Below are 142,338 nucleotides of genomic sequence, written 5' to 3'. Positions count from 1 at the left end.
AACTGTAGCAGCGTCCTTGTTGTTGCTACGACAGCAAACAAGGGAGCACCAGTTCCAGGCTCTGTCATAGCGATATTTGACAACAGCCCACAGCGTCGCTGCCCTTTTCTAAGTAACTGTGTATACATTTCTCCAGACCTCCATCATTTGAGCCAGCAGTGTGAGTACATGAGAGGGGGATGTATGCTAATGCTAATGCTAAAGCTAGATTGTATACTAAGGATGTACGCACAATACGTCCCCTAACTTTGTGCACACAGCAACTGTGCTAGGTCTGATACACTTGTCCTTTAAGGCGACTTTTATCATCGAATCATGCCAGGACGCATTAAGCGACAGGAAAAAATTGGATTTTGCTCACACTGGTATCAGATATTCAAAATCAGATATGACAGAGGTAAGGTTTGCATTGTGATTTGAATTCTGCTTAGTCTGGACATCCAGCCACAATGTGCATATACAAGCAATGTAAACAAATTTTGAGGGAGAGTGGGAAAAAGTAATGCAGACACAGATTTGTAACAGCTATGTATAGTGATACAGTGATACATACAGAGACATGATCTTTAAAAAGATTAATTTTTCAAATCATTTCTCAAACATCATTGATTGGCAATCATGTGCTACAGAGGGCAGATAGCTGCAGGTTTTCATTCCAGCCAAAGACTACAGCAGGTGATTTCACTGATTAACACACCGTCAACCAGAGAGGAGGAACTCATCAGTGAAATCAGCTGATGTTGTCTTTGGAGGGAATGAAAACCTGCAGACTCTTTGGCCCTCCGTGGCACATGATTGCCCATCCCTGCCCTAGTGACACCGCTGCCTCTCAGGGGAAATAAGGATTTAGGGTGATCACCGTGTCTGAGCGGGGTGAGAGCCCCCGTCTCTCCATCTCCACTCACCTCATACACGTTTAACTGGCTCTGACCCCGACAAAGCTCTTTGAAGCTGGTGGTGAATTCACCGATGAAATCATGGCTGGAAGAAAAAGACAGCACCAAGTCAAACAGTGTTCAGTTAGATAAACCTCTAAGGGTTTGTAGATGGAGGAATTGAAGATCTCTGTCACTGCTACATAGATGGAATATATTAATCTATATCTATGGTTAAATGATTGTGGTTTTGATGATAGGTTTTCTATTGAGTGTGAAAAAAATTAATGAGGATCTGATGCCAAGAGATTGTCATGATGATTTAGAGAATTTGCATAAATTAAGATGATTGTGAATGAGAGACTCTCAGACAGCATAAGACATGAAGAAAAATTCTAAATTACATTGCCATGAAGTAGTAATCAAAACTGTCTGTGTGTGTGTATGTGTGTGTGTGTGTGTGTGTGTGTGTGTGTGTGCGTGTGTGTGTGTGTGTGTGTGTGTGTGTGTGTGTGTGTGTGTCATTACCTTCCATCTCTGTCCCAGTCATACACTTCCACCTTGATTGTCCTGTAAAACACATCACAGGGGGGGGAAGAGTGTTTGTGTGTGTGAGCACACTGATGTAAGATGTGGGCCACTACCTAAATGTCCTTCAAGGGAAACTTCCCAGAGAGCATTTCTGAAATGACTCCGGTCTAATTAAAAGATGAGGAGGAGCTGCCGGACTCACACTGTGTGTGTTTGGTCTGGCAGGGAAAACAAGCTATTAAAGCTCATTAATCGTTAAGTGCAGGCTGAATTAGATCAATCATAGAAAGCCTGCGCTCTTCAAACAACTGCTTTGCATCCAAAACATCTTTCAGGGGATCTTATGAAACTGAAAAAAGAAAAAAAATCAATTACTTCCTCCAAATTACAATGTGCTGTACACAAAGATTGGGCAGTTTTGAAAACACATTAGTTATTGACAATACTTTGAAAACTGTAATCAAACAGTCATCTAAGGCTGAGACCATTAAGATTCCACAAAGAGGTTTCAGTCTCACAGCCAAATTAGTCAAAAAAACAAAAAGGCGTAACTTCTCAGAGTAGGATGGTAAACTGGCAACAAGGACACCCAATTTACCGAATTATTTATCAGTGAATTAAAATTTCAAACCAAAGTTTGCGTGTGAAGCCGGAGCCTTACACTATCTCAGAGAAGAGAGCAGGTTGATAGATGCCAAAAGTTTGGGCGAAGCATTTTTCCTGCACCTGCCAAAGATAGAAAACTAACCTCTTGGGAGGCAGCATATTTTGCAAGTTCCCAAAATAAGTTGGAAGGTGAGAAAACCAACTAAGTATGCCTGAGAGGAATCACCGAGAATGAGGGAGATGGGTCGTTTTCTACCAGTTTTGATGGAAAGATCATTGGCGCACCACCCCCAGCTCCTGTCAATCATGTGTCAGTGGGTCCAAGAGGAAGTGTAATGGAGGGATGCCCTGCTATCCAGACCTGAACTCATTCTGTCTGCACTAAACGTATTTCCATCATAACAAACGTGTGCACTCCATGTGGTACAGAGGGAGATACGGCAAGAAGTATACTCTGTGTCTATGCTGTGAAAACCAATTAATTTCTCCTTCTAAATACTTAATAGCACTGAAAAAAATATAAAGCAGCTATTCAGATTAAAGAGAGTCAGAGAGAGTGAGCGATAGAATCTTCCTTGTACCGTCGACTGATTGACAGACATGATAAAAAAAAACACCTAATGTGTTTTGACACTGGGGTCCAGCGTGGCAGATGATTCCCTAGTGGTGTGTCAGTCAACGTCAATTTTCTCCAATGTCATTTGATGCCAGTAATGAACCAGGGCCATAAACAGTACCACCAAACTATCAGATCTACGCGGCTAAGAAAGAGAAAATGAGGCCTCAGATCAATTTCATTTCTGTTTCTGTGCCCGCTGCATGTTTGAGTGGAAAGGGGAAGCATTTCATTTTCTGATAGCTATTAAAGCCAAACTGTTACAGGAGATTTGACAGCTCCACATGAGACTGAAGGACACGGCTGTGGAGAGGCAATACCCAGGATCATTTCATGCCTAAGAATCACACAAGATGAGAAAAAAAATACAGCACAGAACAAAAGGAATGGCAAGAAAACCAGGAATGAATACTAACTGGGATAACCTCTAGCAGTCATTCTGTGAACTCTGCATGACATGAAAGTAGAAAACGATGTGCTTTTGACAAACGCCTGGGCCATGGACGCTGAATGGATGAGAGACTACAAGCCTCAAAATCAACGCAGCATTTTAAGCCCGCCTCCTTCAGAGATAATTTAGCAAATATCACTTCACATAGGTCGAGCCCATCGTTATTACTGAACCATTACATTTTAAACGCGGTTTGAAATTTGATTTGCTGAGCACTAGTGAACCCAACGACTGAAAATTGGCAAGCCTCTAGTCTGCCGTATAGATCTTGGAAGCACGTCAAAATACACCACCTGTAGATACTGTAGATACTTCATACTTGTACCGAAAACTAGGCGAGACACTAAATTGCCATAGAATCCCCTCTCCATCAAAATCCTCAAAAGGAATCAGCGGTCTTTCATGCTTCCACTCCATCTGTCTGACCCAATTAGCTTCTCCGGACAGGTGAGCGGAGACAGCAGCGGTGAAAAGAACCTCTGTTGACACCCAGACCCCGGATCCTCGGGGTGTCAGGATGGTAGAGAGGGCCGGGCTTGACATGTGTTCTTTGACTGCTTCTACAGACTCTCATGGCTGTCTGGTTCTGCACACTTTCATGCTTTTGCACACACACACACACACACACATACACACGTGCACACACACACACACACACACACACACACACACACAGCAGTGCTCCTCTGATGTTCCAACCACCTGTCTCATAGACCAGCATCTACAGAATATGCAGCCGCTCTTCCTCTTCCTCTCCTCCTCCCACTCTCCTTCTCCGTCTCTTTCTCACTCCTCTATCACACACGTTTTGTTTTTTTTATGTTTCCTGCCAAGAGTCTTCCTGCTTGTCAGCACTCCTGCTAGGCCCTTTGCTCTGTAGAGATTCAGATAAGATAGAAGATGCCACTGGAGAAGCCAATCAGAGACTTATCTGAAATGCTCTTGCCAGTTGTGGACAAATCAATGAACGGCCAGGCAAGTCTAGCATGTAGTCAGAGATAGGGCTATAATAATTCTCTATTTGAGCGGCAGATAAAATAACAGTAGAAAATCGATGGTGTCTAAATTTGCTGAGCACAACCCATTTTGAAATGATTACACGACATATTGAAATTCTGCGTGGCTTTGATTTCCCCTGAAAAATCGCATGGATTCCTCCCACTCCCTCTGAGTGTGTGTAAAGTATGTGTGTGTGTGTATGTGTGTGTACACTTTTTATTAACATCAGCCTGCATCCTACCTGTCATAGTCTCCGTTGCAGAGCGCTCTAACAGGGATGGAGAAGGCTTGCCATACAGGGTTCAGCGTGTTCTTCACCACCTCGGTCTTATGGCAGATGGTGAACCTGGAGACACGGGGCAGAACAGGGCACAGGATCCTAAAACACACACCTCTACTAAGCAAAACCCAATAATAAATCTTCCCACTATAGGTTTGCTTTGGGAGCATGCCTGTGTCTCCACATCAATTTATATGTATGCAGCTGAGTTCAAGTAATCCCAATCCAATTCTCTTGACCTCCACTGCGTTCCCCTTTGATCTCCACACTAAGCCCTCCTATACCTCACTTTGATAAGTCAAAATGAAAAGCTGCTGAGAACAGAGCCAAAGGATGGACAAACTCACGTGCCGTCCTCGTTGCTCCTGTAGAAGACCATGAACGGGTCCGACTTTCCGAAGAAGTCTTTCTTATCCAGTTTGTTGGCGCAGAACTGCATGGTGGCGCAATCCTAGAGAGAGAGAAAACAAGAAAGACTGTCAGTCAGAGAAATATAAAGACACAAAGAATGGGAGGACATTGTAAATCCATGCTTCTTCCCCTGTTTGCTTCCTGTTGTTTGTTTATATATGCTGTGTGCCAAGATATAAAAGCACTGAAGCACCAAAATAAGAGCAAAGTGCTGACTGAATTCTAATAAGTCTAGAATGAAACCAGCCAGTGTGCTCTAGTTTCCAAAACCAGCATAGAGCAAATGCATTCATTATCATTTCTTTATTATGCAAGTCCTGCATAACAACTGTGGATGAGATAGGGGATATCAAATTGAAAACACCTTGTTGTACAGAGTCTAATTATAACAGTATGAGAGTCCATACAGAGGCACAGAAATGGATTCTAAAATCCCACATATGGAGAGGGATTGTGTACAAAAAGGATGTGGAGGGTGTGAGTGCAGCTAATGATACATTAGAAAGGCTGGTATTACCATAATTATACTCATTTAGGCAGCATTTCACTGTGCTCTGCCATTACAAGGACAATGAATGCACCCCATAAATGCTTTTGGTGCCAAAGAGTGTCCCTGTGGTCAAGGTATTAGGCTGTATTGTATAATAAGGAGGCTGCATAATGGGCATATACTGGACAACGGGGGGAAAAAAAAGCATTGTTAATTCTTTGCACACCTTTACAGATAAACATTCACATCTCATCAGAGGAAAGCCTACAGAGAATTATCCATCGCTTACACCCTCTATCTCAAGCTTATGATCTTCTACGCTCCTTTTTTAGAAACATTGAAGCCCCTGTAAGTCTGAGGCTGTGCTTTATATGCAAGTGGGACTACTCCAGGGTTGGACCTTGAGTGTTTCACCTTTATATTTTAGAGCTTGAGATGCCATGTCAGTCAGAATGCGATACCTTCAATCAGCGGATACAAATAGAAAGGGCTGTTCTTACCCAGGTGGGCCTTTAGGCTGTGAAATGCAGCTATTAAATCTGAATCAGTGTGGTGCTGGGCTGGAGTGGTAATGCGGGGCCTCCATCGATTACTTTGACCCACATCAGTGTGGCTGGCTGTGCCTCTGACCTGCCTCTCACTAACCCACAGCACATTACTCTAGGCCTTGGACACAGTATCACACAGACCAAAGCAGAGGCTCTTTTCTTTACGGCCACAGCTGAAAGAAAGACTGGGTGCCAGTAGAAGTAATACATACTGAAATAACTCTCTCAAAGTGTTCTCCTGAAAATGGAGCTGCTTTGATTAGCACTGTTGTTTCCAATCAACACCATGGAATTGTTGAAAACAAGACTTGTTATTGGGAAGAAAAACAAAGTGAAGAGCTGATTAAAACAGTCAGTGGTGGCTAAATGGACCAGAGCTGTTGTATATATATATTTTCATTTCCCACCGTCATTTTAGTTATTTTCTGAGGTTCAGTCTATAAACCAACACAGTTCTTTCTTCCCATTCTACAATAATGGTAGAGAGTATGCTAAAGGAAAATTGACTTTTCCCATTTGCATAGTTGGATACGGATCAGCTAAACTAGAAGACCATCTACTGTGCAGTATGGCACCAACGGGTGTCAAGTTCCCCCTTGATGGTGTTTTGCAAGAACATTTAGTTTGTGCAGCCAGGTTCCTCTTGCGGCTTGCTTTACGGTTTCAAAAAACACCACATCACATTAGAGGAGACTGTGCAAAAGTCAGCTATCCAAGCACTTAGCAAAAATAGCAGCATCTTGGTAAAACGAAGCATAACACTGACTGTCCTGCTCAGCCTCTACAATTACGGTATCATAGCGACATGGTGCTATAAGCCTTCATTAGGCAAAGATAACACACACCGACTCTGGTGCCTTGCAGTGTTTTCTCATTAAGTGGGGAAAAAGGCAGAACATTCATTTCACCAGTCAGTGGGGGTGTGGAGCACCAGGGGGATTTTCAATGTAGTCTACATCCCTCTTCCCTCTGCGGTGGTCTACCAAGATTTCACTGCATGGGGCGAGTGGCATGGCGTTGCATACTGTCGCTTTCAAAGACTGGGACTAGCCCCTTAAAGGACTGGGAGTTTGGAAATATGAAACAATGCAGTCAATACTTGAGAATTCACATGATATTAACTCACATCATTTGGATTTAAGCCATATCAGAGTCACATGTATCATCGAATGAATCATGATGGGCCAGAGGATAATATGAAGCAGAAATTAACACAATTCCTCAGTGTAGTTGATTCCTTTCATTTCCGTGTTGGTGCCTAATGTGTTATGAATGTATGCCTCAGGTGAAGGATCTTTGTTAATGTGAGGAACATTTTTACATACACAAACTATATGAAAATCAAACAAAACAAAGCACAACTCCCTTTTCCCACTAAGTTGGTAAACGGAAGTGTACTTTGCCAAGGTTAATTATTTTCATATTACCAGTGGGTATACTGCTGAGGGAAATACACTATAACCTTACCATCCAAAAAGTCGATGGTAATTAGGCTGATTGGCAAGTGCAGGAATACGCTGCTGTGATGCTACGATCCATATTAAGTGAATGGTAAACGGATAAGTGAGTGTATTCATATACTCAAGAGAAAGAGATGGTCATACTCTGTTTACCTTCTTATACACTATACTGTTGTACCTTTCCCAGTACTGTGCCAGCACCACACTGAATGCATAATCAGGCAGGAATAAAACTCCCTGTGGTTTAGTGCTGTCATATGAAAAGGACTGTGTGGTTTAGATTTGAATCAGCCAGAGCCGCGGCTGGACTGTGAGGAGGAACTGAGAGAGAGCCAGCCGCTGAAGCCTAGCTGCTCAGCACGTCAAATGTGCCAGAGATAACGACAGCCAAGAGGGAGCCTTTGATCCATGCTGGGGCTGTTGCTCTGTCTAATGATACCTGGCAAATCCAGCGCCAAGGTGAGAGCCAACCTGCCTCTCAGTTAACGGTCCCTGCAGAAGTTCCCTAGCCGACTCCCTATCTAACCCGAGCTGCTGTATCGCTTCCCCCAAACAAGAGTAGCGATGTTTACCTCAGGGGAAGCAGCAACCATTTGTAGCTCACAGGTGGATTACAGAGTAAACACCATCCTGATGGATGATAGCAATTCCAAATTGTTATAATTCACAGGTGTGGGACTTCTACTGACAGCGCAGGCTATTCACCCACAATGTGCCTTTTCTTATAGTTTCCTTTCTTTACTTTAACCAGATTTCAGTTCTGTGTAAACATGGCAGGTTCGGAGTGACATTTCAAGTCTATGTCTCTCTAATCGACTCTGGGAGAGAGGAAATGGTCACTTGTACCAGTAATGATCATTTGCATTTATATTACAAATCACTTCTTGGAGTGGTGCTTGGCAGTGATGACGCTAACTCCTATCATCGCAGATCCACTGCACCTGGTGAATCACAGCAGCCCTTCATTGTGCTCGCTGGCTATAAGCAATGGCACTTCAGTCAAGCAGGACAAAATCACTAATGGTTACTGTGGCTGTTTTATTATCAGTGTGATATCTCTGTGTCACACTAATAGGTTGTTTATTTGTCAGAGTATGGATTATGCTGTTAGTATCAAAACAAAAAACATTCTAAAAGTCAGGCACAGCTACTGTGTGACCAAGGGAATAAAGTGCATTTCGCTCAGCATTTATGGAAGATGTTGACTAATATAGAGAGTTAATATGTTACAAAGCTTGGATGCATTAGGGATGCTTTAGGATATCATAAAACATTTATACAGTAGCTGCAGCTCGATGGCTTGCTTTACAGCCTCTGAAGGAGGCCAATTGTTCTGACCAATAAGTCTTGCTACTTTCTCCAGCTCCACTGGCAGCACTATAATGTGATTATTTACTATCTTCATTTAGCAGTGCAGAGAGAAAGCCAATGGGCATTAGTGGACACAGGCTATTAACACTGATTCATGGATTAACACACCACACATAGGAGGTAATGCCCGTTCCAGTGATTGGAATGAACATGGGCTCATTAAATAGCTATTCAAACTCATAGCATGTTCACTATGTACACAATTTTCATATGTCAGATGCAACTGCATAGTGACATGCTGTAATCTGCTGGTTTAATATGTACAGTTAAGATGCAATATATCTTCCTGAAGTCAAAGCTTTTAAACAGCCCATTTCACCTCAGCAAGTCAGATAAAATCGCATAGCGACATGCTATAATCTACCAGTGACAGTAAATATGTTCAATTAAGATACAATATATCTTACTGAAGTCAACGTCTTTAAGGTTTGCATATCAGTTCAGCCTATGTGAACACTGCCAAATATTTTTTATGAAACTTGCACTGTAAACAGAAGAAAAAATGTACTGGTCCAAAACTTGGACAACAAAAATGCTAATACTTAGGACTTACTCTGCAGTTTCCCAACTCCTCAGCAGACAGGACAATGGTCCCACATTTCTTTCCAGGTATGCCACTGCAAAAAAAACAAACAACAGATAGCATTCATTTTTTTTTACCACAAACATTCTTTACAGAGCAACCTTAAAACTGCACAAGGTAGTTTTGCATGTCAACAGCCCAAATGGCAATGAGAGGTAACTGTTTGAATTTCAGGACTGCAAAAAAAAACAACCCAAAATCATGCAAAGTAACGTCAGTAAACTGCACACTCCTTGGACCTAAATGTCTTCTTCTTAGTGGCTGATGGAGATGAAAATGGTAATCTACCTAACTGCTTAATCAATGAAGGTTTCTCGCATTTCATCCCAACCCACAGGGGGACTGATGCTCTCAGGACCGATAAATATAAATATAAATATAAATATAAATATAAATATAAATATAAATATAAATATAAATATAAATATAAATATAAATAAAACATGAGCTACCCAGTGTGTGCTCCAGTGCCGCTGCCTTTGCCTTTGCCTTTGGGTAAGCTGCCCAGAGACTTTCTTCTGCTACCCAACTACTGTTTAGTTTTAGCTTTCACTCTTAAGTTTCATTTCATCACTTTCTGTACGCCAAGAAGTATTCCCACCAGTGACCTTTCCTCACTTTCCTCAATAAATAAAATTTCAGCAAATAGGGCAAATATACGGCATCTCAATTAGTGAGAATGGGATGCTCATTTTTGCTGCAGCCCCACTCTATGATTTAAGATGATAAGATGGGTGTATTTTTACATAAAAGCTTTGTTGCAATGCAGTATGGCTATGGGATGTTAGAGTAACACTGTCACAGTGTTTATGAGCACACGTAGTGTTTTACTGCTGTAAAAACAAGTTCTGAAGCATCTTAAAATAATGATACAGGCTCTTGGGTTTTTTGCAGTGCAATACGGAAGCAAACTGCTGAGACACAGAAGCCCTCTGATCCCTGTTTGCCAGCACCAGACTGAGCGCTGAAAGCTCCCCAGGTCTGTGGTTGTTTACCACTGATTCCTGCTCCAACAGATTATCAAGACATATGATAGCACAAGGGAGCTTCTCTGACTCGATCAGGCAGTAAACAGAAACATGCAGGCAGATCCAACTCTGTATTGTGTGGGGTGTGTGTGTGTGTGTGCGTGCGTGTGTGTATGCGTGTATTTCCAGATGTCTTCTCCTATACATCATCTCTCCAGTAGCTTGCCAATCCAGCGACGCTAACAAGGAGAGACAGCATTGCTCTAGAGTCGATCCTAAATGTTATTTGGCTGGATCTTTTGAAGCGGGACAAAATGAGATTTTTTGATATCCAATCTCTCTTGCCTCTCAGCACCCTTTGCAGCTGTGAGCAGGCAGAGCCCATGCCACCCGCACTCCAACACACGGAGCAAGACAGGATATCTACTTTCCAATCATATAGTAGCACTCCAGCTGCTGACGCTCGTGTCATCTTTCCGGATAAAGAAGGAAATTACACGGGAGTCCTGCCACGGCCCTAGCTGGAGACCAATCATTAGAAGGTCAGCCTTGCTTCAGATCCTCATCAAGCTGTGACAGTTGATCTGACTGACAGTACCTATCAATGGAAATGCACCGCTATTAAAGGAGAGGCAGTCTTTCACTAAAGCAGCAGAAGCTTACATTATTTGCACGGATACTCTAAAGCATGAACCTGAAACGGCAGAACAACAGTCGTGCCAAGGGACATATTAGTAGATAGAGCATGATTTCCTCCTTCTTATCTGCCTGTGCGGGACCCAAGTGATTTAAGTGTTATTAAGAGACACAGTAAGGGGCCTTTCCATTAACCTTCATTGGTCTCTGTGAGGTTTCCCAGACCCATAGCACATATAATGCTCAATGAAGTAACTGTGCCTCCTGATGAATCAGGTTTGATCAATATCTCAATCGAAATCCACTGACCAAAGCATCAACTACAACTATTGTATTATCTATCAGTATGTGCCAAAGAATTATAAGTATCTCAGCACATAAAGAGTGCAAAATGAAGCCATCACACCCTCAGAGGGCAGGCACACTTCATTCTGTCAGGCTCCTATCATCCTGCTCCTTAGAGACCAATCTCAAGGTGAATTAATTGTCCTTGAATTATTGATGTTTCAATAGTCGCCACCACGCAGCTTGATGATGCCTCAAATAGGCAGTAAACCTCTTTACCTGTGAGGGCAGTAAACCCTACTCACTCGACAGGTCAAGCCATCTCCCTCGGGTCACGACAAGGACCGATATTACTATCAAACTGGGAAATGAGATCCAATGAGGGCTAAATTTCAGCTACAGACAGGTCAATCTTTGTCACGGCCAACACCCCCACCACTAATTCCTGCAGCAGAGGAGACAAAAGGTACCAAAAAGGGCGGTGGTCTTTTCAATCAGGCATGCATTATTGAGTGCAGCAGTTTTCTGTGGCAAAGGTCAGCTAACATGAAGAGCAAGCAAGTACTGAACGGATTAATGCAGTTTCTGTCTTTTTATATCCGACACACGGGTTCCACTTTATCGCAGAGAATAACAAATATTTCATTTTAACTCTGCTGGTTCTCTTAGCTTCAGTATAGAGGTGTGGCTGCTAGTGATAAGAAGTGTCCTGCATCAAGAGGCCTTCCTCGCTCACCACTCATTCACTGACTGTTCCTCAATGGGGAATGCTTTGATGATGAAATTATGTGAAATGTGTTGCCACTGTCCCATTTCCTGGGCTATCTGCTATGAACAACACCTCAAGTCTGATGCACAGTGTGAGCTTGACTGCTCCAAGGCAATGTTGGGCTCAATCAGCTGCTCATGTACACCTGTGTCATATTTCACGCTCCCCATTGATTCTGCTGCTGCTCGAACATTTGAATATTTAAACAACTATGTTCAAACAACAAGAAAACATTGTGTGCTGTTTAACGTCGGGGCCCTTCCAGCTAACAAATGATGTCACCACAGATTACCCAAGTTTCATCGGGGCGACGTTACAACTTACATCATCACAACCGGAAATGTGAAATGATACGTTGCTATGATGTAAGTTGGTAACATTGTCAGTTGGTAGTTTGCATGTTGTGGCAACGTAATATGGATTGGTTTGTGTGAAGATATAATCAAATATTGCATTCGTCATTGGTTTATTCACATTTCATCATGAACTGATAATCAATGACACTACTTGGTCAATATTAATAAATTACAATCAACTGGGTAGAGTACTTGCTATTTAAATTTCTATTTCTAATATTGTGACAGTAATGTAACAACTCTAGTCAGGAAAGACAGGAAAGTAGCTCGGTGTCAGTGAAGACACTGTCATGGACGTACTGATGCAGCGACTCTTCTGGGCAAGGCATTAGCACAGACAGCCAAAACACTGTCACAGTTTTACTTGACATCAAAACAACATAAATCAACTGTTGTAGAATTATGCATTTATTCGCTATATATTTGTAGCTGTTGACGTTGACTCTGAAAGCAAGAGGTTTTCTCCTGCATGTCATTTATCACATTTCCATATCAATTAGCGAACAGCTGCTTCATAGCGCCTCCAGCAACACAGTCATTTACTACAGACTCCTTCTCAAATGTATTCTTAATTTTCATTTTGGTACCTTGTGTTTATCAATGAGGGTTTATTTTGAATTCAATTTCTTTGACTCTGGCTGGCTTGACACTGGTACAAATTAGTTCAAATCTAGCCTGCCTGAGTGGTTTGCTACAATGCAGATGATATTCACAATAATAATAATACATTAAAGAGTGTTAACTACGCAAAAGCTGCTTCACTGCATTCGAATTTTGGCACCCAACCAGCCAAAAGAAAAATATAATTTCAAACATTGCACTCTGATTTATTGGCTGGTTTATTGGCTAAATCATCAATTATCTCCTGACCCCCAGGTTGAGGAGCACTGACCTAGACCTGGTCCCAGTTCAGACTGAAGAGAGCGACTGAATGAGTGAAGGGATTAACATCTATATTTGAAGGATGGAACATTTAAGCATTTCCGCAATTCCATTTGGCAATTTGGTTTGATGCAATACACAATCAACTGAGAGGAACAAAAGCGGCGTTTACAGGAGCGGTAATGACATCTCAATTCAGCGAGTTAAGCGCAGGCAATAGCATGGCATTTTCATGAGGTGGTCTTGTTCAGATGACTGATGACTGCCTATTATCATCCATGGCTTCTGTGCTTCTGGTGAATCGTTAATGTGATATAATAAAGGCATTAGGGCTTCAAGCATCTCAGCAATACAGGTGCATAGTGACAGGACTAACCACATGCTAAGTAGTTATGACACTTAACACTATTCAAAGCGTTCTATAATTCATACAGTCAGTTGCAGGTTTCCCTTGGCACCCAACAGACACTCTGCCATATGGTCCTGACCAGCCTACTGCCAGTTGAAGTCCATGATGTTCCCTGAAAACCTCAGGTGGGTTTCATATTCACAGTCAAATTAGCATTAGCTAGCTCCCCTACTGTTCCTCCCTCTCTACAGAAACCCAGAGGATCAAACAAAACACCATAAAGAAAACAAATAAGGAGAGACAGAAATGAAATCCGAGCATTGTAGCATGATGGCTGCCTGTACCGGGGAGGGACTGGAGAGCAGGGAAGTCATACCAATAAAGAGCTGCTCTGTTCTTGTGTGTTTGGCTCTCACTGTAACAGAGAGTTATAGCCACAGGTCTTGACAGTTTCTCTATTTGATCAAGTGAAAGGAAAGAGATCAAGGAGCGTATTTCAGCATCACTACAATTACTTGGCTGAAGTTTCTGATTTTGTTGTTCTGCAGAATACCAAGCAGGACGTTGGGTCCTTTTCTCTCCAGCAGAGAGCACATTCAAGTCATTAATGCAAAAAATAAAACAGCATCAAAGCATGACATATTGTACTATGGATATTCAGGCTAAATATATGGCCACTATAATTCCTTCTCTAGAGGTGGTTGCCGTCGTGAAATAGTGATTCACAATTGCTATATTCTCCATTACCTACCATAAAGGTGGGGTGAATGGAGGTTGGTGAGATTAAAGTCAGGAGAGGGAGAAGGAAGCAATTGTTGATGCTGTTCACATTGGGTCATTAGGATGAGAAATGATCTTGATATTTAACAACGCTGCAACGTGTCACGCATATGAGAGCAGGGGACGGCTCCATGCTCGATAATATGCAACAAGAACAAAATTATTCGCTTCGGCTGTTGTAGTGTGGGTCTCCATATTCTCCTACTAGGCACCATGCAATGCAGGCAATGCTACCACATTAAGAAGATTTTCACTTTGCAATTTCACACCTAGATGGGAATAAGACAAATACATTGTTCACAAGCACAGCTATAAGAACCTGTGATTTCCAATGTAATAAAACCTTATTTCAATGAGATAGGCCAGGTCAGTGAATCTGCTGAATCTCATTGGATGACAAGGGGATTTGGGTAAATGAGCATCTGACTGGTTTGAGTTGAGTCAAAGATAAACAGAGATGGAGGGTAGACTGATAATCTGGCTCTGTGCCACAGTAAATGTTTGGGGCAGTGGGCAGATCATAGTAGAACAGAATTAGACAAGGTTGCCAAAACTCTATGTGGGTTCAAATGGGATTATACCCCTAATCCCCTTGATCTTCATACACCGATAAACATCCATAATCCTTCACCTCACCAGGATTAAAAAAGGGGATGAAAAGTGCAGTCGGCTAATTCAAAAGGACACTAGAATATGTAGTTTCTCAAAGAGCAAGAGAGAGCAGCTTCGTACTGGCGCTGCGAGAGAAGCTTCCGTATGGGTTTAAAGCAGGTAGCTACAGGCAAACTGTGCTAAGCTCTTTGAAGCTTTGTTAGAATGTGCACAAAGAAAGTAAATAAGGCATAAAATCTGCTGCAGAAAAATGTCAGCTGGTGAAAAATGGATATACAACAGAGAGCAAAGAATACGTTCAGTTTTGGGGGTTTTTTGCCAGTGGAAAGAAAGGTGCAAGCCATTAGAACTGCTGACAATGTTAGAGATATACAGGATTTTGTTTGAACTGCTGCACTTATCATTACCTTTTTATGCAATATCAAAGTCTTGATAGATAGATAAATAATCATCACATTTTCTTTGTTTTGTTGCAGTCATATTGTGTAACTTCTTGACTCTTTACTATTTACTGAATATTCTAGCTTCATTATCACAACTTCAAACAATGAACCTAAGTGTGTAAATGTGGGAGTTTTGGAGCCACTTATGTACCCACTAATTACTAACACTCAATATGAAATACAATTAAATTTGAAATGTGTTAAGTAATATTTCAAGATGTAATGAGATTGTTGAAGTTTTGATTACATAAATTATGGTACAGGGCTTTAATGACCGTATCGATGTTTGATTTATTGTCAGGCTAAATAAATGAGCCATTCATCAACCACCTGCAAGCACTAAAAAACTTTTGACTGTGAAGGAGAGGATTAAGTGGAACTGTCAATCAGAAAGACACTTTCTCTTTCATTCTTGGACTAAAACTACTCAAAGTCATGACAGTGAGTTCACTCACTTCCCTTCTTCTGTTCTCTCTTGCCAACAAGACATTCCCTCTTCTAGAGGACGTAACAAGCTGCCCGACGCCCATTTCAATTTCCCCCCCGGCAAGAACAGAACATCCCACTCTATCAGAGGCCAAAAGAGATACCCACTTTCTGACAGGCACACTGATATTAAACGTATGATGTAGGTAGCATTTTATACCACTTTCCCTCTGTGAGTGCATGACATCAAATCACAGTCGTCTCTCCTTTCTCATATCCTCACAGTGTCAGGAGGCCGCCGCACCTTTGGCCCCCTCACCTGGCGCTGGGCGGTGACTGATGGAATTCATATCTGTAATCATGTTACACAGGGTCGCCTTGACCTCTTCTGCCGTGGTTACGACTGACTATAGATTGCCTTCTGCCTGTTTTGGCTGCTGAATAGATTAATAACATAAAGGTGTTGAACTGGGGCAGCGGAGCGCTCTTACCGGGGCGATGGGGATGCAGGGATTCTTTCTCACCTTTGCGGGAGATGACAGCCTGTGGCCATGACAGAAATGAACACTGTCTGCTCTAAGTGCAAAACAAATCAGCTAAGCTTATCTACAGAGTAAAAACTTCCACTGTCCTTGCCGGCTCTTGCACCTGAGGCCCCCCATTATAAGTACGGGGAAATAAATGTATTGCACTATTATCTACAGTGCTTTAAAAACCTACCCTTTAACAATCACTGTGCGTATTAAAAGAACAATTTATTTTCATAGCAAGTAATGCCCTAGGAGATTTCCAGATTGTGCAGCCAAAGTCCTTCAAGAGTCATAAACAAAGCAATTCAACTAAATGTCAGATTCTGAAAGCCAGGAGGACAAAAAAAACGGAAGCAGATAGTTTCTTATGGTGAGAGTGCAAGCTATTTGCATCTTATGGAATCAAAATGGTTCCTAAAAAATCCCGTTGCATTGGACAAAAAGGGATCTTGTACAATCAGCAAGGCTGTAGTTTTTCCACACCTAAGCAGGAATACAGATTATTAGAGAGGGACCCTTGTTAGTGTTCAGCCTTGGAGTCCAAATTGGCATTTAGCGAGGCAGCAGAATGCTCTAATTGTGTGTGATGTCCCGAGGCAAAGGATGCTGATTACTGTAAGCCGTCTCAAGCACTTCACCTCCCAGTTAAAGAATACAGACAAATACTGCAATAAATATGGTGAGAAACCCTGTACCCACTTACAATACCTAAAGGATTTCCAGTTTCACAAAAAAAATGAATTTCACTCTCCCCCCACTCATTATTTAAATCTGCAGAACACTTTTTTTCTTTTCTTCTTTCTTTCTCATCTCGGAGGAACAGCCGCTGTGTAGCCCGGAGTCGGACAGCCAAGTACATTAACCAACAACTTTAAAAGAATTGTGAGTCTCTGAAGTCAAGATGAGACAAACGATGCTTTCCGCTTCAGTTTTCCCTGAGTAAACTTCTGCCGAGCTCATACAGCTCTGCTAATTAACAAGGTCGTTTATCATCCTGTGAGCTGGGAATTATCTGTTTTTGGTTTTATTTTTTATCAAAATTGATTCTTGCCAGTGTGATGTTATTTTTAAAAAAAATAGCTATGCCAGATATTGCATTTCAGCTCGGTACTTCAAGATTCTAATTCACAAACTTCAATGTTTGAGTGAGGACCAATCAAAAGCTTTCCATCGGGTCAAAGGAAGAGTTTTAAAGTTAAAGTCATACTGAAATGGAAATTGCTTTTTTGCCTTTTTAGCTCATTCCAGCTATTATAACATACACCTATTTGACATTTCATACCAAAAATTACATTATTTTATCGTATTCTTATATCAAAATCTCATTACTTTTACTTCCTGGAAAATGAAAAATCTTTAGTGGCGACTTCATCGTGTACCAGGAGGCGTATATAAAAATTTCAACCAATAAAACCATCACAGATTTTTGAATAATCCCGTCCCTCTGCCGTTCCCATCAAATAAAACTGCCATTCACTCCTGAACTGATATCCCATTGGTTTACACTTTTGAATGATCCCTTTATGTCCCGCCCCAACATCATGTTTCAACTGGAAATACATCACATTAAGGAAGCAAGATGCTCAAAATGCTGTTTCACTGTGACTTTAATGGCGATATCGCTCCACTTTTTCATGCTAATACTGAAAGGTAAGTGAGGATTTGAGCTGGTGAGCTGGTTTACCAACTAAATTGTTAGTTTTCTGATGTACTAGCTAGCATAGATAGCTAACTCTCCCTACAGAGCCTAACATCAGATGGCCTAGAATAATCATTATTGTTTCCTAACAGGTTATGTCTCTTTATATACTGATGTATCTTCAGTAGGTGATTGTAATATGAGCTAACTGTCCAGTGGCTACCAGACAGACTGAGTCAGCCAATTTGATGTTGAATGAATATTCCTATCAGAAACAGAGATGGGTGTGTAACTTATATTGAATTAGGTTGAGAGCAGCAGAAACACAGACCAGCAGAGAGGTTGGACAGATAGAGCGGGGGAAAAGCAGCAGCCACATCCAGTAGAAAAGGAAGAAATATGACAATGAGGGTTGAGGATCAAGGGAGAAAAAAGAGCAGGAAGAGGGTAGACGATTCATCCTCATGAAATTGTCATGTAAGATGCAACCAACAGTGAACACGTACTACAAAAACATATGCAGAAAATGAGATTATATATAAAATACTATACCAAATTTGATTTCATGTGATGCAATCCAGTCTTAATTTGCTTCAAAACAGTGTGTTATTTTAAATCATATTCATCCAGTTTCCCATTGAAACTGGGGTCTCATTATAAACAGTCAGTTATAGAACCGTATAGAACCAAACCCAGATTGACTTTACAGAGTTATAAGGTTCTATCTTTGTTTGGGTCCTCTTTAAAAAACATCAAATTTCTAATTATCGTAGGATTTTGATATATTGTATTCAGAGTGCCATGGGGGTGCATGCCTTGTTGAGCTTTAAAGACAGATTTCACTGCATAACACTTCTACCAGCTGGGATGTAAACACTTGGATGCACATTATCTCAAAACTGCACTCTACTCAGATAGAACCTTGTCATTCCAAGCTCAGGATCTGTCAAAGAAAGACTTGAGTGAAATACACTATCGCACTGACAAGGCCTAATCAATCAAATCAGAAAGTAAGAGGCATCATTTGAATATTGCATGAAACATTTTATACCTCCATGAAGCATCCATGGTACAGCCTAGCAGTCCATGAAATTAACTTAAAAACTTAACTTACCTAAAAAAAACATTACAATCATCTAAATTAATTATTTTGTTATTATGCAGTGTTGTATCATTGTAGGATACAGCTTATAGCTCTTCTTTTTCCTGACATGTCACTGAGAAACAGACGCTGATCTGCCATGTGAGCTAAAAAGCGAAAGAGGCATGAAGTGCACTGGAACAATTCACGCTTTATAGCCTAAATAGATGATAAAAAGTGAATTGCCTTGCAAGCGTATAAACAATTTTTCTTAAACTGGCTACAGTGAGCAAATCTTTTAAAATCAGGATCCATTTGATATGCAGTGTTTCACAGAAAACTGGAAGACAAAATTGGATCCTTTTGATGACAGTGTGGTGGAAGTTCCCTGGATAGCCCACAGGTAGGATGCAGCACAGATGAGCCTTTGATGTGAACTAAGAAAATCGGTTCTCAGTGTGTTCAATTCATCTTGCAACTTTTTTATATTATTTTCTATATTTCAACGAATCCCTTTTTCTCGGCTCCCATGGGTGCAGCCAGCACACCCACGACTCCCACTGTAGTTTTGCCTATGGCTCATTGCCTGTTTCATGCATACAGCGGGAGGGCACAGTAAGAGTAATGGGCTGAACATGCTAATGTATTGCATTCATATGCTCTAGTGTGTGGTATAATTTCCCATATAAACATAAAAGGTTACTTCCATCAATATAATGAACTCTATTATCATGTTACCTATACAATCTCATTACGCTTCCTTCCCACGCCTATACACATAATCACAGCCATGAGAGTGGTGTCACATTTTTTCCAGTAAGAGATGCCATTCACCTGCATGATCAGTTAATCATTCAGCTATACATTCCCTCAGCTACCAATAACGTTGACATATGTCTCTCATTAAAACCAGATTGTAAACAGAAGGATTTGCACCACTCTCTCAGCTACAGTATATTATTTTAGTGCTTCATAGCTTGTATTCCATCCATCGGCATACGTTTCTGTATTAATGTAAGCATGTGGAAAAAGCAATACATTTCATCCGACCTCTTATTTTCCCCAAGACAAAAAGATCATTGGTAATTTACTTGGAAGTGAACGCCAGAACATTACCTTTGTCCCTGTGTGTAGTACATACATATTCAGAGGAGGTTGTGGTAAATTATTGAGCCAAGCGTGTGTAGCTGCTTATGTTTCTGCTTGCATGAAGGAGAAAGAGTGCTGGAGACTGTGTGTGCATTCATGTGTGTGTGTGTGTGTGTGTCATTGTTGTGTAAGGAAGAGGAAGGAAGAGACAAAAAGAGACCATGAGAGAGAGGAGGGAAGGGCAGAGAGAGAGAAAACGAGGGAAATGGAAAGAAATGGAGAACACAGTATGGAGAAAGGGGGTCAAGTTAGAAAAAAAAGAGAGAATCTGGCGGATGGAAAGATAGAGAATAAATGAGAGAGGAAGTGTGGAAAGTAGGGACAGGGGTACTGATGTGCTTCTTAAGCAGGTCATTGGATGCAGTGTGCCTTGGGAGGGCTCATTTAAGCATGGCTAACAGATTTCCTCAGTCCCTGGAGGAGCCACTCCTCAAAGCCCCACTACAGACAGGCACTGTCATGTCAGGACGCATGGACAAGGAAGTGGAGCACATAGCCATTAAACAACTTCTGAGCAATCCTCCATCATAAGAAAGGAGGAAAACTCCATTACCCATGGATACTATTTAGCTATTCAAAAAGGATAGAGCTGAATAAAACCCGGACCCTCAGCTGAATGTTGCTCACCGGTGGGAATAGAAATCCTGCTGAAAATACCATGAGATCAAAGGAAACCTATACTTTTCTGGAGTTGCTGAATTGCGGCTGAATTGCCCCGACATGAGAGCTGTTTGAACAGTTAATAGCACCACAAGTGAATGTTTTCATGAGGCTTGTCTTTTCAGTCGATAAACTGTAAAGTAGGTTGTAGTGGCAACAAGATCCTCTCATCGCTCTCGGCGGTAGCAAAAATTGTCCGTTGCATCACCGCCTAGCCTCTATGCTGATCAAGGTGCCCTGCTGGAAGCCGTACAATCAATACCTTTGTCCGTCATGTCTCTGCTTTGGGCTCCTTAGCCTCCTGCCTGTCTCTGATGTGGAGTATGAAGCCTAGTTTACAGCATATTGGTGAAACAGCGTCTCTTGATCCTGCTCATCCTCTTATTCAGCACTGAAGGGCACCAAGCTCTATAATCCACTGCCACCAGTCCCTGGCAGGGTTCACGGTCAACACCAAAGCCCTGCTGTTCACACAAACCCCCTGCTGCAGAGGCCAGCACATACACACACATTCACAGTCTCACACACACACACACACACACACTGCACTTCACAGTCACACACACCTTATTGTTTCTCAAACCCACATTTGCCTGCATACACTCACTGTCATTCCCAGACACATAAAGACGCATAGACATATAAACTCACATACACACAGTCATGAACATCCACGCACAGACACATGCGCCCACACACACACACTCACACACTCACACACACACACACACACACACACACACACACACGCACATACACAATTCAAAGAGCAACACATAGGTCTGTGGATGCCAGTTGCTGCAGGGCTTCATATCTCCCAATTTGTGTGGAAGCAGAGTTGATAGTGCTGTGTGTCTCATGCTGACTTCCATCCACTCTCCATGCTAGATCGCTTCCCTAATGACAGTAATTGCATTGAGGAAGCCCCCGGTCGTGTTCAATTACCCATTCCCATCCAAGCACACGGGTCTAATCTTGCCACGTAATGCACTATACAGATGGCTCTAGAAGGCAGACATATTCATCATCATCTCATCTCTGCTGGAACACATGAAATCCAATGGGAAAACCATGTCACATCTGAGTGGGCTGCGCAGTGCGTGGTGCCTGTGAGTTTTCATTATCTGATAATGTCTGAATTGGAGAAACTCAAGGGTTCTGCAAGTTCAAATTGAAATATTTGTCTCTTTGAAAGAATAAGGCTCAACCTACAAAGCGAAGGCCTCTTCCTCTGACTGACTCTATTCTAGTCATATGAATAATTACTTTCACCAAGTAATTCACCAAGAACCAATTAGACACTGAAATAGTAAAATGAGAGCTGCTACTCACCCGAGAGGCTTCTCCAGACGACTGGCAGGTGAGCCCACGATCTCTCCCAGCGTACAGAAGACCTGTCCCAGGAAGTCCTGCCATGGGGGTAAGCGTAAAGACACGTGGGGTGGGGGGTGGGACGGGTCGTAGGGTGGGGCATGGGACGGCGTTTTTCAGGTGGATCACGGGGGGGTGACAAGGACAGTCGGTGAGGAGTTAAGCATTGTTATATAAGCGTTGTACAGTGATAAATTAGGACATCTGAGGCAGACACGTACGTTAAAGTCGGTTGGCTTCCGGGGGTGGAGAAGGAGGAGGAAAAGAGAGAGAGAGACCAGGCAGCAGCATTGACACAACAGAGCATATCATGGAACAGAAGGCACAAGACTCAAATACCAGGCCGTCATCAAACAAGCACAAGAAAGAAGAGCAAAAGGTGACATGTGAAAGAGCAGATTAGCAGGATGGGAAAAGCAGAGTGCGAAGAGTCGTCGAGTCTCAGAGAAAGAGAGAGAAAGTGAGATAGAAAGTGGGAAAGCGAAAGGAAGCAAGGAGGCAGAAAGAGGAAGAGGGATAGGCAAGGAACAGTTTGTTTCCAGTGCATGGCGGGTTTGAAACACCAATGTGGATATGCAACAATAAAAGCATCACAATGATATATATGTGTAAATAATGAGGAATATTGTGGTAGTATGCAAACCAAGGGCTGCAAATATATTCTTTCTGTGTCTGTATAGTATGAGTAATGGTTTGTTTATCAAAGCTTTTAGTGTAAATGATGATACTAACATACATTTGTCTTAATGAACTATATACCTGAATGTACGGGGGTTTTTTTTACCAGCGTGCATGCTAGCAGAATGCTTGTGGTCTTAATTGTAATACAAAAACAGGTCAATGTAAATCGCTTTGACTGTACGCTCGCTTGAAAATGGATAATAAAAACCCTGCATGACAAACAACACTGCATAGCATACAGGGGTATGTGTTTGAAAAGCTTTGATATTGATGTGATAGGCAATGCTTCATTTCTTATTGAAAAAAGGTCATGAGCATATAGCAAATGTAAATGTAACTTCTATTACTGTATTATAGGTCTATAATAATAAAATACCTGATTTTAAGAATTCAATTTGGGAAATGAAGCATAATTCAAAAATATATACAAAATATATTTGAGCTTTTAGATGTCACCAAAATGTTTGGCTTGCACAAAACCAAAATGTGGGTGTCATGCATTTATAATGATTCAACTGAAGAGTAAAATCAGGGTAAAATCAAGCTCCTGATATGTTGTGAGGCATCCACAAAATAAAAAGTTTTTCACTCACATGCTTTGCCAGATCTGGACTTTTAGAATCAATATCATACCTGAAATCACAAAAAAGGGCACAAATCACAGAGGCAAACGTAAACTGGCGAAACATTTGGAGACCGAACAAGACCAAAGAACCTTGACACTTTAATTATTTACTCTCATAAAAAAAATACTGGCTGATGCAGGACATTTGCTGCCTGTCAATCACACGCTTGGGTCAGCCAGGGAGCAACGGGAATGGCCCAGAAAATAAATGTAAGCAATAACATGACAGTTAATTAGGGAAGTCATTCTATAGTTTATGAATATAATTTCCTCACCATGCCTTGGGGATCATACTGAAACAATGTAGCAATGTAGTGAAAGTTTAGAGCATCTGCCAGTCAAACTTAATGTAGAAGTAATTAAACCCCAGCATGCCCTCACTCCCACCTCTGTGATAAAAGAGAGATGTAAATGAGTAACACTAATTGTGAGGGGAAATACTTCCTCTCCTCCTGTCCCAGGGTTGTATCATGATAGCGCACCAAATGAATTCATTAAGTGTCTAAAAATCCTCAGAGACCTTCAACTAGATCCTGGATACATCCTGGAAGTCCACCAGGGACTCTGTTCTCTGTTCAGGCTCGAAGGCAAAAAAAAGAAAAGAAAAGAAAACGTAAGGCTTTTTAAAAACATATCTTTTTCTTGTTGAGGAGTGGATGATGAGGAGAGAGTCAAGGAAATGATCCTGACTCTGTTCTCGGATATCTCAAAATGAAATCGCACCTCCCTGACCCTCTCACTGGTCTGGCCTTTTCAAAAGGAAAAAGGCGGCTATCCGGGAGAATAGGGAGGACAGGGGTCTTTGCGCGTCTTATGGGACATGGCTTCAGACATTTGCTTTGCTTAGCAGCAGGGAGACTGAGGATAAAACTTTATATGAAATATTTATCACCCTTATACCAATCTCCCCTCAACGCATGACTATTGAGACACTGCGCCAATGAATAATTCCTCAGGAGAGAGCTGAGGTGGTGGCGAGGGGAAGATGACTGAATTAGGGGGAGAAAATGAGAGAGAGAGGAACAGGAGAGAGAGAGAGAGAGGGGGGGAGAGGGGACGAAAGAGAGCAAGAGAGAGAGAGAGAGAGAATGAAGGGGGAAGATGTTAAGCTTGTGGTGAGAAAAGGAGGGATTGGAAGATTGGGTTCGAAGCGGGTGGCACATCTGAAACTCACACACCTCGGTGCGTCCTCAGAGGGACTGGATCAAATGGAATAACTCACACGTCAAAGCGCAGGTTCTGCTTCTCCTCAAAGAAGTAGTCCAGGATGTACTTCCTGACAAAGTCTGGGTTTAGCGTGTTGTCTATCACCTCTGTTCTCCCAAACTAGATCAGAACCAAAACAGAGGAAGACATACAGACAACGAAGATGCAGAGATGTGAGATGGCACATCATGCAGTCGCTCAGAAAGTACATGCGCTGCTCTGTTACCTCACCCCACCCCCTCTATCTTCTCCCCACAGCCGTGTGAATCCACGGCATCGGATAAGCTCAGATTTGATTAACCAAAGTCGATGATCACACGCAGTCAGCTCTTCTTCTCCACCTCTTCTTATTGTGCTGGTGATGAGCAAGCCTGAGGAAACCACTTTATTGAGTACAATTACACTCGTTTAATTAATACCGCATTCACTCCATCATGGCTCCTGCACCCTCTTTCAGACAATGGGCACAGGGCGCGGGGGGGGGGTGAAGAGACAAAGACGGAGAAAAAGAGTGACTTCCACATTTTGTCGGTACACATGGGAGCTGACACAACGAGAGCGAGATGGCAAACTATCTCCTGCTCTGTGGCGTTCACAGGGAAACGGGAAGCTGCCTGCACAGACGGTGAAAAAAGACCTGTTATTGCTACAGAGTAAGACCTTCTGACGAGGTGTTGTGCTGATAAACAAATCAACAGACAGAGAGAGAGTTGCAGTTCCCCCCACACATGCACACACACACACACACACACGCATGCACACTAATTGTATCCAAAATGAATAATTCATAGTCAGAGAACTGACGTTGAGCTGCATAAATAAATGATCCCTAGTAGAAAGTGTTACCGTAAACTGACACAGTGAATTAATAATAGCAGTGTTAGGGCTTAATGAGGAGATGAAACAGCAGGATTACAGTGGCATCAGATCACGGCAGGCTCACAAATGTGTGATTACTTCCGGTGGTGGTAAAACTCACAATGGCTCCTGACAGGGGAGCTGCACATACCCAAGTTGGAGTAGGAGAACACTTTTAACGGATGGACGCCTATGCTAATGCAAAGGCACTCAAGCAGGATTGTGTGTAACATGTGACAGTTTGACGGACTGGGTTTGCTGAAGTGTAACCTGCCATCAAACATGAAAGTGTGCCTAAGCCTATAAAAGTTTAACTACTGTGCAGCACTACCTCTTCTCTCGCTCTTTCTCTGCGCCTTTCTTCTTGTCAGAGAGCGAGCTCCATTCCAGTATAGTTGCAGAAGCAGTGAGACTCTTCAGAGTGGACAGGGAAAGTATATTTCAGTGACACGGGCCAAATCTGGTGGCAGGGGGCCGATAGCATATTCACTTTGGTCTCGAGCCAAACTTAACCAAAGAAGAAGAATCAGCACCAGAGCAAAGAATTGCCACCCGAGGAAATAACAGACCTCCCGATCCACATATTATTCCTACCTTGGCATGAGCACAGCAGGGCAGCTGAGACACAGCAGCAAAGCACTACAATTAGCTGTCAACCCCCAGACAAAAAACCTGCTGAAGGGATATCTGGGCACTGGCTGTGTGCAGTCGCTGCCATCCAATAACCCTAACTAGAATGAAGTGTGAGCTGGACTGTCAGGGAATCCATCTTGGTATAAAGATTCACGCCGAGGACTTTGACTAAGTGGAAAGGCCAGGCTTTTTTGGCGTTAGGGAGGTCATACTGCATCCGCCACACACTAAACTACATTAACATCCAGTGGTGACCGTGTGGCTGAGTAAAAGAAGAGGAAAGAGGAAAACCTGTCATGGACTGAGAGTAATTACAGACGCAGAGCTGAAGATTATGACTTGAAAATAATGTGGTAACAGAATGATGCGGTGAAGCTACGGTCTTATATATTGGACCACAAATGGCGAGAAAAATTAGACACGGGGGGGGGGGGGCAGGTCTCGAGTGGAGCTGATGAAGGCATCCTACTGCAATCAAAACACAATTTATTCGTAACCATTTGGTTCCCCATTCTTCTCTTGACGGAGTGTGAATGACTAGCAGCCGATGGGAGAGTCTCTCCCACAGAAGAGTAATTGGATTACAGGAGGTTGGTGGCACAGTGAGAGGTGCTCCGACCAACCATATCTACTCTGGGGAGGACAAAAACACATTACATGACAGAGGGGCAAAAGAGACGCTTAGCTTTATCAATTCTGCACAGCTTGACTCTGCTGCTCACAAAGCCATCTGCCTGCACCAAATGCACAAGCCCATATCTCTTCTAGAGGGAGAGATTTCGAGGCTGCACCCACAGTTTGTAAGGGTTTAGAAAGGGGGGCAGATCAGCCAGTGGTGACAGGTGTGGGAGGCTTTCCTGACTGTACACTGCACATATGCTTAATGTTCATCTATATTCTACTGAGGCATTTTCCATTCATCATGACAAAAAGTGAAATTCACCAGGTCTTCTCAAGAATAACGAGAAAGATCTTAATATAATAAGAATATCAAGATTTTTTCTCGTTAACTGTGAGATCAGATCTCGTAATAACAAGATCTTTTCTCATTATATTGAGCTCTTTTCTCATTATATGGAGATCTCTTCTCATTATTCTAAGATCTTTCCTTGCAATAATATCTCTTCTTGTTACATCAGGATCTTCTCTCATTATTATGTGATAAAGATCTCGTTATTATAAGATCTTCTCTCTTTATTATGAGATCTTTCTCGTTATTATGTAATCTTTTCTCATTATAATGAGAAGAGAATCTCCAAATATTGAGATAATACTGTATGGTTCTGCCATGCCTTGCCAGTCACAGAGCCAGGTTCAGGGACTCACTGCCTGATCCTGGGGCTCAGTGTAGAGAAACTAATGATAATTCCATTTATATTACTCAAAGACATCAATATCTCCCAGTGCCTCAAACCAGGAAGAAAAATAAAAGCGGATTAAATAAGTATCCGTGTCATTGCCTTAGCTCTTTTTCTCATTATTCTTAAATCTTGATATTATGATTGATCCTGTTTCTCATGATAACGAGAAAAGATCTTGATATAATGAGAAAACCAGGTGAACTTCCATAACATCCACACTCATTGATAAAACAACTCTTTGGATTTACAAAGGAATGCCGCCAGGTTGTTACCAGGATCAGAGTACAAATTACAGGGTCAAGGGCAGCTGACCTCCCTTGAAAGAAACCTGAGCTGAAATTATAATCAGCCATCATGCTTGAATTTAATTTGTTCTCAATGATTAACATTGCAACAAGATAAAATGGAGCTGCAAAGAGAACACAGCAGCTGAATCTCATCTCCTAGAAAGTCAATCCATTCATGATTTTGGTTCAGATCAGATGTCGCTAGTCTGATGTGTGTCTATGTGTGTGTGTGTGTGTGTGTGTGTGTGTGTGTGTGTGTGTGTGTGTGTGTGTGTGTGTGTGTGTGTGTGTGTGTGTGTGTGTGTGTGTGTTCATCTGTGTCTAACACCCTCTACACCCTGATGAAGGCATGTTGCTGAAACACGTTGGTTTTTATTGCATCAATTAAAGTTTTTTACATCCATTGGTCTCCAAGAGTAGCTGAATTTATTCCTTTTCTAGTTATTTCCAGTTCATGCACCTTGGTTTAAAGACAAAGTTGCAACAGTTCTTCTTCTTGTAACAACCTCTACAGAGTTGAACTATAGAGTTCAGCTGACTGTGTACAGTATGTGTATTGCACTGCAATGTAGAAGCGTCATACCTCCGCCAACGGAGTTGGACGGGGAAAATCTGACATGTGGAATTGGCATATCTTGACAGTTGCATAGTGTTGGTGGAGATATGCGCTCTACTCAGTGCCATCGAGTTTTCAGTATGTGTCTTGTGTCAGTATGTGTGTGCATCAACCCCTGATACACATATCACTGTGGGCTATTTGAGAACGACGACCCCTCCTCCCTTAGGAAACCTCCCACTGAGAGACAGATTATAATTGGAACTGCAGTTCAGTTTGTATCGGGGAACGCTAACTTCTGATGCACCAATGTATGCCAATGTCACAGCAATGTCTATAGGGAATCAATATATATTGCTGTGCTATTTAATAAAAAATGATTCGGGTGAAAGCTCAAGCGCAACATTTTGAACCCACAAAGTCACTCTCCCATTTACTGTCAAGGGAGCAGCTCCAGCATGTACATATTGATTGTGTCATAGATTACAGATCTGGCTCTCTGAGTTTCATGTTTGCAAACAACATTTGGGCTGCCTTGGACCACAGGAATGCCATGGATGAACACTTCAAGGTATCATACTGTCATTTCTCTGCATGTCCATCTGTTTAGATTATGGGGACAAACAATAATCCCGGAAGGACCCTCTGTCCAGCTGCAATCTCGGCCTTCCACCACTTTATCTGAGTCTCTTGTCTAATTAAGGTCCAGTGGCCGGCAGCCAGAGGGGTTCTGACGCCGAGGCTAATCTTTATCGATACGTGTAGCTGTCACTTTAATGGCCAATCAGTCACAGCTAACACAGCGCTGACCAACGCATGAATATTCACAGGGTCAATCAATAGAGAGTGATTGGCACTCACAGCATTTACCTTGAGACTGAGGAGACTGAGGGGAGGGAAGGGGTTGCAAACTGAGAGTATAGGCTGCTGTGGAGAGGACAGAGACGGGCTGATAGAGTTGTGTTGACAGAGGAACTGCTGTGATCTCTTACCTCTCTCCACTGTTTGGACTCCACGCCCTGGGTGTACAGCACAACCACTGAGAAGAGAGGAGGGGGGTGGTGAGGAGCAGAGGAATACATTGTCACAAAATAAACTAAATCAAGCATCCCGCTTCATCAAATTGTGTTTGTTTTGTTCTGCCTTTGCCGACATTCATCATTAATTATCCTGCCACACCCTGACAGCATAATGAAGTGCCAAGCTTAATGATACTGCACCACATCAAATCTAGGTACGATCTCCACACGCAAGGAACAAAGCTCTAAGTAAGATTGAAGGCTCCAGGAGCACAATTTAAGCTGTGCAATCAAAACACAATTTCTTAACAGTGGGATTCTCCCGATTCCTATTTGATTTTCAGACTTCAAATGGCGCTGAGGCAAGGGAGCGCAACGTGACCTGTCACATATCCCAAGGTTCATCTTCTGGTGCATACAAAACAGGGTGAGCGTGATATTTCCCCCGTCGCTTATTTACAAAAAGGACTTGAACCTCCACCCTATTATGTCAAATGTCTCCTCCATTCTCTATCCCGCAGGGAGAATCATAGAAAATGCCTTTATAGCGGTTCCCCAAGAGACCTGGGGATGCTTCCACAGTGTCTCACCAAAAGATACCCATTTGTATTCAAAGGCTGGCGTTTATACCCTGCATGAATTAAGGTACTTTCTGTAGCTCTCACTGAGGAAAGGCTGTCACATTACTGTGCAAATGATATGCGGTTATTGAAGGAACACTTTGAAATAGCAGAGTAAACTGAATCACAGTTAAGCTCAGCGAAAGTGAAAGTAAAGAGTCGCAAAAAAGGGAAGAGGCGTGAATGCACCATATTCTAAGTAAAATCTCCCACAGGAAAAGGTAAGCTGCATTGCAGTCTTTACTCTTTCTAATTCAGTGCAGTTTGTGTTTAATTTGCATGGTAAAAGGTTGAGAATATGATAGTACTTACACGGGTCGGATTTGGAGAATGTGTCTCGGTCCAAAAGGTTCCTGTAAGGGAAGGAAACAAATATACATCAAAACTTCATGTCAGTCAGGAATGAGGATATAATGATCAAGATCTATATTTATCTTTCCTAAAGTCCAATCAATTCCAGTGCATTTTGAATCATCATTGAATCATGTCATAGACTGTGGTGTAACTGTGGGGAAGTTCCAGCTTATTTTGTATGGTGTCTCTCTTGTAAGTACTTTCTGGCAAAATATCTCATATGCCAAGTGCTATGACAACACAGCATGGTAATTTACAATCACACTTAACTCCCCATAAACCATATTGTCCTTGAGTTTTCATTTCCAAGCTAGCAGTACAGTAAGCACATTAAAGCTCAGTAAAAGGACACAGAGGACACACAGGCAGAGCTGCCAGCAAAAACAAATGAGAAGAGTTTGTAGTAAGTTACAGGGAGCAGACAAAATAACGGAAACACCACATGAAAAAGGACTTCAAGTAACTACAGTAAATAGTAATTGCACAGGCAGCTACACAGGTGAGTCATATGCAGCCGAATGCCAATTAGTAGTACTGTATGTATCTGCTATAAATAAAAAGGTCTGACACTCACCACTTTTATGTGAGCTTTCAAAGCAACATGAGGTAACTGACAGGTCCCCATGTAGCACGGGGGAAAACAGTTGTGTAAACCATGACAACACATGCCAAACACAGACAAACTGCACTGGCAAAAGAGGAAGCGTGGCTTTGGATTTGCCCTGGTGAGTCTGGCCTCGGGGCTGCAGGCGGAGGAGGCAGGTGGAGGAGCCAACCGCCGTAACCCGCCACAACACAGACTGAATATGAGGTTCTACTTCAGCAATCACAGCAACAAGGCGCTGACTGCACTGTCAACTGCTTTCAACAGGAGCAATCAGTATGCATCCACATGGACAACGATGGATGCAAAGCTCACTTAGCATCCATGGGAGCATTCTGGTATAACTCAGCGGTCCAAAGAATATTCCATGTGATCATGTCATGAGTTTCAATCTGATCCACTACTTGGCATGGCAACATAGATCACATACATTGAGACCATATGCCATGTGTTCCCCTCAATCAGAACCAAAGAAACCAGGTTACTATTGCATTGCATAATACACATCCTAAAATCTCAGATACAACACTGCTTCGCACACTGTGGAGGAGCTATCCAGTTCCATAACACTGATCCTCATCCAACACCCTTTCATGCAACCAGACACTCTGATTGGCTCATTGACTCATTCAAAATAAGAGTGGCAATCAGCATGAATATTATGCAATCTTTATTTTTAGCCTCTCCTGGAATGGGTTTCTTCCATTTTGAGAGACGAAGGGAAATTCTGTGAGCGTCCCAGCCAAACGAAGTCACTCCCTCTCTTCTCCCATCTTTCCTGCCTCTCTCTGCACCATCACCATACACACCATCTAATAAAGCAGATATTACCATTGAAATGAATACGAAGGGCAGCGCTATGAACTGTTCATACAATTGATCATTTCAATCAATGTTTCAAATAAGATACATTATACAGTCGACCTCAGTGACCTCATTAGCATACCAGTATAGTCCAAAAGCCTATAAATTTGTCCCGTTTCTGATTCCTGGTTCTGAGCAGTGTCAATAAATAACTCACATGCAGTATAGGACAATCCTCTTCCCTTTGGGGAATAGGAGGATTTCAATGAATATAGATGAGGCTTCGAGACTCAATCCGAGCAACAAGACATCATTCATGTACACATATATAATTCTGCAGTGCTGGATAAAAAAGTCTTCCGTCACAGGGATATGTGGGGTGGGGAGGGGGGTATTAGATGCAGCTTAATTTGGGTTATTGTCGGTGTTTAGCCTTGGGCTGACCTGACTACAGTTGGAACATTGTCACTGTAATTATCACTGGTGATAACAAAGCCATCCATGACTAACTGCCTCTTCTCATCCACCTGTTATTGTCTGGCATCCATTACCCTCAGCCAATTAGCTTGTCCATCACCTTATCCTATCTCTTCGCACACAACAGAATGCAGCACACGGAAAAGAAAAACAGGAAAACGTGCCACACTATATCACAATGATACAGTGTTACAGTAAATGGAGAGCTGGAAAAACAAGCCAGCATTCGAGTGAACAATATCCATTCCAGAAAGAAATGATTAGTACATAGATTTATACGCCCATACAAACTAATCCACCATCTTACTGTGCGCATGTCCGGAGTGCACACAATGCTGCGTGGGTATTAACATCTCCGATAATCCATCTGCTCTCAGTGAAGTAACGCTGCCCGTTTCAAAAGTTAACTCACCGCAGGTCTCAATGGGATAAGACAAGATCATTATCCCAAAAGTTGATGTACAGTGAAGTTCATGAAAAGTAGGACAAAAGTAATTATATCTAGCTTCTTCCCTTCCTCATCACACTTCATATAGCATCCTTTATAGTACACTACACGTCCTTTTATTTTCATCAGTATGAAAATGTAATTATCCCCTTATTGGAAGTATGATTTTGGGAATATGTGGGAATATATGTTTTCTTATTCCTCTTGATCTCGCCACCTTCATTAAAACTCTAACTGTAGAAATCTCTTGTCATTGGAGCATTCAATATTTTATCACATGTGATGCAACAGTCTGGAGTGTATTATCAGATGTAGATCAAACAAAAGCGTGGGACATGACAATCAATTCCACCAGAGGAATATGAAAAATCCCATTAACAGATTTCCTTCTCCGCCTAATCATCCCTAACGTGGTAATGTTTGTTTATTCATCAATGAATGAATCTAATTGTAGATATCGGTTATTCATACTTTAATTAATAAGTAATGCAGTAATAGGAAAAGCTGTAAACGCTAAATTAGCATTACCCAACTGATGTATTTGCTCTGCAGATCTCCAGAATCTGCAAAAATTTGTCACAAAAAGTGTTTAGTTTGGCTTAAATATTCATAAATGTTTCCACTACGGGGCAAATGTGAATCCAAGGGAGTTTGCCATCCATAAAACCCCTCAAGACAAGTATCTGGCTGCTGAACTCTAATTTGGAAGTATATATTAGGAAAATAAGCTCCTTCTCGGTCAGACACCTGCAGATATTTTAGCAAATGGTCCATGTGGCTGGTTATTAATCTAAGAGATGTTGGAATTAATTCATGTGCCTGCAGTGCGTCACTGTCAGCAGTCCCTTAATTCTCTACCCCTCTCTTAGAGTTGTCGAAATCATAATTGGCACCTTGGAGAAATAGCATCTAATTCAGTGGGAAGAGGTTTTAAATAGCCTTGAATCTGGCTGGCCACCCCGGCATGATCTCCTCCCTCTGTGGTTCTTAAAGGACAAATGCAAGGTTGAAAGTCAAGTCTCTAACTGCATTAGCGGGAGAGGAAGACCTAACTCTGTAATACATTAGAGACAACGGGAGACGGCCTGGAGGAGGGAGTGAAGGATGGTTTGTAATTGTAAGTCTGCTCTGTCACTTTCTCTCCCGCCCTATGACCCTCTCTTCTTTGACCAAAGACGGCCATTTTCTTTCCACTCAGACACCACGGGGTCAGCGGGGCCACTTTCTGTCTAATATGCCCATAAGGAACATCTCAAGGGCCACGGGGTCATATAGGACCAAACAGGAGAGACTGACAGTATGCTGCTGCAGAGGTTAGCTGACACTCTTACAAACCTGAGGCTTCCCTTTATTTAGACTGAAATATTCCACACTTTTCCTGAGGGGGATTTTCAGAAAAAGGGATATAGTTGTTGTGCAGGAGAGGTCAGAAGCAGTAGGCTTATAAGAAGGACCTCCCCTGGAATTAAAACAAAATAGGCTATTGATAAGAATTGATACACTCTTGGGTTCTCTTCCAGAAAAAAATGAAAAATACAAATAAAAGCTCTTAAAAACATTGGTAAAATTGTCCAGCATTTCAGTATTGGCAACAATCTCTGCCTGTACGACTTTGTCTGTCTGTCACAAATGATGATACAGAGTAATGTTGCTTTTGTCTCAATCTCAAAACCTCTCCCCCATTACACTCAACATGCAATCTGGTCCCTTTATTAGTGACAAACCCATCTGCTGACCTTCACTGTGATGGCGCCAGGTGTCTTCTCCTCCTCCATCTGTTTAATTATTCAGTTTCTGTCCAACCTGGGATCTCTCCAGGACTACAATACCTGCAGCAGAGCACTCCCTGGGCGGCCGTCTTGCAAGCAGTGACAGAATCTCAGTCATAAAACCGGTCTTCTGTTGGTCTAGTAAATGAGAATACACACCCATGCACATACGCTACGATTCCCTAAGGCTGTTCCAGCTAAGTTTTCGGTGTATGACTAATGTTTGTACTGGGAATAATATCACTGCTAATTGCGCACTGTGACAGCTCGGGGTTTGTGCAGAGATAGGTTTCTGCGAGGAGCTGGGGGAGATGTGCACACTGATACTACGGCTGTTATAACCCTGGCAGAGCACTTTGCGCTCTGCCTAGTGTGAATTCACGCCAATTTCACTTCATCTCCCGCTCTGTGTTCCATCTGAAAACACCCAAGCTGTTAATCTCTTTGCACGCACACACACGCGCACATACACACAACAATGTACTTCACAGAGTGGCGAACGTAAAACACTTTAAATTGTACACTAAGAACAGAGTCGAGCACAATAGGGCATTTCTAAGCGTATATAGCGTTTGGCTCTGAAATAACGCTAATTGATGTTAGTGAGGGAGCTGCGATATGAGGCAATATGAGGCAATATGAGGCGGAAACAGAGAGGAGGAACTGTGTAATTGGTGCCGATATACAATGAGCCCATGTTGAGCCTAGGTAGGTGAGAGGAGCACACAGGAGGGAGGTGGTAAATTGTAGTGAGCATGAAATGACTAACACTAACTAGCATTGTGACAATTCAAAGGTATGACCACCCTTTAGAGCATAATCATACCTAATCAATACCTGTGCTACACAGTTTAAAAATACATGCACATTTCCACATACACACCCAAATGTCCCTCTTGGCTACAATATAAGGCATCCGCTGGAATGTATCTAACAGAAAAGCTCCCAACTCTGATACACCTACAGGTATGACAATAACATGACAATGACTAACTTGTTTAGCCCTTCAGCTAAGCCCGCACTGCAAAAAATCTCCATCTTAACAAGTCATTTAGTCTATTATAGAGTCCAACCTGCCAATAGCGTTAGATAATTTCACTTGTTTCCAATGCAAATCAATTTGTTTCAAGAGTTTTATAGAATCAAGTGTCATTTTCTTGATAGTAGTGCAGTGATCTGCCTTTTTCTGACTCGTTTCAAGATACTGACACTCGATTTCTAGAAAATTCCTGAAAACTGCATTGGAAACAAGTGGAGTTATCTCACCCCACTGGCAGAATTTTTCTCTTGGTTTAAGAAAAATAGGATTTGAAGGCTGAATATGAGACCAAATGACTTTTTTTTTTGCAGTGTGTCACTGAGTCAGAGACCTTCAACATATATATCATAACATGGTGAAATCTTTACTGAGGAAAATCTCAACCTGTCAAGCCATGTACAAATCTGCCATCAGCTCTCACATTCCCCAGACCCAAACAAGCTGTGATGTTAGGTCAGATATTCCCCCCACGCAGAAATCCACTGACATAGTCTACTAACCCTTAAGGTTGAAAACAGTGACAAGAGCATCTTGATATGTCTAAGCCAAGGGGAATGCCTTGATATTTTCTCCGTACACCACACTGTCGGATCATACAGTCACTCAAATCAACACTTCCAGATGACACCGGTAACATGCAGAGTGTCATAAACCAGTGACATGGCACCACAACTGTGTCTCCATGGGATCTCCCTCCGCTGCCATACATCCCAAATGAGAATGTATTAATAACACTGACACCGCCACAAGCCAAGTGTCTGGGATCCAAACTCATTTTCACTGTGTCAGGGGTTCATGCATAATTATTCGCTTCATCGACCTGTGAGACTTGCCTGCTGCAATCTTAACATCCCCAAAATTGGAAAGGATCTGCCTCTCTTGGCGCCATCGCGTCTCTCAGCCTCGACCCCCAAAACAGATGCTGCACATCTCGCATAGACACACACCATCCTGGGAGATAAAAGCTGTGAGCCCGCCTCAGGTCAGTCTTAACCCAGAACTGGTTATGAAAAGAATGGCTTAGTAAAACATTGCAAATTGAAATCTCTCTCTTACCCAGAGAGATCCTTTATTAATATTTTATGCTCTGGTACAATGCAAACTAGTTCAATTCAAACTTGCTTTCCGCCAGCGCAAAACAAAAGGATGTTTCAACCAGGAAACCAGGTCGCGGGGTTTGATTGAACGGGTAACCAAGACTCCAGAGAGGTGACACGATTTAGATCAACAGCTACATTAGCAGAACAACGACAGCAGAGTTACAGGCCAGGAAGGCAGCGGCAATGCATCCGAATAAACACCAGCTTGCTTTCCCAGATTGAATTCCAATTTCTCTGCTCAAACAATTGTTTTTGACCGATCGAGTTGCGACACCACACATCCTAATCATCCTGATGCTTTCATTATGGCTCCCCTCCTCCTGCTGCGATGATTGCCTCGGGGAGAGTTCAGATGGAGAAGCATGCCACAAGTTTTCAGAGTGACCCCGGAGAATAGCAATCAGTGGCCTTGTGCGCTGGGGATCCTCCCCTTCAAGCATTTGTCACAGGATGCTGGATGTCGTGTGACCTCTGTGAGCTCCACTCTGCGATTCACCAGGTAATGAATCCCTGAGGACCGGAGTGGCCTGGTTGAGTTAAATCCCCCAGCTGTGGAATCCATTGATTGGTGGAGTGCTACTCTAACCAATCTATCACAAATAAATGGGTATGCCGAGCTCCAAAGCCACGGAGGAGAGCCATAGCGGAGAGACAAGGAGCAATGTCTTCATACGGATGAAATGGGCGCTAGGTGTTGATGAAGTTCGACACTCGGGGCTGTCAGGTGGGAGGCTGAGCACAGTGGAGGAGAGGGTGGCTTTGTCAGCAGATGCACTTTAACAGCAAACCTACAGTAGTCGGCTTTTCACCTGTCGCAAGGGAACAATAAATTTATGTTTGATCTAGTATGCCTTCTGTAGTTCCGCGTTCTAATCTGGTGCAATGTGTTTTCATTTTCACGCCAGAAAAAAAAGATAAGTCTTGGTGCCTTCTGCTCCCTTGGGACTTCCTGGTGGTTTTGTTGGACTAAAGTGTATATCATGCACTCACAGTGTTACAGCTTCCAAATCTGGGTCACAATCTTTCAACAGATCATTCTGCTATTTTTCCTTTCACTCTCTGCTGTATACTAACCATCTATCTAACAAATGCAGATGTAACAAAATAATGATGTTTTTAGAAAGAAGAAATTATCTCTCCCTTACATGATTGATAAGTGTCCTAAACCTTTGCCAGTTTTGGTGTCAAGCCAATCAACAAGTCTGCAGATATAGGCTGTGCACACTGACACTGTATTTGCAGATCATGACCAATGTCCTGGACGTGGATCTCTGTAGTGAACAATAAAGGAAGCAGGAACAAAAAATCTATTCATCAAATGAAGATCCATGTGTGAAGCCTTCAGGGGCTTTGTGGTATTTGTCTGTGTGCACAATTTTTCTGACAGACATTAGCCTACCAAAAATTGGAAACTGTGTTTCTCAGTGGTTATTTGGACCCACAGAGCCAAAATCCCAGTTTCCCTTAAGTCATTTTGCATGGGAACTCTGAGACTCTGGTAAGCTCAGATATAGAAAGGGCAAATTCTGAAATCAGCTGCATTCACATTTACTATTTGGTCATCATTAAGGCATGATGTAGCAAACCACAAAGACAACTTATGAAATATTCAATACTTAACTATTAGCTACTGAAAACACTCCTTACTGGCATGTAACTGGTTGGATCAAGCCTATAAATGTACAGTGGGACCATTCATTGCCCTTCTCCTGTCTAACCCATTGAGCTGTATTCACTGGCATATATTTCACAGGGCAAATGCAGGAATAGATACCACTTGAGTTTCAAGAGCCATCTTATCACTGAGCTGGAGTGTAGCCCTCACAGCTAAGAAGCAGATGCTCTGGGCTCGGCTCGCCGGCTGACCTATGAGCAAAACCAATCAGAGCCATAGAGGGGAAACAATGTGCTATCACAGCGATATGCACTTGTTTTGATAAGGGGTTGTCTGCTTCAGTCCCTCCAGCTTGTCAGGAGGCTGGCTGCAATAACAGCAGCGGGTTATGAGAATGCCTGTAGGGTTGCACGCCGCAATTCAATTCCACGTGTGCTGCAATCTCAGAGCTTTCAGGCTTGCTAAATCAATTACACAGAATTGTGGTGCTGATGCCTCTCACCCACATAACAGCCTTTGTTTCTGTTTGTTTCTATTGGACGGACCAAACAGAAACTGGAAGACAACTGGCAGAGATAGTTCTATGGTTGGGTGTTGTGTGTATTTCTATATTTTTTTTATACATGTTTCGGCCAGTTTAGCTTTTGCGCTGTCCAGTATTTAATCTTTTGAGCCGTTTCATACATGAGCTAGCAATCTCCATAAGGCACAAAGAAGAACAGGACGGACCTGAATTCTTTGCATCTAAAGCAGACAATTTTTCAAGGCTGAGGCAAAGCAGGAATTAATTTTTCTATCGAACTGTGTCCTGGAGCAAGCCTTTGTTTGGGGAGACATTAATGACAGACAAGGGAGCTGCGGATCGACACAGCCTGAGGGCATCTACACAGATCCCAGCTTCAACTATGAAGGTCTGAGGGGGAAAAAACACAGTGTTTACCAAGAGGGAACAACAGGAGCTCCATAACAAAGTCCAGCGGCTAAGCAAAACACATGCACACACATGGATACACGCACACCCAACCACCCACACACACACACACACACACACAGCACGCAAACTACTCATTCACATGCATACAAGTACACACAACAACACATACCACACACACACACACACATTCGGCTTCAGTTGTGCACACCATCAAGGTATTCCTGTTACATGCAGCATAAATCACAATGATAAGCAGAATTTCTAAACTGTGGCAGGGGGATCCCACAGTCCCACCATGACGCAGCCGCGGTTAATGCTGCTCACCATCCTCATCCAATTCTAAATTTCTTTCTTCTTTTCTTTTCATAATGAAAAAAAAAATATCAATGAGAAGATTTGACTGGGAAGATTTGACTCCAGCTGCACCAGTCTCTATTAACTGGCTTGACTAAAGGTTAATTGGTGTGTTTTGAAATGTGACAGCTCAATTAATAGACCAAAAATGGTTTGGGGCTATTAATTAAGGCTACCTGATAACAACAACAAAGCTGGTTTTATTTACAAAGCAAATAGCATCAACGATATTTGCAACGAGAGAAAAAGACATTCACTTAGAGCCGACCTTATCAATTCCCCCCCGAGATAAATGAATGAATGTTTAGTTCGAGAAGAATGCAAATGAGAGAAGAAAGCAGAAGTGTCAGAGAATGTTGATAAACCTCTCGGCTATAGCTTACATACTGATTTCTGAAATCTCTATTGACACAGATACGGTCGTCAATTTCGACACAAGAGCGAAGTGTAGATGGGAACACGTCATTTCTACTTCTCTTCATGTGTATAATACTGATGTAGCCTACAGTAAGGGTTAACCTATAGAATATGACACAATAGCGCACAGCTTTTGGAAAGGCCCTGGAAACACAACGAGCCCAAAAAACAGACTTATAGCAATTATGATCAGTTTCCATAAGAAATGTCTACTTAAATTGGACAAACTGTGCGTGCCAATTCATATCAAGCTACTGTATGATACAGTAGCCTGCAACCACCATTCTCTACCTACCTAACCGCGCCCCACCCTACCTAGACGAAGCGCTTCCCCTCTTCGTGATGTTTTTGGGGTTGTCGGGGTTAAACTACAGGCTCGTGAAGCACCACCATGGAAAATCAGCTATTACCATTAGTAGTCAATCGCGGTCTTAATGTTTCTGAGCCAGAATAATATCGTTTTCACAGCCTGTAAAGAAGTTGAACGGTTTTTACATGTGACACACAGCCTCGGGGAAGCCTCTCGCACGCGCCAACAAACTCTCCAACTGTCGATAGAATAGAATATCTGCTGTGGCACGCGACTCCCACACGGGCTCGAGACCCAGCAAACACTCCAAATGAATGAAGGGACAATTAGGGGGGTGGAGGCAAGTGGGAATTGTTGGCTAATCTAAATACTAACGCCATATGAAAAAAAAAGTTTAAGACTGCTATACGACTTGCAGCACGTCAAATTAGGCTGCAGTCTACTTCAGAAACTGGTTAGGGAAAAAATGTTGTAGTGTTTATACTATTGGAATGGTAACTACATTATGGTTTTGCAATTCTCCATACCACCCTAATGAAAAATCACTGTAAAATTCCTAAAATATTCCCAAGGACCTATGTGTCTGTGGCACTTAATAGTGAGTTTATAGTGACTGTATTATACTGACCAAGGCTGTCTCCTACATAGGGTTTTCTGCGGTATAGTTTTATGACCTATATGCTATTTAAAAGTTTTGCTGTTATACAGTATTTGTATAGTAGGTATCCATCAAAAATGTACTAGGCTATAGCCTACTAGAAGCCTATATAGGCTAGTTCCTTCTCGTAAAGGGAATGTTGGACAGCGTTTATGTTCAGTATTTGAGCTGTAAGTGTGTTTTAATTAAATGTTTAATACTAGCAGCATGGGTCTGGCCAGTCTAAGTGCTCCATAGAGCCAAAGCACCAAAGCGCACGGAGCTTCCCAAAGCCTGACGCAGACAGAGCAGCAGCAGCAGCAGCGGCGGCGGACTCACCTGCAAGACACTGTGATCTCCACTTTGGTGGCCGGGATGCTCCCGGTGATGGGGTCGAAGTCGCAGACCGTCGCCATGGCCTCCACTTTGTCCATAACGTCTCCCTCCATGCGTGCGGGAGACCCAGGCCAGCTCCCCGGTTCGCACAGCCTGCGTCCCCAAAACCTCACTCCCTCACAGAGCCGACAGCGGAGAGCGGGGGCGCAGCGGATGAGCGGCGGGGTGTAGAGTCCGGTCAGATCTCCTAAGTGCTCTCCATTGGACGGGCAACAGCATGGAAAGTTTAATGGGAACCTGCGGTGATCGAGTTATTGATTTGGCAACTGGAATCACAAGCCAGGGCGCGTCAGTGTGGAGTCCACTGTTTTCAAGGCAAAGAATGATCTGTGCTGGCAGAGGAGCGTTTGAAAAGTGAAAGCTGTGAACTCCACCCCTCCTGTCTGCATTCTTCTACAGGCAGGGATGCGACTGACACTCGTTGCGGATTCAAGCTATTGATCTACGGCTGCACGGGTCGTTATTTCAGCCCAAATTGGTTTTGAGGGCTATTAACAGCAACTACCGCCCGGAAAAGAAGCATTGAGGGACAGGAACCTTGGATTGTTTTTTGTTTTTTTAATTTGTCGACCTGATAAGAGTAGCTGAATTATTTTATTTGAATTTTAACCAGCTGTGTAATTTCCTAAAGTGTAGTTTATTGCTGCTTAGGCTAATGTAGCCTGTATAACCTATTCTGATTTAAGAACATAATAAAAGAGTTTCACCACACAGCCTGTGACAGCTTGCAAATTAACGAAAAAATACGATGCCCAGCTGAGCCTTTGCGTCACTTGCATGAATAGTTTATTCTTAAACAATGTTAAAATTACATCAGTTCCTCTGGAGCGCCAGGTCTTATTACTAATTGAAAGGCTGCCTGATGCACTTTCAGCATCTGGACAGCTCCTCCAGCTCCAGCACCGTCTCAGCCGTGTGGCTCATTTGTCCCACTAATAAAAAAATAAAAAAAAGCGCCGCTTTCTCCTCCAGAGCCTCAGCTGTCTCGTTTTAGACTGGCACCCATATTCCTCTCTGGGAGACTGGCTCTGCTCTCCCTTGGGAGCGCCTTTTCTGTTTTTTTTTTCCTGACTTAACTACCTGGTGAAATGAGGAGAAACTCAAACGCGTCAAACGAATATTTCAAAGACAAATATTACTTATATATTAGGTCCATCATGCTGGGTTTGAAGAAAAGTTTTTTGGGTTTTTTTGCAGGCCTGTGTGTGTGTGTGTGTGTGTGTGTGTGTGTGTGTGTGTGTGTGTGTGTTTTAACTCCCATCAGTCATGGCCACCCAACGACCAACCAATAAATCTCCCGGGAGAGGAGACTGTGCAGCAGTGAGCGATTGTTTCCTCTCTGTACAGGGAACACGGTTTTCCTCATCTACCCACTCACATAAAGCTTTTTAAGAAATCATGCTAAATCACTCTGTCCCCCGGAGCCTTTCAGCGCAGTTATCAGAGGCAAATACAGCAGCTCTACACTCAGATGAGAATAACGAATAAACCACTCCAAATCAGCCACTTACACACACACACACACACACACAGGCCTGCCCCAGTACATAATTTGTGACACATATGGAAATACGGGCATATATACACACACTGAGCCGCCTACATATGGTTCATAGATGTAAAACACACCAACACACACACACAGACGCACACATACACATATCCACCTATACACACACTCAGACACTTATACAGCCATTGAAACTCTATGGGGTCCACAGGCTATCCATCACTCTCCAAGCGTCAGTGGGCAGCGAGCATTGTGGGAGGCCGAAACACAGCAGTAATGCAGCACTTTACACTTACACCTGGGACTGCGACTTGGGCTTGAGATTTCAGGACAGAAAACCTTGCAGCACTGGCTTCATCGTTAGTCATACACTTGGTAATTAGGCCCTGTGGTGGCACTTGGTCGGCTGATTTTGAGTTCCCCCGAGTAGCTGCGCTGCTCCCCGCCGCACGCTGAGAGGGGCCGCGCTCCCCTCCCGCACCCAGCCCACTTCCTATATACGCTTTGGCAGAAGTGTAATTACAGGGGTGTGCTGTGCTCGCTCTCTGCAGGGAGTGTGTGTTGTTGTATGTGTGTGTGTGTGTGTGTGTGTGAGCAGTGGTGTGACCCCATGCTGATGCTGAGCAGGTGTGAGCGTCACCAGCAGACTCTCAGAGCTCTGGTGTTTAATTCTGCAACCTTTCTGATGACTGCAGCAACGTGAAGATAAAATAGCCTCATGGGAACCATTGGGTGGTGGGAGAGAGAGAGGGAGAGAGAGAGAGAGAGAGAGAGAGAGAGAGAGAGAGAGAGAGAGAGAGAGTGTATGCGTGTGCACGTCCGCCTGTGTTTTTATGAAAACGTCTGAAAATAAAGGCCTGGAGAAGAGAGACCTAGCATATTTGAAACTCTAATATCATCTATTTTCTATGCCGTTTGAAGACATTCCAGTCATCTACTCTGAAATGAACAGCTGTGAAGCAAGATTCTGTAAATGTACCATAGAAGAAATATCGGCAATGAATACTCAAGATAATTGTTGTTAAAGAGTTTTGTTTGTTTATGTTTTTTGCACATTTGTGTTGAAAAGCAAATACTTTTCAAGGACAAGTAGGCAATACCATCTGTCACTCTGTTTGTGAAAAAGTCTTTTGTGCTTAAGTACACACACACTGAGTGACTAACAAACTGAATGAATTAATGTTTAAATGGATAAATGAATGAATGAATGAATGAGTGCCATAGCAACAGTAACCTATCTCTTTAGCTTGTTATTCTGACAGTACATCTGGCTGTCGCCCCTCCCCCATTGACAATGAATAGTGCATGATGGCCAGAGACAGATAGTGTGGTTGAAGGCAGGAGTTTTCAGCCCAGTGGCATCAGACAACCTATCAAAACCCCAGAGATTAAACAACAGCGCCCCATCATCGCAAGGAAATATCGGCGATGTAAAGTCTTCCGTTCACTAAGGCCTCGTTTAACTCTGTATATATATCTTTAATGTGAAGCCCTGGACTGCCCACTTTTCTTCTGCGAGCCTGAAACAACGCTGCCTCTCTCAATCTTCCGTGACATAAATCAACAATGTCCCTGAGCTGAGCCGGAAACATATTTGTCATCCTCCATTTCAGATGATCCTCTCAATTTGTCAGCGTTGTACTATCTCTGGAGAGCAGGAAACAGAGAGCACTAAATCCCTCCAGCGTGATGGTGCTCAAGTCATACAGTCCTTCCAAGAGGAGTCGTGTGTGGGGATCTCTAGTGTACACAACAGCGCCTCGATGTATGGAGCAGAAACCATTGAGATCAATTGAGAAGCAGTGTTTCCATCACACTATCTATGCTAAGCTGTTCCCTTGCAAACTCATAGAGAGCTGTGCTATACTGCAACGTAAATGGATGCACGCCAAGCATTCAGGGAAGAAACTCATTCATCTTCCACGTGACAGAGAAACGACAAGGTGTGACCGCCACACCGGGCGCCAGGCAGCCATCAGAGGAAAAAAGGGGGCTCCAGGAGTGTGTTTTGTGTGTGTGTGTGTGTGCGCATATGCATGTGTGTGTTATCAACATCAGTGTCTGTAACAGAGACTCATCTGTTACGCTGATTGAGCAGTGGAAAATGTGATGTCGGCAGCCAATCCACCACTGTCACTAAAACAATGTAGCGTGCCTGTCGTCGGTGGTGGCGACACGAAGCGGCCGTGTTTTACTGTGGTAAAGCTCTGCCACTTACATGTCAGGGGGGTTCATTATGTTGAGGAAGTGACTATAGTGGAGTGGAGGCATTCTTAGGGTAGAGTACAGTGGACATTTGGAGTGTTACTTGTGTGTTTTGTCTGAATCTTCCTGCAGAATATCACACTGGATTTTTGTTTTTTTTCAGAATCCTTTGTAGTGTGCATCTTGATTCTATCCTGTTCCTAAGCTGAAAATTACAGTTGCATGCTTTGAAAACCTCAAGTTCATAGAGTTGGCTTTCTTACGTTATGCATTTCAAAGCTGCAAACACACAGTGAGAATCACTGGGTAATTCATTCTAATCATCCCCCCCCCACCCCCCCAAAAAAAAAGAAAGGAGGGAAATCATTGCATTTATTGAAAGCTGTCATGCATGCAGGACTCATAACCTTTCATAATTTCAAAGTGTGATTGCCAGCGCTAGAAAAAAATGCTTGCACATTTTAATAAAAGAAAATAATACTGGAGCCATTTCTCATATCCTCTGACAGATCTGTTGGTTAGGCATATGTGACAGCAGGGGGAACTCAGCTGTGGGGCAGGCTGGCTGTAAGAGACATGTGATTGGCTCGGTGACGGCAGGCCTTTTCCCTTCCACTCTGAAGCCTCAGCAAACATGTGCCAAGACGCAGCAGCCAGGAGCACGCAGAAGGAGCTTCACCTTTGAACTTGGCTTGGCTGTCTAAATCTATCACTGATGCTGATAATGTAAACCAAAACAATTTCCAGGGAGCAAGACCGTGGGCTGTGAAATTGGGCAGCTGTTGCAATTTACGATCCTCCGGGGAGAAATGATTGCAGAGCAACGGAAAGCATTGTAACCAATTATGCAGTGCACATCTGCTTAGCCTGAAACGCCACGGACGGGTCACTATCATATCTGACTCATGACTACACAGCAGTTGCCTTAGTGCTTAATTATTTCCAAGGATTTTGCAGTAATTTGATTCGGGTGATAATTTTCATCATCAAGGCAAAAAACAAGGAGGAAGTTACAGCTTCAGTGTTAAGTTTCAACAGCAGCGTCTTCGCGGACTCTGCGTGTTCTGTATATTTGTACACTACATCAAAAGTAAGGCTAACTCTGGGCCCCAGTCCCCTAGAAACCACAGAGAAACATGTGAAATCACTTTCTAGCTTCGCCACCTTTACATTAAGCAACTGTTTTGAATTCTGTTTGCCAAGTGAGCGGATTGACCAATCAATGAATCCAATTGCTCTATTTAAATGCCAAGCTGTAACAGACAGAAATGATCCCCAGAGAAGTCATTGAGCGCTCCTCAGCTGGAGGAGGTAGCTCCCTCTGAATACCAAAAGCCCATAAACTTGTTAGCGATGTAATCTGGAAAAGTTAACGTCCCTCACATCTGCGCGCCTCATGAGGGTGTCACTGAATAGTGTGGTGTTGCAACACGTCTCCTCGCTTCACTTCACAGGCAGCTCATCATCCACCAGAAGCCTGACCTAGATCCAGCCATCCCTGTGCTCACATCATCTACATATTCATTGGGCTCTCTTAATCATAAGACGGCCCCTTGAGCGGAAGAGAAAACTCTCTAATTAGTTGCTATCATCTGATGGCAGCTCATTGTGCTGCTGTGTCTTGTCTGCCATGTGTTTTTCTGCTCAGTGTGCTGCTGCTGCTGCAGTGCTACAGTAACTTCATACAGTTTCCTTTACTGTGGTCACGTGTGAAATAAGGGTCGCGATGAGTTGCTGGTACTCTCATTCTGCTCCGTTATGTTTGACAAAGTAAACATATCATGCGTGCTTGAAACAGCCCACTCAGCACTTCCGAAACTACATTACATTAATTGTTTGAAGTTTGTAATTGCTTACTGTCAGGGAGAAAATTTTTATCAGCATGCTAGCCTGTGGCTTGCAATCTTCAGACTGAGTTACTGCTATCCTCACAGTCTAGAAATTGGATGGTCACTCATGGAAATGGTTTGGAGAGGACACTGGGCTGAATGGCTGGGCTGTTGTCCAAAATACATAATCCGTACGGTCTGTCCCTGTCTACAGCACATAGAATGACTGATTGCAATGTCAATTGTGATTGCAGGCTGTTCAAACTAGTAGTTAATTTGAGTACATTCCAACAGATAAGTTGCATCAGATTGCTGATAACATAAAAAATTTCAAGCCTCTGCCTGAGTGAATGACTGCAGCAACCAAAATTACTGTGGAGGAGCACAAAATTACAGTGGAGAGAAACTCAGCATTGGTTCTAAATTACATTGCAGGTTACTTGCAGCAACCACAGCAAGGTCACACAGCCACCTCTATATGAAATGAATTTAGAAGTGCAATGTCCATCCCTAAAGATCCTTAGCTTACCTTTGGCCAAACATCTAAGGTCAGACTTAATCTGATTCAGAGTGTGGGCATCTCAGTGGGTGGACCGCAAAGTGAAGCTGGAGACAATCCATACAAACATGGTGATGCACAACAGTCAAACAAAGCCAGAAAGTTCTGCACCAAAAATAGCCACAGAATCAGAGACTACTGTCTTCTTCTAGTCTAAAGTTTGACAGAGATAGACATGTTGGGGGGTTTAATGAAAAAGGGGTTTCTTTAAAAAAAAAAGTCCTAGTATCTTCAAAGGCTGCCTGGTTACTCCCGCACAAAAAATGAAAATGTCAGAGAGACAAACAAACACATCCTAGACACAAAGATGACAGGTTCCTCCTGTGCTCTCTAGAAAGAATTCTAAAAAATGTATTGAATGGAAACAAACACACACACACACACACACACACACACACACACAAAAGCTACTATTTAACAGCCTCTACAAAGCTACTATTTATTTTCAGGAGGAGAATAGCAAAAAGTCCCTTCATTATGGCCGCCTTCTTCTTGAACCACAAACATCATGGTGCCAGTGTCAATCAATAAAAGAAAATAAATGAAATTACATTAGAGGCAGGAAGCCTGAGAGAAAATGTATCATCTGTTTATCCACTGAATCCCAGGCCTTCAATATCATCTAAATTTTCCACTTCAGCATCTTCATGCAACAGTAACAGATCGACTAATCATTCCACCTCAGGATGCTAACCAAAGTAATTTAGTTTGTGTTGACTGAAGCCCAGCGGCTCCACTGCTCATATTCGTAGGAATACAAATGATTTAGATACTTAATAAAAACTTCTTCATGTGGCAGTGGTATTATTACCGGTATTGAGACCTGAATACAATCTTTAGGAGGAAAAGAAAAAAAGTTCACTTCCCCAAGGATTTTAACCCTCTATCATGTCTGTCTGTTCTGCAAGCTTTAGGTCTAACCTTAAATGCTGCAACCCAGTGCAAGCGTCAACAGCAGCTTTCTGTCCCGGTGCTGCAGCAGAGCCAGGAGGCAGGGAGACAGTTCACTCATAACCCCAGTTGAACTTTGCTTTTCATCGTGGGAGGGAAGGACTTTCATCACAGTGTTTTCTCAAAGCTATATCGATGCAAATCATTACATTAATCCCCTGTGTGCTCTGTGTGTGATTTGGATGGAAATGAGTACAGAGCCGGTAATGTGTGAACGTTGACACACAAAAGCCCACAGCAGGCGTAGTGCACCACCAACGGCTCACCGAGGACAAAATAGCAGGATGCCGCCTACACACGCGGATCGGATGCAGGTGCAGGGAAACACCGCTGAGCCGGAGCTGCGCAGGAGGACGGCCATTATGGCACACGCTCCCAATAATATCAGCCATCATTCGGCTGCAAAGTAGAAAAATATAGCTCTCTGCAGCCTCGCTATATGTGCGTACCGCTGGGGCTCAGGCTAATATTGAGTGAGAACACTACTTGTTGTCACCCTCAATACATCAGCGTGTGATATGGTGTGAACTCCTGTCTCTGGAGTGGACCTATATATGCGTGACAGAATGATTAATGTGACTCCAAAGCCTGAGCACTATTCAACCCTCGTGGCGCTCACATCTAGATAATGAGAGGGCCCGCTCACCAGCTGAAGCATCCCCACTCTCTGTGCCTATGCCCTCCAGTGCAGCCATCACAGTCAGGAGGACGCTCCAAGCAGTATTTGCCATTATGGTTTTGCTCATTACAGGACCAGCATGAATGGAGGAGTTGATGGGCATCCACATGCTCACGGGGGCCCGGGGATGTCATCACCATCTAAAAAGGCATCAGTAGCTAGGTCTGCTAGAAGCGTAGGCCTGTTGTGGTGTCGTTAACGCCACGAGTCTTTAACCCCTTGAGCTATTCTTTAAACCCAACACAACCGCCGCCAACTGGCACCGGTCAATTTCCATAGAAATGACAGCTCTCTCACTTTAATTATACTCTACAATCAAACCAGTCAAGAGGTGATGGAGTGAGAGGGATGGTGTGTGTGTGTGTGTGTGTGTGTGTGTTGGGGGTGGAGGGAGGTTATCATACACCCTATACTTACTGTGAACACTTCAGCCACCAGTGTGCACTCGTACTAATGTTCACAGTTTGTCCTTCACTCGCTTCCCCAAGTGATTGTTAGGTTAGTGAGCAGAGCTGTTACACTCAATTCCTTTACACTGCCTTTGTCTTCTACTTTCTGTGATACAATAGTCTGTGCTCAACGTGTCACAAAGTCAAGCATTCATGAGCCAAGAGTTGCCTATATATGTTCAGCCAGGGCCGTAACCATAATACACATTCGGGAGGACATACCCTCCACAAATATATGTACCCCCCTCAGATATGATCAAATAGACCCCATATTATGGTTAATAATTCTATTTATTTTTTGATATTCTACGGCACCAGCCATGACCCACCGTCCGAAAAACTAAATCACCATTCATACTAGTAAGTAATAATCACTGTTACTTACTATCGAATTGAATAGGCTACACATAAATGTTAGGATGATGCATTAGTGAAAATTTTCCCCCAGCCCCTCCAGCATATTTGCTCCCTCGCAATGTTGACTATATGGTTATGGTTATAGCCTTGTGTTCAGCATATGTGCAACCTGGAGGGCAGGCTAGCTGAGACAATCCAGAGTATGACAATATGACAAACAACCTGAGTCTTTTAAGCATTGCAAACAACAGTGTGCTACAAAAACATAGATACCTGAAGACTAAGATAAGGCAGATGACCAAGCCTCCCATTGTAGGACAGACAAGCTCAACAATGAAGGCGTGTATTGAGCCGTCAAGCGCCCAATACACTTATTAGATCACCATTCATGCTGTCCAATATTTAGCTGCAGCTCCTGCTTTATGTGATAAAGTGCCTCTCCGTTCCTCTGTGAGTAAAATCAGAGCAATTAATGGCTAAACGCCCAGTAGTGATTTAAAAACTAAGCCTATTTCTCTGTGCTCCATTCCTCTTGCGCCATCGTTATGGTGATAAATCAACTCGCTGGGCTCATACAAAACATGAATCCTGGGAAAAGTGGTCTCCAGCAGAGACAAAATGCAGTAACCTACAAAAACCCATAGTAGCACCATTTCTTTTTTTTCTTTTCTTTTCTTTTTATATATATTAAATGTTTGCTCAGCTGAAAGAGGAATTTGCTCATACGCCCTGCAGCTTCTTTTGAAGCTTGACCAGACCACCCCCATCCTGGTTCACAGTGGGTTTACATAAACTGGCATCATCATCAATCATTGTTTCGTCAGTGTTTGATGCATCGTGTTTGTGTTTGTGTACTATCTGAACATGAAATTGCGTGTGTGTGTGTGTATGTATGTGTGTGAGAGAGAGAGACAGAGAGAGAAGAACCCTAAAGAACACGTTAGTAAACCAACACCCTTTTACAATCCAAGGTGTGAACTTGCAGCTGAACAAGAGTGATATGCATTGTGGGCTGAGCCTCCAGTAAAAAAAAAAATCCTTCACAATCCAATTAACAGCAGAATTTCCCCACAGTTCTCGCAGTTTCGCCTCCTCAAATTTCAGGGGGAAAATATCAGGGGGAAAATCCTACTTCCTATCACTTCTTCTACAAGGTTATATAACTGTCAGAGCATCACACACACACACACACGCTCACACACATACACACACACACATTTCCGCAATGACAATCTAATAGTGAACGGTTGGTTACTCACGGGCCATGACAAAGGAATCATATTGGAAACTAAATGAGTACAAACAGGAATAGTGTTAGAGCACACATTAAGTTTGCTATGCTGCCCTCACCTACTCGTGTACATAGGGCACTTGACAGTCATATTGATGATGATGACATTTCAAAAGGGCAGCGCCCATCATGATTGAAATCATATGTTTGTTGTTTTTTCATTTGAAGGCCTCTGATAGTGTACAAGGGAGAATACTCCAATCAAAGTTCAGAGCCTCAGGTCTTTGTATGCCACAGAGTATACCAAGGAAGGTTAGATAGGAATAGAATAATTATGAGATTCACCACCATGATGAATATTGCTCCCTTCTCACGCATGCCCTTGCATGGCTGAACACACACCTGATATCCCATGCAGTGTGTGAGCTCCGAGAAGAAGCTGGTATCGCCTGACCAATAGCAGCTGTGTTGGGAGGGGCGGAGGGGGTGTTTTCATACGGATTCAGTCTGTCAGGAGGGCTTAATGATGACCACATCTCGCACTCAATATCATGCGCACACACACACACACACACACACACTGGGCTTCATTCCCAGAATCTTCCTGAGAAACAAAGAGGTGGTTCTGCAAGATGTCCAGGAAATAAACACATACACAAGTCCAAAGGAGAAAGAATCAGAGAGGGATTGAGAGAGAGAGAGAGAGAGAGAGAGGGAGAGAGAGAGAGAGAGAGAGTGACTCCTAAAGTAGGTGTTTGAATATGAAAATCAATGCGATTGAAGACTGTATATTCATGCATGTACTTAGGGGGATTCGGAAGCCAGTTCTCTTCAAAGCACATCACACCACAAAGGATTTACATAAAATACACTGGGGTCTTTATCAACATCAAAAGCTCTCCATAACATACGCATACACTGCTCGAAAAAAAAAAAAAAACGTACAGGACTCTCTTGAAATATATTCAATATTGATTTCTAAATATATCTGTCTGTCTATTACAAGAGATCATGTGTAAACGGTATGTAAATACATTTGTACGAACAGTGAAGACAGTCTGTGCCTTGCCTGCTGTTTGTTTGAGTGAAGCATGTGAGGAGTACACTCTTAATTCACCCTCTGTGTATACACTCTAATAAGTTGGTTGACTCAATGCACTCAATACACTCAATACACTTAATGGCATACTGCCCCCTCTTGGACAATCTTGGCCAGTAACAGAAGGAGTCCTCACACATGCAGAGAAGCACTTTGATTCATGCATTCTCATTTATTCTGTTTTGCACAAACGCAAACAGTCCATTGTGGAAAAACTCTCATTAGTGTGCAACACCAAACTTCGTTCCACAATGTTCTAACCATAGCTGATGCCTCCGTTCCCCCACATACTGTGGTGCTGAGCGGCTGGGCGGTTGAGGGGGTGAAAGCTCATTGTGGTCTTTTCTGGGTCTGAAATAACGAGATGAGCCTGCCTGATGTCTGGATTGGCTCCTGCTTTCTGCTGCCGAGCCACGCAGATTCTGACAGACGGGATGAAAGGAAATTGGTCTCCGAGCCGGCCGGACAAGCATCTTTGAAGCTGTGATGCCGTAATGAAGGGGAGACAACAGTGGCGTGGGGTCAGGCATCACGGAGGAGATGATAGGGTTTGGGTGTTTTCACAAGCAGAGGCTGATGCTCTGAGAAGAGTAAAATGGATGGATGCCAGTGTCTGCTCGCCTGGCAGACTTTATGACTGCTGCGACAACCACTGTAACACTTAAAATCACAGGGCTTGTTATCATCAAACATATCACTGCAGATATACACAGCCAAAAATACAGCCGAAGTTCAAGATTATTAAAGTGACACAAGGGGGTGTTTAGAGAGATTCAGTCCTATTACAGTATTCACAGCCCTGGCGAGGTTAAAACAGGAGAAATGAAGGGATGCTAGAGAATATGCTCGAGGACAGTTCGCCCCCTGCAACAGCCCTTCTGCATACTGATTGGACTGGTTCATTAAACTGAATGCCAAGTGGACAGGACTAACTAAATCTTATCATTCTGCTCAAACCTCCATCAATAGTCTAGACTCTATACCTTCCTCTGAGAAAATCACAAAGGAAAACAGTGGCGGGGACTACTGGGTTTAAAGGATTGTTGATTAGCAGATGAAGTGTCTCTTAGTCTATAATCGCCACTGGCATCTGGATCTACTGAGGTACACAGAGAGAGACGTGAGAACTGCTGGTTTTGTAGGAATCGAATGTTGGAAGATGCCATCTTTTAGAATGACAGCCAGACATTACGATGCCATTACGCAATAACACAGCAATGCTTTAAAAAGATATGATGATGATAGAATATCTGTCAGCTTTCTATAAAATATTATGATACACTCTCTTCTCCGTCTCACCACCAAACCTTAATCATATCAAGGAATAAGCGTCGCTCATTTGATGAAAGTTGGCCATAAATGTAATAAAGCTGCCAAGGTTATTAGAACTGCCAGAGGCCATTTTACAACAGCTCACACACCTCATATTGGATTATAGAAAGAAATATGATGAACCAAGGAAGTAGAACTCGCCCATTTACTATGGGCCAGGGGAAGTTTAATGACTTGTGACCGAATCCATTCATAAGCATTAATTCCTATACCAATGATCTGCTACATTTAGCTCTGCTCTATGAAAACCTGTGGGCGTCAGTATACCAAGGTATACTGTAGTTCTTCAACTGCCGGTGCATATCAAGCATGTATATACTGTATATGCAGTGTGTCCAATCTAATGGAAAACCTGCATAGCCTAGCTTCAATCAAACACAGCAAATTCCCCAGTGTTAATACATGTTGATTTTTTTTTGTGACAATTATTTGGAGTTGACAAGTGTTGACTGGAGTGTGTATGCTATCTATATGTGTCAAATTAACTCTGATGGGTGTGGACTCATACAAACGCTGTCATAATGTTGATTTTTCCAGTCTCAGAGTTAAATTCACCGATTTTGCTGTGCATATACTGTATGTTCCAGAGGATATACTCTAGGAACAAAAACAAGATACAGCTGCATTACTTATTATGTAACTTCACATACTGTATTCTTTTGAAAACACAATGTGTTATCACTGGAATATATTCACAGTTAGATTCTGAGTTAAAGATTTAGAGGGTTACGTCTTTCTGTCATTTGCCACACTGTATATTAGGCCTTGCTGGAACAGGAGCAATTCACCTTGTTACCAGCCTATTCAATGCCATCTCAAAGGTAAGAAGCAGCACCATCCATCCGTTCCTCTCAGTTTTGTCTTTCTCATTCTGCTTGCCTCAAGCTTGTGCATTTGCTACACAGTAAAATAAACTGCCATATCTTTTTAACAGCCTCTATGAACAGCAGTCAGGCACAGAAATTCTTGAACAAAGGGATAAACAAACTTGGCTCCCCAAGGTATGAGCATGACAAGACAGACTAAGCTATCGATTATGCTTGAAACTCATTCATCTGGGGTAAATCTACACTTGGCCCCAGGTTTTTTGACTTGGAATAAGCCTGTTACTACCATAGGAATTATTACCGTATTGTAAACTTGTTAATTATTAAATAAGTTACTTAAAGGTGCTACATGTTGCATTCTAACATCAATAAATTATTACCGCGTTCATTCTGAGACGTTAGTATAAATACCGTAAACAAATGAGACATTTAGTTGGAAATTTGCTGGATTGCTTTACTACACAAAACAGAGGGCGCTGTTCCTCCAGAGCAAGTACAACTACAGATTTCAGTTTCCCACAAGCAGATAGGAGTTTTGCTTATTGAAATTTGAAAATTTGACAGGCAGAGCTGGCATTGTCAAAGACAGAGCTAAGTTAGCTACTGTAAATAAATCTACCCCCAGAACAAGCATGCGTCTACTGTGCTCGGGGCAGATAGGACAAGACTGCCTACACATCGGGGGGAAAGCAAGGTGAAAGTGTTTATTAAATTATATTATATTTTTACTTAAAATTAACTATGCTATGTAGCCAGCTAAAGTTAGCTAGCACACAAGCCCTGACCAAAGAATATGTAGCAGTCTATTTCTAACTGATCTCTATGGCCGTGACCATACCAGCTAACGTTAGTAACTACTAGCTAACATGTTGTTAGCTAGTAGTTAGTTGCTTACATAGTCAGCAACTGTGCCTGAGCACTTGGTCTCTTTGTATTTAACAGGAAAGTTAATAAATTGTCAATGAAATACTTAGAAATAAAAAAAATTGTTAGCTAACTTACGTCCATCTCTGCCGTCACGGTCTTGAAACATTTGAAACTTGACGTTTCAAATGGGTCCGCCTCCTCTCTTTTTTGATTGGTCGCCTGATTGAACCAATCGTAACAGACTGCTATCGACTTTTCAGAATGGCAGATAGCGGGAGAAGTGGAAGGCCGATGGAAAATCACTTCTAATAAGCCTCTTCAGTAAAGTGAAAGAGAAAAACAAACGCACAACATCATGGAGTGGGAGGGGAAGCAAATTGCAATATCATCTTTGCAGCAGGAAGCAACAGGGGTTATGGGAAATGTGGTCTTGATTTTGAGAAATTCTCACTGTAACAGTATCACGGCAATGAGAGAGGCTACCAATCTTCTTGACCAAGGGTATGCACATGTTACACATTGCACCTGTAATTTATATTCAATAGAGGGCCCTATTGGGATCTTCCCAAGTCAAAGCTGCATCACTTCAGGATCATCAGGCAGTGTTTAGAGCCAGGGGGTTGCTGTGCCCTTCAATATGTAATCAAGTAAGTGACCATAAACTGGTAAGACAGTTGAACACCTTTATCCTTCTGCTCATGTTAGATCGTTTGTGTGATGGAAAAAAGAGGTTGTGAAAATCAAAGGGGTTCTAAAAGGTTTTAATGTCCACCATCTGTTAACATCTGTGATAAATCCAATGCATCAAATCTTAATGAACTGGAGAGATAGGCATTATGTTTCATCTTTTGCATTAATTTGGAAGCTATAGTGCAGCACTGCTGTGGGTCAACAACAGATGGCCATGGATTCATCTCATTATTTACCACACATGGGTTTGATAATATAACAGACTTGGGTTTTGGATTGGACTTTCACCCTCATGTTATTATTGGCCTTGGATATAGATATATTATAATATAAACCTGTAATGAGGCCTTATAAAGAGGAAACAAATGGAGGGTTGAGTTAGTTCTGCTGGCAGTGGAAGATATATCTATTATGTTTGTGTGTGTGTTTGTTTGTGTGTGTGTATGTGTGCTCTTATTGGCCTTTTATTTCAGGATTATCAAAGTGTGAAAACTTGATCCTCAGTTTGTCTCCAACCTTGTCTGTTTCTGTCAAGATGCTTGTGATAGCTCTCCTCTTCAAGCTGCTGGTGAACAGGGATCCGCTGAATCGCAGGCCCGATGAGTGCGAGTCGATCTTGACAAGTCACTCAGTCAGAGGCTCCGGAGGCGAATAAGCTGTCAGCCGCCACGTATCTGTGACCGGCCCTCATTACAGCAGCATTCACAAGCAGCTCCCCCCCCCCCATCACAAACTGGTTTTTCATCGGGCTGTAAGAGCTGCTGCCTGACCTGTGACATCTCCTCTCTCCTCTCTTCTCCCTCTGCTGTCAGTCTTCCAGGTAAAGCCGATGTCCCCCCCCCCCCCTCTCTCTCTGCTCCGCCCCTCCAGCCACACCGGCACCACGCTCCGCTGCCAAAGCCCGCCATCCCTCCTGAGCTGCAGGGAGCCATCAGGGACTTCCTGGGGCAGCGTTAAAACCAGGTGTCCCTTCATGCTTCTTGCTCTACACATGGCCCAGTCTCCTGCAGGAAGCCCTCAGGCTGCTTGTTAGACACACTGACCCGAGGGTGAAGGGCACAGATGGCTGCCCCCGCCCGCCTCGCTCCATGGGTGTCATCCCAAACTGAATATAGCATGATGGACAGGAAGAATAAGGATGAGTTCCCTCCGAGAAGCACAAAGAGTGAAACCATATGTGTTGTTGTAATTTAAGGGAAAAGTATAATGTTATTAACACTACACTAGGCAAATTTGTTATGTAAAAATACACCCTGATCATCTGATCAGCCTAAATCACAAATTCAGACCCTGTAGATGTGCTTTAATTTTTTTGGTCATCTGTATCATTTCTATGCTAACACAGACTCAGATTAGACTGTTCTCAGCATGTGATGTGTATGACACCATTCAATTTTCACTCCCAACACCCTCAACAACACCAGTCCAAAGCCATAATTCATCCATAGGAAAGGAGCATTTTTTATGGAAATAGTGTCCTTGTTATGTTCCTTTCACTGGTAGAAAGTTCCCAGATAAGCAGTGGTTGAATCAGAGGATTCAGCTGGAACAATATAACTAAAACTTAAGTTAGCAAATTAGCAAACCTTTATCTTAAGCATCCTGTGCATCAGCCAAAAAACTCAGCAAACTGTCAGGAGGAACCCCATGGGTTTTTATAAGCTCTTGCCAACAAATATCACATTGTGACCTTTCAAAATATGTGAATTAAAGAAACCTTGTGCCAAATTATAACAGCCAGCTATGCCATGAATAATGCAACACAGCAATGGAATGAAGAAAATGACCCAAAAGTTGAAAACACATTTTTTTAATTGCCTAATACTTACAGGCCTCATTATACTACAGTGTGTTAGGTCATCTGAAATAAGACTTCTTGAATGTCAACTTTTTATTAAGTTGGTATAGGGACACGTCTGCTGCAGAGCAGAGATTCAGTCTGAATAAGACAAATAGTGTAAACAGATGGTCTAATACAGCAGGCTGTTTAGTTTTGGTGAAGACAGACATTTAATATGAATTCCAATAATTAGGGATCATAAAGAGCAACAGTTTTAAAAAACAGTTTTTTTTCTCCATGAATGCTTCAGTCTTTTCAGAGTCAGTTCAATGACAGTGATGTGGGTTTCTTTGAGATTCAAAAATTGAAAACCTGCCATAACATGACTCTTACATCACTTTTTATAATGGAATCAATCGTTCGGTTCAATTTATCTTATGATTTGCTTTAATTAAAGATGAAATGCAGTCCAATCTGGTCTGTTATTTGCAAATGACCTCAACATGTGTGTGTGTGTGTGTGTGTGTGTGTGTGTGTGGGTGTGTGTGGGTGTTGTGGTGAATGACTGAATGGATTATCATGTAGGTGCATCAAACAAAGTTTCACCCCTCCCTTATCTTCTTACCCTGAATAATTCATTCCATGACACCTTCAGCAGCATTTTCTGTCTCCATTGTGTTACTTTGCTGTTTGATTAATCCCAGATGACCTTCATGAAATACAGTTAATTACACAATATGTTTTGGATTTCTCTGGATATTATGTAATGATATGTAATTATTAAATATAGTTGTGCTCTTTTTCCACATGTTTTTTGTTTGCCTTAACATTTGCTAAAAAATACTTTTAGCAATTATTGGTGTTATTTATTATTACTATTATTAGTATTCGTATTATTATTACACAGAGTAGTTAAGCCTGTGTGGTGATTTTGTGGTCCGTCAGGCCGGCCTCAAGCTCTGACGTCAGAGCAACGTCATGAGAAAGAGGGGTGAGGGTGCTGTCCAGGGTGCTGAAACACTACAGAGGTCTTCAAAGCAAAGCAGCCAGAGCGGCAACACGTGTGTGTGTGTGTCTGGTGTGTGTTGTATGACAAATTAAGAGATGTGGATTGAGTTTAGCAGCCGCTTACTAAATATTTTTACAGATTTACTGAAGATAAAGTAATTGTAAGAAAAAGTTCAACTCTGGATAGTGTCGAGTTCTCTGGAAGCTGAAGTCCCATACAAACTTTGACTTCCCGCACTTTCATCAAAGATGGATAACCTGTTGCCGGCCCAGGAGGCTGCCAAAATCTACCACACCAACTATGTGAGAAACGCTCGAGCCATCGGCGTCATGTGGGCCATCTTCACGATCTGCTTCACCATAATCATCATCACGGTCTTCATACAGCCCTACTGGATCGGGGACAGCGTCAACACCCCGCAGGCCGGATACTTCGGCCTCTTCCGCTACTGCATCGGCAACGCGCTGACCTCGGAGCTGATCTGTAAAGGCAGCGTGCTGGACTTCGGCTCCATCCCGTCCGGAGCCTTCCAGACTGCCATGTTCTTCGTCGGGACCGCCATGCTGCTGATCGTGGGCACCATGGTCTGCTTCAGTCTGTTCTTCTTCTGCAACGCGGGGAACGTCTACAAGATTTGTGCTTGGATGCAGCTGGCCTCGGGTAAGGGAGGATGCAGTAAAGTGTGCGAGTGCAAAGGATGCCAAAAGGCTATGATTGCATACATGAAAAAGATCTATTCAATATATAGTATATATGCACATACATAGATTTTTTGAGGGGAAAAAACATGAGCGCAGCCTAACTAAGGGCTTAAGTTACCTACCATCCTCTAAAAAGTGCCATGCTTTGTTTTAAGATATATATCATTTTGTAAGAGAACTGATTGTCTCATTTTTTATGAAACTATACAAATTCAACTAAATATGTCAAAACTTATTTAATTTTATTTATTAAGTTTATTTGGATAGGGATTTTGCACAGCAAAACTTAAGTCTCAAAAATAATGCGAAGTGAACCAGATTTAGCTGGTTTCCATCTGTAGTCCATGGACATAAAAGACATAATACAAGACAGTGGAATATACAGTTTAAAAAAAATACAATTAGGCTACAACATAACCAATCATACCCACACACACAATACTCTCTCTCTCACTCACACGCACACACACACACACACACACACACTCCTTAACAGTTTATCGCCTTATATCAAAAATCTGTAGGCCTACATGAGTCTCTTGCCTGAAGCAGCAGGTCTCAAGTATGGGGCATGTGCTTCTGTAGTGAACTGTCTGGTGAGTAGGGATGAGGTGATAAATTCATCTTGTCATGATGAGCCACCCTTCACCTCTCTGGTTTCTGGCGTGGTGTGTGTCCAGTGGATGTGTTGCTTTGCACTGTGGAAGCCAACTGGGATCCAGTTTCAGTCCAGACTCTGACACCTCCGATGGCAGATTGGTTACCTGTAACACGATCAGGTGTTAGGTGCTGTATTGTTAGCTGACAAGGCTGACAACCGAGGGCAGAGGAAACCTGAAACATATATGCTTTTTAGGCCTATGCAAATATGGCAACTCCCTGAAATGCATGTAGCAACAAAATCAAGATTCAAATGTATGTAGGTTTGTAGCCATGGTAACACCCAGAGGCAACTTTACCAGACGCAAAGCATTTAACATTTAACAACTTTCATAACAGTGTATCGCACAAACAGTCCCTCTGAGCATCCTTCCCTCCGCCCCGCCATAACATAGATCAGGCCTGTGGCATTTTAAAGAGAAACACAGAGCGTCGGCCTGCACTTGGGGCCGAGACCGTCTCCCTCATAATTATTTATCAAAGTAAGTGCACACAAGGGGCAACTGTTGCACGCCTCAGTCATTTCTGTGTCCTTCTTCTCCCGCAGCTGTGTTGCTGGTGATGGGATGTTTGATCTACCCAGACGGCTGGGACTCCCCGGAGGTGAAGAGGATGTGCGGCCAGAGGACAGACAAGTACAGCCTGGGGAACTGCACGGTGCGCTGGGCCTACATCCTGGCCATCATCAGCGTCCTGGACGCCCTGCTCCTGTCGTTTCTCGCCTTCACCCTCGGCAACCGACAGGACAAGCTGCTGCCTGATGACTTTGAGGTGGAGGGAGCAGGTGAGGGTTAGGGCAAAGAGGTAAAGATGGAGGTGGGGGAGTCATCTTCCCTGCAACATGCAAGAGCCCAGGTATCTCCCTTGATCAGAGGAGAGTTTTCCTTGAGCTTGATTGATAGCTGAGTTACCACATGCAGTTTCAGGGGTTTGAACACTATTACCAGGGGTGTAAAGAGTACTAGAATATCCTACTCAAGTATAAGTATTGTTACTTTGCTGATGTTTTACTTCAGTAGAAGTAAAAGTACTGGTGTAAAAATCTACTTCAGTAAAAGTAAAACGTAGCATTTAAAATGTAAGAGTAAAAGTCACTGAGCTACTTTTTTTTTGAAAACAGAAAGTTGTTGGATGTGATCTTTTCCATACAATTCTAAAAGGATGACAGGGTTCAAACTAGGGTCTTTTAATTAGAAAAATTGGACATTCCAAAATAAAGTGCACAAAGTAAAGCCAGGTTACTCTTGTCTTCTTTGCTGACTGATGTTCACTGCAAAGGGCTTCACAATTTGTCAATTTACATTGGTGCAGTCTCTGTTGCTTATGGAGAGTCACAAAATGTGCACTCTGTAATGGGTGTGATTTATGTAAATAAATCACATCCAGCCATAAAAAGTAATGTGAGTAAATGTAATTAGTTACTTCCACCCTTGACCATTACACATGGCATTATGGAAGTTGTGAAGCGTTAGTTTGGGGGCCAATGACTACTGCTGAGTTCAGACCAATGGAGCTAATGCAAAACACCAATGTCTTGTGCTTATTAAGATTAGCTCATCAGTGTTTTCCTCTTTTACAGACAAATCTTGACCAACATGGACCTTCAAGACCAGGATGAGATACAGATTTACTTTAACGGGGGTTCAAGCTTGGGAACATGGCCACTGTGATATTCAAAGGTCAGAAAATTGTCTGTTTGTAGTGTTTTTAACCACAGTCTCTGGCTGTTAACACCTGGCCACAGGGACTACAGTTGAAAATGACTGAAATGAAATGTACCCTCCGGCTGATTAATGTGCATTGTCCCTGTTAAATAAATAAATAAATTAAATAAATGAGACATTTATTCTGAAATGTCATGATGCCGTTTAGGCCAAACTGTTCACTTTCATGTTTTTAAACTTGTAGTGACATGCTGACTGCGCTTTTGTAATCATTGATTGCTTCATAAACCTGACAAGTATTTCCTATTGCACAACGTTGAATTATGTATTTCCTGTCTGACAGCTAATAAACTTAACAACTCAGAGAGCAAAAAGCTAGACACGGTCATTCCATGTAGTATGAACATCTGTTTTATTTTATGGTGTGTTGTACAAAGTTCTGTAAATTGACATCTCACACAAGTCTATATGCTCTTGAATCTGACAATAATGCAAATTGCGTATATCTAACAGAACGCGGGCCTAAATAGATGATACATAGATTAATTTGAGAAGATTAATATGAGAAATTTGGTACACCATCAGATCTCACCATTTCTATGGAAAAAATAGTGACATTATTGAACAGTTGGCCATACATACAAATGAGTTTGAACACTTCTTCCAAACGCTTTATTAAAACACAACTACCCTGCTAAATAATTTTAGCTAAGACATAGTAAGATTTGTTAAAAACTGTACACAACTGTAATATACATAAAGGCAAACTCTTTGGTACAGGTATATACAGTTTATTTTCACTTTTTTTTCCTTTAAATCGGGCTTCTTAACATGTCATCTTGTTGAACCCTTCCCAAACATTATATTCCTGAATTGTAATAAGTGTATGAGAATACCAGCCTCCCATGAGAATGAAAGATCTCCTTTATTACAATTGATTGACCACACTAAATACCAGGTGAAAATGGATTTTAATATGGCTACATATGACCTACATTATCAGATCAGTGGATGTCTCAAAAATAAACTAAAACAAATGATTCTGTCTGGAGAAATGCTGTGTACATTACTACAGTCAGTGTAAATATGTCAGCCCAGTGTGCAACTTTCTAATACTACTGTACAAATACAAAATGTATGCCTTACATGTGTAATATAAGATAAAACATATCATAAAAAAAACACAGCACTAATGAAATTGTAAGAGAAAAAGTGGATACCAAGTTTTCTTGGGGACAAAACTGACCAATAAAGGCTACATATCCTTGATTTGTTTGGGTTTTAGTGCAGGAGTGAAACCAAACAAGGATGAGTCACTAGCATTACAATAACAGGTTTGCTTAATTGGGTGGGTGAACGGAGCACAGCAGTTTGAGCCAACATGACCACAAAGTAATACAACCCACTGGATTCCTGACGTCATCAGCACAAGGGAAGAGAGGAACCAACAAATACAAAGCAAACATACATAGAAGCATTACCTCAATAACAAGAACAACGTAAGAAATCCAAAACAATGAAACAAAAAGAGAAATAAATATTCATCCGATATGCCCAAACTGGAAAGTGATCTGTTGCAGTCTCTGGAGAGAGAGAGAGGGAGGGAAGGGAGGTGCAATGTTTGGAGGGCTCCACTAGAGGGCGAGCCACGGGTGGCGCAGGCACTCTGCCGCCGTGGCTCTCTTCTCGGGGACGAGCTCCAGCATGGGAAGCAGAAAGTCAGTGAAGCAGTCGGCTTCTTCGCGGGGCCACTCGTACTTGTCGACCAGCACCTCCAGCAGGCCCCAGGGCTTCAGCTTGGTGATGTGCTTCAGATCACCTGCAGACAGCCAGACAGCGCTACATCACACAGCCATGCAACACCACAAACCTTCATATGCTGCACACACAGGGATACTTCTCATTGTGCTAGGACACTCTGTACAGCAAGTTAGTCTATGCAAGCATCACACATACACATAATATAAATCTGTCTAAATATCTAGGCAGCACAAGCATGACATTCTTTGAACTTTAACAGATGTGTGAAAATATTTTATGATTAAAGTGCAAAGGCATTGTTATGAAGTAGGCCTGGATCCTACGAAGGACAGACAGAAAGCTTTCATTATATCAAAGAGAAGCAACTGATGGTCTTGACACAGACACTTTTTTTTTTTTTTACCTTTCTTGGTGAAAAAGTCCTTGGAATATTTGCCCGCCACTATGAGTTTGCGTGGGACAGTCCCCAGCAGCTCAATGATCAACGCTATATGGTCTACACAGCAGAGCCGCCCAGCAGACGGTTGCAATGGGGAGGGGAGGGGAGGGGAGAGGTGAGGGGGGGGCAGACAAGACAAACAACAGATTCATCAGACAGTGTCCCAGTCACTGGCCCACTCTGGGTGTGTGGGTGGAGGGCCGAGGAGAAGAGGGGTCAGGTTGACAGCACACAGACACAGACAGTTTGTTGTGGAGTTTGGATGTGCAGACCGAGGAAACCAGGCTAACACACATTGCCACCAGACATTATAAGTAGTTTTATGCTCCCAGCATTCATCTAAACCAATAGGTTCTTTTCCAGCCCAGGATCCAGAATCAATATTGTCAGTGTTGCCATGGGAGTCAGGCTCATTAATACAACCTTCTGCTCCAATGGGGACCAAAAGCAACAGGTTTGCGACCCAATTTGAGTCTCAGTCCACAGCTTAAGAAACCTTAACCTAAAGGGCTGATGCCTCCGAAACACCCATTAACCCTTTGGGTGGGACACCAGCAAAATTCTCCCATTGTCTGACCGTACAATTGATTAGGATCGGCAGATTGACTGTAAACATGAGATCAGTGAGTCTACTGGTGATGGGCCTGTTCATATACTTCAATCCAGTCTTGAAGCAGAAGATTTAAGTCGCTCACATCATGTTTCCTACCAAAGCAGTGTTTCATGTTATCTCCTACTCGTGAAAAACATCAAATTCATAACATCTCTAAGTAAAGGGTCTTTTATGAATTAATGTATTGAATTCAAGATGATTACTTTTTAATTTCCTTCTGTTTATCCTAAATCTATAAATTTAACCAGAAGCATCTTAGAGTGGTTAATAGACATACATGTCTCGGCCATTGGGTGTAGTCTCGTCCATTTCATCACACAAGAATTGTTCATTATATCAAAAAATCCCAATCAAAGCACAAAAATCATCACGAAGGTTATGTTATCAAGGCCATAATCAGTGGCAGTGGGGTGTTGTATTGAGTAGGGAGACCTTCTTCACACAGACGATCCAGGTTCAAGCTCTCATGTTGGCCGCCCGGCTGAAGTGTCCTTGAGCAAGACACGCTGAAACCCTACAAGTGCTGCTGTAGCTGACCTTACACTCTGACCTCCTTATGGAAGGGAACAGATCAAACGAGAATTTCCCCTACAGGGATCAACACAGTATCACATTATCATCATTATTTTTAGTCAAGTCCTCCGGTTACATCTGAGCAGCTACGTACCTCTGCCAGGTAATATTTGGCAGAATTACTGACACTTAAATTAATGTCTGATGGCGCTGTTTGCAGTAGCTGACATTTATTGGTCTGTGTTTATTATGCAATGTGTCCATCAGCCTGCACACACCAACAACCTTAATGTGTCTGAAAGTGCTGTCAGGGACCCTCTCCCTCTCTGCCCCTCCCTCCCTCCCACTGCTCCCACGGCAGGCCACAGACAGAGGGTGGCATACCTCTCTTGGTGAAGTATTCCTGTGAGAATTTCCCACTCAGAGCATAATGGCGCGGGATTTTGCCAAGCAACTCAATTACGAGAGCAAGGTGGTCTGGAAATGAGGCACATCAGAGGAGGAGAGAGAGGAGAGAGGAGAGAAAAGCAAGAGGGAAAGGGAGGGGAAAGAAACAGTCGTAGGGGAACAGATTGGAGAGAAGACAACAGCGAACAGATGAGATAGCAAATAGAGGGGGCAGGAGAGAGATGGAAAAAGAGAGTCATGTGGAACAACGTATTAGGACAAATGGAGAATGATAGCCTAGTATGACATGAAGCACACGTATCAGAAGACAAAGGCTATTACAGTCTTTTGAACAGAGATAGGCCATACAATTTCTTACAACATAAACCAAAACAGATGGAAAATGTAAGATGGAAATAAATGAGTAAGGTTTAAGGCACAACCATCAAAGCCATATAAACTAAAACAAACTCATACAGCAGATTAAGTGGGGCAGGGTAAGAGATGAGTGAAAAAATCCAATCAAGCCAATTAATTCATGCTACAGAGAAAGCAGTGGTATAATGTTAAGTGAAGAGGTGAAGGGTTCATGTACTGCAAGTGAAAAAGCTGAAGAAACTAAATCTCAGCACATCAGTACAGAAACCTCAAGCTAAGCAGCCAGGCAAAGTTAACATAAATAAACCATAACAAGGAGAAGGAGGAGGAGGAGGAGGAGGAAAGGTGAAAAGTGAGTGAGGAAGAGATGGAGGAAGATGAGTAAGGGAGTGGGGAGATGGGCCCATCATCAGTGGTGCCAGAAATATGGCCCCATGTTAGAGGGGAAATAGACACAGGAATGCTGGTACTCAACATCACATGATTGAATTCTGTTTCCTTAGAGCTAAATTTCTTGTTTCGTAAACATTATAAACTGGAAACCATTTGAAATCACTGTAATGGAGTACCTCATTTAAGTGTTAAACACTGTGAAAAAATTAAACTAAGGAAAGCACGCTGTGCAAGACTGCACAGTAATGTGTAGTCAGATACATAAATTGCCATGCCTACTGTGAAACTCTTACTAGATGCATGGATATTTAAGTTATTCATAATGACAATTAAAACAACAATGAGGGCCAATGTAAAGGAAAAATCAATATTTATGGAGCTTTTCACAGTAGGCATTACAGTTAAAAGTGGCCACAAATGCAGCACAATTCTTATCTGTGTACTTTGTATTTTAAAAAGACTACTGAATAGGCTATAACACAAAGAACTAATTCTACACAATTACAATTGGATAAAATATAGAATGGGCAGGAACAGGGAGTCCAGCAATACCTTCATCCCTGGAATAATCTTCGCCAGAATGTGGTTCAAATAAGTAGTCCCCCGTGGCCAGCTCAAAGGCCTGAGGAGACAGCAGAGATAAACAGAGACAACGTAATCACCAGATACAGACACCGCAGTGTGTGTGGGGGGACCAATATCTATCACAACTGAATACATAATGAGCTCTCCATCACCATCTCCATGTCATTCAAGTTTAGGATATTATTGGAGTAAGACTTTTTTTTCACATTCTGATATGATGCAAGTAGTCGATCGTCAGCACAATCTCACCATGCAGGCTGTGCTCCATATATCGGCCGGTGTGCTGTATCCAGCGCCGATAAGCACCTCTAAGGACCGGTACTGCCGTGTCTGGATGTCTTCTGTAAAGTGCTTGTGCTGAGAGAGGGAGATAGAGGGGAAAAAAATCCCAACCCTAAATAACAGGCACTGGGCAGAATCCAAAAATATGTATAAGTTAACAGAGCCCACAGACCCTGTTCCTGCATTACTATCAACTGTGGAAGGAAGTGTGTAGGCTCCATTTCCAGTGTGCAGGCTCTATTTTCTCCATAGAGTTAGATTGAGGGCAATGAGAACTGTGTGCTACCATTTCTACCATAACATTACTAATAATATATCAATAATCAAACAAACAATAATCAAACAAAGAGCTGGAAGGTCAGAGTATTTATGTTGAAGTAGGTAGACGACATTGGATGTGTCCCTAGCTGGAAGGCTTCGGTCTTAATCAGGAAATCCCTCAGGTCATTAGCAGACTACTCACCACCCAGCAGGCATTTCCCAAGTCTGCAATCTTGACCTTGATCTTGTCTGCGTTGACTGGCTCAAGGGGGTTGACTAGCAGGGCTCCCGCTGCTTGCTTACCTACATCATCAGAGCCGAGAGAGAGAGAGAGATAAGCACAGCCTGAGCATCTACTAAAAGAGGACTCGGTCTTACAATCAATATTTCAAAGTTCACATGGCTCAGCTATTACAAAACCTCCAAGGCAGCCCCAGCCAGAGCAAACAACAAGCACAAAACCTGTCCAGAGTTAGCAGATGTAACGCTGGTGGGCGACTGACCGTTTCTCAGGGCCTCCTGGGTTTCATATTGACAGTCAGGCTGCTCCTCTATCTCCTCCTGACACCTGCTGTGCTCCAGCTCTCCCTCCTCCAGCCCACCAGGAGGTCGTCTCTCAGTCACCCCACTGCTGTACGCTCCTCTGTTTTCAGTCTCAGTGTCCAGCTCCTCGAGCACAGCAGAGTCCACGCCATTACAGATGGGGTGAAGAGGGGACTCGCTGTGCTGCTCCTCCTGAGTGCCGCATTCCTCTGTAGGCTCTGTGTTGCCATTGTGTTGGTCTTCGTCCCTCCACTGGGCCTGCCTCTCCTCCGCCTCCACATGGGAGAGGCCGTTACAGTTGACCTCTGACAGCCCCTCTGGTCCCGCCCTTATCAGGTCTGCATTCACACATTCAAAAAACAGAGGATCTGCATTTACACTGCTATCCAAAAATGGACAGGAGAGGGCATAATTCTGCTCAAATTACTCATTCCAGAGATTTAAGTACTGTATTATGGCTACAACGGAAGTTTAACCAATAGCATTAAAAACACAGGAAGCACATATTCCTCCTCTGTGATGCTGGCTACTCACCTGCTGTTTCCTCATTTCCTATGTCCAGAAGAGACACCTGTCTGAGGGGGGCGCAGGCTCGCGCCTTGGGAGACTGTGGGTCCTCCTCCTCATCCTCTTCCTCGTCCTCTCGTGTCTCTGGAACCTTTTCCATCTCCTCCAGGTCCATGATGCACTTTTCCAGCAGCTCTGCCTGACGCTTCTGCTTCTTTTTTAATTTCTTCTTCTTGTTCTTGGACATTTTTACTGCCTGTGAAGAGGAGGACAGCAAACAGAGGAAGGCTCAGATTCCAAGTTGCATATTTGTGGGACTGCTATACATGTGTGTTTTACTAAAAATTTGGGAGGCTGATATCCTACACAAAAAATAAATAATGAAAGGGTTGTAACTTACTTGTTTTGGTGCAGGCGCTGTGCTTACTGAAATGAGAGTATCAAGTGAGTACAAAGTATCATCAAACTGTGCTCATAAATGTACATATAAATGTGTATGTGTAGCCCATACTTGCTGATCCGGAGGGAGGAGGCGCCCCAGCCTTCTGCCACTCTGTGGCCTCTGCTGCCAGCCTCCTGATATACGGCTCGTCGACACTCATCAGGATATTCTCTGGCTTGATGTCTGTGTGAATGATCTGACACTTTGTGTGCAGGTAATCCAGGCCTTGGAGAACCTGGGAAATGCAAACATGGAAAATGAGTAACTGTTACGGGTTTACTTAAATACTTTTAAAACGTTGGAAACACATCATTGTATTGAAAGAAAAAAGAAAGTGCTCACAGGTACGCATTTATTGGTTATTTTAAAAAGGCTTTAAGCGTGACTAGGCCAATCAGATATGACAGCCAGTCCTATCCGTTTCATAAAGTCTGCCACATCTATCAATCAATTAATTAATCAATGCTTACTTACAAATAAATGAATGAATCAATATATAAAAGCACAAAGACAAAATAAATGAATTAGATAAATGCATAAAGAAAATGAGCAATAAATATTTAAATGTCAGTTTTTCTTTTTTGTTTTTAATGCATGAGTGGGGTGTGTTATATTGCTGCAGTTAGATTTATTTACGGTGAACATATATGTATGACGGTGCATCAACCAAACCCTGACTCAACAAGCACAGGTACAAGTAATGGCTCGGTACAGTCAAATGATAGCTAGAGAATTCTGGCAAATGAAGCCTGAAGTAATGCCTTGCCTGATTATTTGCTTTTTCACATGGAGTTACTGGCTGAGAATTTGTGTTGTTAGCTGCAGCAACATGTGGTCTGCTGCCTCATGGAGCAGCTGGGAAATTGATCGCCTCTCTGCTGCCATTTTCTCCATGTGGCTGTAGGGCATAATCCTCCAAAAGTGTCCTTAAGTGGCCGAATCTTCACCGACAGCATTAGGTTGATTACTACTCTTGAATCTTACAATACCACGCACACCAATTCCCCTTATTAGCATATGCTGATGGGAAAATAAATCGATATGTGACAATATATGAGTAAATAAATATATGAATGAAAAATATATTTACTTTGTATTTGTGAACAGAAAATATTTTCCTTTCCAGTTAGGAATAAATTAATTTGTTTCTTTATTTAGTTATTTAGTTATTTATTCATTCATTCATACTTATAATGATTTATCAATGTATTCATTCATTTATTTGCCCTTTTCTATGTGCATTGATTGATTTGTCAGAATTGGTCCTCCATACAGGAAGACCAAAAGACATTTGTCGGTGACAGAACCTTGACGGGTTTTGGGGGAGGAGTGCAAAACAAAAGTGTGAGTCCTCGGGTGTCATGTTACCTGTCTTATGATGCTCTTAACACAAGGCAGAGGCAGGCCTTGGTAGTTAGACTTGATGATCCACTTTAACAGGTGATGTCCCAGCACCTCAAACACCATGCACACATCTGACAGACGCAGCAGTCAAGATGACAACAGACAGAAATCCAAGTGAAGCCAGAATGAGAATCCAATAGGAGCTTGTTAGTGGTGTCCTTCTCTAAACTTTGCAAATTAGGCCAAAACAATTTCACAAGATTGTTTGAGGCCCTGAAAGAAGGTATGTCATAGGAGTGCCAAGACTAGAGTGTTCTTAGGGAGTGTCAAACGGCAGCTATCCCTAGGGTTTTTGGGGCATCTCCCTCAACCATGTTTAGTGATAGGTGGGGGTCTGTTTGTGATACATGAGGCCCCATTCAGTGCAGCCATCACCTGTTGTTTACATTGTTACAAGCCTGCTACCTTCCAGCTAAATTTGACACCAAGGAAAAGAATAATCCTTTGCCTGACAAACTATTTTTTCAGGGGATTAATAGGCTCTGGTTCGTCCAGTGGGAAATAAAAACAATAGATCAAAATCTGAGTCAGAAAAAAAGATCAGGAAACATTAAAGATATGAGGCTGTAAAGGATACGAGTTCCATTGACACCAGAGATCTTGAAGTCATCTAGCAGCTGGACCACCATCTCCCTGTTGGGATCATCGGGGTCTGAGTTTCTTACCTAGGCGAAAAAAGGAGGAACAATACAATCAAAACAAATGTGGATTCACACTTCCTCATGGTAGGCTGGACCAACTGGTCACACTTCCCTCTACAACCATGTAACGCTACTTTATTTGATTATTTATTTATACATTTTATTCTGTTGTATTATTGTCTCTTTATGTTCTCATGTTTATTGATGTTCATATGTGAGTACTTACTGTATGTCATATATTCTTTTGTGTTTATATTCTTTTGTTTTTATTTTATTGTTTTATTCTTTACATGATCCATTTCACTTTGTCTAAGCACTTTGTAACAATTGTTAAGAAAAGTGCTATCTTAATAAAGTTATTATTCATATTATTATTGTTATAATCAAACTGCAATGTACAATAAATTAACAAACTCAGCAACTCACAGATCTAAGGAGTTTGATCTCATCCACGGCTGTCTCTGTGTAGTGCTCTGCGCTCTTCACCACCTTCATCGCGACAAACCTCTTCACCCTGCAATCACAGAACCAGCAACGCTCACAAACAGGAAGCACTGTACAGGGTCACACCACAACAATTGCAGGATCAGCTGCTATCTGACTCCAACTTCAGGCCTCATAAAAAGAGAGTGCAGTAAGAAATGTGCAGTAAAGTGTTCGTACTGGATGTCCCAGGCCAGCCACACGGTGGAGAAATGCCCCCAGCCTAGTTTCCGAATCACATGGTATTTTCCGTTGAAAAGGTCTCCTATTTTCACATGGTGATAGCCGCCTAGAGGAGGAGGAGGGATACACTTTGACTAAACAAAACAGCAGCAGGATCAACCAGGGCAAAGACAGTCATTGGGACAGGAGGCTCACCCTTGCAGTAGTCGTTGGGGTCCTCCTGCTCCTCATCATCAGAGCCAAGGATCTCCTCCTCAGGTTCCTGGGGCGAGGCTTCTGGCTGCGGCTGCTGCTGAGCTCTGGGATGGGTCGTCTGCCTGTGGGACAAACACATGCATAACAATAATCCAAGGCTTTACTGGGAATAGAGTCCATCACATACTGTATGCTCTCCTGACTCTCTGGTCCTCTGAGTATTAACCATCACAGCATATCATAATATTGTCTGTCATTTTCATCATGTAAATTAATTCCTTTCAAGAGGTCCTACTCAACAGATGTTTCACAGCGAATGAGCAATTTTCTAACTCTTCCCCACAGCTGGCAAACAGTCAACTCTAATTGCCTCCACCCCATACCTTTACCACACCCAAATCCTGCTCAATGCATCTCGGCCAACTGTGCTGAGTACAAAACAAAACAACGCCAGCTGCCCTGGTTGTGATTGGCTGAAAAACATGGCAGCAATATCAGTATTATTTTTTTCTGCCTTTATTACCACTGGAAAGCTAAGTCAGCCAGACGCCAGGCCTTTTTTCTTGCACTGTCACAGGGCGTAAAATTGAATTGTGCAACCTGGAAATTACATTTGTGAGCGCTGGTACAACCGCCAATATGTGTCTTCGTGTGTCTTCAGTGCAAGCAATGAAAAACACTTTGTAATTATCTGTCCTGGTCGAACCAATCAAATGTAAGCTTTACTTAAATTAACATTACCCAAACCTCCTGAGGCGTCCTTTCACTGGTAGCCATGTAAGCAGCACCATTACAGCATTTAACAATTACATCAAGATTGGATAAGACAGTCGATGCTGGAGTGACAGGATGAATACACATTTCATTACATCAAACTAGAGGCTGCCTAAAAGTCAAGTGGATTTGCAGCCTTCGTTATGCATTGTAGCACTGCAAGCCTTCTGACCGTGGCACGGTGTCATGGTCTTCGAGAGCCAAGTTCAGGACAGCCAGTCAGGGTGAGACGCTTCACTCCTCTACACCTGAGTGCTTACAAATTTTGATAAGAGGCTTTTGCCTGATCAGATTCTACAAATCATTTCTGTTCTTTATTGCTTTATTGCTGCCACCACAACAAGGCCCTAAGTCTCTAGCCAGACTCTTCTCTTCTGTGGTTCCCCGGTGGTGGAACGAGTTACCAAACTCCATTCGATCCGCAGAGTCCCTCTAAATCCTTAAGAAAAGGCTAAAGACCCAGCTCTTTAGCGAATACCTTCTCACCTAATGGCCGCGGTAACCAAACCAAAAAAAAAAAAACATTTGCCTCTATACACTCTATGCATTGCCTGCATAGCACTGCCTCGTAGCACCTATGTCCTGTTGGACCAGAACTTAGCTTTATAGCACTTACTCTCATTGCTCTCTCCTAACTAGAACCGTGCTTGTGTTGTATGAAAATCTCATGTGTAAGTCGCTTTGGATAAAAGCGTCTGCCAAATGTGAAATTGTAATTGTAAATTGTATCCAATTCATAAAAGTAAGTTGTAATGTGAAAGTCTAACTTCAGTAATAACTCTTCACATCTTTGCTGTGATTTTTTACACAACTCCCAGAAACCTTTTCTCATATACAAATAAATTTAGATGGCATCACAAGACAGAAGTACGCACCACTGAGTAGTTTACATGGACTGCTTCCATACAATGATGTATGGCACTATGATATAAATCGCAAAATCTTTATGATACACATATCTGTCATGTGCTATGATGAACACATATTCTGGTATTTTATAATAGATCACATTGTTGTATAAGCGGTGTGTCTATGTATATATGTAGGCTAATATCCTATAAGATGTGTTTGCCAACAGTTCAGTTGTTAAGATTACCTAGCAAGCCAAGAAGTAGAGATTAAGGCAGTTGATCAACTAGGGAGCCAGAGAGCTGAGATCACATTCAAACAATCCGCTAAATAAGTAGGTGTATACTATGCCATCGCCAAAAATGCGCTGTATGACTGTACATAATCTGTACTTATTCATGACTGACACGTTAATTATTTGAGTCAGACAGAGAAGAGGTTTTACTGCGGGGTATGTGCACACTGACAGAATGTGTGCCGTATCTGCTCTAATTAATTATTGAATTAATCTAATTGAATTTTGTATTTTGGAACGTTTATTTTTTTGCTGGCTTTTTCATCTGAAATGCATTAGGTTATAATTGCCTTACCAGAATTTAAAATCTTGTAATAAATGAGACATTTGTTAAGAGGATTCAGACTTGGAATTAATAATAAATCCTATCGATGCCCATACTTAGTCACAGTTCTTCAGTGGCTACTGAAGCATGAAGACATGGATAAACTCAAGGAATGCCATAATTTAAGTGTGGGGCCAACAACAAATTCAGTTAGTCACATCCTTCAAGATAAAAAACACTGGTGCAGGTCCGCACATTTTGGTGCGTGGTCCTGTTTTTGGCTGGTGCTCCTCACTCTATGTTTGGGAGCATCTGTACACCCAAATACAAAAGTTCATTTAGGACTCTGTTTGCATGAGAGGACTGCATTAAAATGACATCTGACAACTGATACAGAACTATTGCCCCTCCACCCAAAGTCGTATTTAAGACGACAGGAAAGCCTTCATAGCCTTCTATAAATACAGTGCTCAACATGCAAGGATGGCTGTGGCATGCAAGGATGTCTGTGGCATGCAAAGTTATTGATTCAACACATTTAATTTATTGGATATTATATGAAGCTAATTCCTAATGGTCATGTGGGTTTAGGTGATGACGATAACAGTGTCAGGAGGTAAGTTTATCTGCAATGGCGCTGTTGTTTTCATTGAAATGCCATGCTTCGGTGGGCTGATGTGGGCTTCATCATTCTCTTGTTTTAAATATAGCACAGGGTGTTATGCAACGCTCTGGAGGACGCCTGTGATGGCATGATTAGTAGATTGTTAGGTAAACCAAACAATCAGTATTAAGGATCAATTGGGGGAACCATTATGACTATTTTCAGACTTTACTTTTACATTATCAGAATACCAATCATTACTAAACTATTTTCACACTAGGATATAGCCTTCAGGTAGTTTATTTCAGGCTGCACATGCTGCACATTCTATGTGCAAAGCTTACAAAAATATCATACAGCTGAATAGAAGAATAACAATTGTTCAAACCAATTTGCTTTTTTTTTTTTTAAACTGTACTAACGCCCTCATTGCCATGCAAATGAAAAGGTATGGAAACAGAACGGGAATGCTAATCTTCTTCCCTCTTTCTCATCGTTAGCACTGACAAATGGATGCACGGACCAAAACAAGTCTGCCTGCAAGCAAGGACCTCATGTGCATTTCAACACCAGTGTCTGTCTGGACCGTGCAGACAACACGTGTGTGTCAGACTGCCAGGAGCGACCAGCTCTGAAACACTGCAGTATCCAGCCATTCAAACAAAATGCATGCCAATTTAAATGTTTAGCGTACAACATAAAAGAGCACGACCTTGACCTGACATAAAAACTCACTTTTTGCTGGATTTCTTTGCTTTAGCCCTCTTCTTTCTCGCTTGGAGTGCCAAAACTGTCAAAGAAAAAAGTGGCAAATTATGTTATCATTAGTTGGTTGCTGTTTGTTGTCCAGCAGACACTCAATGCAAAAAAAAGTCTGAAACTGTCCGGAGCAAGGCATTTAATTAGCATACCTATGGCACATAAACACTATTGTTATGCATTGAATTATCGTGTGTTTACCACTACCAACATGAAAATGTGAATTATTAAAGGGACTGTCGGTCTGCCAGGAAGAGGCAGTTTGATACTGGTAGCCATGTACGTTAGATAGCTAAGCTATCTACCTAGGGTAACCTTTCTAAAGGCTTAACATTTTAGTGCGTCGCAAAGTATTACAGGCACTCAGCTGCCTAGCTAGTCAGCAAATATAATAATAGCTGGTTAATGTTGTCAGCGTTTTATGTGGCATATGAAATTGAAGCAGCTAGGAAGATAAATCTAGCTAGCTAATCCTGACATGTTTCACTGAAGCTAAAGCTAATGTTGAGATAGCTAACGTAGCTTGCTTCAGTTCTACACTGTGCGTGACAGACGTGTTCAATTCCTCCACCATCTGAAAGCGTGCAGCACAACTAAACTTAAAAACAATTAACTGCAGAGAAACATATTATATCAACTATAGTCTCAACAAACATACGGGCTAACGTTACTTGATGTGTGTATTTTATGTATTCGTAAAGATTACCTTTTCTTTCCATGTTGGCTGGATTCGTAGCTAGCGGTTAGCTACACTAGCAGTGATCGAATGTTCCACGCATGCGCATTGATTCGTTTTCCTCAAAGGGAGCTTCCCTACCTTGATGTATGTACCTGGACGTGAAGCCTTCTCTTATGAATTCACTTCTTTACTAGACTGACTAAAGCTACATGACAGCAGGAGAAGTGAATACCTTGAAAACTGTTATAAAGATGTATTAAATGTGTTATAATTATAAGACTATCAACTCCTATTTTAACTGTTGTTACTTTTATGATGATGCTCAGACTTAATTTTGTTTTCAACCATTAACCTGCCAGTTAGTTGTACAATGTCACTGTTCAAAACAAAGGGTCTACCTGGATGTGGCTGAGGCAATGAAATGGTTTGCACCCCTTAGGACATCTCCACATAATGCTCGATTTTGACAAAATAACTAAATGAGAGCCTTCTGGGCGTAATGCCAATAATTCAACAGCCTACATAAAATTTAATTGCATTCAAAGTCAATAATTGGAGCTGGGATCATCACAGGCAAGCTGTCAGATGCTTATACTTAAAATGTCCACAGACTGAATTCACAATGTACCCGAAACTGTGAAAGCAAAGTGACTCATTCTTGGACTAAATACTATTTTCAAAGAAGTATCTAGGACCAGTACCAGATTTTTTTTTATATAATATAAATTTGTCTGGGTCCGCCTCACTTAGATCTGGACCAATGTAGAATACATTATTGTATTGCTGCACCAGTGCACAGCTTTCATTGTGGAGATAACCTGAACATATGTAAACTGCCCTTGTGTATTGATGCTGGTTTCTGTGTATATTCAATCAATTTATCTTGTCAATATCATGAGTAGTAATTATATGGCACTCAGCTGAGGTTAGTCGTAAATATATTTGACACATACTTAATTCTTCCCAGTAGTCCTGCAGGTGTACCTGATATTGATCTGAAACAAGCAGACAGATAAGCCCAGTTTGTGTGTGATATTGCATCGATCTCCCAAAGGGGAAAGTGCAGTGTAGTGCCTCTGCAGCTGGTAGGGATTCAGTGTTTTGCTCAAGGACACTTCAGCAGTGCTGATACTTGCTGTCACAGGAGCCTGAACCCAGGCTCACCAGTTGCATGATGGTCTACCTGCTCACTACGCCATCCATCTGACACCTTGCCTTATCATCATCTCCAGTATTTCAAACAATTCTGATGATAAGGCAAGTAAAAAATAAGTCTTCAGAAACAGTCAAAATATGCACTGAGCTGAAAAATGTGTTGTCATAACATAAGACCAAGATAATGGGGTAACATAACTCATTAATTATCAAAATGTCATGCATTGTAAGTCTTCATATTACAAGTAGCTTGGTCTATTTTTGTGTTTAAACTGTGACAATATTGTATTACAACCCCAGGTTTGTATATCAAGTCTACTCACTGAGGATCAATACTAATGTTGATACTAAATAGTTTTGAATTTAAACAGTGAAACATGCCTGTGGAAGAACACCTGGCAATTTAAAAGAAAAAAACTTGGGACTCTTAAAAATAAGTCTTTATTTTGATAAACAAAGGCGTGATGATAGTAGTTACTCTGCTGGACTGAAAATAGTTTAAGGGGGTCTTTTGATTGTTGTTTATAAATACCACCTCCACAAAGTATAAATACATCTAAATCCCTCATTCTTTTAGACATTTAAGCAGTATTTCTATTAGCAGTTTTAGCATGACACTTCAAATTCCTGTAAACCAACACACACAAGGACTTTAAATGATGTACATGCTAATAGTGATTGCTTAATGACATAACAAACCACAAAAAAGTCAAAGATTAAAAAAATATATGGAACAGATATTTACATATTTTTGAGTAGATCATGTACCCACAAATACATAATTTTTCGATTTCGGTGCCTTGTTGAATGGCACTGTAATTAAAAACGGCAGAGGCTCAGATTATTCCATCTGATTTAAATATGTAGCCAAAATATGGATGTTAAAAGGAGTCCTAGGGCTTTCATTTTTAGTTTTCTATTCAGACAAGACTCCTCACCTTGGAAAGGAGCTTGACTGAGGGCTACTAGACTATCAAAATAAACAATATAGAAAATATGTCTGAATTTCTACTGGTGAGCACCGAACAGTCAGTGATTACAGAGAACAGGCACATCCTCATGTTGTGAAACACCTAAAAGCATTTAACAGACATAAATCCTACTTCTCTCACAGGTCTGAATGCCCTCCAAAGTTCTTTTTTTTTTTTTTTTTTTTTTTTTTTAAAGATGGGAACTTTGATGTAGATAATTGAGACAAATAGATCATTCAACGGTCATTTTACAAATGCATGTGACACAGTGCTATGTGTGACAGCTTGGCAGAGCGAGTGGCAGGCTAGCATATTCCTTTTTTTTTTTCAATCGATAGACACTAAAAGCAATTCATAAGTTATTCAATAGCAAATTTGTAACGCACAATAGCACAGCTATAGGTCCGGATGTTTCAGCATCTCATGTTCTGAGTGTCACAGTGAAGAGTCATCAAAGTCGAAATAAAAAAACTTCAGAAGAATATAAAACTATTTCAGCTATCGGCAAGAACTGATGCAGGACATTTTCCAGCAATAGACCATTAATATTAGTGGTTCATAAATAATAATAATGATAATTGGTCAAGCTCTTCCTATCCCCACTTTGGTAATGATCCCCTTACAAGAACGAATCGTGGAGAAATGTATTCTCTGATGCTAAAGACTGACTAAGATTTGTAGGCACTCTGATAAAACTGTGTCTGAGAGTTTGTGTAATACTAATGCTCATCTTCACGGTGATTTCAAATCGCTGGATGCTGGGGTCGATGTGTGTAGCGCGTCTCATGATTCCATTTCGTCTCCATCGAAGATAGGCGGCTCAAAACTAACCACCTCCTCATAGGTTAATCCTGTAAGAAAGAGAAAATGCAAATATTAAATCCAAATATATATCAGCAGGGTTCATACAGACGATATCAAATCAAATTCAAGAAGTTTCAATTACTTTTTCCACCACTATTTTTCTGTTCATAAGGACTCCACACAAAAGCAAGAAACATTTAAGAAAACCTTACTGCATTTTAAACAACCACCATGCTTTAATATCACAGGTTCACATGTTCACATGCTTTTAAGTCATTTTTCCCAGAATACATTGGTCTTCTTTTCTATGTTTTGACTTACAGTTTACAGTGTTTGACATTCTGTCAAACACTGTAAACATTTTATTTATTTGTTTATTTCAATTTATTTCTTTTTAAGCACCTCCCCACATAACAGGCTTATTCTCCAGGTATTCCAGTACTTAAATTTTAAACGATTTTAAGCACTTTAGGACCTAGACTTTATTTTCTTGACTCAATTTGAGGATTTTAGGTGGTGTTCAGTGTAATACATGTTGATAATGGCTGGGCAGTATGACTAGGCCATATCATGCTATAGCTGGAGATTATTTTTCTGATATTTTCAAGCTTTTCAAGACCTGAAAGTTATCAAATACATTTTCCATATTTCTACAGATTTGCATAGGAATCCTGTCCCATGAATAGGTTCATTCCACGACTAAAATGAATACTTTCAGACCATTAAGAGATTTGTTTTGTTTTTACATTATAAGATGTACACTGGTTAGTAATGATTACACATACGTTTCCATTCCTCGATCTCCAGCTCGCGGCTCTCAAAGCTCTGGTCGTACGGCTCGGCCTCAGGCTCGTCGTCTGGGTCGTGGTACTGGGCAAAGTAGGGATGAGCAAGAGCCTCGGCCGCTGTGATCCGCTTGTCTGTGTCCAGAACCAGCATCTTCTCCAGAAGGTCCACAGCTATAAAAAAAAAACAAAAAAAACATAGCTGCATCACAAACAGTATTTACGGTCCATGTGTCATCATTCTAGTGGAATAACATGAAATACCAGCAACTGCAAGGTTTTAGATAAAGCCTAACGTTGCCTCTACTCACTCTGTTGTATACAAGGGTTTGACGAGGTTTAGATTCATCATATAATATCAAGCATCATCAGTCACAGTATAGCCAGAAAATATTAAGGATGCAGTGCTAAGGGAATTTTGGGAAAAATTAAAATGCACTTCAGAGGCCCTGATCCATTTCAACAATAAAACCCTCTGTTCAGAAAAGCCTGGTTCTTCTGGTATTACCTTGTGGGTTGGCACCAATGAACACATCAGCAAAATTCCTCTTAGGCATCTGTGGCAAGGAGTTGATGTAGTTCCTGGCCTGGGAAAATATGTAATTCAAAGGTCAACTCCCACTAGGAGCTACGTACATGTCTCCCACATTGTGTATTGTCCGTTCGATAATGCTCAGAGATTATTTCATGCTACTGATTCTATTCATCTTAACAACCTCATAGTAGACGGCGACGCACTCACTACACTTCTCGACAGCTGCAACTATACTGTATTCTGTATATTGAATGTACATAGATACTGTATGTATACATGCAGAGTAATGTGTTGGTCTCAAAGCTACTCTATATCTGGCACTGCCACTTAGTACTGTGAAACTCTGAGTTGTCAATTTGTCTTTCCACCAGTGACACAAAAACAAATTCCAGTGTATTAACTTTACCAAGCATATTCTGCCTTATTAGAAAACAAATCAGTCTAGTTTGCAGAATGACATTTATCTTATTACTTGAAACAATAACATTATATGTGAATCACACAAAGAGTAATGTTGAGAGGTAAGACAAAGATTTCACGAATGTGCAAACAGAGAACAAAAAAAGAAAGAACACCTCAGAGCCAAGTATCTTTAACACAGCACAATGTGGTTAGTAACCATCATAAGCAGGAACTTGGTTGTTATTGTAGATCTTACGAAGCCTATTTATTGTACACATTGTGCATGTTTAACTGTTTCAAAGTCATTCTAAAAAAAAAACAAGCTTTGCTATTGCTTGTTTGAGTGAAATGCCAAGCATAGTAATGCCTTCACTACTGTTGTGACTGCTGCTTTAGTCAACAGGTTAGGAGCAGTTCATGGCAGTCATTGTTACAATCACATGCAGCAAGCATGTCAAACACCACTCAATTACTGTAATTAAAGTTAAAAAAGAAAAAAACATTGTTTGCTTCATTACTAAAAACAATTTCAGTTAAATCAAATTAAGTGCAATTCAATTCTGGCACCAAATGTTAGCGTTAACTGAATTCTATATATGGAAATGTTATTATCAAACACTAATCACTATACTGTTTGCAGGGGATGTTTTGCATAGATAAAGGATATTGAGCAAGAGCATTGCTTTACAAGCCCAGGGGAAGAGCGCTACAGAAGGCCTGAGGTCCTGCTCTGGTCTGCTGGTCTGGCCTAAAGAAAGCAACTGTGGATCCTGCTCACCTCATGGCTGGGCATCCTGCTTATTAGAGATGCTGGGGGCGTTCCTGTCAGACGCATTATCTGCTGAAGCTGGTTTATATCTACGAAGCTTGGGTCAAGGGGAGTATAGCGATAGAGCAGAGTTGGTTAAGAAGCAGCTTCTCGATCTAAATCTGTGTGGGCTAACCTCTAGTTGCCCTACGAGGCTGGTGTGAACAGGAAACTCCAAGCTTTGAGGCAACGTGTGAGAAGAAAAGCGAAGAGAGGCCGGTTAGCGGTCGGCAGATTTAGAGGAAGGAAACAACACAACAACATGCTTTACATTATGAGATTAAAGAAGAGTCGGGTCAGTCGGTGAAAGACAGAACCCAAGTTAATCACCTGTGGCAGAATAGTCTTATGGCAGATATCACTTCATTCACTCAGGTAAAGAGGCAGAAACCAAGTCTTGCATGTTATAACAAACCCACAAAGTCGAAGGGTGCAAAGCATGCTGAAAATTGGGCAGCAGATAATTAATCACACATTGATGCACAGCAGAGTGGAATGTTTGGCAACTTAGGGAGAAAAAGACCTTGCATAACTTTGAACTCACAGACTCTGAAGATATTTTCATCAAGAGCTCGGGCCCTGGCGTTCCGACGAGCAGCATGATTAGCTTCAACTGATCAATGTCTATCAGCACACGGTAAAGGAAGACCAGGAGCTGGACAAGGGAGATCTTGGAATCTGACTTGTTAGTCTTTATCTGCCTTGTGAAACCAATATGACCCAAGATGTTTACTTTCAGTATATATTCACTATATTCCACACACCAGATGTGACACAAGAAAACGGTTTCTATAAAGCCACATCTCAAACTGTACAGAGAAGAGCAGAAAAAGAACTTGCAATGTAATCTGTGGAAGCAGCGTGAATTTTACATTGGCAGCTCACAACAGGAGAACAGAGAGGAGATGGTGTGCAACCCTGCTGTATAGCTACTTAAGAGCTCAGTTGTTAGTGTGAAAACACTGGCAGGGGGAGAGAAAGATAAACAAAACAACAAGGACAAAGACTGCAGATTAATATGCCCATACAAAGACTAGTTGTGGCATAGGTAGAAAATGGACCCGGGCCAAGGATGCATACTGACAACACTGGAAGAGTTGAAACACGCCAGCGGAAACATTACAGCAGAGGGTATGTGTTGAGCCAGAGGGGGAGTGTGGAAACAGGTAGCAGCTGCGTTATATCTATAAAGTCTATAAAACACATTTCAGGCAGCGTCGTGTAGGAGCAGTGAAGCAGAAATCAGTGAAAAAGCATTAGAAGAGTTAAGATTATTAGAAGAAGACATAGAAAAGAAGCCTCGGAGATCAGTTTCTGCTATTGTACCTGCAAAAAGCTGTAAGCATCATAAATCAGTGCTTCCACAACTATGTAAAAGGTGTGTCAGAGTCTCAGCAACCCACTATGGGAGCTCAGAGGGTGAAGATGTATGGTTATATATCCTCAACTGAAAAGGATACGGTCAGTACCAGGAAAAAGAGTTCTTCCAGTGAGAAGTTCTGCCATAATACACCCCACTGACCAAATATCCACTGAAACACAGGAAAAGCAAAACACAAACTTGAGATTTTAGCATTCCACAATGACAAACAACTCTTCTATCATGACACATTATGGAAACAGAAAGTCACTGATTGAGCAACAGAAGTCTCTCTCTACCTGTCATGTTGTAATGCATCCAGTTCAGCATGATCTCTGGGGCGCGGTACCAGCGGGTGGCCACATAGCCAGTCATCTCATCGTCGGTGTGCCGCGCCAAACCAAAGTCCAAGATCTGAGAAAAGGAAAAGGAAAAGCGTCAGTGTTTGCAAAAACCTCAGCCTTGCCGGACACCGGGCAGATTCAGGATGAACCAACGTTTTGAATGAGAGCTGCAGTTCACCGACCTTCAGCTCACAGTCTTCATTAACAGCCAAGTTACTGGGTTTCAGGTCCTGGAGGGAGAAAACGCAACTGTGAATTAGTGTTGTTTATGTTCAGGTGATGAGCTTAACTGTGGATATGTGTCTGTAACTGTTGAAGAATACATAATATTGTACTGGTGTGATATTACTACTTTCTGACTCTGCCTGCCTTTGTTTGCTTTAAGGTTAAAATAGCAGTATTACATTAACACAGTGCAACATAAAGGTCCTGTTTACGACTTCCCTTCCCTTCAGTGTTTGCACAAGACACAGGCCTGATTCTGCCATGTGGAAGATGCCATAAAACCCTGACACACTTCTTTTTCAAACTGGGTCAAGAGACAAAGTGACCATTTTCCATTTCACAGCTGAATCACAGCGGACAAAATCAAACGTGGCACTTACTCTGTGAATGATGTCTGCTGAGTGGATATACTGAGGAGAGACAGAGGAGAGCGCTGGCATCAAGTTACATCATCAATTATGAGTTGTATTGATCTACCACCACAGAAATGTTTGCAATGCTAAGAGGTGTGTGACACTGCAGTATTATGTGCAAAACACTGCTCTTGCAATTAGTCCAACTTAACTGTTGTTTACAAAGCATAATAAGGTGCTTCACCTTTAACCCCCGGAGGATCTGGTATATGAGGAACTGCACATGGTCATCTGTGAGTTTCTGACATTTCACTATGTTGTTGAGGTCCGCCCCCATTAAGTGAGTCACAAGATACCTGCCAATCACAAAAGAGATTGACACAGATAAAACCACACAGCTGTTGGAAGGCAGGTCAATATTTTTCTCAGTTCATAAAAAGGCAAGATAGACATAAATGAGCGTTATTACTTTTGCAGTGAGAGTCTTTTGCAGTCAGAAACTAATTTTCCATACGGCTGTGTGAGCTCAAACCGGTTTAACTGCTACTTCTTTGCACTCGCACTCCTCTCCAGAGGCCCTAATAGGCCGAGCCCTTCACAAATGGAATGTCATTTAACAGCACGCCTAGATAAGTGGGCTTAATGGGACTGCATCAGTGGATAATTCAAATCTAATCCCAACGGCGTTTAGAAAGCCCAAACGGTGGTAAGCACTTTTGGAGGAGGAGGGCGAGAACAGGATGCTACAGGAGCAGTTTTTCAGCCAAAACACACACACAGAGCCATGCACCGGCTCCGTCAGGCTGCTGCTCAACAGATACCCTTTCATGAATACCCTTCTATTCTCATACAGCAGCCAGTGAGACCTTAAAATAGCACCTGGTTATGCTTGAACTTGTCCTCATTGCCCCTCCTCTACGTGACATCAAAAGCCAACACAGGGACACAGACGCACTCCAGAGTTCGGAAAAAAGTATATAAATAGTGACGTCTCATCCCTCTTGATCCACTGACCTCTCTTCCTCTCTCCTATAGAAACAGGAGGAGGGCCGGAGCTCGGAGGAGCCTCGCCATGGCGGTGTGTGAGTCAGTCTATATTTTTAGATTAGAGGGGAACCGCAGTTACAGCACCTGCATAATATCCTAGGTTTTTCCTGGATAGCACACTGCATGCAGAACACTTCCCATGTTCCAGCAGATGTGTCAGACAAACAGATGTGTAAGGACGGAAAATAGCAGAGCTGAAGGGTGAACAACCTCTGACTCCACATTTATTCTTCTATTTGTCTACTTTTTTCACTGCCATAAACCCAGTCTCACACACACACAGTCTACATGAGTGACCTTGTATAGCCTCCAGTCCTCTGTGACATCATGTTAATCTGAGACAGTGGGGCAACATAAACAGGGCTACAACTGCTGAGAGTGCAAGGAAAAGGTCCATTCTTCTTCAAAGTACCATTCTATCCTTAATATGAACAAGTAATGAGTAGGGAATGAATGGAAATGTGGGGCATATTGTTTTTCTGCAAAAAAGCTGTAAAAAAAAATGCCATCAACAGCTCATTCTGACGTCAGATGTGAAATAGTCATGTAGCTAAGCAGCACTGCACACTGTATGGGTGGGAGTCAGATTATTCAGGGGTATGACGGGGGTAAAAAAAAGAGGCGGAGCTTAGCACAGTGCACCCCTGCTGCAGGCCCAGGCGTGAACGTCTGACATTCTGCCTCTGGCATCCACACACAGCGGGGGAGGCGGCGCAAACTTTTCAGGACTGAGTCACCGTCTAGCTGTCCACTTCCCATTTCCAATGACTTTCGACAACAACAAACAATAAAGGGCCTGCTTGCCAACAAATAGGCTATGTTTCACAAAGCCAGGAACCTGGACAGCACAGGGAAGGAAGCTGGAGGTGAAACTACTGTTGTAGCTGTGAGTGATTGAATAACTACCAGACTGGACAGTCTAAGAAACATTCCTCTCTGTTTAGTCTATTGGCCGGCCTCCAGGTGTTTCCCAGGCATGGCCACAGTTGTCTGCTACAGGGAAACTACAGGCAGTATATTGTAGAAAATGTTGTTTCACTACACTGACACCCTGACCCTGAGTCAATGGAGGTGGGGAGGGAAACTTCAGGTTAAAGGATTACAATATAGATATTAAAAAACAATAACACAATCAACTTACACATCATTGAATTCCTCCAGACTGGTAGCAGGGGTAAAGACATCTAGGAGGCCAATCACCTGCAACAACAACAAAATAACAGCCATGTCAACAACGCAAACAACAATGGGCAACATACTTAACAACATACTTACTGTACCGCAAATTTTTTCAAGCACAGACATTGTGAGGCACTGGATAACCAGATCAGCACAAACAAAGCAGGTATCATGGCACAGAGCCTTGTTTCATTTTTATGTCTGTATAGAGCCACACCTTTCAGTTAAGGACACAACAGTGGGAAAACAGAAAGAGACTCACATTTTCATGTTTCATGTGCTTAAGCAGCCGTAGCTCTCTGTATGTTCTCTTGGCGTGGATGATGGACTGAAATGGCCGAGAGAGTTTCTTCACAGCTATCTTCAAGCCAGTCTTCTCATCATATGACGAACTGATAAAAAAAAGGGGCATAGACTTCATCATTATTAATCAATATGTGTCTCATAATAACCCTTCTCCCATGCAACAAGAATTAAACTCATAAATGATCAACACGTCTGCTGAACACTTTGAACGATGTTGCAGACTTGTTTTAGTAGAGCAAGATTGTCATTTCTAGGCAGATGAGAAAACCTGTGCGGTTTCAGATGGCTCAGAGTGGGCCGAGTTTGCTGTTGAAACCAAATTAGGTGCTGTAAGAGGTGCTGAAGGCTGGGGAAACGGGCGACATCAGCAGAAAATGTCATCTCTCAGCACATTGGGACCAGCCTTGCCTGGAGTCTGTCAGGCAGACTGAAGGGAGAACTGTCTCCCTTGCACTTCCTCCTGCTGGTAAACCTCAGCTAGCCAAACCACAGTCATGGGTACGGTCACTCCAAGCAGTGGCATATGACTACTGCTGGGACCCAGACAACAGAGTCCTCTAAGACAGCAACATATAATGATGATTAGTGTTTTTTAATGGATATTTCTTGATGTGCGTGTGGTGTCTAAACAGCATTCAAATCAATTTTAACAGAGACACAAATGAAAGCTGTACAGTGTCATTTCAAATTAAATGGTTTCACAGCAGTTAGGGTAGACTCCATCATGTCAACACTGACAATACAAGTCAAGTGTGCTGTGTGCAAAAAAACATGGTCAATGCACTGGTGAGCTGATGGTAATCTGACCAGCAACAGATTATCTTATTGCCTAGCAACAGCACAGCTGTCTGCTTCCATGTGCAAAACAAGCATCTGCCCACTAAAACAACAGTTTAATGCCGACAATGTTGTGTCCTAGATAGTACACAACCTATTTAATCACCAGACCAACGCAAATGGTCCATCTGAATCTATAACGCCCATCCTGCTAAAGCTTATCCTGTTACCAAGCAGCATTCGGGAAATCCACCTTACCAGGAAAACAATCAGTCGGTGTTATTAAATTAAAGGATCTCTACCCGACTGTTAATGCAGATGCCTCATTGCTGCAGATGTGGTGTTTCTTAAAATACTATCTGTAGAGCTATCTATACAATGTCATCTGTAAGATGTGTAGTTGTCAAGTTTGACACAGGAACACACATCACATGTCATCCTTAACATTACGCAATCTATTAACTTCATACACCCTACCTAGCTCAGACTACATCAACTGGTGGTCTGACTTTACCAGTGTAACATATTAAAAATGTGAGTTTCTTATCAAATGTCATTACAGTAACGTCTGGAAACAAAAAGAAACACTAATCTAACATGCGCACTAACCAGAATCCCAACCTCTTCCCTACTTTTCTAACTGCTTTCTGTAACTAGTTGCTATAACTTCACCGTTTCCTGCAACCTTGTTTAGCGAGAATAACATTAGATATGAGCAATGAGGCTCGTTAAACTTCTTACAAGTCGGCAATATGAAGTCAATACACTGGCCGTTAAGAGGACGAGCACAAATAAATAAGTTTGCTTGTTCAAAAGCACATCGTGGCTCCACCTTGCTAGCTAACGTTAGCTAGGTAGTGAAACTGAAGAGCTAACTAACTTTAGCAGCAGCAGGGCAGGCCTCGTCTAAATGAATGGGGCTGACAAGGCTACACACTCGTAAGAAACGGGATTTACCACACGGATCCGTAAGCTCCGGAGCCGACGGGAGACAGGCTCTGGTACCTCTCCGGCACTTCCCAAATCGTCTTGTTCACCTCCTGCCGATAAAAGTTCGGTCTCTCTTTCTGCGACATTCCTGCAGAACAACCCACCAAGTTGACTTCTGCTTTTCCTTGCTGTGAAGTGGCTGCCTAGTTTGAGCCGTGCAGCCCGAGTTAAGTTTCCCCAAGTGTAAAACCAACACCTAAGAAATGTTCCTCGTTTGTACAGAATCTTCGATAATCTATGTAGTCTTCGCGAAATGTTGCAGAATCGTTGTTTGCATGCACGTTGTAAAAAATTAAAACGCTATTTGTCCTGCTCCAGTTGCACGCAGTTCCCGAGATTTCGCCCCGCTTGTTGCAACATTGTCTCGCGAGATTATGCTCTCGAGCCGAGGGGACAGACGAGGCCACAAACTCATGCTGCTTTCAGGTGCTATCGGAAACATTACAGTTCGGAGTTGAGCGCACATGAAAAGACCAACAAAGTGGTAAAAACGATTGGAAACGTCGATTTTTTTTTTTGGCCGAGATATGACGTTTATAGTAGCCTATCTATTATATCTATTATATCTATTATGTACCCTACAATTTACTCTGATTGATTCTTATTTTAGCTGTGTCAACAACTGATGGTAAAAATGATGTATTGCATTATTATCTCTGTATAATTTATAGAATTGTTTGGCATTCTACATAAATAATTAGTACTGTGTGTTTCTATTTTTGCACTTTGTTTAATCTTTAGTTGTCATGTCATGACATTTTTCTTCTTTTGACTGCAGCTGCAGTGCAAAGAGTAGCTCTGTTCCATCTGATTTTTAAAACAGCCACCAAAAAACTGGTTTTGTTAGAAGTTCCACCTTATTATTTATGATAAAGAGCACTTGAAAGCACATCAAGTCATATTTACGACTGATTCCCAACTTTGAAGGAGCGTACGAGGAGCACTTGAAGGCAGCATTAGAGGTCTCATGTAATTCCTAGAGATACATATTTGTTTACATTTTGTTGTAAAGAATGTCTTTATTTCATAATAAAGGACAATTATACCTTAATCTTTGGTGCAGTTAGCCTGGTGTCCAGCTCCTATGAATCGCAGTTTTCAGCACTCTTCTAATTTGCATGGTGAATTGCCATGCAAATTCGAAGAGTGCTGAAAACTGCGATCCATAGGGGCTGGACACCAAGCTATGGTGCAGTAGAATAGGTTATCAAAGTTTTTGTTAAACATAACATTCATAAACATTCATAGCAAAGACATAACAACATAACAACATAACAACATAACAACAGAATAAGATGGCTGAATTTAAATAAAAAAAAAACAAAAAAAAACAATGCAGTATGAGACATACACACTCACAGTAAAATGTACACAAGTTCACACATCTACAAAAAAATTAACTTTATGAGCATTACTCCAAAGTAAACGTCAACAGTTCCTCTATGATTCTAAGATAATTTTGAAAGACAGCCTGGACTTAAAAAATATCCCCAATATGGAGACTTTGTATTTTAGTATTTGTTTTGATAACCTAACATATGACAAATGATACTAAGTAAAAACTTATCTCTTGACATGATTTTAAAAATCCCTCAATGAACCAATATCTTTTGTAATAAATGTGTAATAAATAAAATGCATTCACAAGATATCTCTGATTTTAAAATCCTAAACGTTGCTTGGGTTTTCTTTGACCCAATGGAGATCATCCATCAGAGATGCACTGATGTTAAACCCTTCATGTAACACTTCTTCGGTGCCTTGGTAGAAGGGTTTGATAGAAGGATCTGTTCCTCCTCTAATTTAAGGGTCATCGGAGTCATCATCATCTCTGGGCAGGCCTGAAGATGAAGACTTCAGCGGAACCGAGTCAAATCCATCCGATGTCCTCTGAGAACACATCGATAACAACATCTAGCATGAATAGATGCTTTGAGTTTCTTCTCAACATGAGCTATTTTTAGTGGAGTGGGACGGGGTTACTGACCTCTCTTGAGAAGGACTTGATTTTGGTGAAGAAGGATTTCTTGGTGAGGTAGATGAGGTCGTCCTCTGCATCCTCTCCCTCCATGATTGCACAGCTGTCTGCAGCTGGAAGCTCACACTCTTTACCCCCAGAGGTCATTATCAATTTGGAGTACTTATACTGCAGCCTGAGGACAGAGGATGATCATCTGGTACAAACTGCAGGATTCTGACAGGTTACAGTTTCTTATGGTTTCTGAATTTTCACACTCGTAGCTTAGGTTTTAGCTTTAATTTTTGTTTCTACTATAAGCACCTTGATAAGAATTTAATCTTGGATGTAAATGGCAACTATATACAGACTAGCTGAAAAAAACTCAAATTGTGTATATCAGGGTACATAATAGATCATCTCTAACAAAACAAACACAAATATAAAGAATAAATAAATAATATGTACTATTATCTATTAGTATCTATTATATACCCTGCAATTTACTCTGATTGATTCTTATCTTTTTTCTATCTGATGTTATTGTCAAGGTGCCTGTATCACTCATATGGAAGAAAAATAAAGAAAAACTTTGTCACAAAAAAATAAATAAATATGTATATCAGTGGTTCAACAACAAGCACTAAAGGACAGCAGAGGCACAGCTCAGTAGTCTTACTTGCGTGTCTTCTTCCAGAAATAGCAGCTGATGCTGATGAGCAGCACAGCAGCGATCGTTCCCGTGGAAACGCCAAACTTGAGCCAGAAATCCAGAGTCACACAAGCGCTGACTTTTTGTGCCGGTAGAGACTCCCCACCGTGGCACTGCAGGGGCTGCTGCCATACATAGGTGGTTCTCTGAAACACACACACACACACACAAATAGTTTGGTCATATAGCATTTAACATAGCATTTAATAACTTGTTATTGATATGTCAATGCCTGTGCAGCACTACCTGTATTCCTTGGATGCATGCACTGACAATCTCTCTGTAGTGGTTTTTGGTGCAGAGTGGACACGCATGCTGGCTCTGCCACAGGAAGTGGAAGGAACATCCGTCACACGTCCCCTCCGAACATTTACTGTGGACGAAAACACAGTAGAGGCAAGAAAGTCAGGAACACGGAAGATAGATTACTCTCAGAATTCTGAGAATAAAGTGATAATTGCGAGATTAAAGTCCACATTCTGAGATTAAAGTCAGAATTCCGAGAATAACGCCAGAATTCTAAATTTTGACTTTAAACTCAGAATTCTGAGATTCTGACTTTTTTTCTCAGAATTCTGACTTCAATCTCAGAATTCTGACTTTATTCTGAGAATTCTAGGATTAATCTCAGAACTCAAATGCATTTGTCACGTGGATCTAATCCTCTTCCAAAGAGAAGGCAGAAGCTTGTCCACCCAGACTTTAGACAGTATAGTTGTAGTTCCATAAATTATCCCCAAGAGGTCACTTTGTCCACAGTTCAGAGTCAGAGAGGTCAGTATGTGAGAAGCCGGTGCCAAGTATTATCCGCTGTGATGTGTGTGTGTGTGCGCCAAACCAAATGTGCGGATGACTTCAGAGGTCAGAAGTTCAGAGCAGTCACGGTGTCAGATACCTTGGCAGGGTGATGTGGTCTTTGGCCGTTACTGTGGGATCGCATCTCAGTCTGATGGTGGTCAACCGGCCATCTTTACACGCCTGCGTCGTCTCACTGGACCTGCACACATAAGGTGGAATGTAACGGTGTCAACTTCAACCATGTGGTATATTTAGAAATTAAAGGTAATTTTTACTTTTGCATTTGTTTAATTTTAGAATTAAACAATACACTTCCAGCATCAAATAGCTACAGTTGAATATATACAACCGAAAATGAATGAATTAAAATAAATTAAACATGATTTAAGTAGCCTCACCTGTAGTAGAATATGACGTCTGGCAGGCTGGACGCAGCAGGGAATAGTGATTCCAGAGAGGAGATGTTACTCAGGGTTTTATCAGTGGTTACACCTGCAGACAGAAACAGCAGATATGTTGTAGACTTACTCTATACCAGAATTACACATCGTAACCTCATGTAGTTCATGCACACAAATTTAATGCACAATGTCATTTGAAAAGTATAATTCAGTCAGTTCAGTTGATCCTACACCTTGTCAGACTTTACAACAGATGCTAACCCATGTAGTAGCAATAGTAATAGAAGCTGCAGCACTACTACTAGTAGTAATAATAATATTAAGAGTAATGCATTTTATATAACATGCTTTTCAATATAAGTAAATTGCAAAATGCTATGTAATTGGGGTAAAATCAGTGGGAAACTATTTATCAGGTGGCAGAAAATACCTCTCTGCAGAGAGAAAGGTTTTTGGGTCTGTTTTACAAGAGCCAATCAATAAGTAGTTAATTAGTTGCTGAAATTCAAACCAAGCCTATTATTTGTAGTAATGGATGCAGCAGCATTCAGCCCGTACCGATGAGCGTGTCACCGATAATGAAGGGCAGGGAGGAGACGACACTCTGGCCCCGGATGTCAGAGGGAACCACTGTGGACTGACAGACGTAACCTTTGACCTCCCTCCCGCTCTCTGTCACATTGTCCACACAGGCTGCCAGCGCTCTGCTCTGTAAGACAAGCACAGGGTTTCAGTACGAAATCCCAATCCTGACATACTGATTGATAGATAAATAAATAAATGCACAAAGTAATCAGCAAATAAATGAATAAATAAAGCACTTAATAAATTCTTAACTAAGCAGGAAAAATAAAATAAAGACATTTATTTTTCATCCGTAAATTAATTGTTATCGCCGTAGATGGATTTATTTTTCCCTCAGCATCAGGATGTATTTTTCCTGTATTTTTTTGTGCATTTATTTATTTATTTATTTATGTCAGGATTGGTCTCACCTCTTTCCCACACAGACCCACACTAAAGCGGTGGAAGTATCTCAGGCCTCTGTTGGTGAAGCGCGGGCTGCTCTGGAAGCCGGTGGCGTTGGCCAGAGGAGAGAAGTCGTAGTGCAGCAGCGCTCCTCCGCTGCTCCGCACATCCAACACACAGTCACTGAGACAAGCTGAGTGGGCCTGCAGGGTGGGAAGAAATCAGTAATATGAATAGAAATATAGAGACGTCAGGCTCGTCATTACACATCACACTTAGTAGATGAGCTATAAAAATACAATGAAATGTACTATATATCCTCAGTTAAAATATAGTGATATGTATATAGATGTGGATATGGATATAGATATAGATATATATAGAGTTGAGTACATGAAGTTACACTGACATCTTAAAGTCCCCATGAAATGTCATTTTGAGAGCATCATACTTCCTACTACATACTTAATTGGAAGTATGATGACTGTTCCAGGAAGTAATGTGTTTTGATATAAAAATACAAGAAACTAAAATAAAATGGTATGGTGTTTTTGGCATGTACCGTTAAATAGGTGTATATTATGACATGGAAATCATACTATAAAGCAAGGAATCTCTGTCTGTATGGGTGTCCTTCGCATATCTCGAGAACCGTTCGTCCGATCTACTTCACACTTGGCGGCGTATCGCTGGGGACCCAAGGACGTGCAGTGTCGAGTGTGAAGTTGTTTGGATGAGCGGTTCTCGAGAAAGCTGCAAGCAGCAATACCGGAGGCCAAGCGATCGGCCCGTTCCGAACAGGCATGTTTCGAACAGGCACTGCACTAGTTTAGCTAACAAGGTGAAGTCTGAGTTGAGTTTACCTTGTTCCTCTTTGTGTTCGGTCCACACTGAACACAAGCAGCCTCTCCTACAGGCTGCTCGGCCCTGATGAAGGTGTTTGGTGGGCAGCTCCTACACACTCCGGTGCCACTGACCATGTAGTGTCCCGCTGGGCAGGGGACACAGGCGGAGCCGGTCTTACCAGACCTCAGCGCACAGTGACGACATTCGGAGGCTACACCGCCAATCACATTGCTGATATGGATGGAGTAGATCTTGGCAACATCAGAACTGTACTTTCTCTCCTGGAGAAAGGGAAGCGCTAGTTACCAATCGACAGCTCTGCCACTCTACACACACAGTGGAACAGTCAGTTTGGGTTTCCATTCATAATGCAATGTGAAACATGTTTTTCTTAAAGGTCCAGTGCAATGACAGTTGCATTTCTCAATGTCATGGTATAATTTAACAAACCTGTTAATGTAAAATTACCCAAATTATTTTGATTTTTTCTCCTTCTGGTTGTCAACAGAACCAAATAGATTTAGAATTCCAATCTACTTCCTGGTGTAAATGATGTCACCTACACCCACGTTTTAATGAATGCTCTGATTGGTCAATACTATGCATAGATAATGAGGTGCCCCATATTCTGTCAGACAATAGCCAGCCAACTACTTGTCAAAATAGCCAAAATCTCCATTGTTGCTGGGTGCCGAAGTTCCAACACTGGATATTTCTACGGCATACGACATGAATAAAACAAAGCTCATCGTGTTAGAAATCAATATCAAACCTTTCCCGACTGAGCTGAAATCAATACACTGGATCTTTAAAAGTGTCTGTGCTTTGTTTTAAGGTTAATTGTGGTGTTGTCATAGTTCAGCAGTGATATTTGGGGCGTGTGGTTCTGTCTCACCGTGGTATATTGCCCTGTGCGCTTAAAAGTCCAGGTGAAGCTGGTGGTGTAGTTGGTCTGGATCAGGTAGGAGTAAGACTGCTTCCTGCTGCTGCCACTCCACTGCTCCACCACATCGTTATTCCACTGGTTATAACCCTGGGGAGGAACACACTCGCTTCAGATATTCATACTCATGTCAAACTGAACTTTTTCTTTATACTGGGATCACACCCTGAAGACATTCGTCGTGATGTTTTCCCTCACCGCCATGAAGTAAAGTGCGCAATCAGCTGTACACTTGGTCTCAAAGACAAAGGTGATCCGAGATAGTTCACTCCTCTCGCTGTCTTTGGCCATGGACTGAGGCAGCCTTGGGAGACAGATTGCAGTTCATGAAACCTCTCTTACAGGTGCAACATCACATAACAGCTGACATTTATGGTAGATACAGTATACAGTATATAGAGAGAGCCTTTTTTGTGTCATTTTTGTGTCTTGCTCCACCTCACCTGTATCCAGGGACGTTGAGTGAGAGCGTCATGTAGTCTGAGTCCTGCTCCCCAGAGATGGTGTAGATATAGTCTCCAGCCACCTCCCATGCTGCTGTAACAAACAACATAATAACATAGTTATATCCCAGCAATGCACACAAACACAATCATTCAGGCTGTGGAACGCCTTGCCAGAGAAACGAAGGCTAGCCAAATCAGTATCATCTTTTAAATCACTCTTCAAAACGTACTTTTATGAACAGGCTTCTGTATAATGTCCCATTTTATCCCTCGTTTTATGTTTTGTTTGTTATTTTACGAGCTATGTATCTTATCTTTTATTCTTGATCCTACAGGAGAAAGAAAGAGGGAGTCCTTTCTTTCTCCTATCCTTATCTTACATACTTTACATACTTTACTTTACATACTTTACATATATACAGTATATACCTACCTACTTTAGATATACATACTTACTTTCAGATGTGTAATTGCTTTTTGTGTTAATTTTGTGCTTTTTTTGCTATCCTTTGTCCTCTTTTAATGATTCTGTAAAGCAGCTTTGTTTTGAAGTGCTTCTAATTTTTTTTGTTTTATGATTATGATTATTATTGAGCACATACTGTGAGGTTATTACAGTCGACCTCCCTGTAGTGCAGTGTGCAGTCTTGTATGTGAGTGAAGTCTCTCACCTGTGGTGCGGTCGGAGTTGCTGTATTCTTGACTGGAGACCCAGCTCTTCATGTTGCTGGGCATCCTGTTCCACCACTTGTACTCGAAGCCGACCTCTGGCTCCGTGCCAACAGGACACTTGGCGCAGGCTGTCAACGCATGATGTGTTATTGTGTCAGAGTATATTGCATGGGCATGTCAAAACAGAAATGTGGGGCTGCGAGGATCTGAACACGTCAATAGGAGTGATCCAGCAATAAATCCACGTCATTTCAGCTTTTATCAACATGCAAATTCATAACTGTCAATGTGGAATCACTTTATAATTTCAAGTCATTTCTTTTTACTTGTTTTCAGTGTTATACTGTATGTATTTATCACATGGCTTAGTTGAATACTCAATTCTGATTGGCCAATGAATGCATTCTGAGGTCTGTTATTTCTAAATAAACTATTGTGGCTTTGTACATGCTGAGTATCAGCTACTGCCCTCTGGGAGGAGGTTCAGAGTCCCTTGTTGCAGATTAAATAGATTTAAAAAGTAATTTATCCCTGTGTCAATAAAACTTTTAAATAGTGGCAGATAAGAAAAGGACGATGCCAAGATGGACACTGGAGATTTATGCAGATCTTTGCTTTTATTGATGTGTTTGTTTCTTCTGTTTGTCTATAGGTGCTTTTAGGAACCTTGACTTACTAACATCTTTGTATGTTTTTTTGTATGTGGAATGTTTTGTCTTTTACGGCTGCAGCATGGGTGAAAGCCCAAGCCAAATTTTCCACTTTGTGGGACAATAAAGTTAATCTTGAATCTTGAATCTTGTATATCACTCATTGTTTCATATATCACTGTTTCTCATCTAGTCATAATAAGTCTGGTTGGTTCTGTTGATTTCTAATCAACCTTGGGCCAAAAAGTTACTCCTTGGTCACTGTGGACAGTCCTGCTGGACTATTTTTTGGCAGAAGCTTGTAAATAACTTCAGCTTTTAATAAAACAATTTTAAATCAGTATTTTGTGTCAAATGATTAACATCTTTGGTAAGTAGCCATGTAATAAGCGAAGTAAGGTACAGTGAGTCCATCAATATTGCAAAAAAAGCCTCTCAGGCTTATATTACATATCCCTGTTGTCATGTGAAAACCTTGTAACTTTGTACATTTTTTGATTTTCATGTTTTAACTTAAATTCAAGGATTAAGGATTACATGCTCCTCAATGAACTGGGGAAATTCTATGATCGTGCTGATGAAACCCTTTGAAACCATGTTGGATAAACTCACAAATGCATGGTGGTCAAGCTAAAGTCCATACATATATTTGAGTGAAGATGGAGCACATTGTGTACTGGATCTGCACCTGTTCCATTGGAGTAGAAACCGCTGGCGCAGGGTTCACAGGTGGAGGACTTGGTGACAAAGAATCCCGGGTTACATGGAGGACAAGTCTGCCTCTTCCCCGAGGCCGGCAGCTTCACTGCTCCTGTAACACTCTCACTGCAGATCTTAGGCTCGATCCATTTGTACATGAGCTGGGTCTGAGACACACAACAGCAGAAAAATGAATACATGAAAGATGCTGCTGATGGCTCTGTGGTTAACAGAATCAGCCCAGACAACTGATATTTACGGAAACCTAATAGTTGCACCAGATGGCTGTGGACTGAACTATGCTAAAATAGGATTTTCACAGTGTAAGAGTACTCTGTTTTCACCTCTCCTGAACTTCCGTGAACGCTACCTCCACATATGTTGTTAGCTTTTCCCTCATTACCTTTCCCTTGGAATCACATGGAGTGTGGGTGTAGAAGTAGTCACTGTTTGTACACGCAGGTCTTGGTTTACAGTTGCCTGAACCAGCCTCTGGAAAAACAGAAGCCAGGTCAGGGGGAACAGCCGGCAGGTGCAAGGGAAAACACACAGCTCACATTAAGATCCACTGATACCACAAGTCCTACACACACTTTGTATCCACTCAACCAGTCTATATTTGCATGTAGATCGCCTTGCCTTTGTGTGGTGACATGCAAACGTGTGATGTACTAAATGATTGTAAGTTTAAGCATATCTCCAAGAGTTTAGACAAAATCAGTTAAAGAAACAGACTGGTCAGTGATATGACTGGTCTTTGTGGACAAAGTATTAGCAAAGCAAACCTGCGTATTTGTCTTTTTCACACTGGTGGCAGACAGTGGCTCCCTTATTGGAGAAGGAATCGGCGGGGCAGGGGGTGCAGCGGGCTGATCCTGGTTTTGCACTGTAGGTGCCGGGCTTACAGTGGAAACACTCTGACGTATAGGCAACCCCTGGATGAAACCATCAATAAACATGTAATCATTAACAGAACAAAGGAGGTGAGGAGTGTGCAGATGTTAAGACTTGCTACTTCATGCAAAGTTTTCACTCACAGTAAATTCCAACCTGAGCATTTGGAATCTTCTGATCTATAACTAATAACAGACTGAAAAAGGAAAAGAGCCAGTTGGGCAAAGAACACAGAAAATAGAAAATAGCCCAGAGGAAAGCAATTTCCTAAATAAGATCTCCTCTACTTCTCCACAGAGATGAGTTTTGTTTAAAATCAGCCTGAGATTTTGACCATTTTCTCAAACTTCTGAAATTCTGCACCTGAGAAACAAGCCTTTTTGGCTTTTGGCTTTTTCTGTTTTTTTTATACCTTTTTCTGGTATACCATGCTTGTCATTTAGCTCTTGTGTCTTAACATGCATTCAATCTATTCTAAGTCTCTAATGGATCAATAAAGAGAAAGATCTCTTTTTTAACATCTTTTTTTTATTAGTCTCAAGCACTTATAATTAATGCAGATGTACGTATATTCTCATGTGCATCTCTTTATTGCTCCTAAGGGGGGTTCAGGAGTAAGAATTCAGATATCAATGATCCTAAATTAATACAATATTGAGATTTGAGATATGAGATAAGAAAAGGAGATGTTAAGCAACTTTTTGTTTCTACCTGAGATGGCAATGTTTCTTAACAGCACAGGTTTGACAGCACTGTCGAACATTGTATATGTAGTGGTTCTCCAGTACAGGACATTGGTGCCTTTGTTCAGCTGTACCTGCACAGAGTGAAGTTGAGAAGGAAAGAAAGAGATAGAGAGAGAGAGGCAGAGATAAAAAAAAAAAATGAGGGCTATACACGTCCAAATTCTCCAACAAATGACAGGCCGCATGCCAACAAGTGTGATGAAGCGCTTTGTGCTTAAAGCTACAGTCAGACGTACGGTGTAGTGGCTCCAGTCGCTCTCTGATATCTTCATCCACCGGTTGTCAGAGTCTGTAGACTGGCACTGGTCGTTCTGGACCTGAGAGGGAGAAATGAGCCAGAGGTCACTAAATATTAACCCTAAACATAACCACCTTACAACAGAGAGTCACAGTAAAACACTTACAAAGAACTCAAAGTAGATACTGTTGTCCGGGTAGGAATATTCAAAGGACACAGTCCCGGCTTTCTTCAGGTTCACAGCGTAGGACAGAGTTGCACTGCACTCATCTGTGTTTGAGGCTATGAAATCATCCTTTGGTATCCAGGTCGAGCTAAAAAACATCAGCAGCAGACATCAGCAACAGTTTGACGAGCTTCATGAAACTGAGAAAATACTTCAAGCTTAGATCAGTGTGTTGTTGAATTAGGTGTGAAACCTGTATCAAGCAAAAACTATTCACTCAAAAAAATAAATGTGTGAGGCGGACTAACTTGGAGCAGTTTGTGTGGGCTTCTCCGCCATTGGTGTCCATCCCATGGGTGACAAAGCCAGTCGGCAGGCTGCCCCACTCATCGAAGGCCACACCGGTCCCCAGGGAGTAGGTACCTGCTGCGCACTTCTGACACTGCTGGGACCTCATGTCAAGAAACTCCCCTTCACTACAGGAGAAAGCTATAGGAAGAAGGGAATAAAAAAGGGCAAAGGGAGAGAAGAGCGGTCTCAGTTGAAAGGCATGGAGATGTGCATGTGGTAAGGAACAGATAGTGATTCAAATGTAACAATCTGGCTATTATAGGGTTAGGGTTAGGGTTATTGATTATGCATTGAGGGCATGGAGAGGATATATAAAGTAAGAGGGACACTCACTGCATTGAGTGCCTTTGACTGGATCTGGGAGGCCTGTGCATGTGTTGGCTTTGTTGGGAACAGCCACTCTCCATCGTGACCCAAGCACGTCACACTCTGTGTACTCAAAGTGGTAATCGGACTGCAAGGAGAGAACACAGATGGGGGTTTCACACAGCTTGATAAAGTAAAAAAAAAATGAAGTCAACAAGGCTGGGATCACAGAAGCTCTCTTTCAAATCCACTGCAGCTCTGTAAGAATACATAAAGGATGCAAGTCAGCACGCATTTGACACAGCAAAATGTACAAGTTGGGCTCTTACTCACAACATACGCCACTGGATTTTATACCTGTTTTATACCTGTGGAATTTCTCACTAAACCAGGCCAGCCTCCTTTCCAAATAAAAGCTGGGGCTAATATTTACCCAGCAGGCCGTCTCACCTGTTGTCTTAATCTCCCTCATCAAGGATGTGCGACAACTCTGTACCAGTAAGACTCCCTCCGGGGTTTATTTACTTTGCCAAGGGGGGAAACTGCTGATTAGTCCAATCCTTCTGTAAACATTTAATTTTAGAGTTGTTGCAGGGCATTGTTGCTCCACAGAGACAGCAGGAGTTCAGATGTTACTTTTTTGCTGTCAGTGTTTGATATGCTGCCGGTGTTTGACAAACACAGCCCCACCTATAATAATGTAATTTGGGGTGCAGCATTATAATGTTGAAGCTTATCTTGTTGATCTTAACCCTTGTGAAACGAGCCATGAATGCTGAGTGGGCAGAGAGGATAATCTTAACATTTGGTCAGTGGTCAGTATCGGTGCACTCTGTCTTCCAAGAAGGTCACTTAGCAGACTGAAGCCCACACACACACAGCCACGTGGGATTAATAGTTAACAAAAGCACAGCAGCAGTGAATGCTCCTGTGAGCTTGTGTTTTTGATTAGTGCTGCTACATTAGCTGTGGTTGGGGTATCAGATGAACATGGGTCTGGGTGGGAGGATTTGATGTAAAAATGCATCAAATTGGAGATGCGCTCCGGGCCTCATCGCCTCCTCTATACAAACATGAGGAAACCAAGGCAACGGGACATTGTGACCGCTGTGTCTCATGGTCAAATGACTGGTAGTGTCAGAAAACAACTTCACCTGGTGAAAAAAGCTGCTGCCGCGTCCGTAACCCAAATCGCACTCTAAGCTCGCTCACCTTGAAATGAAAGGCTACAGGTCTCTTGTGGTAACTTGTCTCTAACGGCTATGGTTTCACATCATGCCACTAGATAAGGCACCACTATGATATCTTTATGACATACACTACCAGGTAACTTTCAGAGTGTACTGATAAAAAACAAATATTTTAGTACTATCAAATGGTGCTGCTGTTATGCAAATATTTAGACGTTAAAGTCGGTCAGAGGAGAGGCGGCAGACTTGCTGAAGGTGTTTGGTCTGGTAAAACACAAAAAGCACATGACCATGAAGACACTAAAGGAAGCACAGCTAAATGAATGATGTAATGCTTCAAACAGATACCGGCTAGGCTAACATATGTTCACTTCCCACACATATCACTTAACTGAGGGAGGCCAATCCTAGCTATTTTATGTGCTTCACTATAAAGAGCAGAGAGGATCAAGAGGATTTCTTCCAGTGATACAAATTTGAATAAAACTATTTGTGATTCCTACAGTAAAAATATGAATGGCTTATTTTGGATGTGAAGCAAATGGCAAGCAGCAGACAAGTTTCATTGCATTGGTACTTGTAACTGAAGGATGTTTAGGTCAGTTGTCTTCCAAAATAGTCAGAAATGCTGTATACAATAAACATAATCTTGGCCTACATATGAATATTTTCCAGACAGCACATCAGGCTTATCCTTACTCCCACATGTCTCAGCTCTCTGCTCTTGTAAACTTTAAGTTTGATATTTTAATGTATTTTGAACTGAATTTCCACAGCAACTGCACAGCAAGCCTGCTTCTATAAAATTCTAGTAATTGGCCTGATGAAACATCTATGCAACTTGAAATTTCTCTGAAACATTATACTCCATGCCTATGAGTGATATTAACGTGGCTATAACAAAGCAAAATAGACAAATCACACCATGATAGGCTAACACAACAAAGACAGCAGTGTTAAATGTCCTCACCTCTTTGCACATGGGCAAATCCGCATAAGCTGGAGCAAAAAGGAGCCACAGAAAGTGGCTCAGGTGGATCGGGCCTCGCTGCATCGTCGCTTCCCCAGACTGCTGCTCTGCTGCTGGAGCTGAAACACCTGAGCCGCAGGTGGAGCTGCTGCCCGGCGGGGGGGGGAGGCGGGCTGCACTGAGAGAAGGGAGTACAGGGAGGTGACTGGATGAGGTGTCTGATTTTATTCTGATTGATCACTTAAATGCTTCTCTGTAAACCCAGCATGCTCTTTATTTAATCAAACAGTCTTCTATTGTGGTCGTCTTTCATGTTTGAAGACAACATAAATGGTGCGGGCAGTTGAAGAGTCAGTGTTGGATCTGCTGACGCGTTGAAGAGAGCCTTATAGCCTATTACTGTAACTCACGGGACATGTAATACCTTTACATTTTCACCACAGTTTCATACCCAAACAATATAATTTTTTGAGAAATATAGTTCACTCACCAGTAGTGCCATGCATTCTCTAAAATGTTACTGTTGTGTAAAACTGAGCAATAAATTTCACGCTGGTGCCAGAAAGTAGATATGTTTCTTTGAGCTGGTGGAGGCTCATCTAAAAATGCACAATTATAGCCTGTTATATATAGCCAAATAATTAAACATTTTCATATAGCCTAGACCTAGCACTTTTTAGCGGCTCAGTCGTCGTGCAAACCCATTTTGGCTGCTGCCTGCTGGCCTTCTTGATTTGCAAGCACAGAGTAGCTTATCTTGGCTGACAGGGGTAGTGGAGCCATTAGGAACAGTTGGTTGTAGGGTAAAATGTAGCTACTTGTAGCTTTTTTTCCCAAGATGCAAGTTGTCTGGTTTGTCTTTTGTGATTGAGTCTTTGTGTAGTTTTAGCATATGGCAGGAAAAACAGCAGTTTTGTTTTCATTTTCTACAGCTTCCACTTTAAACTTGACCTTCTTTATTTTCAATTTCCATATGTCTTACTCACACTTGTTCGCCAATTATGGTTTTTATTTTGAAAGTTCTTACCGGAAGTTCTTGGTTGCTTAGAAACCAGGTTGTAAACATCCCAGGAGCAGCCACTACACCAAAAAGACAAAACATTTTCAGGGCATGTTTTTTATTTCGTCCCAAACTTCGTGTTGACGTTAAAAATGTCAAAGCGTGATCCATTTCCCTTCCCAAAACTGGAGAACTACTATTCTCTCACCGGGTTCAAGCAGCAGCAGGTGGGCCTTGTTTGGTACTATTTGATATTTTGGTAATCTAACAGTAAACTTAACGCTACCTGCAAAAATACGTATATTGCACTTAAAATAGCTGTTTCAAAATACACAAAAATGGTCAAATAATAGCCTATATTTGCACATGTAGATGCACCTTTATTCCAAATATATAGCCTACTGGACATTAGAATTTTTACATAACTGTTTTTGCAAGTAGTAGGCCCAGTTATGATGGCCACCCAAAATATAATTTCATCTACATGTAGAAATAATTTTTTGTCCAGTTCTGTATATCCTGAAACACATTTCTAAATATATTCTGAAGAATATGTGAAATGTATTTTTGCATGTAGAATGTACAATGTATTTTTCTACATGCTTGTGACTTATGGCTAACTGTGAGTTTAAGGTTAAAGTTAATGTTATCTGTAGTTAGGTCACTCAGTAGGCTAAAATAAAAAATGAACATTTTTGCACTATATCTAGTCTATAACAATTGTAGGATTTCCTTCTAAAACAATATATCCACTTTGGAAAAATGCTGCTACCTGAAATTCATCTGCCAATATTTCAACGAAATTAAGCACAGGTCTTAATATAATGTAACCCATCATGTGATTTACTTTTTTCTGTACTTTTTATAATGGTGTATATCATGTTTTGTTCATAATTTTGGGACTACATTAATTTGTTCTCCCTTTCCCACTGAGCAGAAAGAGCCATATGATAAACCGACTCACATCGCCCAAACTGAGGAACCCTGGAGTCGCCTCCATGACTCAGCAACTGTGTCCAGCACCCGCCGCAGCGTCATGCATTATGACCAAGAGGTGATGTTAACCTTCATGTATCACTTATGGAGTCAGAGCTGCATCTCAAGGGAAACACACCCTCAGTACATCTAATGTGATGCTCTTTTCTCTACCCCAGGCTCCAAACGACAGCCTGGACTTCCATCTGAAATCCATCTACGATCACCACAAAGAGTTCCTGAGGAGCAAGAACCAGACTTTATACCAGAGGGAGACCGTCTCTGAGGACCAGGGGTGGGTGCTGGGGCTCAGGAGGGAGTCGTCATGTAATGTAAACCTCATGGACCTACAATTTAACCTGTGTCAATAATTACTTTACAGGCGGACACTGAAAACCTACGAAAAGCTGGAAGTCCCACAAAATGATCTGGAGAAAGAGATCAGAGTGTGGGTCAACTCACAGAAATGCTCCATTTACAGCATTGAGGGAACCATAGGTAAAGTTCAGTTACATGGCTATGATAATGTGTGTGTGTGGAAAAGTGATGAAACAAACCTAATATTTCTGAATCAAATCCCAGCAAAAGCCTAATGGAATCTGACTGTAACCCTAACTCTCTATCTAAGCTGAGGAGAATTTGACTCTATCTTAAGCAAGGTGTGTCCCAAATAATAATACAATGTCCTTTCTTCCCACCCCACCCCACAGAGTCTCATCACAACGCCTCTACAAACAGAGGCTACTCCAGGAAGCATGACGGTGGCTTCTACTCAACATGAAGCTTCCCCATACTACTGTCTCCATAAATAAAGTAGTTCCTTGACAGCATATTTGTATACTGCTTGTGTTTCTGCCAATGCCATACAGACAGAAAATGTAATGCTTACCAATGCTGACAGTTAAGAAATGTGAAAGGAAACACTGGGGGGAAACAGGGAGAAGGATGCTGCCTCCACACTAAGAGAAGCCAGTGACACATATTTCAGAATCACTTTTACAAGCACACTCTCGTTAACAAACACTGATGAGAATAGTTCACTGTGCAATAAAATCATGAAAACCTGACTCACTCATCTGTCACAGAACTTTAGAGACGTTTTTATTGGTCATGGGCCGAATGGATATTGCAGTATGTGTCCAGAAGGGATCGTATATAGTTTTACAGTGTTTTTACCTCTACATTTACTTGTTAAAAGGTAATTTAAGAAAATGTGGATAGACTATATAGTTATATTTCCATATCATTTGGCTTCCATAGCACAATATAATCATGTTCATTGTTTGCAGGTAATGTTTTCTTCTGTACAGATTGTCACAGGAGTCAGGGGCTTTTAGGGAATTTAATTTTTCAGTCTTCATTCATATTCAACCACAATACCTCATTTAACAAAGGCTCCTGCCTACTTTTTCTCCTCCCCGTTTTCCTATGGCAAGTACATTTGATTAAAACACCATGGGTGCATGCTACATGTCATAGCTCCCCACTTTTGCTCTTACACCTCTGTATATATGTACCTTCCTGAAATTATCAATAGTTTGGCCTTTGAGACTTACTGTAAACTGCTTTCTGTAATGAAACAACGTTCAAGGAAAAGTGTATCAAGCATAATGTTGATCTTTGAAATCTATCTTAACAAAGCCATTTAGGACCGAAACAGAACATTTTATTGAAATATAAACATTGTGTGTGCAACCGAAAGGAAAGAGATTAAATATTTATAAACATTTTGTATTATCACAACTTCATCTCGTTGCATCACAAAATGTGCAATGTGCAAATGATGAAAGAACAGATGGGCTCTATGTGTATTTCTTTTCATGACAAACTTAACTTATGAACTCCTCATTCCATTTGAACTAGTAACAAAATAAAACTGAATAAATAATCTCAGAACATTAACGTTTGGCCCTGTTAAGGCCTCTGGTTGTACAGAAAAGGGAAGGGAAAACTTTACACTAACACTTCAGACACTCAAAAAGCAAAGAAAGCTCAGAAACCAAATTGAACCCAAGAAATGTCTTGCCAGGCCGGTGGATTCAGGCCCTGGCTTTCCTGCGGATACACTGCCTGATGAAAGCCTTCTCGTCCCACTGGTTTGGGGGAAGCATGTGGGCGCCGTTATGGACACACAGGATGGTCATTTCCTCAGCATACTGTAGATTCTGCAGGAGCTGAGGACGAACAACGGGAGAGCGAGTTCAGGGAGACGAAGAGCACAGACTCACAGACAAAACAATACAGCAGGTAGATAAGCATATACACTTAAATCAGCCTCGACCTCTCTTACTGAACAGTCACTCATTAAGAGATATGAACACTCACTTTGGGTGTTATGAAGAAGTACTGGGATGTCGTCTCTTTGCACGCCGTGCGCACCACAATATCAAAGACCCTCCTCTCATTTATAGGATCCATTCCCTGTGTAGAAAAGGAGATAGATGGTTTGAGTCGAGTCTACATGAGCAAGCAGGTGGCTATTAACTGCTGCTTTATTGCCTGTAGACATACAGTATGAGTGGGTGTCAGGGTGAAAAAATAAATAAATAACTAAGATAAAAATCAGTATTTGGACACCCTAAAATATTGCTAAGAGGTAGGTGTGTGTGGGTTCACATTTAAGTGTGATCATCTTCATGTGTGCAACATGCCAAACATTTAATCGAGTTTGTTCTGCAATTTGTTATGTTATGTCCCTTGAATGCAGGGAGGGATTACTCAAGTCAGGTTATGGTAGCAACTCATTTGTCTGTGATTTGTCTCGCTCTTGCTTTTTGTGCGGACACATTTAATCTCAAAGGATTATATTAAAACCACAAGATAGATAGATAGATAGATAGTTTTTGTGTGTTGTATTCTGTAGAAAAAGATACACTGAACAGACCACTTGAACTATTAAACTTTTTTTATGCATAGACACTGTGTATTCATGAGCAACCAATGCTTGATTTGTCTTATTGCTGAGTTAGTATTATCAAAATGGAAAAGCTGGTGTTTGTGTGTGTGTGTGTGTGTGTGTGTGTGTGTGTGTGTGTGTGTGTGTGTGTGTGTTACCTGGTTGATCTCATCCACCACTCTGAAGGGGCAGCGGTTGAGCTCCTGCAGGGCCATGAGGTAGAGCATGGTGGAGACGCTGCGCTCCCCTCCGCTCTGGTGGTGCGCCGTCAGCTCGTGCAGCTGGGTGCTGCTGTGGAACTTCACCCGGATACGGATCCCGTACTTGTCATACTCCTCCTGCAGTGGACAGACGCCAGTCATTTAATGGGACAATGACAAAGATTTTTACCAACCCACAGCACAAAATGACCTTAATATATCTGCAGGGGGGCTGTTGGCGTTGTTGATCGGCACCAGTGACTCAACAATTACTTGCTTTCAAGCCTCATTTCCACCTCACACTCTGTTTTGGATCAAACACTCCCCACCCACTGGAATTGTACACTCCCAATATTCCACCTCTTCATCTAGTCCCATTTTCACCTTCTCAATGATTAACCTCATTCTCAAGAAATGATTAATAATAATATTAATGTGACTGTGAAATACCAATGATTACATCTAATGATAGCTTAAATGAATAACAAGTTATGAACAATACTCATATAAGGTTACATGAAAAATGAGGAAGTTCCACTGAAATCATTCTTTGGCTATCGGATGTAGGGTCCAGTTTTGTGTGTGTGCGTGTGTGTGTGTGTAGCCCTGTGTATCCATTACCTCATTCTCGGAGTGCAGATCAACCTCTCCGGCGCACTGCATGGAGCGGAAGAAATCACTGAACTTCTCATTGATCTGATCCACTAGCTTCTTCAGAGGATTAAGCCAGCGCTCCTTAGCCTGTGGCAGAGAGACAGAAACACACACACACCAAAGTCAGGATACACACATCTACACAGAGAATGGCTATTTTACTATTCTGTCATACAAGCAATGTGTGTGTCCTGATTAATGAGGGGAACTTGCAACAAATATGAACATCATCTAATATGCCTGCTTTATTAGTAGCCTACCACTGCAGCAGATGCAAATGCCATGTAGTTTTTCAGAAGCCAGTATGAAGAGCAGCAAATACCTAAACATTACTGACAGATATTAGTCATATTCCAGTGTTTTCTCTGCATTTACCCAGCAGCGGTGCCCACACAATCACCTGCACACACCCCAAATGTGCCTCTACTGCTAGACAAATATAACAAAATTTCAAAAAGCATCAACCAGTCAAACCCAGAACCAAATTTCTCCAACCTCCCTCCTGCTTCTTCAAAAGACAATCCCAGAGGAGAGGAAACACCGCAGTAAAGTATTCGTGTACCTCTGATATGTTCTGCCGGTAGGCGTTCAGGGCGTTGCTCTTATCATCCAGCTCCTTCTCCAGGTTTTTGATCTCCTGCTCTCTCCTGTTGTACTCGTCAACAACCTGGGAACCAGCAAAGGGAACAGGATAAACATTTATGATTTGAGGGTGCATTCACACTCACAAAGAAATAGTAGACAAACGAGAGAAAGCTGACAATATACAGCATATGCCATTTGGTGAATGCTTTGTATACAATTTTAGTATGGGCGACCCAAGCAGGAATCAAACCCTTAATCCTGGCAGTATTGGAGCCATAGTCACAGAGCGATTGATGTATTTTTTAGGATTTCAGGTTTTTCCAGATATTTGACGACAATTCTTGTCAAGGCTTTTTACCCGAAGGACAGCGGTTCAAATCCCATGACCGGATGGAAAACTGAGGGAAACTGAAGTGCTGCTAACTGGCCAACAGTCGAAGTCTGAGGATGTATTGGGGTAACCTGTGTATGTGTGGGGCATTGTTTAAAAAGCGCATGTGTGGTCTAATCCCTGGCGAAATAAAGCTTTAGAAAAAAGTCATTTCTAATAGAGAGATAACTTTTCCTGCTTTTTGTGTTCCAGATCACATCTCTAATAAGCTGGAGACTTGGAGAAAACTTCACTGAACCCAATTACGACAAAGAGAGACAAAGCCCCCAGCTGAGTTTCCCTTACGTTCTCACTGAGGCCAGTGAAGCACTCCGCTCTGGACCGCTCCTCGTTCAGCATGGCGTCGATCTCGTCCAGCGTGTCAGGAAGCTTGCTGAGAGCCTGTATGAGCAGAAAACAAGACTCAGTGACAGATTTTGTAAAAATACTGTGCATAATCAGTACTTATGTTTAGTTTTTGTGACCTAAAAAATGTAACTCCTGACATGTGACCTGACTGGCTCAAACGCAGGGACAAATGGAGATAGCTAGAGAAAAGTCTGTGACTCTACCTTGCTGCCTACATGGTGGTTATAGTGTCAAATAAACAAGCTGTGATTTCAATCCTGTTCTGCACCTTTTCAGTCCATCCTGACTCTGGAAAACCCTTCTTGGCTTTGATGAGAAAATGAAACTGAAATGTAAGAATATAAAGCTGTAAACGACCATCTATTTAAATGTTTTAGTCTATATTGTGGCAATACACAAGCCGGCAGGGTCCAAAATTAACACACCACCAAGTGCCAAGTGCCAAACCCCGGTAAAATTTGTCATTGGCAGATAAATCAATAAGGTTCACCTGCTACACTGACCAGTAACTCCACTGTTTTTGCCTGTTCTTAAACTTTAAAACTATGCTTTGCTATGCCGTCTTGTAATTTAATTCTGCTGCACTTCACGCAGTCATCATAGTAAAATTAAATAGCATTGAAAACAGGTAGGATGACATATAAGAAAAAGTCTATTAATAGTTTTTGGCCAGTAAAAAGTATTCTTGGCAGGTATTTTTTGTAGTTTACCAGCCCTTGGCAGGAGAGCCAAAAAGTTAATTTCGGACACTGCCTGGTAGAACATCTTACAAAACAGTTGACAAGTATAATCTTTGGCCATGTTTTCATCGACAAAACTATCACTGTCACAAACACCTGTTTTCCTACCAAGATGATCATGTACTGTAATGGGATATCATTAATCATTGCTGCCCCCATTTCTTTTTCTTGTTGGGTTAGAAGAAAATGTATCTGAAACAGCAATAAGACCAAATGACACCAACACTCGCCATGGAAACAGATACAGAAGAATTTCTTTAAGGAGGGGAATAGTCTGTTCCATCTATTCAGAGATACAAGAAACACTGCTATGAATACTGACAGTGTGCAGGTCTGCGGATAGAGCCTCTCCAGGGACCATCTTACAGATCTCCCTGGCTCTCTTCATCAGGCCTTTGCAGGTTTCAGTCAGCTGGTGCTTCTTCTGGTCCAGCCGGCTGCATTGTTGCTGCAAGGACACATGAACGGTTAGCATCGGGCAATGATAGAGAACGAGGAGTAAATCGAGAAATGCAAATGTGAATGTGAAACGTTATTGATCGACTTAGGCAAATTCTCTTTTTTGCCTTCAGGGCGGCCAAACCACAAGGTCAAATACAGATCAGAGGGATTCAGTGTTTTGCTCAAGGACACTTCAGTAGGGTGGATGTTTGCAGACACAGGGGCTTAAATCCTGGTCTTACCGTTGAAGGACAGTTCTCTCTAACCACTGAGGTATCCTGCCCTCCCAAGGATGGTGTGAATCTATATATGTGTAAATGTGTGTGTGAATCACTCACATCCAGGGTCTTGAGTTCAACAGCGCCTTCTCTACAATCATTCTCGAGCTTGGTCTTCTCGGCAGTCAGACCCACAGTCTCCAGGGCCAGGTACACCTTCTCCATGCTCAGCTTGGCTCGCAGCTGCAGACGGATGGAGAGGAAAAGGGAATGGAGGGCTACATCTTTGAAAACCCATGGTCAATATATCACAAATAGAGTCTTTCTCACGGTTTAAGCAACCGAGAGAGAGAGGGCAGAGAGACAGACAAAGAGAAAGACCATTAAAACACATAAGGGAAGAAGATACAGAGAATGTGACAGAAAGAGAAAAAGAAAGCCTTAACATTTATGCAAGTATGAGAAGAAATCCAGGAAGAGCCAGAAAAACAAAAGGCCACAAGACAATATCCACATTCACTACAACTTTAAATGTCAACCAACCACAGCTATCGGGTGTAAACAGTAGTATATGGGTCCTTAGTTATAAGCGCCTTTATCCATACCTTCATCTGGGACATGAACTCAGTGACTATGGCCACTTTCTGGGAATAGATAGCTGAGATCTTTTCTTTGGTCTCTTCCTCGATCTTCTTCAGGTCTACACCCCCCTGCTCCATCTGCCTCAGACTACACACATGGAAAAAGGGAGTTAATTCTTGTTACATAAAAGATTTCTGCATCTGGCTCCGTTGTTGTACATGCCATTTTCTAATTCTCATGGCTATGTGTTCATGAACAAACTTAGCACATAGAAGGATACTGTTGTGATCCAATGAGTCAGTGTTAGTGCAGGGAATTAACTTTTAGTAAAATGTCAAAGGCGTATTCCCAATTTAGACTCATTACTTCAGACCAACCTGTCCTGCTTGGTGCTGATTTTCTGCTCCAGTTGTCTCTTCTTGCCCTTTAGTTCAGAGAGCTGCTTCTTCTCCGCCCGTAACTCATTGTCACGGCGGTCCAGTTCAGCGCCACGCTGCTGCAAGGCTCTCATCCGTTCATCAATGTCTCGTAACCTCACCTCACATGCCTGGCCACAGCGGAGGGTAAATAATACCATCAAAAACTTCAACCTAAAAATTTTTTCAACCTAAAACCCTTTTCAGTTCACTTAAGTAAGGAATGATGGGCCTTTTTGCACTCATTATGAGGACAGAAGTAAAAAAAACACTTAGGTGGGACATGGATGACTTTAACATACGGGGCAAACACCGCCCATCTCTTCCTCACCCTCGTCTGCTGCTCCAGCTGGCGCCTCTCCTCAGCATCCACAGCGATGGTGAGGTACTGGGAAGCATGCACTGCAGAGTTACTGGTGCTAATCTTGTTGGAGTAGATCGACCTCTTCACCGTGTACCGCTCCTCTGCTGTGTACAACACCTTGATGTAGGGCTCCTCAATCACCTGCGGGAAGGAGAACATGGACAAAGACATCAGGATTGACACAGACTCCCTTTCTATTCAGTAAATTAAAAACCAACATAATTAGAATTCCCACATGGCAGGTTGTCATTACTTCCCGCAAGATTTAATTTGCCCAATGTGAAATACTATCCTGCATAAAACAGCTAATGAAACGCCAGTGAGTACTTGTAAGTGCAACTTTAAATTTCAAACTTCCTTTCCCCTAACATCCAACCTAGATTTCTACATGTTTAGGAGGAAAAAGTTGTATTTTGAATAACAGTCACTTCCCTAATTCTCTGTTGTTCTGTTTTAAGAACCTTGAATAAAGTGGGAAGAGGAACGCACCGTTTTAATCATGGCTTTAGTCTGGCCCGTGCCCACAGGGACATCGTGCACCCTGTACTGGTGGCACAGGTAACTCATCACCTCATCAGGGGCGTCAAACATCTCACGCAGGTAGGAGAAGAACCCAAAGCGCCTGGGGATAGATTCAAGATTTTATTTATTATCTGCAAGGGGGAAATCTGTTTCAGATACAATACAAGCACAGTGATAAAACAATGAATCAAAGTAATGAAATGATAAAAAAAATAATAATAAAATAAAACAGACAAAGAACAAAGGACACAATTGAATTTGATGATAGAGTCGGTAACTGACAATAACTGAACAGACAACATAACATAACCTGGGTCTGGCTATCATTTACATATTTCTAAGATACATCTTGCTTCACAAATCTAAAACAGACAAAAGACTTGTTGACTTGAACTCAACAACTATCTCTGATATACCAGTAGTTACACTTTGACATTAATAAACAGAACATAATTAAGATGTTTTCTCTCACCTCAGGGACTCGATGCGTCGGGACGCTTCCCGGTTAGAACATGACTCCTCTGGAGCAGAGATGGAGTTCACCTTCAAGTCATCTTGTCACGGACCTGGAGGGTCAGGACAGACAAAACTGAATTTCTTACTTGGGGGCGAAGCCTGAAAAGACTTTAAGAAACCCTTGATCCTCTGACCTGTGAGAGGAATGAAGTTCCTACAGAGACACTGACGTGGGGTCATAATATTTAAAACTAAAAATCCACCATAAAGTAAATTTAGATGTTATTTTGTATGATCTATGACAGGTCAGTTGACATTTGTAATGTGAACAATTCCCTCTCAAAAGCTAAATACAAGGTAGCGCAGTCCAGTTAGTGATCCCATCAAGCGACACTCTGGAGCCACAAAATCTGGCATTCATTGTCATTTGAGCAGCTCCATAAAGTGACTTCCTGATGAACACAGATTAATGTCTGTGGTTGCTACCTTTGCGAGTGAGTTGTCCACAAATGCTGATTGAACCGTTTTAAAATGATAGGAATAATGAATTCTATAGAATGAGAATGAAAGTGGATTTTCCCTATAAGATTAGGATTTGGCTGCAGGTAAACTGAACCCCAGTCAGACTCCACATGTCAATCATAATGTCCAGTGCTCTGACCTCCGTCATGAACTTCTCTGTGTCGTCTTTCCTCTGGAAGACAAAGGCCCGCAGGTCATGGAAAGGGATGTGGCTCTCCACATACTTAGCAAAGCGATGGTCCCTTACATTAATCTGAGGAATAAGGGAAAGACGGATATTAGGGCTGCACAATCAATACAAGACACATCACAATCGCAATATTGATTATTGCCTTATACAAATTATAAGAGGCTTTGATTTATTTTTTCTGAAGGGAAGGTGTCTCAGCAAAGTCAACAGATCAAGCTGTAGCTCAGAGAAAATCTCTCAGTTTACCAAAAAAACAAAACAACAACAAAAACATCCTAACCTATAGATTTTTACATCCCCCACATCCTTTCTTCTTGGAAAATCAATACGAGTTTAACGCACTCTTCACTCAGACTCACCACTAGCATCATGGGCTCATAGACATTTCCACTGAAAAGCTGTCGGTTCTCCCTGAGCCACTGGAGGGCGGTGTGTGTGTCCCTGTGTCGTCCCCTCAGCTTCTCCTCTTTGGCCTTCATCATGTTGTTCATGTCGTTGAGCCTTCTCGCCAACACTGGCAACAAAAACACACATGACCGACATTAACTACAATGTGTGCTCCTCTCCAACAATATGAAGCATCTATTATGTGGTGTTGTATCAATCCATGTGCACAGCATGGGACTAACACTGCCAGGGTTACAGTAAGGTGCTTTGGAGAAAAGCAACCAATGGCATAATTTATTCTAATCACATATCTGGGTGAATTTACATGACATATGTATTTGGGGGACCTGAACAGGTAGATTAACAGCTGTGAATTTTTGTTTTGAATTTATTTTGCATACTGTGATGCACAAAACTGGCGTTCAAACTTGACACTGCTTGTAAATATAGTCGATTTGTAACTAGCTAGAGAAATAATCAAATGGGAGTGTAATACTCAGCTTAGCCAATACCAGTCTCATTAGCTTATAGTTAATAGAGTGAAAGTGCTTGAACAAAGATACTGAGCTTGCTTACTGAAATGACAACAAAAATGCAGCCAAAATATCTCTGCACATACACACACAACTGAAAATACACCAAGACTAACGGATTGAACAGGAATAATTACAATTTCGTACACTGTCCCTAAATTGATTCTGATAGAGCTTAGATTACATGCTAAACACTAAACTGTACATCATGTGACTCGGTGAGTTATGGGGTGTGTAAAGCGCTCACGTCTCGACTCGGCGGTGAGGTTGTCCTTGTCCCGGCGCAGGTCGGCCCTCTCTCCCTCCACCCTGGCCTTCTCCTCCTGGATGCTCCTCAGCTCGGCGTTGACAGCGTCGATCCGCGGAGCCACATCCGGCTGGTCGCCAACGTTGGCGAGCTCCGCCTTCAAGTCGTCAATTATCCGTCTGGTGTTGCTGATTCGCTTCTGGTGGTCTTCCTCCTCCATCTGCTTCAGCCTCAGTACTTGTTTAATATCATCAATCTGTAGAGATGAAGAGGGAGAATCGTCATTCAGTATGAAAGCCACAGTGCTACAGATCAAGCCACAGCAGTAAAAATCAGCAACTGTAAACATCTGAAGTAGGGATGCATGATAAATGACAATTATTTTAGTCGATTTGAGTTAACATCTCTTATTTCCTTATTACAAAGCTAGAAACAGATGCAGTGGTCTACGAGATATTGTTCATTAGAAGGAATATATAATTATTATAATAACTGGAATAATTTAGGCCATTTTCAAAAGTTAATTTACTGTCATTGGTTGGTTGTCATTGGATAGCTGTATTTTTTCAGCAACTTCTGAAAAATACAGCTATCATATGACATGAGTGAATAGTTTAAAATGAATGGAAAAGAAAATATAAAATGAATACCAAAACTTTAATAACTCAAAACATATACAATAGCAATACTTCAATAAAATGTATTATTATTAATTACTATTTATAAAGCACTTTACAAAATAAAGTCAGGTGCTGTTTTTGAAGGCACTGTCAGGTGTTGAAGCTGAGACTGGTGTGCATTTGTACGGTCATGTTTCACACATCAGAAACAGGTTTAAGTTGCCCCTTTAAATTTTCCCTTCAGTCTTACATGAAAAGCCACCAATCAGAAGCCGAGTTTTCACGAAAAAGCAAGAAAAGCTCTTGTTCAAGCAAGGAAATCTGGTGATTTTATTTTTTCAAGATGAATGCAATATGCTTCCGTATGTTCCCAAGTCTAGAAGAGGGGTCGTCCATATGGGATGACAAGGCTCCCATCAATGTTGCTGTAGTTTTCCAACCTCTGAGTAGAAAAGCAGAGTCTCACCTCTTTGTGTTTCCGGTCCAGCTGGTCCTGTTTCTGTTTGCACCTCTGAGAGGCTTCTTTGATGCTGGTAGTCTGGAAAACATCAAGCTCATCATCATCATCATGCTATCAAGAATATATCTAATTACAGTATCCAATTCCTACAGTAGCAATATGTAGAAGAGAATAATAAAAAAAACCTAGCCTCAATTTTTTTGTTTTCTTTAAGCTTCTAATTAATTTGAATAAACTTTTTCACGTTCACTGTACACTTATTCAGGAAATAAGCAGACTCTAGGGTAAATAGCTGATTAGAGTCTCAAGTGTGTGACTCAAAAGGTGATACTGTTTTTATTATGTGCTGTAGTGCATTACATTATCTCCTGATTCAATTAAAACACACTCAGAATTCACAAAACGTCCTCATGATACCCAGTTAAGCTTTTTATACAACCATTCAAATAGAGTGTTATCTAATTTAGAGCTATCTATTGAGGGCTAATGGCTAGGCCTCACAAGTACTCCAGTATAAATACACACAGATCATCAAGGTCCCAGTCTCCCTTTATGCCTTTTACCATTACAAACATAATAAATTCTTACCATTTTACAACCTGTTGACAGCGGAAACATGTATTTAAAATGTGACAGACTGTTGCTAAACCTGCCCCCCCCCCCCCCCCCAAAAAAAAACAACTGCAATTCCAGCACAACCATCCTAACGTTATGATATGAATATCCAAATAGCCATTCTTAAACTGCAACACCAAGAACCAGAATTACCCCGACCCTATACCTCTATAGAAACACTGTCCATGTCTCTGTGGTGAAAATGCTGACTTGTGACCCTGTAACACAGGACTTGCTCACTGACCTTAGCCTTTATTTGTGCCTCGATGGGCTTCAGTTGGTTGTCGATCAACTGGATCTTCCTCAGCATGGGTGTCTGGGCCTGCTTCAGGGTGGAGAGCTGCTGCTTGGCCTTTTCACGCTCCTTCTTCACGCCCTCAAGCTCCGTACGGGCCGTCTCGTACTCCTGGGAACAGAGGGAAACACAGCCGGAGTTATTCTCTGACCACACTATGTTGTATTTTTCTGCTCTCTTTCTCTCCCCCTCTCACACACACACACACACACACACACACACACACAAACACACACGCACAGTGTTTCATCTAGACCACTCACCACCCACGGTTTCTTCTTCTCAAGCAACTCGATCATGTCCAGATGCCTCTTCTTTTCGTAGTAACGATTCACGTCATGTTTGTTCCTCTCGTTCCTCTGCTTGGCCTTCTCCAGGAAGTTGGCCTTCTCCTTTACTACGTTCTAATAAACAACAAACCATCAGCAACACTGAAAAACCTGGAAGAATCTGTAATAAACTATTACATTTTTTGATATGCAGAGAACAAAGTTAAGAAGTGTACTGCATGTAGAGTGGCGGCAGACAAATAGGTCACAGGAATACAGCTCCGCCTAGACTTTAATTGACAAAAAAAGACATTTTAAAATTTTGATTTATTCAATATTAAGCTAGACAGTTTGTAAAATGTATTAATTCAACGAACATGTTTAATTAAAAAGTTATTTGATTTTTTTTTCCTCAAACTGTCTGCCCTTGTTCCACTACAGCTCCATTACATTTGCCCAAGGGTGCCATCCCATTATTCATTTAGAGCATGGTTGGTTACACCCTGAATCAAGGATCAGCTGCTGTATGTTCCAATAAGCTGCATGTTCACCTCCAGTTCTCGTTCTTTGCTGCGGAAGTTCTTGAGCTCACAGTGATACTCGTACATCTCCGGCGGTCCCACTGACTTCTCTGTGGCCTCCAGCAGCTCGATTTTGGACATTTTGGCAAACTCACCCACTTTCTCCTGCAAATCAGTCAAATCAACAGAGAGAGAAACAGTAAGACAACACTTAAAATATTGAAGAAATTTAGAATTTTGCCTCCTTGCTTTTAAGGAAGGTTATGTATGAGCAGACAAATAACCATGGGGAATACCTGATGTAGAGAAGATATGGTGTAATAAAAATATCACAGCAATACAATTTAGATCAATAACATGACCAGTTCAATTTCATTTGAATATTCTATAGTATGTCTGCACAATTATTTAGGTATTGTGTTTTTCAATACAATTAATAATCAGAATTTGGTGACATTGAAAAAATTAATTCAGAATAATTTAATTAAGAACTACCTCTTTTAGCAAATAGTGAGCTCCCAGTTACATTCTTCAGTCAATCACAATGAGCGCTGTGACCATCCACATGCACTATTCATATCTATTCACATCCACCTTCCCGAGTGACTAAACAAGCATGAGCATATCACAAAGTAATACTGAGCTGAACAAACTGCTTTTGAGACAGACAAGTAGCCCAGTGCTCAAACTCCAGATCTGGATTAGTGAATGGTGTCATTTTCAGTCCACACCTGGAATAAGAAACAGTAATCTGGACCCACTGATGACAGACAAATATGTTCTCCAAGTCTAAACACTGAAACATTTGTTTCAGTAGGGAAAAAATGGAGGATCATCCGTCAACAAAAAACATTTTTCTTACGAAACAGATGACATTAAGCAACTGCAAAATTGTGTGAACTATGCCTTGAGGTTGTTGCTGCACCTCAGAGTAATACAATTTCTTGAATCACCACAAAAATCACCTATTATGAGTGCTTGAAGGCAAAAGCTGCTGCAGTCCTCTCCCTGCTGCACAATCATCTATAACTGCTACACTGAAAATCCATCTGTGAGAACTTAATGCCGGACTGTTTTAGAGGAAGGACTAGAGGGAAACAAGTCAAGATGCAAAAATGTAATAAAATAACTTTGTTCCCAAACGTGAGGCTAATGATAAGATTATTGGTTGTGATCATGTTACTGGCAAAATAATTGGGTTCTTCAGCACTTCTAGGGTGTTTCTGTTTACAGTACTGTCACACAGTATGTCTTGCCAATTAAACCATTGTACTGAGCAAATGAAAGGGATTCTGATTAACCATAAGTGTGCAGACTTATTCAACAGCGTTACACACCTGAGGCAGAAACTGGCAGAGGTTGCTGACTTGGATGTGTAAGGCCTTGACCTCCTCCTCCACTGCCTTCTGGCTGGAGTGTCTTCCATTCAGCATCCACACAGACTGGTTGTTCTCCATGTAGATCTCTCTGTTAATCACCACATTACCACCATTCTTGTACCTGGGGATATAAAATGGAGTTTCATTCCAAAATTAGATACATTCAGCGTTTGGAAAATGGGATAAAATGTCACAATTATTCCAGGCATGAAAATATGACTTTGCCAAGTTTATAACTCATAAAATGTATTTGCGATCTCAAACCTTTGCTGGTATAATACCGTCATCTTTTCAGATGAAATTGTCTGTATTTTTAAAATAGTAATGATTACCAGAAAAAATGTCCTATTTCCTAAATAAATTCAGTGTTTTGGAATAAAAACCCCTCGTAAATCGGTGGGGCTTCACCTGTCTCATAGCTTATTTATAAGTAATGTGACTATGAGTATCTGTAAACTGTGAGTGTAACAAGACTTACAGTTCAATCTCAATAAGTCCCTTACTGCAGCCGCGCTTCACATAGAGCCCAACCTAACAGAGAGGTAAAACAATCAAAACAATCCTTATAAGCAAGTCATCATAGGCCATCATCAGAACAGGTTCAGAGTATCTACCAACTGCTTCAACACTGTATTACTCTGCCATTTACCTTGTCCCCTCTGCCCAGGATAGCAGTCCTGCCAGCCAGACCCAGACATATGGCACACACAATACTGGATTTGCCAGTTCCATTGGCCCCAACGATCATGTTCAGGTTAGGTCCAGGATACACCACAGAGTAGTCGTACGTCCTGTCAGAGTACAATACAGAGTTTTAAGATACAAACAAGAGTAGAAGAGAAGAACCAAGCCATCTCTTCCTGCTGTCATGGTCGGGAACAGTGAAAATGTATAAAGAGGAGTTTGAGGAAAGAGGGAAACTAAGTGGTCACGTGGTTAGAGAGACCTAAGTTTAAGCACTTTGGCAACAAGCATCCACCCTGCTGAAGTGCCCTTGAGCAAGAGCTGGTCTGTAGCTGAGCCTGACCTCCCCTTAGTGTTGGTAAATAAAGAGACTTTCCCAACGGTAACCAATGAAATATGACATCATTTTATCTGATAAGATTTTTGCTTTTAGATGTTTTATTACAGAAAGTGTATGAAACCCATGACCAAAACAGTCATACATTCTGTCATTGTGTTACTTTTGGATGGAATTATAGTGAAAATAAATTACGGTATTCCCCTTTTTGCTGGGAACCCCCTGGAACCCTCTCAAGGACCCCTGGGGGTCCCCGGACCCCACTTTGAGAACCACAACCGATAGACTACATATCCCTCTGGACATTATGTGCACTATGGACCAAAAGATATGTCCTACACGGCTTCTTACAGGACAGTGCCGACTGGTTGGAACAACTGAAGTGAAAAACTGCCCTACGTTAGCTAACTTTTAGCTAGCTAGTGGGTGTTTGTCCTTACTTCCATGTTTATAAAAGTATCCTGATAGCTTACCAGCTAACGCTAGGAAGCCAATTTACTAGCTTAGCAGGCTAGTTAACACCAGCAGCGGGTTTGCCTGTTACGTTATTTTTTATGCTGCTAATAACAGACGCGGGTCGTTAAGTCGATTTGACTGACAGCTCTTGAGCTAACTGGAGGACTTACAGAAAGTTTTTCATTGTGATGCGAAGTATGGATCCCTCCACAAAACGACCCGACGATCCCTCTCCACCGACTGCATCTCGCTGGCTGCCCGCGAACATGCTCGGTACGTTATTAGAGGTTTTAGAGCTGCTATTAGTGACATGACTTATTCGCTTTCTTTTGCTGGGCTCGGCCATGGTGGAACTCGAGTCTCGAGGGCTGACAGAGGGACGTTTGCCTTCGCGCGCCTCACCCAGTGATTGTCGATTGCTGATTGGATAACATGGGTCACGTGTGTACACAAGAAAAACCACGTCGCGGCCGAACACCGGAACCGAGGGAAGGGAATTTGGGGAAGGGTTTAAAGCATGATTTATTTATCATTCATTTGGGGGTTTTAATGAAACGTATGGCACAATAACAATGCTGTCTTTGAAATATCGGTTTCAGACAACGGCGCGACAATAACACAGAATCATGGATGTATTAAACTAGCACAGAATGGTCACGGGACAGGAATTCTGTCGCATAGTTGTGACGCCAAAGGACAACATGCTGGTCTGAAATGTTCAAGGAGATTTGAAATGTGTATTTAACTGGAAGCCTGCATTGTCATTACCTTGTAAATGTATTCAAATAAATAAAGCAATATAAGTTCATTAATATATATAACATATCGGCCTTACAGTTATGTCTCTAGTTTTGCAGATAGTGATATTGTGTGTGTATGTTCTATGGATTAGAAAATTAATCTGTCCCATCTATTTTATGAGTGCACCATATGTACTAATTTTGGGATGAATTCCTGGACACATGAATAGAAAAAAAACAATGGGAACATTTTTTGTGCAAAAACATGCAATTATTTATTTTGAGTGTAAAAAAAAAAAAAAAAGACACCCCCCACCCCCGTTGTAGGCAATATACCTTGTGCTTATGGGTAATTTCATTCAACAAATGCTCATTTCTACATGAGTTGCGTCTCTTCTTCGGTTCCCTTGAAATCTCTTCTCACAAAAAGAGCAGATAGAGGCCTACAGCTTCTTGAGGCAATGTGAGGCCTATGAGGTTTTCTTCTATCCCTTTTCCATATTTTTTATCTTCTTTTACCCTCTTCACCTCATATAATACTAAAATTCCACTTTTCAGTCCAATTTGATGTCCTCTAAAACAGTGGTTCTCAACGTGGGGTCCGGGGACCACCAGGGGGTCCCCAGCAAATTTATGAATTGTTAAACTTGTGTTTACAAGAAGTTAACACACTAGAGAATGTAGAAGAATGACTGTTTTGATCATAGTTTATCTCTCTACCTACAATACAGATAGACATGAAATTCTGGACAAAATCATATCTGACAATAAAAATATTCTCAGATTTGGGTTTGAGAGATAAAATCTCCCTCGAATGGGGGTCCATGGCTCTGATGTGGACTAAATTAGGGTCCTTGATATGAAAAAGGTTGAGAATCACTGCTCTAAAAAGCCCGAGTGTGGCCGCAGGAGAGAACAGTATTTATTTCAAGGCCTTAGTTAGGATTTACTACAATGAGGGTTCAACATGGTGTTGCGTGCGTGCAAGTTTCAGACCAATTTCACCCACTTCCAGTTGAATCAAACCTATTTTATTACTTTAATTCGCCAGATATTTTATTGAATAAAGATATGCTTTGTTACTTCAGGCAATGATAAACCACAATAGCAAGAGACTCGTTAGTAATGGCCTCAAAATAAATACAAAAAGAGTGTCTCCCTGCGGCGGCCTCCTCGGTATCCTCTGCTTCGCCTCTAGCACGTTACAACATAACGATTTAGACTTATTTGATCACAAACTGGGAAAGTTGCATGCCGAAATAAACAGCATGGATAAAATCTAACATACCATCTCCCCTGGAACCCACTTTAATCACTTAACATACAAAACAAGTATAAAAGACTAAATCATCTTGAAACAATGAAGGGGGGTTGGGGGGGTAGATGCAGCTCAAGAGTTTATTTTCTCACTGGATGTTTTCAATCCGTTTTCTACAGATTTCCTGTTCCCAATGAACGCCTATAAACCTAACGACTTAACTACCTTCCCTTAATTCACAAGACCGCCAAGTGTTACTTATGTCTGCCTCAACGAAAAAAAAATGGGTGCCAGATGAAACAAACGGCAGGCCTAAAAACTTTTCAGGCCCTTGAATAAAAAAGCCTCCAGGGTCCCAACTCTTGAGGTTTGTGGTGAGATCAGAATCGCCTCTATACTCATTGTCCGTCGTGAAGTTTGAGATGAACCCAGACTCATCCAGGACTAGTATATCTGATCAATTCATCATGTCTGACCACAACCTCAGCTGTGGAGGCCCTGTTGTGAATGAAATGCCTCTTGCGCATCGCCGCGGACGGCTAGCACGCGGAGTCCTATCATCTCCGGTCCGAGCAAGGCCGGACTCCGACCGGATCAAATAAGATCATATGTAGTTTTTTTTTTAGAGATATACACAGAAAACAGACAACCACACACACCATTCACTCGGTCAAACACTCACCAAGCACTCACCAAGCACTCACTCACACACCCGCACCACACAAGAGCATTCAAAACATGGACCCAGCCACCGGGAACATCCGGGTTGACTTATACGCCGCATGGGCTCATGGGAAATTTATGCAAAAAAACAAAAAACATGTGTATGTCGCCCTCATGTGGCGAAGAGACGTGAAGTCGTGTGAGACAAGACTGAGCTCTTTGCAATACCTTCTGTGGGGAGAAATGCCTTGGAAATTGATGGGAAATAGCTAATGCTTGCTGTCAATAGCTAATCAATGCGTTGTTAAAGTGCTGCCTTTAAAAGTGCAATTTCTTTAACTGTCCTGTCCGTCTGAACTACAGTGGTACAAATACAGAGTGGGCTGCACACAAACCATATAGACAAGCCAAGACTGCCTGCTCCAACAGAAATATGACCCATGTCACTCAGATACAGAAGTTAAAACATAACAACCCTCATTATGCTGAGTCTAAATACCACAAACCACAGTTTAGACTACTTCAGACTCTATGTAAAGACTTGTTATCTGTCCAAGTGCAGTAACCATAACTGCTATATGTCTTCTGAGCCATAAGAACCAATGAGCATGTAGTGAAAAACAGGAATATTTCACACTGCATATACTGTATGTCGTCACAGTACTCAGAGGAGTCGGCCGTGTTAGCTCTTGTTAAAGCTGCATTTACGTCGACGGCAATTAGCTAATCTTGCATCCTGTGCCTAGTGGGGGTTGTGAGGGGCTAATCTTGAATGGCATAATGAGATTTCAGCGTCTACTACCACTACTGACTACTGCTAGGTGGCACATTGAGTCTGAGGCTCCCTCCCCAACAGCAATATGTTGGACGCTGCAAAGAAGCAGACATCTGTATGTGAGAAGGTGTGTGGCTTTTAACAATGGACTACTGACTATAAGAGAAGGACCAGTGTGACTGGAGAGCAACAGTGGATCCTGGCCAGCCTGCCATGGAGGGGTCAAACGCAAAGAAAGTGAGTTCTTGCAAGTTGTTTCTGGACAGATTCACTCCTGTCTGGGAGTGAAAGGTCACTGTCTGCTCTAGTGACCATCTGTCAGAGGTTTGGGTCAACAGAGCAGAGAATATCACAGGCTGTCAGGGGAAAGTTGGTTTATTTTGAACTCTATATACCCGATAGACTGCATATCCCTCTGGACATTTTGTGCACTATGGACCAAACAAATATGACTATATGATTTCTTGCAGGATGCTGCCAGCTGGTTGGAACAATCTAGAATTATCTGGAAGATTAGATTGATCAATATTATTGAATGTAATGACCAGCAAGTATTATAGTCTGTATCAACTTGGGACCTTATAAAACTGCTTTAGCTGAGGTGAAGTGTGCAGTGTGTAGTGACACCAAAGTTAATCACTTTTTTCCATAAAGAAAACTTAAAGGTAGCTTGCTGAAAATCTGTCAAATATGAGATTTACTGTATTTTCTGTGTATATTTTATCCCTACGTGCTTGAACGTTGCATTGTATAGTGACTTGAATGCTCACTTTATTCTGTAATTATTCAGCTCACATCAGAAATCTGATGTAACCACAGGTGGCCTGTGGGTGCCTATACATGTGACACATCACTGTTGTCATGTGAACATATCCAATTTAGGCGATTTTCAAATAAACGTCAGTCAAATAATTACATGATCCTCAGAGGGCCGAGTAAATTCTACAACTCTTGGGCTTATGAAACCCTTTCAAAACCTCAAAAATGCAGGGTGGTCAAGCTTACAACAAGGCTGTTTGTCTTAGTTTCAGAAAAGTAGACATTTTGGAGACACAAGATTTACTATTAGCAACAATATACTGATCTGTGGACTATGAGGCCAAAGAGAAACCAAGTTCATCCTCTGGCTACCATCTGTCAGTTGCTTCAGACAGTAAAATCCAGTGCATGATGTGGCGTGTAAGTTGCTTCTGATGGTAAAATGACACCAAGTTGTGCATTAGAAGTACATTACAGACCTGGCTGGTGACGATAATATTCAGAGTGTCTGTGCTGGGGGGGAAGGAGAAGGATGAGACACTGTGAGATAACCTGGACTGGTCTGGCTGGCACGTATCCCAGCCTTGGCCCCGGCTGAAAACATGGCTCCCATCAGAGATCAGAGCCAACCGCCCAATTAATCCCCCAGCTCCCAGCTCAGCACCCCGCAGGGCCAGAGGAGGCTTACGCAGGTGACAGAGATAGTAAACGGCACAATCCCAAACACACAGCTCTGATTGTTCTGGGAAGATTGTTCGACGTGATAGAGTATCCCGGGGCGGCTGGAGAATCTCACAATCAACTGTGGGACAAGTCCTACCTGAATTAGAGAGATAACTGGTGTCTTTGACTTTTCCTGGTCAGAGCCGTCACAACAACAGTCTGCCATCTGTTCCCTGCTTAACACGATGCTTTTCATTTCTCTTAAGGAAAGCTTTGGCTATCTGGTGTCACATGGGTGTGGCGGAGTGTCTGTCTGACTGAGTTTCAGAGGGATGTTATGTTTTGCCAAGCCATGAGAGCCAGTGTTGTTATCATGACTCGAAAATATACACTACCAGACAAAAGTTTGGACACACGCATTTTCCTTTATTTTTAGAATAACAGTAAGGGCATCAAAACTATTAAATAACATAAATTGAATTATGCAGTGACCAAAAAAGTGTTAAACAAATCAAAACTATCTCATATTTTAGATTCTTCATAGTAGCCACCCTTTGGTTTGATGGACAGGAAAAGGTTTTTGAAAGAAATTCATACATAGGCATCAACTTCACTATTTATATTTGTCTAAAAAACACATTTCAAGCATTTAAGCATAAGCCTTTAGATAAAAATGGCTTTAAGAGAATGAAAAACATTCAGTCAGGTCTGACTTTTGACATATATTTGATTTTGTTTGTGGATTGTTTATTACTGGTAGCTCTTTGCTCATACTTTGCCAAAGACAATGCTTTGAAGGAACGTCACTGTCGGGCCAAACTCACATTACAGTCTTTGTGATAAGGTGATAGAGCCGTTACAGCAGCTTTGTGTCCAGTATTAGTAAACACAGCTCTCCTGCTTAAGCAGCGCAGCAGGTGCTGCCCTTTTTAGCTCTTATGTAATTATACCATCTGTCCACGAAGGTGAAGATCCGTACAAAGAAGCAAACAAACAAGTTTTGGCTCAGTAAGTAATTTACTTGTCAACTAACAGGGTGTTTCATCTTTTTTTTCCCCCTTTTTTTAATTTTCTAATTTCTCAGTGGCCAGGATTTGGACACCACAAAAAAGGTATCTTGGTACATAGCAAATGCTGAACAACAATTTATAGTTTTATTCAGACATTTTGACAGTGAAATGTTACATTTTTAATTCAAATTATCATCAATATCACATGATAATGTTCAAACAAATTCAACTCATATTCGACTCATTGTTGACTGATATCATATATTAACCACAGAGATGTGACCAAGTCAACTTTGCTCAAGTCCCAAGTCAGTCTCAAGTCTTGAGGCAAGTCAAGTCCCAAGTATTACCCAATCAAGTCCATGTCATTAATGTCAAGTCTCAAGTCAAGTCAGAACAAGTCAGTTTCAGTTTCAACTTCAGTAAATTGAATAATTCCATACAAATTGAGAAAACAGAATTTAAATTAAATTGTCTGGTGGAACAAATCTCAATCTAAGTAATTTACACAAACACAAGAGTCATCAAAGTACAAGTCAAAGTCAAGTCCCAAGTCACCAGAACCCAAGTCAAGTCAAGTCTCAAATTTTCTATTCATGCATCAAGTCAAGTCTCCAGCAATCAAAATTGTGACTCGAGTCTGACTCCAGTCCAAGTCATGTGACTCGAGTCCCCACCTTTGATTAACAACATAACAAAATAATATCATATAGACCAATCACTATTTGCCTGTAGAATAGGGCCCAAGTTATCTATTCAACAAAGACTTATTCGTTATTTTATTGGAACATTTATCAGATTTTAACAGAGTTCAAAGGTCAGTGATCTCAGTTCCTCCGTGTCCCTCAGAGACCTCTGTCTGCCACCCGCCGCTGTCCCGCCAGTCCACCACAGACTGCAGCGGTGAGGAAGTCTCTCAGCCCAGGAAACTGAACGGCTGCTCTGTGGAGACGCCGAGCCACCAGGACCTGCACCGGGAGCTGCTGCTCAGCCACAAACGGTACTGCGGGTCAAACACCCCGAACACTTCTGACACGTGATGACAGTGTAGCTGACCTGGGAAACAATGCAGAGAGCGGACGGCTGATTGGACAGTGAATGAGGTGTTTGTGTGACTGAAACTGTGATTATGACTGTGATTACAAGATAATGTCTTTCTATCTTTCTTATTAATAACAAATTTCAGATCGTCAAAATAATTTAAAAGGGCTGTCTGGAAAATGTGAAAGTTGGGTTTGACATCACGTGTAAAAGTACATCATCAAGTGTAAAAGTACATCAGACATACAAAGAGCTGAATTTATATTAAGTTACTCATAATGGAAAAGTACAAGGACAGTCAAAAAAACAAGTGTTCAATAGTTTCCCTATCAATGTTACAAAATGAGCGGTTATAATGAATGTCTCATTTGAATCTCGCTAGTGTATCCTTCATGTCCATCACAACTGCCAGTGGAATGTTCATCCAGATGATGTCATTGCCATGGTAACACATGATCTTTCTGAGAGTCATGCACCAAATCAACTTTATCAAACATTCTATGGCAGCCATTGCAGGTTTACCAGCCAAATGTCCATTCAAGGCTCCAGATTTGACTGGGAATGACTGTTCTGTCAATACAAATATATCAAAATATCTATATATTTAAATATCTATGGACTGGGTCTACAGTGGCCTGCTGCTGGAGGAGAAGCCGGAGCTGAAGCGGGTGCTGGAGCAGCGAAGGCTGGAGCTGCACAGGGAGGAGGAGCAGGCCCAGCGGCGCCCCTCCGACCTGGAGATGGAGCTCCGCAAGAGGCAGCAGAAGCTGCAAGAGGTCAGGACACTAAAGAGACAAATAGACACACAACAAACAAACTGAGAGACCGCTCACAAATTTATAGTAGGCCAAAAGCACTGGGGTCATAAAATGTCAGAGTTAGGGTTTGGCCGATATGGGTTTTTGAAGGCCGGTACTGATACCAAACTTTTTGTGTCAAGGCTGCCAATAGCTGATATTTTCTGTTTATATTCAGTATCTTTGAATTTGACAATTTCTATGCCCAAAAACTCCAAAGTATTCAATGTTTACCCCAGAATCGTATTCTTGTCAGGGTGAAAAAGCCTCTGACACAACATTTACACCATCATGGGACACTAAAACTCCATCCATTAAATCCATTAAAACCCAGACTAATGACATTCTTTTAGGCTTCACACCTTGTTAAGGCGGGCTGACTCACCACACCTTTTCAATGGCAGGAGAAACTCTGGGATGCATTACTGCCTTTAAATAAAGAATTAATTCACAAACAAAACACAATTGAACAGTTTTTACAGGCTTTGCAGGTTTTACAGACAGTTTTTATGTAGCTGTAGTCAGGGAGGAACCTCCATCACATCGGCGGTGGATGATGCTGACTGGCTGATATGAGATACTTATAAGGATACGTTTGGTGATTTTGGAACTATATATAATTTGTCTCTTACATACCTCTAGCACTTGGACCCACAGACAATATTGGCTCCAGAGTCATCTGTCAGTTGAAACAGTGTACTGTGTTGCTACTGTAGGCCTCTCGCTGCTAACAAGAGGGTTTGTCAAAATATCTCCAGAAAAGCCAGTCTGTTAATACCAACTGACGTCTTTATATTCACAGCCAGGAAAGCAGCAGCACCGCACCATTTCCACTTAGTGTATGGTCTTCTACCAAACTCTAACCGGCTCCATGTGCAACTGTTTACAATCTGACCCGACTGTCCGCAAAATCACACTGCCAGTAACGCACTTTCACCCCACAGCAGTCTGTGCTGCAGCAGAGAAAAATAGTTCAGTGATTTCCTGATTAGTGAAAGTGTGAGTAATGGTGGAACTCATGAAATCAGAGCTAATTTTTTTTTAGATATTTTGACAAACCCTGTTTGGACTGCTTGTTAGCAGCAAGAGGCCTACCAACAGGAGCTCGCTGTTTCAACCCACAGTTGACTCTGGAGTCAATATTCTCTGCGGGTCCAAGTACAACAGCTATATAAGACACAAATTATATATAGGTCAAAAATGACTGAACTTTTTCTTTAATGAAAGCCCAATATGCCTGATCTGCCTGATATATAAGCTGATGTATCAGTCTAACCCTTAGCCATGATATGCTGTATGATGATACTTGTGTGTTGTCTTGTCAGTATGAGCAGGAGGAGATCAGGCGGAGGGAGGACCAGCAGAAGATCCCAGAGTTTGTCCGTGTGAGGGACAACCTGCGACGCACACAGACATCGGAGCAGTGAGGCCCGAGGCTCCCAGCAGCCCCTGCAGCCTCTCACCACAGTGGCCCTGTCTTAAAGCACACAGTCTTCTGAGTCACATAAAAAAACCCACATATTACACAACCAACAGCTGGCTATGCATCTCTTAGTGGATATTTAATTGTGTTTTGAAATATCAGAAATTACACAAGAAATCATGCATGCAGTACGCAATACTTATACCAAAAACACATAATCCTCTGTAGAAATGGTTTCTTGAAACATTTCTTACATTTCTGTTTATGATAAGAGAGTGGAAGTGCCCATTTTTAACTGTAATTATCTGGGACAATGTTTGTTTGGGGCAATGTGTTATTTGTCAGAAGTTGGGCATTTTTTTTTATGTTTTTTATGATGACTGTAGAATGAGCATTTTTTCCAAATCAACTTCTTATATTTCTTGGTTTACAGCAGCATGGAATTGTTTTTGCTATTTGTTTGTTTCTGGGAAGGGCCAAATCACTGAAGCCAATTCTTTACATTCTCATTGGGCTACTATTATGGGATTTCTTAATAACAGAGACATTTTCTGGTCTCTATCAATGAAAATCCCAGCACAACATAATTCATCCCCCAGTGCACCGATTTGCATGTTTGTTTATCTGTTTGTGTGCTGATGTTTGATTGGTAGTGTGTCTGCCGTGGAAATAAAGCTATTTATGGTTTGCAGAGATGCATTGTGGTGCTGGAGACAATTCAAAACTGAGAATCGATTTGCATGCAGCTCCATCTCTGCACACAGCTCCTCTCCCTAAGGGCTCACAAGGCTCTTTGACATGGATATGGGACTTTGTTTAATTAGCTGATCTTTTCATTCCATCACGGGACGAGCGGAGAAAGCAGGCCATCTGGAGGAGGCTTCTCAGGATGTATAGAAATACCCGAGGGCCTGGTTAAAAACACTGGAGACATTTGGGATAGTCGGCCAAAAACAAACATTAAAAGTGTTGCTATTATGAAGATCACAACTGTGCCCTTACTTAAAACAAACATATATTCCACATATACGTCGGAATATGTCAAAATATTACCAGTAGCCAAACACGAATGGAAAACTGTATAGAAAATATATTTTTGCCTCTCAAAATAAGGCTTGAATGAATTCCATTGACATATATCCAACATATTTTTGGTCGATATTTGTTGTTCTGTTTGTTTGTTTTTATACATGTCTCTACATATCTCCACATTTTTTTCAATTTTTTTTATTTTGGGGTTTTTGTTTTATTACTGCCATTTATAGTACTGGTAAGGGAAGACCTGTTCACCACCACTAGCCAGCTGTCCCGGACTCTGTGTTTTACCAAAACTCCTCTCCCCCCCTCCGGCCATTCTTCTTTTATGCCCCTTTCTGATTACTAAAGCCCCTCAGTGCGTCGCGTGCTGTGTCAATATGCAGAGCGTGTCTGGAAACAGAGAAGCGTCGGACCAAACCACTTTGAACTAGGAGGGGGACCAGCCGAACTGAAGAAATTACCTGCCTCCTTCAGAGCTTATTTTTGCAATAGAAATCATTTCGGGGGGGATTGTAAACGAAGTTTAAACTTTCTTCAATCAAATGGGAGCAACAAGTGGCAGCAAACAATCATTTTAAAAAACGTAAATAGCCGTTCTCCCCCTTCATCGATAAACTGGAGCGGGCTGGGACAGATGTCCCAAGCTCAAGCCTAGCATCTGACCGGAGAAAGTCACAACTCCTGCTGCCTGCTGAAGTGATGCGGAGTGTGTGAAGAGGAGAGGAAGAAGAGAGGAGAGGAGAGGATACACACTGGAAGGTACGTTCACAAGACTTACTGTAGGCTAACAGTGTGGTAGGCTACAGAGAAAACATTAGCAGCATCATTATTGACGCTAGGATGGATGTTTCAAACTTTGAGGCGAGAGATGCTGTTAAGTTGCTAAGCATACTTTAAAGAAAGGCTATAACGATGCAGCATAAAAGTTCAGTTGCATTAGGGTTGTGTAGTCCTACAAATGGAAACGCACTCAAAACACATTTCATCGTGATTGTTTATTCAATTTCACTTGCTGTTTGCTGCTTCACGTTATTTCAGAAAAAGTTTATAGAGCTGTAAGCATTTGCTGATTCATGAATTAACAACAGCAGGATTCGGGCTGTGGTTGAGTTTTGGCTACTTGAGTCACCTATTGACACTTGCAGGGGTTCAAGATTTACCATAAAAATGAAAGAAAAGAAAAGCCTGCCTCCACACTTTTGGCACAGGGACTCTATTGTCTGAGTGTAAAGGGCAACACGCTGGTTGGTGACAGTTGTTTGTATCTGTTGCAGCAGAATAAACACAAAAGTCCTAGACAGACATGCAGTGCTCCGGTGGTGCCGATAACAACACCTCTGTGTGACTTTGCTCCTGGATTCCCCTGCTTCTTTTGTCACTGTGCCGGGTGAAAAGCTGCAGCCATTGAGAAAAGCCACATCCTGGTCATAGCTGTAGGGATGACCATCAGTGACCATTCAGCCTTAAAATGATGACTCAAAGGGACAAAGTGTCACGATCCCCCCGGCCCTGCAGCTTTTGGAGAACAATGGAGCATCTCTTCTTGCCCTCTGTATTTACGTTGTCTTTGGGCTGTGACAGAGCTGGTGTGTCTGGCCAGCATATGGCCTCCACTGACTGGGAGCAGGCTGGTATGGTGCTTATTACCCCTGTATTGTCTCTGATGGAAAACTAAGACCTCTGCACCATGTAGCAGTTGTGATCTGAATGAAAGCCGACAAAGGAAAAAAGCCTGCCAGTATTTAAGCAATGTTTTTGACTTAAGTTAGTGAATGCCACTGCGCAGTCTTGTCATCTTTGTGGCTTTTGAACTTTGTGTTTATGCTGTCACACCATCATGTGTGGAGCTTCCTTACTTAGCACTGCTTCAGCAAGCTATGATCTGACTGCAGTGACGTGCGTTGTAATACAACACTTCATTTTTTTCTCCCTCTCTCAGTGCTCCCCCACATTGATTCACTTTTCTTCCAGCAGCCCACATTGTGTACAGAATGGATCCATTTTGCTGAATGGATTTTGGCTTTTCATCAGACTCTGAAATAAGGCATGCTGTAAAGTCGTTTGGTTTCTTCCATAGTATCAGCATTCACTTGAGAATCTTAATTACAGGCTTCGAACAGGCCTCGGTCTGGTTTCAGGCATCCCTCACTGTTTCCTAGGCTAGGCCGGTCCCCGTTGGTAATTCCAGGGCCGACCACAGTGGTAATGAGCACGGTGGTGGCGGCATTCCAGGAGATCACAACTCCAAAGGCTCATGGGAAAGGGTGGTGGGGAAGTCTGGGAGACAGTGAATCCACATCATAATCTCCTGACATAAACACCCGCTTCCGTAGATGTTACGTTTTCACGGTCCGGTGAGCGGCGAGGATGGGTGGAACGGTCAGCTGCCGTCCCCGACACGTTCCTAGATGGTCGTCATTAGCAGTGATCACACAGGCTGCAATTAGCATGTTTTGACAACTGCAATTAAGTTATGTCTGTCGGTGGAGACTATGGTATCAGCAGTTACCTCTTCAGGAAATGGATTGCTATTCCTGTTATACTCAATCAAGAAAAGCATTGTTTTTTTGCCCCACCGAACACCGTGTCACTCCCACGACTCTGATTCTTGTGAAAGCTATGGCAAACGGTGTCAACTTCTTGGCAACAAGTTGCAACTTTGAGTGAGATCTGCTGTTTTACCCGAACCCACCCACTCACTCAGCCTAGACCTCCGACCACAGACATTGTGAAAGTCTTCAGAGAGTTATGGAGTGTAAGTGGGTAAATCCCACATTACCCTGCCTGTCTCTGATTACCGGGCTGAATTCCTGTTGACGTCTTTAGTTTTAGATTGCTGCAGTGCGGAGCCATGTGTCTGAGAGTACGGCCCGCTCCCTGTGCCGGCCCCTACCTTGCACACCAACTCAGCACTGTTCCTTTCCTCTCTCGCTGCAGCCTTGTCTCAATATTGGTCCAGCGCTGACCCAACAACGCCGCTCGGCCGAAGCCAGAGGTGTCAGCAGATATTGCGCCCACAGCAGATTACCGAGGCCGGTCGGTGGATACAGGGCCTTTGTTGCAGTGTGTTCACTAAGCACAGTGGAGCTGCCTGTTCCTCATTGTGCTGCTGTGTGCTCAAAGCTGCATCAGTCCACATGAGTTACTGTGCTGAAAGGGCCAGGCCTATGGGATCAACACAATAACATCCTGTCAAAGGAGGCTCTCATCCACACGGGCGCTGTGTCTTCCTGGTCCCTACAGGAAAAGGCCTGATACCCATCTCTAAACGGAGCATGAGACAGGACCTGAGGATTAGACATGGCCTTGCTAACACACATTCACTAATGTGTGTGTGTGCGTGAGGATTAGAGCTGCAACTACTCATCTATCAATTCATCTATCGAGAATGTTTTCGATTAATCATTTAGTCTATAAAATGTCAAACATAATGACAAACACCCGTTACAAGTCACCAGAGCTCAAGTGATTCTTAAAATTGCTTATTTGTCTTATTCTGTTTTACTAGTCTGACCAACAGCCAAAAAACCCCCAAAGTATTCAATTTATAATGACATGAAACAGGAAAAAACAAGCAAATCTTAGCATTTGTGAAGTTGTAGCCTAACCAGCAGACATTTGGTATTTTAAATGACTAAAACGATTAATCCTATTATCAAAATTATAATCAACTAATTTTCTGTCGATTGACTAATCAATTAATCGTCTAATTGTTTCAGCGCTAGTGTGGATGTGTGTCCCCTTGCCTCAGATATATTGACTAATAAAGCATTGTTTACTACTACTGAACTCATTGACACTGAAGTAGTGTTTACATGATGTGAATGCAGAGGACTGTGGCTGCTCAACAGTTGTCTAATTTATTAGTTGCGGTTTCATGAATGTGTGACACTGAAACAAGCCAAGCTAATGATATCCTCTAATCATGTTAGAGGCCATAAAGTCGACTCTTGTGATCTGCTGAAATGTTCCAGCAGAGGTTTCGGGTGATGGCAGACATGTGAGATCGAGAATACATTAATTGACCAAGACAAGGAGAAAATAAAGGCAGCATTCAGCATCCAGAAAGTTCTCTCTTAGGCGATTTCCCCAACCCAGCCTCAGACATCCTGACCTGATTTTACATGAATTAGCCTCAACTTATGCTCAAACGGTATCTCCAATTTGTTGTTGTCATTGTTTGTCTTTTCTTGCTGTCGTCTCTCTCCCCGTTACACTTTTGTTTATTGTGAGTCAGATGTTCAGTGTAAAAAGCACAATGGAGCAGAGCGGGCCATAAACATGAATTGTGTTTGAATGTGTTGTGGTGAAATGGGCAATGTGGCACAGGAGTCAGCAGGGACCTTGTGAGCTGATGCTGCGTGGACAAGCCCCGCATTGAGACATTCTTCCACTTCAAAGCCCCTGGAGGGTTTTCTGGACACTGGTTGAATAGGAGCTGAGGGAGGGGCGTGCGGGGGGAACAGGTGCAGTCCATGAGAGGGGTAATTCCCGCTGCCATCTGCTTTCTTTTTCGGGGTCCGGGCTCTTTAAACGCCCTCTGACACGCCTCATGGCGACACGCTCCCCTGGCCAGCCGCGCCGTGCCCCGTCACCATGGCACCCCGATTCGGATTAACCCCCGCACATGTGCCGAGTCAAGCGTGGGGGTCTGCTGTCTTTTGTGATGGAGGAGCAGTGAGCATGGGAGGGAGGGGGGAGAGGGAGAGCTGCATGGATAAGTGTGTGAAAGGACACTCGCCATTAATTCACTTCTGTTGAGGGAAGGAGCAGCAGCAACCATGAGTGGAGTAATTTGGTAGGAAAAGAACAGGAGATTTTATCTTTTTTTCAAGCTAATTTTCACTCATCTGACCAAACTCTACTTATTTCCACAGGTATTTCTAAAACCCTTTGAAGAGATAACTCAAGATGACGGCCATTGAGAGTAAAGAGGAGATCAGTGACACTGACAGTGGGATTATCTTGCACTCTGGTAAGAAAACCATTACAAAAACACCCAATACATTATCAATACAGTGATACAGCATCTCACCTCCACAAACTTTAGGTACATATTAAGGCTGAATATCAATAAAAAAGGAGCAAATATCAATAAAAAAAAGGTCCAAAGTAACAAGATGGAACCTGGCAATGTTCAGTTAGCAAGACTTTATATCTTTTGATCAGAGGAAAAAGTTGCTTGTCAGATAATCTTTAATTTTACTTCATCTGAAAACAAATCCTAATCATTAACATCTCATAACCAACCCACCTACAATTTTAACAGCCTTAAGCACTGATGGAGAAATTATGTAAAAAAAAAAAGTTCACATGAATTGCAATCACAACATTTGGTGAAAATCACAATAAATTGATATTTTTTGTCTATTGTGCAGCCCTAGTTCAGATGCATCACGATCAGTGTGGAAAGGCTGCTATTGATTATGATGATGAAAGGTTGTGCTGATCTTCTCTGAATGTGCTGCAGGTCCAGACAGCCCCACATCCCCCGTGAAGGACCTGACCACCCACACCCGGGCCCTGAAGCTGAAGCACCAGTCCCTGGAGGACCGGCTGGAGCTCTGCCTGCTGGAGCTCAGGAAGCTCTGCATTAGAGAGGCGGTGAGCAACTCCTGGATGTTCAGCTGTTGCAAAGCATACAGTAGCAGATATTCTTCTGTATTTCGATTAGTTATAAGGAACATTGCAGTAGCTGTAGAAGAAGAGGTCGTTGTGTGTAGTAGTTGGAATTGAAACACTTCTGAGATGGCTGGGGCTCTGATTCTGGGCTTTGTCTTCACAGGAGCTGACTGGTAAACTGTCCTCAGACTATCCTCTGATGCCAGATGAAAAGCCACCTCAGGTCCGAAGGAGGATAGGGGCTGCCTTCAAGCTGGACGAAGGTCTGATCCACCAGAATGGAGAGGTACGGGCCACAGCCAGTTTTTACTGTATTACTGTATTATGTATCATCTCCATGTTTGGTGATAGTTGGCAGGAGATACTAAAATGTATGAGCTCATAGTAATGTAAGGACTTTGTCTTCATCCTAGAATTCAGAGTTGCAGGCGCTGGAAGCTGACCTGGCTCTCCAGCGGCAGATTTACGAGGCGGCCCGGCGGCTCTCCCTGGAGGAGAAACTCAGTAAACCACAGAAGAAGAGCCGGCTGCAGCAGTGCAAGAGGGAGGAGAGGAAGGTGAAGGATCTGCAGGAGGCCGTGTTCCAGCACAGGATCAAGAGCGAGTGCAGCTCGCCGCGCTCCACCATCCCAACCAACCAAAACAAAGGTGAGTGACGCTGCTGCCCCCTGCAGGCCAAACTGGGCTCTGCAACAGACCCATGGACGCTCATACATCACAGATAGTTGGGTTTGATGAAGGAGTCTGTTTTAAAATGTTCCCTTTCTGTTCCCAGATCTGTGCATGTCTGATGACAGCTCCTTGTCTGATGTGGTGGCTCTGGATGATGGTGAGTGGGTTTCTGACCGCCTATACTTTCATCTTTCAAACTACTTTCATTACTCTTTTATAGACATGTTTTGACAGAGATATGTATTAAATAGAGATTAGGCCTGTGCCGATATGAAAATTTCACAGGATGATTATCTTGACTAAAATAATTTCAATATACGATATTATCTTGCTAATTATTAAAAAGATGAAAACTTTTAAAAACTGTACTCACGTTTTATCATATCAAACACTTTCGTAAAAAACAAAATGAAAAAAAAAATTGGCAGTCAACAGAGTACCACAAAAATACAACTCCGACTGCCTCACACTGACTATCTGATGTTCCCTCTGACCCTCCGTAGATGTGGACTCCTCCGGCCCTCTCTCTCCTCCGGTGCTGGGCTCTTCTTGTTCAGACCCCCTCCAGCTGTCCCCCAGGTCCCTCCAGTCGCCCCAGCAGTCATCAGACCAGGTCAGCGTGGAGTACGAGCGCTCCCCCATCCAGAACTCTCCGTGGAAAGAGTCCAGTCTGGATCAGCCTTACCACAAGGCCTCAAAACCTCTCTCCGCTTGCAGCAGCAGGTCAAGGTAGGAGTCCTCAAAGTCTGAAAACAGCCCATCGAACACCTAACGGTACTGCGTGTCTCACCGTATCCATCTTGTCTTTGTTGTGTGCAGTAGTCCAGTGGGAACCCCAGTGTGTACAGAGACCAGGATTCTTCCCTCCCAGTTCATCAAGAGCCTGGCGCTGCGTCACACACACTCCAGCAGCGCCCCCTCCACCCCAGAGCTGCATGTGCGCCGACAGTACTCCCAGTCCTTCAGGTAAGAACTCATAATGTCAGACACACCAGTAGATTAGACAGAGGTAACACTTGGTGCTCTTGTGGATTAATAAAAAATACTGAGGTCCTTAGGTTTATAGGTGCACATTGGAAACAGGAGCCAAATCTGTAGAAAACTGGGAAACTAGCTTGAAGATTGAAAACCTCCAGTGAGAAAAAAACTCTTGAGCTGGATGCACAAAGTCCAAGGCTCTCTAAATCCAGTAAGAGAAGAGAGTAAAAGCTTGAAATTAAAAAAGCCTTTATTATCACGGCTTAGAGCCAACGCATTTACTTTTTCCCTCACTGGAGGTTTTCAATCTTAGAGCTAGTGTCTCAGCTTTCCACACATCAGTAGATTAAGACCATAAGACCATATTTTATGCAATAAGTACCGACTAACTTGCCACATTTTCTCCTCAGGCTTCCCAAAAGTAAGCCAGTTCCCGAGAACAACCGGGGGCGTGCCAGGTTGCCCCAGCGGCGCTGCCTGGCTGATTTCATGGTGCAGTCTCCAGAATACTCCCCCCGCCGCCTGTACCAGTCCAGCTCTGAGGACAGCAGCTCTGAGCACTCCGTCTCCTCCTACACCAGCTCCCCCAGCAGGGACGGACCCACCGAGATCCCCAAGCTCTGCCCTCCGCCGTACGGATTCCACTTGGCAGCCCAGAATAAAGCGGTCTCCAACTTCCCCGGTCCCGGCGCTTACAAGAACGCCAGCCCCGGCTACGGCAGGGCCATGGCGGAGGAAGGCCCCCTCTCCCCTCAGGATCTGGACATGGGGAATCGCTATCTATCCCCGCCTCCGCCTGCGGCCCGCCACCCCCAGCAGAGACAGTGGCAAGACGGGCCGTCCTCCCCCAGGAGAGTGCTGAAGCCCCCGCCTCCCTACACCAGGCTGGTGCGAACTCCCTCGCTGAAGGAGTATCCCAACCACGCCACCCGGCTGATGCCCAGGGAGATCGTGTCGGAGGAGCTGAAGTCGTGGCACCAGAGGAACCAGCTGCAGAAGTCGCGGTCCGGCTCCGTGGAACACCAGGGCTCCTACAGCGTCAAGAGCCCCACTTCACCCCACCTGCCCCCCTATAAACAGGTTGGTGTGCCGCAATAATGAACATCACTACATGCACATTACACCATCCTTCATCAAATAACCTGTTTTTACTTGCTTATAAAAGCGGAATATAGGGTTGCAATTAACGATTATTTTCATTATCGATTAATCTCTCAATTATTTTTCCGATTAATCATTTAGACTATAAAATATTTAAAAAATTATGACTAAGCCTAATGCCCATCACAAGTTTCCAGAGCCCAAAGTGATTCTTAAAATTGCTTACTTAGTCTGACCAGCAGCCAAAAAAAACAAAGTATTAATTTTATAATGATATGAAATGGAGCAAAGTAAGCAAATCTGCAAATTTATGAAGCTGTAACCAGCAGATGTTTGGTATTTTTACTCAATAAATGATTAAAACAATTAATCAATTATTAAAATTATAATCTATTAATTTTCTTTGTAATTGCCCAATTTCTGTCGATCGACTAATGTATTAATCGACTACTCATTTCAGCACTAGCGGAATAATTAAATATGTCATGGAGTTTTTGAGAAATACCAAGTGACGTAAAATACTGATAAACAGTATATCCATACAGTTTGAACAAGGTGATCATTGATTACATGACTTTGTTTCCAGGGTTCTGGCAGTGTGATTCTCCAGCGGGCGGCAGACGGGACCCCGGTCCAGTGGTTTGTTGAGGAAGATGCTGAAATAGTGAGCCAGGTGTAGCCGAGGAAGCCGAGGAAGCCTCCCTGCTGCAGTATGTTTAGTAGAATATATGTATATTCCTTCAAGTCAATGGACTCTCTGTGAGATTGTATGTCCGAAGAGGCGAGACGCTGTCTTTGACAGAAAGCAGAAAACTTGGACCTATTGGTACCACGATAAGCACATCTCACTCTTTCTTTAATTTAAAACTTTATGTAAGGTGTTATGCCAGTTTATTTATTTCTAAATTGATTTTTCTAAGGTTTCTGAGGTGAATTTGAGTTTCATAAAATTTCATAAATGTGTCACACAGATTTCAAACACACTTGCTGTAGTTTCCAGGATCTGTTTGTGGCTCGCACACATTTTGCACATTAAGTTCACCTAGTTTTCAAATGTTCCAAAAGTTTTGCCATTCCTAATATAATTCTTTTAATGCTATATTTATCTATTATTTAAAGTTTTTCCCTTGTAGCATAGAGAGCTGTCACTAAAATTCTTAATATACTTAAATGCATTGCTCTCTTTTTCATATATATATATAATTAAAACTGTAGAGCCATGACAATGTGAAGTAAGCTGAATCTTAACCATTGCTATTAATTCTTATTAATCCCTGATGCCTTTTAATAGTGAAGCAGTTTGTTGGTTTTCACTGCAGTATGGTGTTGTGTTACTAACCAAGTGATTGTATCAGTTTTGATATTGTTTGTATATTTATAATAAAAAAAACTTTTTTTATGACTAAATATTAAGTTTGTGGTATGGTTATTAGTGAAGCTTCTAGCAAGTTCAAGGCCATTTGTGAGATAGAAGAAGAAGTATTTCAAAACACATGAACAACCAAAAGTGTTAAATCAAAATTAATTGTATTCATATACAAAGATGCCGGATTGACAGGTATTTCAGTTTATCTAGACACTTTTTACAGTATAGTCACAGAGAATTCAGACAATATTAAGCCAAACATGTTATTGGATGACTCAGTTCTGTTCCACACAGATACAGCGATGCCCCTGCTAACAGTATATTCCAGAAAAACAGATTATCGCTACAGTGGACGACCGTGAATCTTCCATAAGAAGTAAGTCAGTGTAACGACACAGAGAAGCACCAGGAGGTACATGAGGGGGAGAAGCCAGCGGCAGCCAGTCAGCCAGTGAGCCACAGGGTGTCGTCTCAGCAACGGTCCACACCTGAGGAGAGCAGTCACACATGTTTAGCAAAAACAATGATTATCACGATTATCACTATACTTTTCAAAAATACACTTACCTGCCCACAGAAAACTGCCGGTAAAGGTGTGAAGCCTTTTTATCCCCGTCTGCCCTTTTCTTTGACAGTGCAGCTTTGCCTTTGTGTCTGTGTCGCAAAGTATCCAGAGGGGAACTGAAAAAAACACAAATTCCCTGTACTTTAGCGTACAACATCCTGATGCAATATCATGCAGAGTGAAGTCCATGAGCAGTGATTTAATGCAGTACTTTTTTTTTTGGCCCGCCACCACCCAGCCTCTTTGGAGGTCAACTTTGTTTTTAATTACAGTTGTAATTAACAAAACATTATAGTGAAGCCTCTCTGAGGGAAGGATATAACAAAACAAAAAAAATAAACATCTAATAGAAGATACACCAGACTAATATTGGTGATAAGCAAACGGAGTGGACAGACGTGGACAGACATAGACAGACGTAGACCGGACACAGATTGATGAGGGGTATGCAGTACTTCTTGTTTTGTGTCTTCTTGATGGTCACTTCCTTTAGGGGGGCAGTGGGACGCTCAGGGTCTGGGAGGGGAGAGAGAGAGTCCAGCGGAGGCTGAACAGCTGAAGCTTCTGACGCCGTATCATCTGGATCGACGAGTGGCCTTTAACCAGAGGAAAAGCACTATGGGTTAATGCACACATGTTGATTCAAAACATTATCATGTGGCCTGGATACAAGGCAGAAATGTTGAGTCTCTGCATTACCTGTCATCCTTGGTCATGACTGAGCAGCTGGACTCTGCGCTCGGGGTCGGGGACGGGGGCGGGGCCAAGGCCTTCTTGTTGCAGCTCTCTACCTGCTTCCTCAAGGCTTGTTTTCTCATCTCCTGGAGAGACGAAAAGACCAGACCGACACCCGTGTCGCTGAGTGGATAATCACAATTTGAGAAGAAAAAGGTAACTCATCAAAGGAACCTTCTTACCTGGGTGTAGTTGGAGATTAATGATACGCTGACCCTATGACGAAGATTGTGCTAATAGAGAACAGGGAGGGAAGAACACACAGAAGTGACAGATTGAAGTGATGGAGAAGAGATCAGATGGTACAATAAGCCAAATATCTGCATACCTGCTGGGAGTTTTTCTTGTCCTTCTTATTGGCTTCAGTTTCCTCTGCGTCTACAATGAAAGATCCAGTGGTCAGCCAAATAGAATAACAGCAGAGCAACATTAAACACCACGAGAGCCTTACAATACATTATGAACCTGGTGAGAGTCTGAGCTCGATGAGGCTCCTGTGGGAGTTGTGCTGGATCAGCTTCTTGGTCTCCTCCAGCTCTGCTACGTCTCTGTCGTGTTGTCTCTTCAGATTCTCCACGTGGGCCACCATGAGCTCCACGGCCCGGCTCACACGCGCCTCCTGTCACACACACAACACACTCACTGAGTATGCTAACCGACAGCGGTAGAAACTAGAGTGTAGAGTGTCCTACTCAAGTAGAAGTACTGTTACTTTGCTGATATTCTACTCAAGTAGAAGTACAAGTATTGGTGTAAAAATCTACTTAAGTAAAAATATAAAGTAGCTCATTTAAAATGTAGTCAGAGTAAAAGTTACTGAGTTACGTTTTTAGAAAAGAGATCGTTGTTACATGTCATCTTTCTCATGCAATTCTAAAAGGATGAGAGGACAGAGTTCAAACTAGATTCTGTTAATTGAGAAAAATTGGAAATTACAAA

General features: G+C 42.1%; 9 protein-coding genes and 1 non-coding gene across 13 annotated transcripts in view; 4 read left to right on the top strand and 6 right to left on the bottom strand.

Moving 5' to 3' along the window:
* The window catches only part of cpne5a (copine Va), a 61,174-nt gene extending 19,860 nt beyond the window's left edge, over window positions 1-41,314 (bottom strand). Inside the window, exons 1-11 of the mRNA XM_071518125.1 lie at window positions 41,205-41,314; window positions 30,316-30,356; window positions 29,357-29,403; window positions 24,686-24,789; window positions 23,432-23,471; window positions 22,119-22,195; window positions 9,192-9,255; window positions 4,706-4,809; window positions 4,320-4,424; window positions 1,404-1,445; window positions 906-981 (exon numbers count right to left, since the gene is read on the bottom strand). Coding sequence (XP_071374226.1) covers window positions 906-981; window positions 1,404-1,445; window positions 4,320-4,424; window positions 4,706-4,809; window positions 9,192-9,255; window positions 22,119-22,195; window positions 23,432-23,471; window positions 24,686-24,789; window positions 29,357-29,403; window positions 30,316-30,356; window positions 41,205-41,314 — 810 coding nt within the window. The remainder of the gene's footprint in view (window positions 1-905; window positions 982-1,403; window positions 1,446-4,319; window positions 4,425-4,705; window positions 4,810-9,191; window positions 9,256-22,118; window positions 22,196-23,431; window positions 23,472-24,685; window positions 24,790-29,356; window positions 29,404-30,315; window positions 30,357-41,204) is intronic.
* Window positions 41,315-58,883: 17,569 nt separating this feature from the next.
* Window positions 58,884-66,682, top strand: lhfpl5b (LHFPL tetraspan subfamily member 5b). The gene is made up of 3 exons (XM_071518134.1): window positions 58,884-59,295; window positions 60,544-60,767; window positions 66,074-66,682. The coding sequence occupies exons 1-3, from the start codon at window positions 58,884-58,886 to the stop codon at window positions 66,098-66,100; spliced, it is 663 nt and encodes a 220-aa protein (XP_071374235.1). The 3' UTR covers window positions 66,101-66,682.
* srpk1a (SRSF protein kinase 1a) lies at window positions 62,068-75,981 on the bottom strand. The gene is made up of 16 exons (XM_071518132.1): window positions 75,923-75,981; window positions 75,193-75,247; window positions 71,671-71,792; window positions 71,473-71,581; window positions 71,236-71,323; window positions 70,746-70,833; window positions 70,133-70,239; window positions 68,834-68,999; window positions 68,723-68,748; window positions 68,350-68,578; window positions 67,776-68,153; window positions 67,475-67,575; window positions 66,979-67,086; window positions 66,697-66,766; window positions 63,825-63,917; window positions 62,068-63,479 (listed from the first exon to the last, which is right to left on the bottom strand). The coding sequence occupies exons 1-16, from the start codon at window positions 75,933-75,935 to the stop codon at window positions 63,295-63,297; spliced, it is 1,938 nt and encodes a 645-aa protein (XP_071374233.1). The 5' UTR covers window positions 75,936-75,981; the 3' UTR covers window positions 62,068-63,294.
* Window positions 75,982-77,461: 1,480 nt separating this feature from the next.
* Window positions 77,462-88,279, bottom strand: mapk14a (mitogen-activated protein kinase 14a). Of its 3 annotated transcripts, none has more exons than XM_071518137.1 (12): window positions 87,904-88,279; window positions 86,126-86,255; window positions 85,826-85,884; window positions 83,882-83,993; window positions 83,665-83,694; window positions 83,242-83,289; window positions 83,015-83,129; window positions 82,816-82,887; window positions 81,900-81,979; window positions 80,119-80,197; window positions 79,611-79,784; window positions 77,462-78,872 (listed from the first exon to the last, which is right to left on the bottom strand). In XM_071518137.1, the coding sequence occupies exons 1-12, from the start codon at window positions 88,020-88,022 to the stop codon at window positions 78,805-78,807; spliced, it is 1,086 nt and encodes a 361-aa protein (XP_071374238.1). In that variant the 5' UTR covers window positions 88,023-88,279; the 3' UTR covers window positions 77,462-78,804. The 3 variants fall into 3 exon arrangements, with proteins under 3 accessions (XP_071374238.1, XP_071374239.1, XP_071374240.1); XM_071518138.1 differs by lacking the exon at window positions 81,900-81,979 and adding an exon at window positions 81,326-81,405; XM_071518139.1 differs by lacking the exons at window positions 81,900-81,979; window positions 83,665-83,694 and adding an exon at window positions 81,326-81,405.
* Window positions 88,280-89,066: 787 nt separating this feature from the next.
* Window positions 89,067-101,942, bottom strand: elapor1 (endosome-lysosome associated apoptosis and autophagy regulator 1). 2 transcript variants are annotated; one of them, XM_071518140.1, is made up of 22 exons: window positions 101,891-101,942; window positions 99,758-99,878; window positions 99,382-99,562; window positions 99,074-99,221; window positions 98,906-98,986; window positions 98,635-98,740; window positions 97,815-97,964; window positions 97,433-97,521; window positions 97,019-97,196; window positions 95,680-95,808; window positions 95,006-95,096; window positions 94,761-94,866; window positions 94,515-94,652; window positions 93,637-93,900; window positions 92,800-92,976; window positions 92,363-92,513; window positions 91,802-91,895; window positions 91,501-91,602; window positions 90,852-90,978; window positions 90,573-90,751; window positions 89,924-90,089; window positions 89,067-89,826 (listed from the first exon to the last, which is right to left on the bottom strand). In XM_071518140.1, exons 1-22 carry the CDS (start codon window positions 101,900-101,902, stop codon window positions 89,740-89,742), a joined length of 2,877 nt encoding a protein of 958 aa, XP_071374241.1. In that variant the 5' UTR covers window positions 101,903-101,942; the 3' UTR covers window positions 89,067-89,739. The 2 variants fall into 2 exon arrangements, with proteins under 2 accessions (XP_071374241.1, XP_071374242.1); XM_071518141.1 differs by having other exon boundaries at window positions 95,006-95,099; window positions 101,891-101,931.
* Window positions 101,943-103,042: 1,100 nt separating this feature from the next.
* Window positions 103,043-104,646, top strand: cfap276 (cilia and flagella associated protein 276). The gene is made up of 5 exons (XM_071518182.1): window positions 103,043-103,117; window positions 103,828-103,944; window positions 104,045-104,160; window positions 104,248-104,363; window positions 104,576-104,646. Exons 1-5 carry the CDS (start codon window positions 103,043-103,045, stop codon window positions 104,644-104,646), a joined length of 495 nt encoding a protein of 164 aa, XP_071374283.1.
* Window positions 104,647-105,016: 370 nt separating this feature from the next.
* Window positions 105,017-120,545, bottom strand: smc5 (structural maintenance of chromosomes 5). The gene is made up of 24 exons (XM_071518147.1): window positions 120,364-120,545; window positions 119,366-119,507; window positions 119,195-119,247; window positions 118,675-118,837; window positions 117,368-117,502; window positions 116,811-116,951; window positions 116,497-116,658; window positions 115,644-115,715; window positions 114,558-114,813; window positions 113,750-113,904; window positions 113,322-113,453; window positions 112,695-112,771; window positions 112,190-112,322; window positions 111,668-111,841; window positions 111,298-111,467; window positions 110,944-111,067; window positions 110,459-110,581; window positions 110,002-110,127; window positions 108,877-108,972; window positions 108,178-108,282; window positions 107,583-107,702; window positions 106,920-107,099; window positions 106,191-106,286; window positions 105,017-106,039 (listed from the first exon to the last, which is right to left on the bottom strand). The coding sequence occupies exons 1-24, from the start codon at window positions 120,537-120,539 to the stop codon at window positions 105,905-105,907; spliced, it is 3,246 nt and encodes a 1,081-aa protein (XP_071374248.1). The 5' UTR covers window positions 120,540-120,545; the 3' UTR covers window positions 105,017-105,904.
* A 2,021-nt stretch (window positions 120,546-122,566) lies between these two features.
* On the bottom strand, window positions 122,567-122,951 carry LOC139643048 (small Cajal body-specific RNA 2). The gene has a single exon (XR_011695060.1). It is a non-coding gene; the product is annotated as a small Cajal body-specific RNA 2 (non-coding RNA).
* An 805-nt stretch (window positions 122,952-123,756) lies between these two features.
* Window positions 123,757-129,336, top strand: LOC139643046 (protein FAM107B). The gene is made up of 5 exons (XM_071518181.1): window positions 123,757-123,866; window positions 126,136-126,163; window positions 126,911-127,061; window positions 127,734-127,878; window positions 129,225-129,336. Exons 1-5 carry the CDS (start codon window positions 123,843-123,845, stop codon window positions 129,324-129,326), a joined length of 450 nt encoding a protein of 149 aa, XP_071374282.1. The 5' UTR covers window positions 123,757-123,842; the 3' UTR covers window positions 129,327-129,336.
* Window positions 129,337-131,031: 1,695 nt separating this feature from the next.
* inavaa (innate immunity activator a) lies at window positions 131,032-140,009 on the top strand. Its single transcript, XM_071518173.1, has 10 exons — window positions 131,032-131,119; window positions 135,238-135,335; window positions 135,831-135,964; window positions 136,146-136,268; window positions 136,396-136,630; window positions 136,758-136,811; window positions 137,158-137,383; window positions 137,474-137,620; window positions 138,043-138,712; window positions 139,320-140,009. Exons 2-10 carry the CDS (start codon window positions 135,272-135,274, stop codon window positions 139,410-139,412), a joined length of 1,746 nt encoding a protein of 581 aa, XP_071374274.1. The 5' UTR covers window positions 131,032-131,119; window positions 135,238-135,271; the 3' UTR covers window positions 139,413-140,009.
* The last annotated feature ends 2,329 nt before the right edge of the window (window positions 140,010-142,338 follow it).

Source organism: Centroberyx affinis, unplaced genomic scaffold (genome assembly GCF_046629955.1).
Source record: "Centroberyx affinis isolate AG114_WGS23_722 - 3 ecotype Tasmania unplaced genomic scaffold, CSIRO-AGI_Caff_v1 ptg000555l_1, whole genome shotgun sequence".
NCBI classification, from domain to species: Eukaryota; Metazoa; Chordata; class Actinopteri; order Beryciformes; family Berycidae; genus Centroberyx; species Centroberyx affinis.
The sequence above is the reverse complement of the archived record's forward strand: the minus strand, read 5'-3'. Positions and strand labels throughout refer to the sequence as shown.

What these genes read in the sequence shown, in the direction of transcription:
- lhfpl5b (XM_071518134.1), top strand. Translation starts at nt 58,884, where the DNA reads ATGGATAACCTGTTGCCGGCCCAGGAGGCTGCCAAAATCTACCACACC. An exon ending in TTGGATGCAGCTGGCCTCGG is followed by an intron (nt 59,296 to 60,543) that starts GTAAGGGAGGAT and finishes CTTCTCCCGCAG; the next exon opens with CTGTGTTGCTGGTGATGGGA. An exon ending in TGCTGCCTGATGACTTTGAG is followed by an intron (nt 60,768 to 66,073) that starts GTGGAGGGAGCA and finishes AACAAGGAGAAG; the next exon opens with GAGGAGGAGGAGGAGGAGGA.
- srpk1a (XM_071518132.1), bottom strand. An exon ending in CCCCAACGACTACTGCAAGG is followed by an intron (nt 71,582 to 71,670) that starts GTGAGCCTCCTG and finishes CTCCTCCTCTAG; the next exon opens with GCGGCTATCACCATGTGAAA. An exon ending in CTCTGGTGTCAATGGAACTC is followed by an intron (nt 70,240 to 70,745) that starts GTATCCTTTACA and finishes TGCGTCTGTCAG; the next exon opens with ATGTGTGCATGGTGTTTGAG.
- mapk14a (XM_071518137.1), bottom strand. Translation starts at nt 88,022, where the DNA reads ATGTCGCAGAAAGAGAGACCGAACTTTTATCGGCAGGAGGTGAACAAG. An exon ending in AGATCCTCCGGGGGTTAAAG is followed by an intron (nt 83,695 to 83,881) that starts GTGAAGCACCTT and finishes GTCTCTCCTCAG; the next exon opens with TATATCCACTCAGCAGACAT. An exon ending in TGAAAATATCTTCAGAGTCT is followed by an intron (nt 80,198 to 81,899) that starts GTGAGTTCAAAG and finishes ATATTTTCCCAG; the next exon opens with GCCAGGAACTACATCAACTC.
- elapor1 (XM_071518141.1), bottom strand. An exon ending in GCGACTGGAGCCACTACACC is followed by an intron (nt 98,741 to 98,905) that starts GTACGTCTGACT and finishes CACTCTGTGCAG; the next exon opens with GTACAGCTGAACAAAGGCAC. An exon ending in GCGCACTTTACTTCATGGCG is followed by an intron (nt 94,653 to 94,760) that starts GTGAGGGAAAAC and finishes GTTCCTCCCCAG; the next exon opens with GGTTATAACCAGTGGAATAA.
- cfap276 (XM_071518182.1), top strand. Translation starts at nt 103,043, where the DNA reads ATGTCAAAGCGTGATCCATTTCCCTTCCCAAAACTGGAGAACTACTAT. An exon ending in ACCGTCTCTGAGGACCAGGG is followed by an intron (nt 104,161 to 104,247) that starts GTGGGTGCTGGG and finishes ATTACTTTACAG; the next exon opens with GCGGACACTGAAAACCTACG. An exon ending in CAGCATTGAGGGAACCATAG is followed by an intron (nt 104,364 to 104,575) that starts GTAAAGTTCAGT and finishes CCCACCCCACAG; the next exon opens with AGTCTCATCACAACGCCTCT.
- smc5 (XM_071518147.1), bottom strand. Translation starts at nt 120,539, where the DNA reads ATGGCCGAGCCCAGCAAAAGAAAGCGAATAAGTCATGTCACTAATAGC. An exon ending in AGGCACAAATAAAGGCTAAG is followed by an intron (nt 115,716 to 116,496) that starts GTCAGTGAGCAA and finishes GATGTTTTCCAG; the next exon opens with ACTACCAGCATCAAAGAAGC. An exon ending in ACCGGCAGAACATATCAGAG is followed by an intron (nt 107,703 to 108,177) that starts GTACACGAATAC and finishes TCTCTGCCACAG; the next exon opens with GCTAAGGAGCGCTGGCTTAA.
- LOC139643046 (XM_071518181.1), top strand. Translation starts at nt 123,843, where the DNA reads ATGGAGGGGTCAAACGCAAAGAAA. An exon ending in AGGGGTCAAACGCAAAGAAA is followed by an intron (nt 123,867 to 126,135) that starts GTGAGTTCTTGC and finishes CTAATTTCTCAG; the next exon opens with TGGCCAGGATTTGGACACCA. An exon ending in ATTTGGACACCACAAAAAAG is followed by an intron (nt 126,164 to 126,910) that starts GTATCTTGGTAC and finishes CGTGTCCCTCAG; the next exon opens with AGACCTCTGTCTGCCACCCG.
- inavaa (XM_071518173.1), top strand. Translation starts at nt 135,272, where the DNA reads ATGACGGCCATTGAGAGTAAAGAGGAGATCAGTGACACTGACAGTGGG. An exon ending in AGCTCTGCATTAGAGAGGCG is followed by an intron (nt 135,965 to 136,145) that starts GTGAGCAACTCC and finishes TTGTCTTCACAG; the next exon opens with GAGCTGACTGGTAAACTGTC. An exon ending in TGATCCACCAGAATGGAGAG is followed by an intron (nt 136,269 to 136,395) that starts GTACGGGCCACA and finishes TCTTCATCCTAG; the next exon opens with AATTCAGAGTTGCAGGCGCT.